Source organism: Esox lucius, chromosome 3 (genome assembly GCF_011004845.1).
Source record: "Esox lucius isolate fEsoLuc1 chromosome 3, fEsoLuc1.pri, whole genome shotgun sequence".
NCBI lineage: Eukaryota > Metazoa > Chordata > Actinopteri > Esociformes > Esocidae > Esox > Esox lucius.
The window spans coordinates 36084075-36205211 of NC_047571.1; the positions used below are offsets into that span (position 1 = coordinate 36084075).

Here is a 121137-nt window from a genome sequence, read left to right on the forward strand (position 1 = left end):
TTTTAGCTCCATCAGAACAGTACCAAATGTCTTTACTACTGAAAACACCAACATGTAATTACAGTGGGGCAAAAAAGTATTTAGTCAGCCACCAATTGTGCAAGTTCTCCCACTTAGAAAGATGAGAGAAGCCTGTCATTTTCATCATAGGTACACTTCAACTATGGGAGACAGAATGAGAAAATCCAGAAAATCACATTGTAGGATTTGAAATTAATTCATTTGGTAAATTCCTCTGTAAAATAAATATTTGGTCACCTACAAACAAGCAAGATTTCTGGCTGTCACAGATCTGTAACTTCTTCTTTAAGAGGCTCCTCTGTCCTCCACTCGTTACCTGTATTAATGGCACCTGTTTGAACTTGTTATCAGTATAAAAGACATCTGTCCACAACCTCAAACAGTCACCCTCCAAACTCCACTATGGCCAAGACCAAAGAGCTGTTAAAGGACACCAGAAACAAAACTGTAGACCTGCACCAGGCTGGGAAGACTGAATCTGCAATAGGTAAGCAGCTTGGTGTGAAGAAATCAACTGTGGGAGCAATTATAAGAAAATGGAAGACATACAAGACCACTGATAATCTCCCTCGATCAGGGGCTCCACACAAGACCTCACCCTGTGGGGTCAAAATGATCACAAAAATCCCAGAACCACACGGCGGGACCTAGTGAATGACCTGCAGAGAGCTGGGAACAAAGTAACAAAGGCTACCATCAGTAACACACTACGCCGGCATGGACTCAAATCCTGCAGTGCCAGACGTGTCCCCCTGAATGGATCGTGAGATTTTGAGTGAAAACTTCCTTCCATCAGCAAGGGCATTGAAGATGAAACGTGGCTGGGTCTTTCAGCATGACAATGATCCCAAACACACCGCCCAGGCAACGAAGGAGTGGTTTGTAAGAAGCATTTCAAGGTCCTGGAGTGGCCTAGCCAGTCACCAGATCTCAACCCCATAGAAAGTCTTTGGAGGGAGTTGAAAGTCTTTGTTGCCCAGCGACTATAAAATGAACTTGTGCTATAGTTATCCCAATCATCCTTTCAGTTGCCAGGTAGCATCTCGTTCACAAATCTCTCATTTGATAGGCCTGTAATATATAACCAGGTTAGTAGGACCATCCCCATTTGCAGACAGTCCTTGTTTGGACTCTGCTTGGATCAGCTTACATTTGTACTGAATGTACTGTTAAATCTTTTTAAGAGGCTTCGTTTCTTCATCAGGTTGGTCATTTCTTCTCAATTAGTTGGTTTTGCTGTTTGATTCATGTTGGTATGCATATGTTGTTAATTTTATTTGCCTGAGCAAAATTCTGATTGAATGATTTTAATAGCCAAATGTAGAGGCAGAAAATCAATACACACAGCTTCTCCTTATTGGCTTATTTAGATTATTTACAATAAAACTCTTAAAGTATTCATAGCAATATTCCCAGAGAGGTCTTTAAAGCACCATGGACATCTCTATGTTAACATGTTTATAGCATATGTCTGCCCTGAATGTTGGTCGCGTAGGGCCAAAACCCAGGTCTTCATTCACACATTAAAAACCCAGGTCTTCATTCTGAGTGCTAACTTCCTCTAAGAAACAAAACAAAACATATATATTATTAAAAAAAAATTAATTATTGGAATAAATCTCTATCTTTCTTTCCTTATAGTTTGTCCTGGTCATTGGTAATTCTCATCTCCATGCCTTAGTGGATAACATTGTCTCCATGCCAAATCAGGCTGATTTCACTGGTCGATCTATCATGGCTTTTGGCTTCATGTCCACTCCTGGAGCAAGAGTTTCACATCTGATGGCAGATGTTCGTGGGGAGGTGTTACCCAGAGGCCTCGTCCCAGTCAGAGTATGTCTGATCATTCCTGGTCACAACCATGAAGCCAGCCCATCCATCTCTCAGGCAATTACCAAGAACTGCTAACCCTGGAGTATGAAACCCAAGCATGGGATCTGGATGTGACTTACGGATGGGAGATGTCCAGGGCCTTCCAGGCCCTATGAGCAGTGGTCGAAAAGATTCATTAGAGCAATGATTTTGAGACGCCAATTATGGCTACCCTGATCAAGGACACTTTGTTTAAGGAAATACAGGTAATCGATACAACTAGACCCTGTTGTGCTAGGGTTCAAACTCCTATTTGCACATCTTCTCCAAGTCATTAAGGTATCGAGGCTGACATTTGGCAACTCAAACCTTCAGCTCCTTTCACAGATTTTCCATGGAATTAAGGTCTGGAGACTGGCTAGGCCACTCCAGGACCTTAATGTGCTTCTTCTTGAGCCACTCCTTTGTTGCCTTGGCCATGTGTTTTGGGTCATTGGCTTGCTGGAATACCCATCCAATACCCATTTTCAATGCCCTGGATGAGAGAAGGAGGTTCTCACCCAAGATTTGACGGTACATGGCCCCATCCATCGTCCCTTTGATGCGGTGAAGTTGTCCTGTCCCCTTAGCAGAAAAACACCCCCAAAACATAATGTTTCCACCTCCATGTTTGACGGTGGGGATGGTGTTCTTGGGGTCATAGGCAACATTCCTCCTACTCCAAACATGGCAAGTTGAGTTGATGCCAAAAAGCTTGATTTTGGTCTCATCTGACTACAACACTTTCACCTAGTTCTCCTCTGAATCATTCAGATGTTCATTGGCAAATTTCAGACGGTCTGTACATGTGCTTTCTTGAGCAGGGGGACCTTGTGGGCGCTGCAGGACTTCAGTCCTTCACGGCGTAGTATGTTACTAATTGTTTTCTTGGTGACTATTGTCCCAGCTGCCTTGAGATCATTGACAAGATCCTCTCATGTAGTTCTGGCCTGACTTCTCACCGTTCTCATGATCATTGCAAGTGAGGTGAGATCTTGCATGGAGCCCCAGACCGAGGGAGATTGACAGTTCTTTTGTGTTTCTTCCATTTGCGAATAATCACACCAACTGTTGTCACCTTCTCACCAAGCTGCTTGGTGATGGTCTTGTTGCCCATTCCAGCCTTGTGTAGGTCTACAATCTTGTCCCTGACATCCTTGGACAGCTCTTTGGTCTTGGCCATGGTGGAGAGTTTGGAATCTAATTAATTGATTGCTTCTGTGGACAGGTGTCTTTTGTACAAAATCAACAGAGGATCAATTATTTTTTCCCCTCACTGTACAATACAAGCCTTCATACGTCTCAATTAAAACATGTATCTTTCAATATAAGGACAAATACATATTTTAGTCTCAAATTAAGCTGAACTTATAAGTTGAACTTATTCTAGCATGTTATAGTTGGAAATTGGTTATGATTTGACTTTGTTGTAAAAATTATTTCGCTAATCTAAAAGGTATAAAACTGTAAATGGTCTTTTTGACTCACCTACATCTCTAAAGGTGGTACAACAGGCTAATGACCAGTTAATATATGTCGTTGACAACAACATTAGATCATTGGCTGAATTGTTAGGTAATCACCAAGTGGTGATAATCACCACCATTAACAAAAGGAATAATGGATCTAAAGGCTATTCAGCAATTTGGAATGTGGCCAATGGGATGGGCGGAGTAAAACAGTTGCAAATACACAGTGTCCCTTGATTTCTTTGCATATAATTACTCTATCCACTCTCCTGAACATTTCCTACAATACATTCACTGCGGCATATAAAATAGTTATAGCCCAATATATATTTCATATGCATTGAGTTGCATTGTGGCCAATGGGGTGGGCGGAGTAAAACCGCAGCAACAATTGCAAATACACAGTGCCCCTTGATTTCTTAGCATATAATCATTCTATAGAGTCTCCTGAACATTTCCTACAATACATTCACTGTGGCGTATAGAATAGTTTTTTTTATAGCCCAATATACATTCACTGTGTGCATTGAGTTGCATTGTGGCCAATAGGATCTAGGATGGGTGGAGTAAAATGCCAGCAACAATTGCAAATACACAGTGCCCCTTGATTTCTTTGCATATAATTCCATTTGTCCACTCTCCTGAACATTTCCTACAACACATGTTTACCATATACACTAAGCAAAGTGTCAAAATCGATACATTTAATATTATTAAAATCGCGTTTTACCGCGGACTTCTATTTTGAAGGCAAAATCCGAAAACCGGAAGTCTTATTGTTGCTACGGAATCTCTAATGTTGCCAGCATGACGCTAACCAGTTGTGGGAACAGAACATCCACCGATATGCTACTTCCGGATACACAGGAAAATGTCAGACTCGTCACATGTTTGACTTGACTACGTCATCGGGTTGTGCAGCCACCATGTTGCAGTTAAAACGTCATCGAGTTTGAGGTAATAAACAAGTGCACGTATCCCTCTTCCTACACTTCACTTGGTTTAGCTGATTTTTCAGTAGGAAAGAATGCTATACACTCACTTAAAAAAAACAACGTTCTTTATTTCTTAAAGATATAGTATTGATTCCTTATGTAAAAGCATATTGGAATGGACTAGCCAAAATTTGTTAAAAGAATTGGATGCTGCCTCACATTTTTAACAACAAATTAAGTTAAAGAAGGATCTTTTAAAATTATAAATACTATACAGCTTATCATTACTTGAAGTTGAAGAAAGATAAGTCTCTTGATTAAGAATCTCTTGATTCTTTTGCACATAAACACTCTATATAGTCTCCTAAACATTTCCTACAATACATTCACTGCGGCATATAGAATCTTTTTTTCTGTATGAGTCAATATGTATTTCATATCCATTAAGTTACATTGTGGAAAAAGAGGGTGTGGAAATATTGTGTTGCTAGATGTAGCACACCGTTCCCCATGATTAGACAGGTTTGTCTTACTCTACACATTGTCCTGGACATTTCCTACACTGCTTTCTCTGTGGAATATTCAATAGTTTATTAGCTATGAGGCAATATGTATTCCATATTCTGTCATTGGCATTGTCTGAATTTTACCCTTGGAACGTGTTTTAACACACTTTTATCGAAATATGATCATATTTGAATTGTTGTCAATGTTTTGAGAGGTTAATGTTCTCAAACAACTAATAAACTCAATTTATCTCAGTTTTAAGTAATTCGTTGGTCTCTTTTATTTTGAAAAATTCCAGATTTTCGTGACTCGGAAGTGTTTCGTTAATGTTGCTCACAAGACGTTGATCCACAACTGCGAAGTTGGAGTCACATAGCTTTTTAAACCGCTTTGTGAAATGGCGGAGAATAGTGTAACGGTGACTGTTGCTTATGGTAATGTTAACGTCTTCCTTTGAATGTTTAAGTTAATAATAGTATTTGTGCTCGTGAAACAAACACAGAGCAGACGTATAATGTGATGGTAGTGCTTTCCGGATAGTCAGGGTCTACCAGCAGGAGAGAGAGCTTGCAAATTAACTAGCCAGCTACACAGCCAAGTAATTATTTTATTTAGACACAATTATATCGTTAGCAAACCGTTTTCTGCGTCTGTTCCACATCATGCAGGTTCTACAAAACACAGCATCACGGTAACGCGGCAGGATGGAAATGAACCGGCGCTGAAAGACCTGTCAGAGGCTCTCGTTCAGGCCACCGGTGTCCCTGCACCCGCGCAGAAATTAATCTTTAAAGGTAGAGTAACAACCCTGAGTTAAGAATATACCTGTATAAACTTGTCAGTTTTTCACATTCTAGGCTTTCAGTTCAGTGAGTATTTGTTCAATACATCCATTCTACACTGCTAAAGAATGTCCACAAATGCATTACTCTACCCTGGAGTGTATTTGAACATATTTTAGTAAGATTAGATGTTGTTAAATGGTGTGTTCACTTCAAATCTTAAGTTAAAATTGAGATACAATATTTTATTAAGTATGACATACAATTCACTTGTGTACAGGAATTATGACAATCATAGCACGTCAACAAAAAGAAAATGGTAGTATTGAATTTGTACACTGTATCTGTAGAAAGTTTAGCACTCAAAATCCATATTGGCAATGAAAAGTGATATTGGTGCATCCCTGTCAATTACAGAGCATCCCCAGGGTTTGGTCAAAACTATGGGATCGGCATGGAGAAACATGACTTTGAAATCCATTGACATAGAGGCACTGGGCCAATCTTCCATGAAAAAACATGTTATGTGGCTGTACTGTTTGATTACCAAACTGAATTCTTCATTGGAACACCCATGTTCATGCCAGTCACCTTCACCCATCATGCATGTCTTTCAGGGAAGTCTCTGAAGGAGATGGAGGAAAGTCTGTCCAGCTTTGGGATCAAACAGGGATGTAAACTCATGATGATTGGAAAACGGGTAAGACCTTTGTCTTATTATTTTTGTTTTAATTATCATTTTTAAATAGATCAAGGCAGTGCCATTTATAGAGCACATAGAGTGGATATAAAAAGTCTACACACCCCTGTTAAAATGCCAGGTTCTTGTGATGTAAAATAATGAGACCAATCATGTCAGGACTTTTTCCACCTTTAATGTGACCTATAACATGAACAATTCAATTGAAAAACAAACTGAAATCTTTGAGGGGAAAAATGACTAACAATAACCTGGTTGCATAAGTGTGCACACCCTTAAACTAATAATTTTATTACAGCACTCCGTCTGTTTGGGTAGGAGTCTATTAGCATGGCACATCTTGACGTGGCAATATTTGCCCACTCTTCTTTGCAAAAGCATTCCAAATCTGTCAGATTGCGAGGACATCTCCTGTGCACAGCCCTCTTCAGATCACCCCACAGATGTTCAATTGCATTCAGGTCTGGGCTCTGGCTGGGCCATGCTTTTGTGGATTTGGATGTGTCCTTTGTGTCATTGTCGTGCAGAAAGGTGAGCTTCCTCTTCATCTTCAGCTTTCTAACGGACGCCTGAAGGTTTTGTGCCAAAATTGCCTGGTATTTGGAACTGTTGATATTTCCCTCCACCCTGACTAAGGCCCCGGTTCCAGCTGAAGAAAAACAGCCCCAAAGCATGATGCTGCCACCACCATGCTTCACTGTGTGTTCTTTGGGTGATATGCAGTGTTGTTTTTGCGCCAAACATACCATTTTGGAATTATGGCCAAAAAGTTCAACCTTGGTTTCATCAGACCATAACACATTTTCCCACGTGCTTTTGGTTGACTTGATGTTTTGCAAACTTCAGCCGGTCTTGGATGTTTTTCTTTGTAAGAAAAGGCTTCCATCGTGCTACTCTACCCCATAGCCCATTCATATGAAGTATACGGGAGATTGTTGTCACATGTAGCACACAGCCAGTACGTCCTAGAAATTCCTGCAGTTCCTTTAATGTTGGTGTAGGCTTCTTGGAACTCTCCCTGACCAGTTTATCTCCTCGTCTTTTCATCAATTTTGGAGGGCTGTCCAGTTCAGTCAATCAATCAATCAAATGCATTTATAGAGCCCTTTTTACATCAGCAGATGTCACAAAATGCTTTTACAAAACACCTGGCCTTAAACCCCAAGGAGCAAACAACAGTGTTGAATTTCAGTGGCTAGGAAAAACTCCCTAAGAATGCCAACATTTAGGAAGAAACCTAGAGAGGACCCAGGCTCAGAGGGGTGACCAGTCCTCTTCTGGCTGTACCAGGTGAACATATTAAGATTACAATTGTAATAATTAATAAATGTATGTGGGCTGAGTCTAGAGTCTATTTAAACTTAGTCTAGGTCGGAAGCATGACCTGATGGACAAGGAAAGGGACAATACAGGGGAGGGGGAGGTGTTATTACCAGTTCTTGGTAATCTCTCTGTTGTGCCATATTTTCTCCACTTGATGGTGACTGTCTTCACTGTGTTCCATGGTATATCTAATGCTTTGGAAATTCTTTTGTACCCTTCTCCTGACTGATATCTTTCAACAATGAGATCCATCTGATGCTTTGGAAGCTCTCTGTGGACCATAGCTTTTGCTCTGAGAAAGAAAATGTCAAGAAAATCCTACTAGAACAGCTGAACTTAATTTTTGATTGATCAGGGTCACTTTTAATGATGGCAGGTGTGTAATGAGTGAATGTGATTGGTTAATTCTGAACACAGCCACATCCCCAGTATTAAGAGTGTGTGCACACTTATGCAACCAGGTTATTGTAAGGTTTTTATTTTTCATTTTCCACCCCTTGAATATTTCAGTTTGTTTTTCAATTGAATTGTTCACATTATAGGTCTGTGAGATGCATTTCAAAGTACTTGAATCAGAGGTATGTGTGTCTGTATATATCTTTATACAGTATGTTTACATTAGATTAGATTCAACTTAATTGTCCTTGAACAAGTTCAAGTACAGTACAACAAACCAGAAGTGCAAATAGAGGAGGGCAGAAATCTTAAGTAAATTGTAAGTATTGTAAAGTATTAAGTATGTGTAAGTGGAATGTATAGATATGCAATTGCATTACATATGGCAATTCTAAATGTGCAATGGAAGCAAATAGAGGAGGGCAGAACATTTACAAGAATTAAGTATAATGTATGTACAAGAATTAAGTATAATGTATGTACAAGTGCGTTAATAGTTGTGTGTGTACAGATGGCAGTTCTTAATGGCATTCTGGATGTGCAATCAAGGGAAATTGAAGGAGTAAGGTGGCAAGTGCAACTGAAATGCAGTACTGAAGTACAGTGGCAGTTCTAATTGTGCAATTAAGGCAATTTTAAGGTGCAAATTCGCATTTGCAAATGCAAGAAAGGAATAGCAGCAATGGCAGGTACCTGTAGACAACTGAAAACTTCCTTATCAGACTTTGCAAGGCAGTGTCAGAGTCCAGTAATACAAAGGGAGTTGTGGTGGGCAGATGGGTGTGGTTAGTGATGGGTCACAGAATTCAGCAGGGTTACAGCAAATTAAAATAAACTCTTCCTGAGCCTACTGGTGCAGGAACGAAGAGACCTGTACCGCCTGCCTGATGGAGGACAAACAGTTTGTGGTATGTTTGTGAAGGGTCCCTGGTGATGCCTCGCGCCCTGTGCAGACACCGCTTGCGCTGGAGGTCTATGATGGCTGGGAGCTGGGTACCAGTGATGTGCGCTGGAGGTCTATGATGGCTGGGAGCTGGGTACCAGTGATGTGCGCTGGAGGTCTATGATGGCTGGGAGCTGGGTACCAGTGATGTGCTGGAGGTCTATGATGGCTGGGAGCTGGGTACCAGTGATGTGCTGGAGGTCTATGATGGCTGGGAGCTGGGTACCAATGATGTGCGCTGGAGGTCTATGATGGCTGGGAGCTGGGTACCAATGATGTGCGCTGGAGGTCTATGATGGCTGGGAGCTGGGTACCAGTGATGTGCGCTGGAGGTCTATGATGGCTGGGAGCTGGGTACCAGTGATGTGCTGGAGGTCTATGATGGCTGGGAGCTGGATACCAGTGATGTGCTGGAAGTCTATGATGGCTGGGAGCTGGGTACCAGTGATGTGCTGGAAGTCTATGATGGCTGGGAGCTGGGTACCAGTGATGTGTGCTGGAGGTCTATGATGGCTGGGAGCTGGGTACCAGTGATGTGCTGGAAGTCTATGATGGCTGGGTACCAGTAATGTGCTGGAGGTCTATGATGGCTGGGAGCTGGGTACCAGTGATGTGCTGGAGGTCTATGATGGCCGGGAGCTGGGTACCAGTGATGTGTTTGATGGTTTCCATCACCCGTTGCAGGGCCTTCCAGTCAGCTACGGAGCAACCACCAAACCATGCTGTGGCGCTGTTAGTCAGAATGCTCTCGATTGTGTAGCGGTAAAAGTTCACAAGGATCTTGGAGGACAGGCGGCCTTCTTGAGCCTCCTCAAGAAGTTCAGGCGTTGCCACACCTTTTTGACCAGGGCTGAGGTGTTAAGGGACCAAGAGAGGTCCTCGGAAATGTGGACACCCAGGATTTTGAAGCTGGACATGCGCTCCACCTCAGTGCCATCGATGAGAACTGGGGTGTGACTGCAGCCTTCAGATTTCCTGTGATCCATAATGAGCTATGTGTTTCTTTCTTTGTTTTTGTGTATTTACAGAACAGTCCTGAGGAAGAGTCAGAGCTGAAAAAGTTAAAGGACATTGAGAAGTCAGTTGAACAGACGGCCAAAAAGCTGGAGAAGGTGGATGGAGAGCTGACTGGTCTGAAGAACGTACGTCTTCACAGGTCTTTCACAGGATACCTTCCTGTAGAGGTCTTCACAGGTCCTGGTAGGACCCCATCCAGGAGGAAATTCAGTAGTTGACCGTCAGATTCTGGATGGGTGTGAAAATATGTAAAATACCTGAAATAAATAGATCAATGTATCCTTGTCAAGTCAGTGAGTGAGGCCAGATCAATTGTGTCCGTGAGTGAGGGCAGATCAATTGTGTCCTTGTCAAGTCAGTGAGTGAGGCCAGATCAATTGTGTCCGTGAGTGAGGGCAGATCAATTGTGTCCTTGTCAAGTCAGTGAGTGAGGCCAGATGTTGGCAGTGTAACACAGGTAATCTGTGAACCAAATCTCATTACAATGATGGCCTACCTGCTTTGATGGCCTACCCTTATCGTTTATCCAGATATCTAACCTACCGGTCATCCTTATTATCTACAGGTGCATCTCAAACAATTAGAATAAGTACATTTTTTTCCCGTTATTCAAATCAAAAAGTGACACCATACAGCTCTGGAAAAAATGAGACCACTCCTAATTTTTCTTAAATCAGCATCTTTACATATATGGCAGCCATTCCATTCCAGTGTCTGTTAAATTCCAACACAGGCACACCTCATTTTACTTAAAATTAAGTGTTCATAAGAACAAGGTCATAAGTCGGTACTTAAGAACAAGGTCAAGCAACAGACACAACAAAGCTACAGACTGGCAGAGAGCGAAAACGACTGTCCACTGACCGAGATGACCACCAACTCATTCGAATGTCACTCAACAACCGTAGGATGACATCAAGTGACCTACAAAAAGAATGGCAAACAGCAGCTGGGGTGAAGTGCACGGCGAGGATGGTTCGAAACAGGCTCCTAGGGACAGGGATGAAGTCGTGCAAAGCTAGAAAAAAGCCCTTCATCACTGAGAAGCAAAGAAAAGCCAGGTTTGCAAAAGACCATAAAGATTGGACCGTACAGGAATCAAGTAAGGTCATCAAATTTTCCGCTTTGCCCAACAGCTGGTCATCTAATGGTTAGACGGAGACCTGGAGAGGCCTTCAAGCCAGTGTCTCGCACCCACTGTGAAATTTGTAGGAGGTCCGGTGATGGTCTGGGGATTCTTCAGCAAGGCTGGAATCGAGCAGATTTGTCTTTGTAAAGGATGCATGAATCAAGCCAAGTACAAGGTTATCCTGGAAGAACACCTGCTTCCTTCTGCTCTGACAATGTTCCCCAACTCTGAGAATTAGATTTTCTAGCAGGACAATGCTCCATGCCACACAGCCAGGTCAATCAAGGTGTGGATGGAGGACCACCAGATCAAGACCCTGTCATGACCAGCCCAATCTCCAGACCTGAAACCCATAGAAAACCTATGGAATTTGATCAAAAGGAAGATGGATGTCACAAACCATCAAACAAAGCCGAGCTACATGAATTATTGTGCCAGGAGTTGCATAAAGTCACCCAACAGCAATGTGACAGCCTGATGGAGAGCATACCAAGACGCATGGTTATTCCACCAAATATTGATTGCTAAACTCTTCCTAAGTTAAAACATTAGTATTTTGTTGTTGAAAAATGTGTATGAATTTTTCTTTGCATTATTTGAGGTCTGAAAACAATGCATCTTTTTTTGGTTACTTTGACTAGTTTTCTACAAATAAATGACAATATTTTCTATTTGGAATTTGGGAGTAATGTTGTCAGTAATTTTTGTTATATTGCATAAAATTTAATTTTACTCAAACACAATAATTTTGAAGTGGTCTCTTTTTCCATAGCTTTATGTTCTAGATTCAATACACAAAGTGAAAAATGTCATGCCTTTTTTGTTTCAATCTTGATAATTTTGGCTTACAGCTCATGGAAATAAAAAATCCAGTATCTCTAAATATTAGAATAAAAAATGTGCAATACAGAAATGTTACCCAGAAAAGAGGTCTAATCCGCTAATTAACTCAAAACACCTGGAAAGGTTTCCTAAGTATGTTAATTTATGCACTCAATACTTGGTTGGGGCTCTGTTTTGCACCAGTTACAGCATCAATGCGGCGTGGCATGGAGGCAATCAGCCTGTGGCACTACTGAGGTGTTGGAAGCCCAGGTTGTTTTGATTGCAGCCTTCAGCTCGTCTGTGTTGGTCTGGTGTAAGCTACCAGTCATCCTTATTGATTATCTAGAGATGATCTAACCTACCAGTCATCTTTATTGATTATCTAGAGATTTATTCTACCAGCCATTCCTATTGATTATCTAGATATTTATTCTACCAGTCATTCCTATTCATTATCTAGAGATGTATTCTACCAATCATTCCTATTGATTATCTACAGATTTATTCTACCGGTCATTCCTATTGATTATCTAGAGATCTATTCTACCTGTCATTGTTAATATCTTGAGGTTATTATTTAATAACATGGGTTTTTGTGTTTTGTAGGGGTTCCTAGCTAAGGACCTACAGGCTGAGGCTCTGGGGAAACTGGACCACAGAGTGAAGGTGGCATCAGAACAATTCATGAAGATTCTTGAGCAGGTGGACTCTATGGTAAAAAAAAAAGTTAGCACTGAGCTACATTCAACAAGGAGAATATTTAAATATTTAAACTCAACAACGGCTGGCCATGATAAAGTTGACTCATGGCCAGCTGTTGTTGCTGCTAAAACTCCACAGTAATTTGCTATTTGATGTTATACTCAAATATTTTGATGAATTAATTCAAATCATTAAAAGATGCAGTCTGGGCCTTCTAAAAACCTAGGTTTTTATTTAACCTCCCATTATGACCTGGATGTGTAATATGTTTACATAATCTATAATCAAAGTAGAATCTCCTTTGTGGTTGATTCTCATGAAACCGTCATTGTACCATGGCAGTGATGAGTTTAACGATAATTTTGTAATAACATGGCATTACTATTCTTGCTAATTATTATTTTTTATTCGTTTTACAAATTTCAGCACATTGTTTGGCTATTTTCATGCATTTTCAACAACATTCTCATTAACGCAATATGCCTGAATACAAAATGTTGTTAATCTGTTATTTTTTTAAGTACTTAAATAATGCATGGGTGTTTCTAATGTCCAACACCTTATCAAAAGGAATGTATTTGAAATTAGAAAATCTAAATACGTTAAAGAAAATATATTGTGTGTTCAAATTTCTCATATCCGGAATTTTGTTCACATTTTCATTAAAAACATGTTTTTAAAAAAATAACTTCTCCCATGATGCATTAATACATCGGTAAGTTCCAACATTGCTGCAAGGTAATATAATTTCTTCACCCTTTTGTAAAAAAATATAATCAATGAGTATTTCTCTATATACACCCTGTTCCCGACACTATGGACGACTCCGCATTAATAACAATAATAGTAATAATAATAATAGTAATAATTATATGAATAACAATAATAGTAGTAATAATAATAATACTATTAATAACAAAAGTTATAATAATACTAGTAATAATATGAATAATAATATGAATAATAATAATAGTACTACTACTACTACTAATAATAATATGAATAACACCATTTATAATAATACTATAAATAACAGTAGTTATAATAATACTATTAATAATAACAGTACGGAATGCCTCTGTTGGCATTCAGTCACTTGTTAATAGCACATATTATTGTAACAACACATTGTCTTAATCACTAAGTGGGTTTGAATGAAGCATGTGTTATTTCAGTTTACTGTTAACGATGCTTTTTGGAAACCTGTCCTTACAGCTAATAATGTTGCAGTTGATTTTAATTGTATATATTATTTCGTTTTTTTATATTACTGACAAACACTAAGAGTTCAATTGAGGAGATTACTCTGAAACATTTTAGGATAAGTTATATAACAAACTATTTCGGTAAAATTTGTGTTCAATAAAGAAATTTACACTCACCTAAAGGATTATTAGGAACACCTGTTCAATTTCTCATTAATGCAATTATCTAATTAACCAATCACATGGCAGTTGCTTCAATGCATTTAGGGGTGTGGTCCTGGTCAAGACAATCTCCTGAACTCCAAACTGAATGTCAGAATGGGAAAGAAAGGTGATTTAAGCAATTTTGAGCGTGGCATGGTTGTTGGTGCCAGACGGGCCGGTCTGAGTATTTCACAATCTGCTCAGTTACTGGGATTTTCACGGCCTACCTGAGCATTGTTTCTGACCATGTCCATCCCTTTATGACCACCAAGTACCCATTTCAAATTGGTTTTTTGAACATGACAATGAGTTCACTGTACTGAAATGGCCACCACAGTCACCAGATCTCAGCCCAATAGATCTTGGGATGTGGTGGAACGGGAGATTCGTGCCCTGGATGTGCATCCCACAAATCTCCATCAACTGCAAGATGCTATCCTATCAATATGGGCCAACATTTCTAAAGAATGCTTTCAGCACCTTGTTGAATCAATGCCACGTAGAATCAAGGCAGTTCTGAAGGCGAAAGGGGGTCAAACACAGTATTAGGATGGTGTTCCTAATAATCCTTTAGGTGAGTGTATTTGTCCATTACTGTATCTTTCCACTTAAAAGAATAATAAGAAAATTTAATAGTTTTCTCCTTTCTTCCTATTTATTGTTGTTGTGGTAATTCATTTTAAATCAGTTCTTGTGAAAAATGCTATAAAAGAATAAAAAATTAATAATTTTTTTTTTATTTACATTCATAAGAAGGCTCAACCTAATGATCGTTTTCTTAAGTTGATTTCCTAAAAAAAGCAACAATCAAATGATAATTTCTAAAGAATCCCCCTCACACCTCTGTTAGCCATGATTGGTTTTCATCATACGGGTACATACATTATAGTACAGCATTTTTGGTGACCAGTTTTGGCTCAACAGGGCCACCTTTACAACCAGTGGTCAAAAATCCTCTGGTGCATCTTTAATGTTCGTTCTTTCTGGTACCACAGGTCTAACTGTTACTGACCTCACTTCTGGTCAGTATTCTGGTACCACAGGTCTAACTGGTGAATCCTTGGCAGAGGGTCCACTCTCCTTCCATCCTTTATTCTGTATGATTACAAAATCAAACAGCTGTCTTATGTTAACAGACGTTACCAGAGAACTTTAGTGACTGTCGGATGAAGAAGAAGGGCCTAGTAAAAACAGTTCAGGTGAGCCCGTGTTCCATGTGTTCATCACTAGCTGCTTATTCCGTGTGTGTTCATCACTAGCTGCTTATTCCGTTTGTGTTCATCACTAGCTGCTTATTCCATGTGTGTTCATCACTAGCTGCTTATTCCATGTGTGTTCATCACTAGCTGCTTATTCCATGTGTGTTCATCACTAGCTGCTTATTCCATGTGTTCATCACTAGCTGCTTATTCCATGTGTTCATCACTAGCTGCTTATTCCGTGTGTTCATCACTAACTGCTTATTCCATGCGTGTTCATCACTAGCTGCTTATTCCGTGCGTGTTCATCACTAGCTGCTGCTTCCGTGCGTGTTCATCACTAGCTGCTGCTTCCGTGCGTGTTCATCACTAACTGCTTATTCCATGCGTGTTCATCACTAACTGCTTATTCCGTGTGTGTTCATCACTAGCTGCTTCTTCCGTGTGTTCATCACTAGCTGCTTATTCCGTGTGTGTTCATCACTAGCTGCTTATTCCGTTTGTGTTCATCACTAACTGCTTATTCCGTGTGTGTTCATCACTAGCTGCTTATTCCGTGTGTGTTCATCACTAGCTGCTTATTCCGTGTGTGTTCATCACTAGCTGCTTATTCCGTGTGTGTTCATCACTAGCTGCTTATTCCGTGTGTGTTCATCACTAGCTGCTTGTTCCACATATGAACTATCTGTAGAACCATGGAGAATGTGATCCTGATACCTGGGCTCTCTTCCTCCAGGGGTTCCTTGCTCAGTGTGACAAGATAGAAGCAGGGATATCAGACCACCTGGCTAAGATCCAGTCCAAGAACATGGCCCTGGCTGATTCTTAAAGATCTACTGGATCACCATCTGGAATCTCTGACTATGTCCATCCCTCTGCCGTGCACCAGTGGATCTCTCGCCCTCCACCAACCACTGGTCTCTCTTTCTGCTGTGACCTCAGGTCTCTCCCTCCACCAACCACTGGTCTGTCTTTCTGCTGTGACCTCAGGTCTCTCCCTCCACTAACCACTGGTCTCTCTTTCTGCTGTGACCTCAGGTCTCTCTCTCCACCAACCACTGGTCTCTCTTTCTGCTGTGATCTCAGGTCTCTCTCTTCACCAATCTCTGGTTTCTTTCTCTCTGCTGTGACCTCAGGTTTCTCCACCAACCTCTGGTCTCTCTTTCTCTCTAGTGTGACCTCAGGTCTCTCTCTCCACCAACCTCTGGTCTCTCTTTCTCTTTGCTGTGACCTCAGGTCTCTCTCTCCACCAACCTCTAGTCTTTCTTTCTCTCTGCTGTGACTTCAGGTCTCTCCACCAACATCTGGTGTCTCTTTCTCTTTGCTGTGACCTCAGGTCTCTCCACCAGCATCTGGTCTCTCTCACTGCTGTGACCTCTGGTCTCTCTTTCTCTCTGGTGACATCTGGTCTCTCTCTGCTGTGACCTTTAGTGCCTGTTTCTCTCTGCTCTGACCTCTGGTGTCTTTTCTTCTTTAACCTCTGTTCCATCTCTTTCTGCTGTGACCTCTGGTCTCACCATGGTTTGTGACACTTCTTGCTTTCATCCTCTACTTCTAACCAGGGGTGGATTCAGGTTAGAAATAGAGTACAATTAATGACCAGGTGGAAACAAAAACCTGAAGTTTTTGGGCTGTTCAGGTGGCCTTTCCCTGCTTTACTTGTTGCTCTGATTCTGGCGTTCTCTGGTAGCTCTATGGCATTCTGAGCCACACAAGGGCCCTGAGCAGGAAATACTGTACACAGTTGAAGTAGATTTGTTGTCATGGCAACATAGCTCCCTTATTGTGACGTATGAGCTGATTGGACAGAGTGACGTCTGGTGAGGAGAGAAGGGACAAGAGGACAATGGCAGCTGCTGGAGAATGTCCCCTGCGCTTCATTCTCAGGGACATCTGACATGGTGCTCGCTGTCTGTAACATCTTTGAACAAAGTAAGAAAACAACATTAGATCCTCTGTAGTCGCGTGCGTGTGCGTGTGTGCACGTGTGAGCGTGCTTGTGTGTGCGTGTTCTCTGTCAACATGTGAGGACTTGAGAAGTTGGATGATTGTCCTTTTCTCCTGATAAGTGGATTTTTGGATCCGCTGTAGTACTGTCAGGTCATTAACGGTCCGGAAGGGCCTGTTGGTACCAGTTGGAGTCTATCATACTATCAGAGATGTCCACAGTTGTCACCAGCATGTAATATGTCATATTACTCTTTACACTGACTGTATTCAGATAGATGACCGCTCCTCCTGACCGGCTGAAAGACACGGGTACCTCTCGTTTCATGAATTCTGTTGTGTTGTATCAAATAAAACTTGAGGTATGATTGTTGTCACGTTGTGTCAAATAAAAACTGACATGGTTTTTGTTGCGCTACAAAGTTTGATTGAAATGTATTTCTGAGTTAGTTTTTTGTTTCCAGTGGGTCTATCAGTTTCCACCCTGACAGCTCATCATCATTATGTCCAGTAACACACATCTCCACCCTGACAGCTCATCACCATTATGTCCAGTAACACACATCTCCACCCTGACAGCTCATCATCATTATGTCCAGTAACACACATCTCCACCCTGACAGCTCATCACCAGTATGTCCAGTAACACACATCTCCACCCTGACAGCTCATCATCATTATGTCCAGTAACACACATCTCCACCCTGACAGCTCATCATCATTATGTCCAGTAACACACATCTCCACCCTGACAGCTCATCATCATTATGTCCAGTAACACACATCTCCACCCTGACAGCTCATCATCATTATGTCCAGTAACACACATCTCCACCCTGACAGCTCATCACCATTATGTCCAGTAACACACATCTCCACCCTGACAGCTCATCATCATTATGTCCAGTAACACACATCTCCACCCTGACAGCTCATCACCAGTATGTCCAGTAACACACATCTCCACCCTGACAGCTCATCATCATTATGTCCAGTAACACACATCTCCACCCTGACAGCTCATCATCATTATGTCCAGTAACACACATCTCCACCCTGACAGCTCATCATCATTATGTCCAGTAACACACATCTCCACCCTGACAGCTCATCACCATTATGTCCAGTAACACACATCTCCACCCTGACAGCTCATCATCATTATGTCCAGTAACACACATCTCCACCCTGACAGCTCATCACCATTATGTCCAGTAACACACATCTCCACCCTGACAGCTCATCATCATTATGTCCAGTAACACACATCTCCACCCTGACAGCTCATCATCATTATGTCCAGTAACACACATCTCCACCCTGACAGCTCATCACCAGTATGTCCAGTAACACACATCTCCACCCTGACAGCTCATCATCATTATGTCCAGTAACACACATCTCCACCCTGACAGCTCATCATCATTATGTCCAGTAACACACATCTCCACCCTGACAGCTCATCATCATTATGTCCAGTAACACACATCTCCACCCTGACAGCTCATCACCAGTATGTCCAGTAACACACATCTCCACCCTGACAGCTCATCATCATTATGTCCAGTAACACACATCTCCACCCTGACAGCTCATCATCATTATGTCCAGTAACACACATCTCCACCCTGACAGCTCATCATCATTATGTCCAGTAACACACATCTCCACCCTGACAGCTCATCATCATTATGTCCAGTAACACACATCTCCACCCTGACAGCTCATCATCATTATGTCCAGTAACACACATCTCCACCCTGACAGCTCATCATCATTATGTCCAGTAACACACATCTCCACAATTTATACAGCTCCGGAAAAAATTAAGAGACCACTGCATCTTTTTCTTTGCTTTACAAAAAAGTTGAAAAGGAAAGTTTTGAGTGAGGAACAGAATATTTCAATTTGCAGTGGTCTCTTAATTTTTACCCTTTTTTTCTCACTTCAAAACCTTCCTTTTCAACTTATTTGGAAAGGAAAGAAAAAGATGCAGTGGTCTCTTAATTTTTTGTTGAGCTGTATATTTTTTAATCTCCAAGATATTCTGTGAGAAGGACATGTTATGTATTTAAGTGTATATGTGAGTGCATAGAGATCAAACAATATATACACCACACCCTCTGGTTCAAAATGCTCTAAACTTTGCCTGATTGTAGATGGCCACGGTACCCATACTCCTCATGGTGGCGCTGTAGCACTCAGTCGAAAATGAAAAAAGTGAAGCTCAGATCTCATGAACCGAATGTCGTAGAGACACGCAACCAAGTTCCAGATATACCCCTTCTCATGCTGACCAAAAAAGTCTCTGGGGTCTTTCAAATTCGCCCTTTGGACTTTCCTTAATTTTGAATTTAGTGAAAATTGGTGTAAAGGACGACTCGACCATTGTCTTTAAAAGTTATATTCTTGTAAATGTTTCTGGTGGATTTTCAAAATATGCATCCGTGTGTGCTATTCTGGGTATTATAGATCACAACCCGATGAGACACTCCAATTTGCCAGCTGGCCCTGTGGTGTTGTGGGAACATCCTGGTCCTTCAATATTGTGACCCCAGTTCGTTTCCCTTCTCAGACATTCCAAATTCTGTATCATAAATGCTTTTCCACTTGGTGCTTTTCAGCCTTTACACAACAATACATATCTGAAATACCATAATTTTCATTTATTTGCGAGAATTTGTTCCGTGACCTGTTTTATACTGTTACTGTTTTCCAAAGAAAGGAACCAGCCATGGAGTGATTGGAGTCATTGATTTCGTTATAAGTAGGATGTATAGCTATTAGCTAGCCAGCTATAATAATCTTTGTATAACAGTACACTTTAGTTCTGTTACAAAAGTTTTGTTGCCCACTTTACCTCAGCAAAATTGTAATGGCTGGAGTAAAATATACATTTGGAGAGGATAGAGAGCTGCCAGTACCACCAGTAGCCCCTGTGGTGTAGTGGGGACATCCCTGTTCTTCAATATTCTGACCCTGGTTTGATTCCCCTTTGAGATGTTCTAAGTATTGTATTTCAGATAAGTATAGCCACTCTGTACTTTTCAGCCTTCACACAACAATATATATCCCCTCTGTAATACCATGATTCTCATATGTTTAGGAGAATTTCTAGTTTCAAGGTCTTTTTGTTTTGTTTTGATTTCCTCTCCTTCGATTGGACATCCTGATTACTAGCGGCATTGTGCATTTTTAAATAGCAAAACATTTCTCTTGTGAGAGCATGCAGTAGTATGCTTACTGTGGCCCGCTTGGCCCCCTGAAACGCTGCTTGCAGCTTTAATTGTAGAATGGTTTTCTAAAGATCAATTAGCCTTTTAAAATGATAAACTTGGATTAGCAAATACTAAGTGCAATATATATGTACATACACCGATCAGCCGTAACATTATGACCACTGACAGGTGAAGTAAATAACACTGATAATCTTGTTATCATGGCACCTGTCAGAGGGTCGGATATATTAGGCAGCAAGTGAACATTCTGTCCTCAGAGTTGTTGTGTTAGAAGCAGGAAAAATGGGCAAGTTTAAGGATCTGAGTGACTTTGACAAGGGCCGAATTGTGATGGCTAGATGACTGGGTCAGAGTATCTCCACCCTGCAGGTCTGATGAATCACATTTGCTTTTACATCACGTGGATGGCCGGGTGCGTCTGTCGCTTACCTGGAGAACACATGGCACCAGGATGCACTATGGGAAGAAGGCAAGCCGGCGGAGGCAGTGTGATGCTTTGGGCAATGTTCTGCTGGGAAACCTTGGGTCCTGCCATTCATGTGGATGAATGATATTAGTTATGTTATGGCTGATCAGTGTATATATAGCGCTGTGTTTTTGCTGTCTGAGAGCATCATGTTTTGTCTGTTTGTTTTTTTAATAATTGTACCTAAACTGTGTGTAAACATGTATAAGCAGGGCCCAGCTGTAAAACAGACAATGGTCTCAGTCTGTGTTCCTTGTTTAAATGCTCAATAATGTATATGTATACACACACACACACACACACACACACACACACACATATACCAGTACCACTTTCACTTGAATGGGTAAGTTTGTCTGAACTTTTGACTGTTTCTGTATGTAACCCTATTTATGTGTATTTACTAACATGATAATATTATCCATTTGTGTCCCAAGGAGTGATGAGATTATGGTGGTGAGTCTCCTATTTAGAAGTTATCTTGCTGTAACAGTTACTTTTATTTCATACTGCATAGGATTCAATTGGAAGTTAGAACGACTTGCCACCCTGGTTTCATGTTGACATTGTTAATCGTTCAAACGTTGATTTAATTAACTTCTAAATAGGCGACTCACCAGCATAATCTCCACTTCTTTTTGACACACATGGAGGATATTAGAGTAAGGTGGATTATTTTCATATTAGTATCATTAATTATGTATAACAAAATTAATTATGACAGAATTATAAGAAAATTAAATGACATAATCATAACTAAAGTAATTTTAACCATCATAACTAAATTATGATAGAATCATAACTAAAGTAATTATAACAATCATAACAGTAACTTTATTGACAGAATCATAACTGTGATTGCCACATGATTGACTCTTCATTTACTAACAGTATTATGTTGGTGCATTTCTATTCTTCCTTTAATCTGTGTCTAATGTCTGTATGGGGTATCGTTGGCAGGCTGTACAAAGTCTTTAATCTGTGTCTAATGTCTGTATGGGGTATCATTGGCTGGCTGTACACAGTGTTGGCCCATCACCCGGCCAGGTTTCAGATTGTCTCTGACCAGAGAAAACAATAGGGCTGATAAGGAAACAACCTGGAGTTAACAGACATGGATGGATGGTGCCCACAGCTGGTTGATAACATGACTCAGCATTTTGAATTGTCTAGAAGTATTATAGAAGTTCTGTGAGCAGAGTGGCTCTGAGTGACCCCTGGGTTAGGACTGGTAATGGAGAATGGAGATGCCTTCCTGTAACAGAGTGACCCCTGGGTTAGGACTGGTAATGGAGACGCCTTCCTGTAACTGAGTGACCCCTGGGTTAGGACTGGTAATGGAGATGCCTTCCTGTAACTGAGTGACTCCTGGATTAGGACTGGTAATGGAGATGCCTTCCTGTAACTGAGTGACCCCTGGGTTAGGACTGGTAATGGAGACGCCTTCCTGTAACTGAGTGACCCCTGGGTTAGGACTGGTAATGGAGATGCCTTCCTGTAACTGAGTGACCCCTGGGTTAGGACTGGTAATGGAGACGCCTTCCTGTAACTGAGTGACCCCTGGGTTAGGCCCCTGGGTTAACCCTAACCCTAACCCTAACCCTAGGACTGGTAATGGAGATGCCTTCCTGTAACTGAGTGACTCCTGGGTTAGGACTGGTAATGGAGATGCCTTCCTGTAACAGAGTGACCCCTGGGTTAGGACTGGTAATGGAGACGCCTTCCTGTAACTGAGTGACCCCTGGGTTAGGACTGGTAATGGAGATGCCTTCCTGTAACTGAGTGACTCCTGGGTTAGGACTGGTAATGGAGATGCCTTCCTGTAACTGAGTGACCCCTGGGTTAGGACTGGTAATGGAGACGCCTTCCTGTAACTGAGTGACCCCTGGGTTAGGACTGGTAATGGAGACGCCTTCCTGTAACTGAGTGACCCCTGGGTTAGGACTGGTAATGGAGACACCTTCCTGTAACTGAGTGACCCCTGGGTTAGGACTGGTAATGGAGATGCCTTCCTGTAACTGAGTGACTCCTGGGTTAGGACTGGTAATGGAGATGCCTTCTTGTAACTGAGTGACCCCTGGGTTAGGACTGTTAATGGAGACCCCTTCCTGTGACTGACCCCTGGGTTAGGACTGGTAATGGAGATGCCTTCCTGTAACTGAGTGACCCCTGGGTTAGGACTGGTAATGGAGACACCTTCCTGTTTCAACTTTCATACCCTAAACAACAGTGTTTCTGCTAAAAACAGATTTGGGCTGGGCAAATATCTGAACCAGTGGTGTGAACTGGCACCTTGGATCAGATGTTTTAGGGACACAGTTTGAATATTTCCACCCGCTTCTGTCTGAGAACAAGCAAGCTGCTATGAGGCAGGTAAATTACCAAGTCTTGCACAACAACTTGAAAATAGCACAGCTGTGGCTTCAACAGGTTGAAATTGCATATGAACATCCATTAGAAAATTGCACGTCCGTAACACTAGCAAAAACTGAGACCCTAGACAACCAGGTTTAGGGAAGTTCTCAACCAAGCAAAGACCATAATTAATTATTCAATACAAGGACAGACATGGCCCTGCCTGGAGTTGACCAGGGGTGAAGGTCTAATCATCCTTCTCTTTAGCCCCATGCTTTAGGATTCGTGTAAACTGGACGTAGCTGAAGTTTCCCGTCTTATCGATGGGAGCCTCTCTGAACAGCTCATCCACGTCCTCATCCGTGAAGCGATCTCCCATGGTAGTAAGCAGCTCGCGCAAGTAGTCTTCGTGAATCACACCTGCAGAGGGATTCGACATTACATATTGATATTTATCAACCATATTGCATAGTGGATATATTTAAACATATTGCATAGTAAAGATATTTATGGAATATTTTCCATATTGATTTAATAGTACCAGTCAAGGTATTGCATCATTCTTCATAGTCCCCAGGAACAGGCTGCAACCATGTTACTGACCTAACCCCTAAATCCATTAGTCTGTCTGTTGCCCTGCTCTGACATCTTGTTTACACCCACTATGACATATTTGTGTTTAGAGGCCAGCGTTATGTCTAAACCTACCATGGGACTCCTTATTTCTACAACATGCCCTTTGACTGGCTGTGTTGGCAGTTAACCTACCAGTACCCTCCTCATCAAAGCAGGCGAAGGCATTGCGGATGACATCTTCTGGGTCGGTACCGTTCAGCTTCTCTCCAAACATGGTGAGGAACATGGTGAAGTTGATGGGACCAGGAGCCTCATTCATCATGGCCTCCAAGTACTCATCGCTTGGGTTCTTTCCTGGACAGACCAGTGACACATAAGGCTGTTACAGTGAACTCCTGAGGTTTAAGGACAAATGGAATTTTTTCAGCTCTTTCTTCCAGAACTTTGGATTTTAAATTATAGTGACTATTAAAGTGAAGACTGTCAGCTTTAAATGCAGTTTATTGACCTCTATATTGTTTTAATTTCAAAGAATTGTCCTCTAAATCAGATTAATTTCAGGGTATTGCCCTCCATTTTAGATACATTTCAGGGTTATTGCCTTACATATTAGTTTAATTTCATGGTATTGCCCTCCATATTAGTTTAATTTCATGGTATTGCCCTCCATATTAGTTTAATTTCATGGTATTGCCCTCCATATTAGTTTCATTTCAGGATATTGCCCTCCATATTAGTTTAATTTCATGGTATTGCCCTCCATATTAGTTTAATTTCATGGTATTGCCCTCCATATTAGTTTCATTCATGGTATTGCCCTCCATATTAGTTTCATTTCAGGATATTGCCCTCCATATTAGTTTAATTTCATGGTATTGCCCTCCATATTAGTTTAATTTCATGGTATTGCCCTCCATATTAGTTTCATTTCAGGGTATTGCCCTCCATATTAGTTTCATTTCAGGGTATTGCCCTCCATATTAGTTTCATTCATGGTATTGCCCTCCATATTAGTTTCATTTCAGGATATTGCCCTCCATATTAGTTTAATTTCATGGTATTGCCCTCCATATTAGTTTAATTTCATGGTATTGCCCTCCATATTAGTTTCATTTCAGGGTATTGCCCTCCATATTAGTTTCATTTCAGGGTATTGCCCTCCATATTAGTTTCATTTCAGGGTATTGCCCTCTATATCAGTTTACATTTAAAACCATTTATAAATGACACCAGGACTTGTAAATCCCTCCTTCAGGGAACACAAATGGTTTAATAACTGTCTTCTTCAGGCAAAAGAAGAAAATGTCCAGACCTCCAATGAATTTCCAAATCTGAACATTAAACCGTCCCTGCACAAAAGATTTGCTAATGAGGTTTGGGCGTAGGATAATTTTAGAGTAAGGGTCACGGGATATGGGTTTAGAGATAAAGGCAGGTATTGGGGTTACGTTATGGTAGAGGTCAGGGGTTACCTAGTGACGCTAACATGTCGTGGAGGTCCTCTTTGTCGATGAAACCGTCTCGGTTCTGGTCAATCATGTTAAAGGCTTCTTTAAACTCCTGTATCTGGGATTGGTCGAACATGGCAAACACGTTGGACGTTGCCCTCTGGGGTCGTTTCTTGGTAGTCTTGCCCTTGGCCCGCTTACTGGACATAATGATGGTTGGGTGGAGCCTGACAGACAGTGGAAAACCTATATGTTAGCGGTCATCTGCATCTTAGCTAGATAGGCATGATGCGGGTCTGGATGGGGGCAAAGAAACCACCAAGTGGTCATCGACAGCGTGTTGGTTTGTGGAATATTGCCAGTATAGCTACCACGAACAAGTACAGTGGGTCTAAGTGCAGTGGGGCTATGTGCACTGGGTCTAAGTGCAGTGGGGCTATGTGCACTGGGTCTAAGTGCAGTGGGGCTATGTGCACTGGGTCTAAGTGCAGTGGGGCTATGTGCACTGGGTCTAAGTGCAGTGGGGCTATGTGCACTGGGTCTAAGTGCAGTGGGGCTATGTGCACTGGGTCTAAGTGCAGTGGGGCTATGTGCACTGGGTCTAAGTGCAGTGGGGCTATGTGCACTGGGTCTAAGTGCAGTGGGGCTATGTTCTGTGTCCCAAACTGCTCCCATATGACATAACACCATAATTGGGTTAGTAACCCAATGAGAACAGCGATATGGCATCACCTACTGTCCAGGTACTCTGTGGGTTGTCCCGAAGTACAGCACATCCTCTGCCTAAAATATAGGCTGCCTAAGCAAACTTATTTGTAGTTACAAACTGGTTGCTTTCAATACTGAATGCTGATTGGCTGATAGCCGTGGTAATGAGACCATATGGTCATGACATCAAAGCTTTTCTTACTGCTCTAATTGTGTTGGCAACCAGTTTCTAATCGCAAAATGGCAACTCAGGGGTTTGTGTTATATTGACAATATAACACGGCTAAGCTCCGTTTCCAGGGACTCCGCAAGGCTTCGTGCCTATGAACAGATCTTAGCCGTGATACACTGACCATATACCACACCCCCTCGTGTCTTATTGCCTAATTAAATAACCTAAAGGGTATGCTACACACCCATGATGTTGCATGTCACAACAATCAATGATATAATCAATTACGTTATAAGCAAAGCTATTTGCTTATAAGTGGCGGATTTTATAACGGTAGATTGTGCTTAAATAAATGATTATGATATAGCGTATTATAGCCACAGGAATCATATATGTTACTATACAGATCGGAAGTAGAAGACCAAACACTAGAATGCGACTGACAAAAACACATGAAACCTGTTAAACACCGCTGAAATGTAATGACGATAAAGCCATACCTTTTAAGAAAACGGTTTATTTCGTGGAAAAAACAGGGCGATGTAGTCCGTCCCGTGCCAGACCGTGAATTGTTTTCTTCTAAATCCCGTCCAATCACTGAACGAGCTGGACCGGACAGAAGGGCTGGAATATTCCATCAGTTCGGAGTCCGACACCTGTGTGCTATGAACAAAATTATCTTGAGCAAATTTGGAAAGAGTCGGCTTTTCGCTTTCAAAATAAAAGTCAAACTAATGCAGAACGTAACAAACGTAATTATGGCATTCATGGCCTAGGTAACACAGAAAAAGAGAATAGATTTCAAATGCAAAAACAATTTTTTACAATAAATATACAAAACTTGAACACTAGCCTTTCAGTATCTGGAGGTTCCTCCTCACTAAGGAGGAACCAACTGCCCTGTTGTCTTGGTAAGAGCAAGGGGCCAATGTTGTAGATAAACTCCCTAATAAGGTCTATGGGAATCCTTTCCTAGCCACTGAAATTCAATACTACTGTTGTTTGCTCCTCGTGGTTTAAGGCTGGGTGTTTTGTAAAAGCACTTTGTGACAACTGCTGATGTAAAAAGGGCTTTATAAATATTATTGATTGATAGTCTTGTCATCTCATCCCTATTATCATGAAGTACTTCAATAGTCTTGTCATCTCATCCCTATTATCATGAAGTACTTCAATAGTCTTGTCATCTCATCCCTATTATCATGAAGTACTTCAATAGTCTTGAAACATTTTTCATATAGTTTGGATAATATACTATATGAACACTATATGACAGTATTGTTTGTCATATAAAATTTTCATTTGTACAAAAACCTTGGAATTTTGTTTGATAACCTGCCTTTAAAAACCCACATTACTGAGTTGGTGAACAAAACTGAACAACAAAATCGATTTATTTTTTAGAAACAGCTTTGTGTAAGCCATTTTATGTCAATGCTAAAATATGGTTATATAATATATCTGCATGCTACAGCATCTGTTCTAAAACCTCTGGACTATCATGCCACATTGCATTTTGTTAGTGGTGGTATCATTGTCTTTCCCTCTAAAAGGGCCAAGCTGGTAATGTAATGGATTACAGTTACAGTTTTCTTTTTGTAATCTGTTACTCCTCTGCTGATCACCAACACCAGGGCTATTCAAATCTGGTCCTGGAGCGCCTAAACACTTCTAGTTTTTGGTTCTACCTTCTAGTTGATTTGCCTTCACCTGGCATCTCAGGTATGAATCAGTTCCATGTTGTTAGTAGAGGATAAAGACAGAAATGTTTCGGCCCCCGAGGATCGGATTTGAATAGCCCTGACCTAAACTGACTCTTTTAATAATTTACCCGTTTCAATGCGAACTTCTATTTTGAAGGCAAAACGATTCCACTAACAATGTTTACGGTAATGTTTATAGCAGCACACTGGTCAACACGAAGGTTAAGATTATCCGCATTTTGGCAACCAATTCTATAATTATAGCGTGTAATAATTTTACAAAGGGTTTTGTATGGGTTGGCCTGTTACAAAAATGTTATTATATGCACTACTTAAGACATTCGCGTTAATTACGGAGCAACGTGAACATGTGTACATGTTTGGTTTCACCACTTGGTGGCACCGACATATTCATTAAACAGTGGAAAGGATTATGGTAGGAAATATTATGTTACATCTGATTGTGATGTTTGACTATTTTTTTTAATATGAAATATTCTGTTGGTTATTATTTCATTCACACAAGTGAAATAGTAAAACATTTATATATTTTGACCAGTTATAGTGTCATGTGCAATTGCAATTACAATTTTTATTGGGACGACATGTACGACTTTACAACCCCAACTGATAATGTCTGTGTTTCTGTCATTTTAACAATTAACAGAGCAGCAGTTGTCCTATTTACCCCGATTTTACCCGAACCCTGCTGTTATAACAGGCATCTGCCTGTCCTAACTGTGCTATGAGCTCCCCTCTCTTTTTATGTCCTGTCTCAAAAGTTTCTAGTTGCACACTCCGCACGTGCTTGAGAGTGACCCTGCTGCGGCCAGATACTTCTCTCCGTCTCTCACTCAATCTCTCCGTTTCTCTCTGTCGCCCACTCTCTCATGAATGTAAATACGCACACGCACAGTCCCTTCTATATATTTTTGGACCTGAGGATTTAGCATTCTGTGTTCCGTGGGACCAGGACCAGAGTGGCATTTTACTGGTTTCTAGAATAAGCGTGCTCTGATTAAGGACATACATGTACTGCATGCCTGGGTTAGTTAACTGACTGACTCAATCACTGCCAAAATGACTATCCGATCATCAATCGCACGATCCAATGACCAACTGCCATCTGTCACTCAAACTGTATGCTACCACAGTAGAAGGAATTGAGACTCTACTTCCCTGACTCCCTCTCTCCCTATATTTACCTACCCCCGCTCCCCCGGGCTATATTTACCTCCCCATGGTGGTCCCTTAAAAGGACCTGACAGTGTCTTCAGCATTCTGCCGAGTGGCAGACATTATTTTTGACCCGTGGCTGCTGCTTGTTCTGTTCCCTCTGCTTCCTGCACTGCTCTGCCTGCTTTAGGACCTGTTTTGGATACGTTTGGAGTTTGCAACCCTTTTCTGTCACTTTTCAACAACTTAACGGTTTTGAGTTTTGGTGAGTGGCAAGTTATTTAATTATAATGTTTTTGTACAGTTTGATGGAATACAAATATTTATGTGGATACACTTTAAAAATGGATAATAGTAGCCCGATGTCAAGGCTATTAATGTCTTTATTAATCTAGGCCTGCATATCCATCATTTATATTTATCTTTAACCTAGGCACGTATAAATATACATTTACTGATTTAATCTGTACTAGTCTGTCTTTGGCTGTATATTCTTTATTTGATGAACTAACTAACCTCTTAGTGGATTCATGTTAACCTCTTTCATACTTACTAGATGTCTGGGTGAACATCTTCATACATGTAACCTACACATGACTGGCTCAACAGTTGCATGATTAACTAATGTTACAATTGAACCAGTGTTACACCAGTGTTACACAAGTGTTACACCAGTGTTACACCAGTGTTTGGTACCAGAGGAAACGAGGCAGTAGTGCCTGTTGCTTACCCTATGTCATGTCTTACACATGACTGGGTCAACTCTGCCCACAATAATATGTGACATGACACGAGAACAAATACCTCTTGCTAGGAACACAGACCTAACCCAGGATCACATACTTACTGCACAGAGCATAGACCTATCCAGGAACACAGACCTACCCAGGATCACATACTTATTGCACAGAGCATAGACCTACCCAGGAACACAGATCTACCCAGGATCACATACTTATTGCATAGAGCATAGACCTACCCGGGAACACAGACCTAGCCAGATTGTAGACCTACACAGGAACACAGACCCACATAGGAACAGACCTACTGCCCGGAGCATAGACTTACAGAGGAACATAGACCGGTTGCCCAGAGTATAGACCTTCCCAGGAAGACCTACTGCCCAGAGTATAGACCTACCCAGGAACACAGACCGACTGCCCAGAGCATAGACCTACCCAGGAACACAGACCTACTGCCAGAGTATAGACCTTGCCAAGAACAAACCTACCTACTGTCTATCCACTGCTCAAACTCTGCTCTAGAAAACTAATGTTTTAGTACCTGCCCTCAGATAGAGAACAAAGTAACACTTTAATATCGGATTTCAGATAGAGAATACAGTAACACTTTAATAACTAGTCTCAGGTTGAGAATACAGTAAAGCTTTAATATCTGATCTCAGTATTGAAGTGTTGAAGAACACTGTAACACTTAAGTAGAATACTATACTCAACACTACCTTTTCAGAGCTAGTTAGATGAAATACAGCTCTGGAAAAAATTAAGAGACCACTGAAATTATTTAGTTTAAGTAAAATGAAAATGTTTGTTATATTCCATAAACTACTGACAACATTACTCCCAAATTCCAAATAAGAATATTGTCATTTAGAGTATTTATTTGTAGAAAATAACAACTGGTCAAAATAACCAAAAAAGTTGTTTTCCTTGTTAAATTAGATTTGGTTCAGGTAATCACATAATCAGTACCTAATTAAGTAAAATGCCTCTGTTGGAATTTAACAGACACTGGAATGGAATGGCTGCCATACATGTAGAGATGCTGATTTAAGAAAAATTAAGAGTGGTCTCTTAATTTTTTAGCTGTATGTTAAAGACATGATTCTATGACCACAAGATTGATCTAACAGCTTTTCAAATCTAACACACTGAAGCACTAACTTATAATGATTAGTTTTACCCTCCTAACCTTTAGTTCTAAATATTTCAAAATAGTGGCCTGTGTCTAATTATAATCATATTTAGTATTCATACTATTTAATCCAGAGCTGACATATTTTACTAAAATGTTCAACTAAGCCGAAGTAAACTCTGACTAAAACATGATTCCATGTTAACCATAATAAGATTCATTAACGTACTTTATTTACTGTAGAGGTGGTTATAAAAGAGAATAAGGACGTAGTGTGGTGGGGCGAGGAGCCTCCAGTCTGAATCGAGAGCCCAGGAGCTTCAGCCAGTCAAGATGTCTGGATCGGTCGATGTAAAGCAGCATTACAGTAAGAAGAAGAGCAGCCAGAAGCAGCGAAGCCACTATGAGAGCATCAGCCATCACAGCTCTCGCTCCTGTGTTAGCCAGCATTCATACGCTGCACACAAAAGCAGCCACGCCATCACCACCACCGGGTAAGAACAGGTGGATGAGAGGAGTGGTTAATGGAAAGGAGGGTAGAGAGGAGAACTCAAGATGTGTCCTAATCTATGGTAGTCGAGACAAAAGAGCAACTCTACTGCTCCTATTCTCTCTTTGATAATCTATCATTTATGAATATTATTAACTACTATACTTGCTGAAGCAGTGGAGTGACTGTAACAGTAACTATGTCTTTAACAGTCTTAGTGTGGTGGAGTGACTGTAACAGTATCTTTGTAACAGTTTGTATGTGGTGGAGTAACTAACAGTCTCAGGGTTGTGGAGTGACTGTAACAGCATCTTTGTAACAGTCTTAATGTGGTGAAGTGACTGTAAAAGTATTTATGAATATACTGTAGCTGTCTATGTTGGGGAGTGACTGTAACAGTCTTTGCGTAGTGGAGTGACTGTAACAGTCTTTGCGTGGTGGAGGGACTGTAACAGTCTTTGCGTGGTGGAGGGACTGTAACAGTCTTTGCGTGGTGGAGGGACTGTAACAGTCTTTGCGTCGTGGAGGGACTGTAACAGTCTTTGCGTGGTGGAGGGACTGTAACAGTCAGTGTAATGGAGTGAGGGTAACAGTCTAAATGTTATAGAGTGACTGTAACAGTATTAGGGACAGTTTCACAGTAAACCTAGTCTAGGATTAGTGTTAGTGTTGTGAAATGACTAATAACCTTTATGATTGTGTTGTGGAGTGACTAATAACCTTTATGACAGTGTTGTGGAGTGACTAATAACCTTTATGATAGTGTTGTGAAATTATTAATAACCTTTATGATTGTGTTGTATATAAGAGTTGTTGTAGAATGAAAGCTTTATATTGGAGGGATGTTGTAAGCTGAAGGCTTCGTGTTGGAGACATTGTTTTACTGTTATTTTAGTTAAAGTATGCTGAGAATATATTTACAGTTGGCTAAAGGTTCAGGATGATAAGTAAATTTGATGTTGTGCAAACTGGAAGCCAGAGATATTAATGGAGAGAACTGGGCTGTATCTGTCATACAGGTTTCTGAGCAGTGGACAACTCTCACTATAGGGACAGTCTCCATTACTGTATTAATGCCACTGTTAATGTGACCCTGTGGGATTGACTGGACCTTTAAACAGTCTGTCAAACTGTGGGATTGGCTGGACCTTTAAACAGTTTGTCAAACTGTGGGATTGACTGGACCTTTAAACAGTCTGTCACACTGTGGGAATGGCTGGAGTTTTTAACAGTCTTATGTCACACTGTGGGATTGGCTGGCCTCCTGAATCTGAAAGGTCAGTGGGACCCTGTTCCTCCTGTATCTGAATAGTCAGTGGGACCCTGTTCCTCCTCTATCTGAATGGTCATTAGGAACCTGTAGCTCCTACAGTTACAGTAGGTCTGGAAATATTTGGACACTGACAATTTTGGCTCTGTACGCCACCACAATGGATTTGAAATGGAACAACCGAGATGAAAATGAAGTGCAGACTTTCAGCCTTAATTCAAGGAGTTGAACAAAAATATATTTTATGAAGTGTTTAGGAATTGCATCCTTGTTCATACACAGTCCCTTTATTTCAGGGGCTCAAATGTAATTGGACAAATTAACAGAATCATAAATAAAATTGTCATTTTTAATACTTTGTCAAGAATCCTTTGCAGGCAATGACTGCTTGAAGTCTGGAACACATGGACATCATTAAACGCTGGGTTTCCTGTGTTGTGATGCTTTGCCAGGTTTTTGCTTCAGCTGTCTTCAGTTGTTGTTTGTTCGTGGGTCTTTCTGCCTTAAGTTTTGTCTTCAGCAAGTGAAATGCATGCTCGATTGGGTTGAGATCAGGTGATTGCCTTGACCATTGCAGAATATTCCACTTCTTTGCCTTAAAAAAACTCCTGGGTAGCTTTTGCAGTACGTTTTTTGTCCATCTGTAAAGTGAAGCGCCATCCAATCAACTGTGCTGAATTTGGCTGAATCTGAGCAGACAATATATCCCCATACACTTCAGAATTCATCCAGCTGCTTCTGTCACATCACTAAACACTTGTGACCCAGAGCCATTGGAAGCCATGCATGGCCATGCCATCACACTCCCTCCGCCGTGTTTTACAGATGATGTGATATTTTTCGGATCATGAGCTGTTCCAAGACTTCTATACTTTTTTCTTCCCATCATTCTGGTACAGGTTGATCTTAGTTTCATTTGTTTAAAGAATGCTGTTCTAGAACTGGGCTGGCATTTTTAGATGTTTTTTGGCCAAGTCTAATCTGGCCCTTCTATTCTTGAGGCTTATGAATGGTTTGCACCTTGTGCTGAACCCTCTATTTGGTCTCGTGAAGTGTTCGCTTCATAGTAGACTTAGATAATGATATGCCTACCTTCTGGAGAGTGTTCTTCACTGGGCTGGATGTTGTGAAGGGGTTTTACTTTACCATAGAAAGGATCCTATAATCATCTACCACTGTTGTCTTCCATGGACGTCCAAGCATTTTTGTGTTCCAGAGTTCACCAGTGCGTTCTTTTTTTATCAGAATGTACCAACCTTGATCTGGCCACTCCCCATGTTCCTCTGATGGATTTTCTTTTGCAGCCTAAGGATGGCCGGTTTCCATCCCTCCCACCAGGTGAAAGGTCTCAGATCTCCAGACCTTTTACTTGCTTTATTGATGGCCCACACCTGTCCATGAAACAGCTTTTGAGTCAATTGTCCAATTACTTTTGGTCACTTGAAAAAGAAGGGGCTACATATTAAAGAGCTGTAATTCCTAAACCCTTCCTCCAAACTGGATGTGAATACCCTCAAATTAAAGATGAGACAGCACTTTAAGCCAATATTCATTATGTAACTGTAAACAGTACCAGTAACTTGATAAACAGCCAAAATAACAGAACTTGTGTCAGTGTCCAGTTGTTTCCAGACCAGACTGTATATCTGAATCCAAATCCATAGGATGCTGTATTACACTACCTAACACAAGTTGTAAAGCACTGACTCTCTTTCTCTGACTCTCTATGGCTCTGCCTCTTTATCTATCTAACTCTATCTCTGCCTACCTAAATCCCTGACTCTCTCTTTCTCTGTTCCACATGTCCTTTTCATACTCTCTCTCGCTGTCTCTTCCCCCCGGGTCAGAGTGCAGCAGAGTTTTGTCCAATTAGAGAAAGGTTCAGAGTTCATACCAAGCAAGCTGCTGCCGCCTCGAGTCAAAAAGTACCTGGCCATGGACCCTGACACCAATGAGCTCATCGGATACGTTGTTCCTGTCTTCAGGACCAGGTGGACAACTAACACTGTGACATGAGTTTGAACAATGTGTCTGTTGTTGTATTCAGCCATGAGTTTGAACAGTGTATCTGTTGTTGTTGTCATCAGCCATTAGTTTGAACAGTGTGTCTGTTGTTGTGGCTTCAGCCATGAGTTTTCCCGGGGCTTAGTGGAGGTCCAGGAGGAAGTAAAAGAAGAGGGTGTGGGCCAAGTTGCCATGAGAAACCTGTTCTCCCGGGCAACCAGCTCAATGGAGACAAGCTCAATGGAGACCAGCTCAATGGAGATGGTTACCGTGGAGAAGAAGAGCCGGAAGAAGAACATTAGGGAGTCAGCTGAACGCATGCAGCTCAGCAAGAAGGTCAGTACTATCAATCTATCTATCTAATCTATCTATCTCAATATGACCATCCCTGTTGTTAGAAATCGGCGGTTTCGTATAGTGGTCAAATAATGTAGAACCTGTATCAAATCGAGGGAGAGGTTTGCTCATGTTTATTGGAAATTGCAGCACAGATGTCCTTCGATGAACATTCTATCTTCTCACTGTAATGTTGGTTGCCAGCTAGCCTATACATAGCAAAGATCAGGTTTCCAAGACAGTAACCCCCATGCCATATGGCCATCATAAAAATTCCTATGGTCATTAGAGCACAACCTACAGAGAGATAATCTAAACAGAGATGTTTCTGTTGTTCTCATTATTTAGACACATTCACTTCCAATGAAACGTACATTCCTATTGTAATTGTTAATGCTCAGATTCCACACTGTTGATCCCTAGATTGAAGAAAGAGTAGAGCTTCGTAAGAAGCAGAACAGTGATAATCTAACTCATCCTCCGGAGTTCATCGTTCGTCCACGGGGTCAAACGGTCTGGGAGGGCAAGACTGTCAAGTTGCACTGCACTGTGGCCGGATGGCCCAAACCACGTGTTGCATGGTAAGACCAGGCCATGAGTCTCAAACACACATGGTAAGACCAGGCCATGAGTCTCAAACACACATGGTAAGACCAGGCCATGAGTCTCAAACACACATGGTAAGACCAGGCCATGAGTCTCAAACATACATGGTAAGACCAGGTCATGAGTCTCAAACACACATGGTAAGACCAGGCCATGAGTCTCAAACACACATGGTAAGACCAGGTCATGAGTCTCAAACATACATGGTAAGACCAGGTCATGAGTCTCAAACATACATGGTAAGACCAGGTCATGAGTCTCAAACACACATGGTAAGACCAGGTCATGAGTCTCAAACACACATGGTAAGACCAGGCCATGAGTCTCAAACAACACATGGTAAGACCAGGTCATGAGTCTCAAACATACATGGTAAGACCAGGTCATGAGTCTCAAACACACATGGTAAGACCAGGCCATGAGTCTCAAACAACACATGGTAAGACCAGGCCATGAGTCTAATATATTGCAAAAATGCATGTATGATGACAACTATAATATGTTCTCTCCCCCTTCCTCCCTCCCTCCCACCTGATCAACCTTGATCCCTCCATCCCTTCCTCCCCCCTCCATCCCTCCCTCCCTATCTAAGGTATAAGAACAATGTGTTGATCGATGCAAAGACCCATCCTGACAAGTACACAGTAGAGAGCAACTACAACATGCACTCCCTGGAGATCAAGAAGTAAGTTCCATGTTCTGTATGTGAATAATGTCCATGTTCTGTATGTGAATAATGTCCATCATCTTCATGTGAATAATGTCCATGTTCTGTATGTGAATAATGTCCATGTTCTGTATGTGAATAATGTCCATGTTCTGTATGTGAATAATGTCCATGTTCTGTATGTGAATAATGTCCATGTTCTGTATGTGAATAATGTCCATCATCTGTATGTGAATAATGTCCATCATCTTCATGTGAATAATGTCCATGTTCTGTATGTGAATAATGTCCATGTTCTGTATGTGAATAATGTCCATGTTCTGTATGTGAATAATGTCCATGTTCTGTATGTAAATAATGTCCATGTTCTGTATGTGAATAATGTCCATGTTCTGTATGTGAATAATGTCCATGTTCTGTATGTGAATAATGTCCATGTTCTGTATGTGAATAATGTCCATGTTCTGTATGTAAATAATGTCCATGTTCTGTATGTGAATAATGTCCATGTTCTGTATGTGAATAATGTCCATGTTCTGTATGTGAATAATGTCCATGTTTTTATCTGTTCTTCGTAGCTGTGACTTCCTCGACACGGCTCAGTATCGTGCGTCGTCTCTTAACATCAAGGGAGAGAGATCGTGCATTGCTACTGTGGTCATCAAGAGTAGGTTACCCTGACCTTTGCCCTTACCCTCACCTGACCGTGATCTTCCTCTCCCATCCTGTCCTCTCCTCGTCATCTTACTGATGATTCAGCTCCACTGATTTAAACATGTATATACAGTGGGGTAAAAAAGTATTTAGGCAGCCACCAATTGTGCAAGTTCTCCCACTTAAAAAGATGAGAGAGGCCTGTCATTTTCATCATAGGTACACTTCAACTATGAGAGACAAAATGAGAAAAATCAATCAAGAAGATCACATTGTAGGATTTTTTTTATGAATGTATTGGTAGATTCCTTGGTAAAATCTGTATTTGGTCACCTACAAACAAGCAAGTCTTCTGGCTCTCACAGACTAACTTCTTCTTTAAGAGGCTCCTCTGTCCTCCACTCGTTACCTGTATTAATGGCACCTGTATTAACTTGGTATCAGTATAAAAGACACCTGTCCACAACCTCAAACAGTCACACTCCAAACTCCACTATAGCCAAGACCAAAGAGCTGTTAAAGGACCCCAGAAACAAAATTGTAGACCTGCACCAGGCTGGGAAGACTGAATCTGCAATAGGTAAGCAGCTTGGTGTGAAGAAATCAACTGTGGGAGCAATTATAAGAAAATGGAAGACATACAAGACCACGGATAATCTCCCTCGATCAGGGGGTCCACGCAAGATCTCACCCTGTGGGGTCAAAATGATCACAAGAATGGTGAGCAAAAATCCCAGACACGGTGGGACCTAGTGAATGACCTGCAGAGAGCTGGGACCAAAGTAACAAAGGCTACCATCAGTAACACACTATGCCGCCAGGGACTCAAATTCTGCAGTGCCAGACGTGTCCCCCTGCTTAAGCCAGTACATGTCCAAGCCCGTCTGAGGTTTGCTAGAGAGCATTTGGATGGTCCAGAAGAGGATTGGTAGTATGTCATATGGTCAGATGAAACCAAAATAGAACTTTTTGGTAAAAACTCAACTCTTCGTGTTTAGAGGAGAAAGAATGCTGAGTTGCATCCAAAGAACACCATACCTACTGTGAAGCATGAGGGTGGAAACATCATGCTTTGGGGCTGTTTTTCTGCAAAGGGACCAGGACGACTTATCCGTGTAAAGGAAAGAATGTATGGGGCCATGTATCGTGAGATTTTGAGTGAAAACCTTCCATCAGCAAGGGCATTGAAGATTAAACGTGGCTAGATCTTTCAGCATGACAATGATCCCAAACACACCGCCTGGGCAACGAAGGAGTGGCTTCATAAGAAGCATTTCAAGGTCCTGGAGAGGCCTAGCCAGTCACCAGATCTCAACCCCATAGAAAATCTTTGGAGGGAGTTGAAAGTCCGTGTTGCCCAGCAACAGCCCCAAAACATCACTGCTCTAGAGGAGATCTGCATGGAGGAAAGGGGCCAAAATACTAGCAACAGTGTGTGAAAACCTTGTGAAGACTTACAGAAAATGTTTGACCTCTGTCATTGCCAACAAAGGGTATATAACAAAGTATTGAGATGCATTTTTGTTATTGACCAAATACTTATTTTCCACCATAATTTACCAATAAAATCATTAAAAATCCTACAATGTGATTTTCTGGATTTCTTTCCCTCATTTTGTTTCTCATAGTTGAAGTGTACCTATGATGAAAATTACAGGCCTCTCTCATCTTTTTAAGTGGGAGATCTTGCACAATTGTTGGCTGACTAAATACTTTTTTGCCCCACTGTATGTTAGTCATATTACTTTGCATATCATTTTATTCTTCATCAGGGTTTCAGGATGGAGAAGAGCTGGGTCTTCTGGATGCTAAACCACGTGAGAATCGGAATATATGTCTTTGTATAATCATGTCAGTCTGTCTGGATGTCGGTCCCTGCATAATCATGTCAGTCTGTCTGGATGTTGGTCCCTGCGTAATCATGTCAGTCTGTCTGGATGTCGGTCCCTGCGTAATCATGTCAGTCTATCTGGATGTCTGTCCCTGCATAATCATGTCAGTCTATCTGGATGTCTGTCCCTGCGTAATCATGTCAGTCTATCCGGATGTCTGTCCCTGCGTAATCATGTCAGTCTGTCTGGATGTCTGTCCCTGTGTAATCATGTCAGTCTATCCGGATGTCTGTCCCTGCATAATCATGTCAGTCTATCTGGATGTCTGTCCCTGCGTAATCATGTCAGTCTATCTGGATGTCTGTCCCTGCGTAATCATGTCAGTCTATCTGGATGTCTGTCCTTGCGTAATCATGTCAGTCTATCTGGATGTCTGTCCCTGCGTAATCATGTCAGTCTGTCTGGATGTCTGTCTCTGTCTAATAATGTCAGTCTATCTCTCTTTGTCTGTTTTCTCAGTTTAGAGAAGCATCCTAACTCTGTTTTCTCTCCTTCAGATGGGTTTTGTGAAGAGCATGGGGTGACCTTTCACGCGGACATCATCGAATCATTTGAAGTGGCATTTGGCAGGGAGGGAGAGACTCTTAGTCTGGGCTGCACTGTTATTGTCTACCCCACCATTAAACGCTACCAGCCTGACGTTGTCTGGTACAGAGATGGTGGGTCTAAACAGAGATTCTGTAATGTAATAAGTTTCCTGTGGTTGGCAGAGTGCGTAGAGAGTTGGAATGTTAACACAGATGTTTCCGTTGTTTTCATTATGTAGGCACATTTGACTTCAGATGAAACATACATTCATATAATCAAAATAAAATTTGAATACTGTGTTATTAGACAGATTCCACACTACACTCCATCCTACATTACCCAGACACTTTAGACTCCATCCTACATCACCCAGACACTTTATACTCCATCCTACATCACCCAGACACTTTAGACTCTATCCTACATTACTGAGACACTTTACACTCCAAAATAAATCACCCAGACAATTCGCATTCCTATGCCCCCCCGATTTTGTACTAAGCTGCATTAATCCTGTGATTGCTGATGCTGTTGTCCAGTGCCAACATGTCCAGTGTGATAGCTTTGTTTCTGTGTGATGTAATAATGTTGTTTCTGTGTGACATGATGCTGTTGTGTGGTGTGATACTGATGATGTGGGGTGTGTCTGTAGGCGTGGCCATGATACTGATGATGTAGGGTGTGTCTGTAGGCGTGACCCGGATACTGATGTTTCTGTGGGGTGTGTCTGTAGGCGTGGCCATGATACTAATGTTTCTGTGGGGTGTGTCTGTAGGCATGGCCATGATACTGATGTTTCTGTAGGGTGTGTCTGTAGGCGTGGCCATGATACTGATGTTTCTGTGGGGTGTGTCTGTAGGCGTGGCCATGATACTGATGTATCTGTGGGGTGTGTCTGTAGGCGTGGCCATGATACTAATGTTTCTGTGGGGTGTGTCTGTAGGCATGGCCATGATACTGATGTTTCTGTAGGGTGTGTCTGTAGGCGTGGCCATGATACTGATGTTTCTGTGGGGTGTGTCTGTAGGTGTGGCCATAATACTGATGTTTCTGTGGGGTGTGTCTGTAGGCGTGGCCATGATACTGATGTTTCTGTGGGGTGTGTCTGTAGGCGTGGCCATGATACTGATGTTTCTGTGGGGTGTGTCTGTAGGCGTGGCCATGATACTGATGTTTCTGTGGGGTGTGTCTGTAGGCGTGGCCATGATACTGATGTTTCTGTGGGTGTGTCTGTAGGCGTGGCCATGATACTGATGTTTCTGTGGGGTGTGTCTGTAGGCGTGGCCCTGTCGGAGTCTAAGTGGGTACACAGCCACTGGAGTGGTGACAAGGCCACTCTGACCCTGGTCCATCTAAATAAGGAGGATGAAGGCCTCTACACCCTGCGAGTCAACACCAAGTCTGGCTTCCAGACCCACTCCGCTTATGTCTTTGTCAGAGGTAATGAGATATCATACAGTACAGCAATACAGTATAATACCATAAGATCTGATGATAGAGTACAATAATACAGTATGATATGAAATGACCGGAAGATAATTTATCATGTGTATGTGTGTGTCTCAGATGAGGAGGTGGAGTTAGAGGGTGTTCCTGTGGCGCCATTGGACGTGCTTTGCCATGATGCTAATAAAGACTATGTTGTGGTGACATGGAAACAGCCAGCAGTGGAAGGAGAAAGCCCCATCCTGGGATACCTCATAGACCGGTCAGTCTGGTTGCTGTCAGTGCCAACATTTGAGGAAATTGTGGAAACAAACTACAACCCTGTTTCCAGAAACGTTGAGACGTGTTAAATGTGAATAAAAACAGAATGCAATGATGCACAAATCATTTAAACCCTATATTCAATAGAAAATAAGACTACATACTAAATGTTGAAACTGATACATTTTTATTGTTTCTTGAAAATAATTTGATGCAAGCAACACGTTTAAAAATAATTAGGACAGAGACAACAAAATACTGGAAAAGTTGTGTAATACAAAAAAACTAGATCTGGTGGAATATCACACAACTAATTATGTCAATTGGCAACAGATCAGTAACATGATTGGGTATTAAAATATCATTCCAGAGAAGATGTGTCTGTCAGAAGTGAGGATGGGGACGGGTTCACCACACCACAGTTTGGGGCTCTCGTCATATACAGTACATAATATAATTGAAAGATTCTGAGAATCCAGAGAAATCTCTGTATCCAAGGAACAAAGCCGAAAACCAATATTGGATGGCCATGATCTTCGGGCCTTCAAGCGGCACTGCATTAAAAAAAGTCAGGACTACGCGGACCCGACCTAGAAGAGCGAATGTCTTTTACTGACTGAGTGACTGAGTGACTGACTGACGGAGGGAGTGAGTGACTGACTGAGGGAGAGAATGAGTGACTGACTGAGTGACTGAATACCCCTTGTTAAATAGCGTAGTGGGTTAGAGATTTGGGCTCCGGAAAAACAGGACTCCCGTAACAGTCAAAGCATTATGCCTGAGGTTCAGGACAGACAAACACTTTACATAATAAAACAGTACTTCACATAATAAAACAATCTTAACCAGGGTTTGGAACTGTTTCAACATAAATACATCACAAATGTCTGCGCACTGGTGCCCCACCACATGCAGCTGGTGCCCCACCACATGCAGCTGGTGCCCCACCACATGCAGCTGGTGCCCTACCACATGCAGCTGGTGCCCTACCACATGCAGCTGGTGCCCTACCACATGCAGCTGGTGCCCCATCACATGCAGCTGGTGCCCCATCACATGCAGCTGGTGCCCCACCACATGCAGCTGGTGCCCCATCACATGCAGCTGGTGCCCCACCACATGCAGCTGGTGCCCCACCACATGCAGCTGGTGCCCCATCACATGCAGCTGGTGCCCCATCACATGCAGCTGGTGCCCCATCACATGCAGCTGGTGCCCTACCACATGCAGCTGGTGCCCTACCACATGCAGCTGGTGCCCCATCACATGCAGCTGGTGCCCCACCACATGCAGCTGGTGCCCTACCACATGCAGCTGGTGCCCCACCACATGCAGCTGGTGCCCCATCACATGCAGCTGGTGCCCCATCACATGCAGCTGGTGCCCCATCACATGCAGCTGGTGCCCCATCACATGCAGCTGGTGCCCCATCACATGCAGCTGGTGGGGCACCATGCTATCTGCTTTACTCTCAGTAACACTTCTGGTTAATTTAAACCTGGAAATACTTAATTTATTGTTAGGTCCAGTTGAATTATAATGTTGGATACTGAAAGAACTGGATTTTGACCCGTTTGTGATTAATTAATTGACTATTTAGATTTAATGTAACAAAGGAATTTAATATACAGCTCCGGAAAAAATTAAGAGACCACTGCACCTTTTTCTTTCCTTTCCAAAATAGTTGAAAAATAATGTTTTGAGTGAGGAACAGAAGTGTTCAATTTGCAGTGGTCTCTTAATTTTAACCCTTCTGTTCCTCACTCAAAACCTTCCTTTTCTACTTTTTGGAAAGGAAACAAAAAGGTGCAGTGGTCTCTTTATTTTTTCCGGAGCTGTATAAAGAGGGTATTACAATTACAGTACAAGTATCGAAGCTTAAAGTACTCTGGAGATTTGAGGTCTTTGCAAGAGCAGAGAAGCATGCAGAAATGCAAGAGACCTTTCCCAAATTTCTCTCTGTTTTATATCCTAAAACTCAAGTAGTGGGGTTTGGTTTTCTGAGCTTATGGGAAAACAGAATTATTCCTGTAGAATAGACCCCTTACCCATTAGGGACACTTTTGGGTCTGTTCTGGGGCCATCTCATATGACAGAGTTGTGTTATCTAAAGGGTAAGCTAGGCAGTTAAAGGACCCTCTTGTCCCTTCATTCAACCCCTACAGAAACATCTGTTAACCTTCAATATCCCCATAATAGACTACTAGAACACACATTAAGTACATAGGTATAAATGTCAAAAACTAAATAGGAAAGATTCATTAAATTGGTAACCACATTATGGACATTTTTCGGTTATTTCAGTACTATGGCTAGAGAATCTCAACAGATGTAGTTTAATGGCATGTATTCCCTTTATAGAGTTCCAGACCCCTGGTGCACTTAAGCTCTTCTGGAAGCTTACTAACACACTTAAGTCTCCTGTCAATTAATATTGGTTCTATAATGTTTTTATAATAATCTTTCAATGTAAACTGGAACCATTGTTCTTTTGAGACCTTGTCAGTCCCACAACAGAAGTTCAAGTGTTTTGGTGTGTGTTAGTGACAGTGTGTGTTCTGGTGTGTGTGTGGGTTCTGGTGTGTGGGTTCTGGTGTGTGTGTGTGTGTACGCGAATGTAGGTGCGAGGTAGGTCAACACCACTGGGCTCAGTGTAATGAAACTCCAGTGAAGTATGCTCGCTTCCCGGTGACAGGACTGATTGAAGGGAAGACTTACACCTTCCGGGTCAGAGCCATCAACCGGGCTGGTGTCAGCCGACCATCTAGAGCCTCAGACCCGGTGACCGCCATAGACCCCCACGACCGCGCCAGACACAGAGGTAAGTACCTGACTGGGTGGAACTAGAGTAGCCACACCTTCAGTGGGAGGAGGTACTGGTTGTGCAGGATTTTGTTCTAGCTCAGCTACGGTCTTAGATATAAAAAACCCACACAGCAACTTTGCACCAGAGTCTGATAAACCTGGTTTAGGAAGGTTTTATTACTCTGGTTTAGAAGAAAATGATAACCCTTGTTTAGAAGGGTTTGATTACCCTGTTGAGAAGGGTTTAATTACCCTCTTTAGAAAGGTTTGATAACCCTAGTTCATAAAGGTTTAATTTCCCTAATTTAGAAAGGTTTTATAACCCTGGTTAAGAAAGTTTTGTTAACCCTGGTTTAGAAATGTATCTTTGAATAGGGCACCAGAAAAACTGGGTTATATTAATATGTCGAAATGGTAGGAAAGGAGGAGTGGCTGACCTATTCATAGATACATTCCAGTACTAAGAAAATACACTTGGTAATTTTATTTATTTTGAATCCCTCTGTTTTACGCTCCCAACATTTTGTTTTTAACCATTTACAGCCCTCCGTGATATTCAGAAAATGTTATTGATAAAATTGCTGAACTACTCTCCGTTATATCCATTGATAATAACTTGTTTATTATAACAGGGGATTTTAACGTCCACATAGATAATACAGACAATGATGCCAAAGAACCTTTTGTACAACTTGACACTTTTGATATCAATCAACATGTGAAAGAGTATGCACACCTGAGGCCACATTCTAGATCTGGTGATCTCTAAAGATCTCAATATTTTCTCTGTCATGATTAAAGAATTGGCCCTGTCTGATCATTTCTGTGTCTTTTTTGAATAACTGATCTCCCTGGATGTTCAATTAATCTCTGTTTCTGTTAAGAAAAGGTACATTAATGAGAGTACCAATGCTCAGTTTATGGAAGCCATAGCTATCTCTCCAACAATAAGTGCAGAGTCAGTTGATGTACTCCTGGATAATTTTAATACCAAAATATTGAATGTCATGGATCGTGTTGCACCAGTAAAGGTAAAGAACACTCCATGGAGAACCACCATGATGGTAAGCACCCTGAAAAGAGAATGTAGGAAAGGAACATAAGTGTAGAAAAACTGAACTTCCAATCCACTATAACATCTATAAACAAAGCCTTTGTAGTTTCAACAATGAGTTACACAGGGCCAGACAGCAACATTTATCGGGAATGATCAACAAAAATATCAACACTCCGCACTCCATTTCCCATTGTTGACAAGCAGAACTCATGTCCACTGTGAAATGTAATGAATTTGCGTGTTTCTTTAATGAAAAAAGTATTAGACGGACCATCAGAACTACACAGTCTAACAAGGACTCTGTACCGTCACCACGACCACCAAAACATAACTTGCCTAGATAGAAAATTCAATCAAAAAATATATGCACATATATGTAGAGGATGACTCAATATATATACAGGTGCTGGTCATAAAATTTGAATATCATCAAAAAGATGATTTATTTCAGTAATTCAATTCAAAAAGTGAAACTTGTATAATGTATACATTCATTCCACACAGACTGACATATTTCAAGTGTTTATTTCTTTTAATTTTGATGATTATAACTGACAACTAATGAAAACCCCAAATTCAGTATCTCAGAAAATTTGAATATTGTGAAAAGGTTCAATATTGAAGACACCTGGTGCCACACTCTAATCAGCTAATTAACCCAAAACCCCTGCAAAGACCTTTAAATGGTGTCTCAGTCTAGGTCTGTAGGCTACACAATCATGGGGAAGACTGCTGACTTGACAGCTGTCCAAAAGACGACCATTGACACCTTGCACAAGGAGGGCAAGACACAAAAGGTCATAGCTAAAGAGGCTGGCTGTTCACAGAGCTCTGTGTCCAAGCACATTAATAGAGCAATAGTTAATGGCTCTCCACAGTCAGCCATTTTCCCAAAGAAAACAGCTGCCATTAAGCCTCTATTAAAAAAGAGAACACTGGATGCATCTATATTGAACAACAACTATAACCTGTATCAAATCTTATATATCAAATGTATTCTTATGTATCAAATTTTATAGCCAAGATCATTGAGAAGGTTGTCTTCAATCAACTCAAAGGTTGCCTTCAATATTTTGAACTCAAGCAGTCTCTTAGACAAATGTCAGGCTTCCAACCTCACCGGAGCACAGTAACGGCTCTGATAAAGTTTGAAATAATATACAGCAAAATACTGATTGGCATAAAAAAACACTTATTGTTCTATTATATCTCAGTGCAGCATTTGACACTGTAGAAAATAGAACACTTCTAGACAGGCTTAAAATAACAGTCCTGGTTCGATTCAGATCTTATTTAGATGGCCGGAGTTACTTTGTCACCATTGGTAATCATGAATCTGATAGGGTGGCTATGACATGTGGAGTTCCACAGGGATCAGTTCTCAGACCGCTTCTGTTCAATCTCTATATGCTGCCTCTGGGCCAAATTCTACAGAACAAAATTAACTACCATAGCTATGCCGATGATACTCAAATATACACTCACCTAAAGGATTATTAGGAACACCTGTTCAATTTCTCATTAATGCAATTATCTAATCAACCAATCACATGGCAGTTGCTTCAATGCATTTAGGGGTGTGGTCCTGGTCAAGACAATCTCCTGAACTCCAAACTGAATGTCAGAATGGGAAAGAAAGGTGATTTAAGCAATTTTGAGTGTGGCATGGTTGTTGGTGCCAGACGGGCCGTTCAGAGTATTTCACAATCTGCTCAGTTACTGGGATTTTCACGCACAACCATTTGTAGGGTTTACAAAGAATGGTTTGAAAAGGGAAAAACATCCAGTATGCGGCAGTCCTGTGGGCGAAAATGCCTTGTTGATGCTAGAGGTCAGAGGAGAATGGGCCGACTGATTCAAGCTGATAGAAGAGCAACTTTGACTGAAATAACCACTCGTTACAATCGAGGTATGCAGCAAAGCATTTGTGAAGCCACAACACGAGCAGAAGAACCCACCGGGTACCAGTCATCTCCACTACAAATAGGAAAAAGAGTCTACAATTTGCACGAGCTCACCAAAATTGGACAGTTGAAGACTGGAAGAATGTTGATGAGTCTTGATTTCTGTTGAGACATTCAGATGGTAGAGTGTAAACAGAATGAGAACATGGATCCATCATGACTTGTTACCACTGTGCAGGCTGGTGTTGGTGGTGTAATGGTGTGGGGGATGTTTTCTTGGCACACTTTAGGCCCCTTGGTGCCAATTGGGCACTGTTTAAATACCACGGCCTACCTGAGCATTGTTTCTGACCATGTCCATCCCTTTATGACCACCATGTAGCCATCCTCTGATGGCTACTTCCAGCAGGATAATGCATGTCACAAAGCTTGAATCATTTCAAATTGGTTTCTTGAACATGACAATGTTCACCAGATCTCAACCCAATAGAGCATCTTTGGGATGTGGTGGAATGGGAGCTTCGTGCCCTGAATGTCCATCCCACAAATCTCCATCAACTGCAAGATGCTATCCTATCAATATGGGCCAACATTTCTAAAGAATGCTTTCAGCACCTTGTTGAATCAATGCCACGTAGAATTAAGGCAGTTCTGAAGGCGAAAGGGGGTCAAACACAGTATTAGTATGGTGTTCCTAATAATCATTTAGGTGAGTGTATATGGCTCTCGAACCATATGACAACAGCTCAATAGACTCTCTGTGTCACGGTATAGAGCACATAATTACCTGGATGAACCAAAATTGTCCACAATTAAACCAAAATAAAACAATTAAACCAAAAATAAGAGAACTAGTTTTAATAAAGAGCTTGATTCTCAGGCCCTAAAAACCAGGTACCAAGTGCGTAATCTTGGTGTTCTGATAAGTGTTGTTGGACTTGAGACCACTTTTTGAATGTCTCTGTCTCGTCTCAGAATCGACCACAGAACTCTGCCCTGTCTCAGTCTTGGACAAAGTGTACTCAAGTTTACAACTGTGGGAATATCACTAAACATGCCTGTGCATTATTTAATTTATTTATTTTAATATCATTAATGTGATTGGATGTAAAACGTCACGCTTCAAATGCAACCAATAACTTCACTCATTTCTAATTTGAAATGACCCATCACCAGGCTAGTTTCAGTTGCTTGCCAGCCTTTGTGTGTGATAAACAATGACGATCCAAGCCACATAAACGTATGTAGCTAATGATGAATATAAAGTTAAATGCCGTGGTACCACATCCCTTCACTTGGGTAAAAGAGCTAGAGATTTGAAATCAGAGACAGAGAGTTGAGTACTCCACTTCTATAAAAAAAAAAAAGACATTAAATAGGCTGCTTTGCCTGGCCATAACCACATGACACTACTTTAAGAGTGCTAATATTGAGTTACAGTTACAGATGAAATCTAACTTTCTACCATGGCAAACCTTCTGCTTGTGTGTTTTTAGTGTCATGAGCTCTTCTCCTCTGGCTTGCTCAGTCATTCAATCTTTCCCACACTGAGTGTTACTTAAAAGAAAAATATGCCCTTTCCATGGTTTAATCACCTTAAAGATAATTATTTCAGTATTATGTAAGAACATTTATGGTCTGGTCTTGACCCAGGCACACCCTGCCTTCACCAGAAAAAGTCATGTCAGCATTATTCATATTCAGACATGTTACACCAGGTCATTTTAAATGTATTCATTATATAATATTACTAGCCATTTTTGGCAACAACAAACATGTCCAACAATATTCACATAAATGCTAATTTCTCTGGTTTTATGATTATGCGAATGTGTTTTTATTTATGTTCTGAGATGGTTAGTAGTTACCTGGACTGTTAACCTTCTTGTGCCTCAGCAGGTCCATCTGCTCCGTTCACTGGGATGATCAAGTTCACTGAGGAAGATGCTACAGGTCAGACTGACATACTGAGGCATCTCAAAACATTAGAGTATCGTGAAAAAGTCTTTACACAAAGTGAAATATTCAGGCTTTTTTGTTTTAGTCTTGATGATTACGGCTTACAGCGAAAATAAATCAAAAATCCAGTATCTTAAAATATTAGAATAAAAATGTACAATACAGACATTTTGACCTACGAAGACCTGAGATGCACTTGTATATATCAGACATTAATGTGAGGAATTTTTCCAGTGTGTTTATTGCAATAGCACTGACTTTTGACCCTTGACTTTTATTGACCCCCTTAGTGGGAGTGGTCCCAGGTGAGCCCACTGATCTCGTGGTTACAGAGGCAACAAAAAGCTATGTGGTTCTGGCTTGGACTCCTCCCACTCAGAGAGGTCATGAGGGGGTCATGTACATCGTAGAGAAGGTATGTGGAGTACTACAAACAGTTCACTAGGTTTGTGAATTGTATTACTTGTTGGTTGACTGATTTGTTAATATTCCGCATTTATTGCACCTAATTGCTTTATTGGTGTATTTGTTGATGGATGGATACCTGTGAATTGACCAGTCTTGTGTCTGTTATTCTAGTATTGACCAGTCCTGTGTCTGTTATTCCAGTATTGACCAGTGCTGTGTCTGTTATTCCAGTGTTGACCAGTCTTGTGTCTGTTATCCCAGTATTGACCAGTCCTGTGTTTGTTATTCCAGTTTTGATCAGTCTTGTGTCTGTTATACCAGTGTGTTGACCAGTCCTGTGTCTGTTGTACCAGTGTGTTGACCAGTCCTGTGTCTGTTATTCCAGTGTGTTGACCAGTCTTGTCTGATATTCCAGTATTGACCAGTCCTGTGTCTGATATTCCAGTGTGTTGACCAGTCCTGTGTCTTTTATTCCAGTATTGACCAGTCCTGTGTCTGATATTCCAGTGTGTTGACCAGTCTTGTCTGATATTCCAGTATTGACCAGTCCTGTGTCTGATATTCCAGTATTGACCAGTCCTGTGTCTGATATTCCAGTATTGACCAGTCCTGTGTCTGATATTCCAGTGTTGACCAGTCATGTGTCTGTTATACCAGTGTGTTGACCAGTCCTGTGTCTGTTATACCAATGTGTTGACCAGTCCTGTGTCTGTTGTACCAGTGTGTTGACCAGTCCTGTGTCTGTTATTCCAGTGTGTTGACCAGTCTTGTCTGATATTCCAGTATTGACCAGTCCTGTGTCTGATATTCCAGTGTGTTGACCAGTCCTGTGTCTTTTATTCCAGTATTGACCAGTCCTGTGTCTGATATTCCAGTATTGACCAGTCCTGTGTCTGATATTCCAGTGTTGACCAGTCCTGTGTCTGTTATACCAGTGTGTTGACCAGTCCTGTGTCTGTTATACCAGTGTGTTGACCAGTCCTGTGTCTGTTATTCCAGTGTGTTGACCAGTCCTGTGTCTGTTATTCCAGTGTGTTGACCAGTCCTGTGTCTGATATTCCAGTATTGACCAGTCCTGTGTCTGATATTCCAGTGTGTTGACCAGTCCTGTGTCTTTTATTCCAGTATTGACCAGTCCTGTGTCTGATATTCCAGTATTGACCAGTCCTGTGTCTGATATTCCAGTGTTGACCAGTCCTGTGTCTGTTATTCCAGTGTGTTGACCAGTCCTGTGTCTGTTATTCCAGTGTGTTGACCAGTCCTGTGTCTGTTATTCCAGTGTGTTGACCAGTCCTGTGTCTGATATTCCAGTGTGTTGACCAGTCCTGTGTCTTTTATTCCAGTATTGACCAGTCCTGTGTCTGATATTCCAGTATTGACCAGTCTTGTCAATTATACCAGTATTGAACAGTGTCTGTGTCTGTTATCAAACAATCAAATATATTTTATGAAGCCCTTTTTACATCAGCAATTTTTATAGATACCCAGCCTGAATACCAGGCTCAACCAGTCCTTTGTCTGTTAGTCAAGTATTTACTAGTCCTGTGCCTGTGATACCAGTATTGACCAGTCTTTTGTCTGTTACCAGTGTATTGCAGGAACTGACTGCTGGCAGAGGGCCAACACAGGGATCCCTGTCAAGTCTCCCCGCTTTGCTCTATTTGACCTGGCTGAGGGAAACACCTACAGCTTCAGAGTCCGCTGCTTCAACTCTGCTGGGGTGTCAGAGTCCTCTGCTCCTACTGCACCAATCACTGTGGGAGACATGTTGGGTGAGTACAGAGACACTGGGCTAATACTGGGTGTCTGTTGCTGTGGGAGACATGTTGGGTGAGAACAGAGACACTGGGCTAATACTAGGTATCTGTCACTGTGGGAGACATGTTGGGTGAGTACAGAGACACTGGGCTAATACTGGGTGTCTGTCACTGTGGGAGACATGTTGGGTGAGTACAGAGACACTGGGCTAATACTGGGTGTCTGTCACTGTGGGAGACATGTTGGGTGAGTACAGAGACACTGGGCTAATACTGGGTGTCTGTCACTGTGGGAGACATGTTGGGTGAGAACAGAGACACTGGGCTAATACTGGGTGTCTGTCACTGTGGGAGACATGTTGGGTGAGTACAGAGACACTGGGCTAATACTGGGTGTCTGTCGCTGTGGGAGACATGTTGGGTGAGTACAGAGACACTGGGCTAATACTGGGTGTCTGTCACTGTGGGAGACATGTTGGGTGAGAACAGAGACACTGGGCTAATACTGGGTGTCTGTCACTGTGGGAGACATGTTGGGTGAGAACAGAGACACTGGACAAGTACTGGACTAGTACTGGGTCAGTACAGAGAAACTGGACTAGTACTGGGTCAGTACAGAGACACTGGATTAGTACTGTACTAGTACTGGGTCAGTACAGAGATACTGGACTAGTATTGGGTCAGTACAGAGATCCTGGACTAGTACTGGGTCAGTACAGAGATACTGGACTAGTACTGGACTAGTACTGGGTCAGTACAGAGATACTGGACTAGTACTGGGTCAGTACAGAGATACTGGACTAGTATTGGGTCAGTACAGAGATACTGGACTAGTACTGGACTAGTATTGGGTCAGTACAGAGATACTGGACTAGTACGGGGTCAGTACAGAGACACTGGACTAGTACTGAACTAGTATTGGGTCAGTACAGAGATACTGGACTAGTACTGGACTATTACTGGGTCAGTACAGAGACACTGGACTAGTATTGGGTCAGTACAGAGATACTGGACTAGTACTGGACTAGTACTGGGTCAGTACAGAGATACTGGACTAGTATTGGGTCAGTTCAGAGATACTGGACTAGTACTGGACTATTACTGGGTCAGTACAGAGACACTGGACTAGTACTGAACTAGTATTGGGTCAGTACAGAGATACTGGACTAGTACTGGACTATTACTGGGTCAGTACAGAGATACTGAACTAGTATTGGGTCAGTACAGAGATATTGGACTAGTACTGGGTCATTACAGAGACACTGGACTAGTATTGCGTCAGTACAGAGACACTGGACTAGTACTGGACTATTACTGGGTCAGTACAGAGATACTGGACTATTACTGGGTCAGTACAAAGACACTGGACTAGTACTGGACTAGTATTGGGTCAGTACAGAGATACTGCACTAGTACTGGACTATTACTGGGTCAGTACAGAGACACTGGACTAGTACTGGACTATTACTGGGTCAGTACAGAGATACTGGACTAGTATTGGGTCAGTACAGAGATACTGGACTAGTACTGGACTAGTACTGGGTCAGTACAGAGACACTGGATTAATACTGGACTAGTACTGGGTCAGTACAGAGATACTGGATTAATACTGGACTAGTACTGGGTCAGTACAGAGATACTGGACTAGTACTGGATGAGTGTACAGCTACTGCACTAGTACTGGCCTAGTACTAGGTGAGTACATAGATACTGGACCTGTATTGGATGAGTGCAGAGATACTGGACCTGTATTGGATGAGTGCAGAGATACTGGAACAATATTGGATGAGTACAGAGATACTGGAACAATATCTCTGTTAACATGGGGAGGTTGAAGGTCATATGGGTGCAAACAGATATGATTCACTGAGATCTACATATCTCCCATTGATGAATTGGAACTAACCACCCATACCTGAATGTTTTTGTGTGTTCTAAGTAGGGATGTCAGGAGAACCAATACTTTGGTACCAAGTCGATGCCAACATTCTGAAAACGACTGTTTTTTGTACAGTACCGTGGGTTACCGTGGGTTACCGTAGGTTCCGGGGATCCAACACGTGACAGATGGAGGGAAGAGCAGCTCCAACTCGAATGTCGCTAGGAAGCCAAGGTGGCCAGACGCGATCGGACTAGCAATGGCTAAAGGCTACTGTAATGTAAACATAGCTCGTAGTAGGTTACTGTCCTTATCGTTCAGTGTGTAGCCTCTGCTGTTTCCTTAAGTATATAGGATTTATTGTTTGGTTTTAGTTTTGTACTGTGGTTTGGAATTGGGTATCGAGAATCATGGAATTTTGCTGGTATTGCTATCGACTACTACATTTCTGGTATCGTGACATCCCTAGTGCTAAGGCTGATGAACAGAAAAAAAACATGTCCGCATTATTCAAATCCTGAACTGCATTATCATATTTACTCTTGAACATTCTTAGAGTATTGCTACCATATCTCAACAAACAACAAACCATAACTCACATTTGCAGTTAATCCGTGATCTCTGCTTCTATGATTTTTGTAAATGTGTATTATTTTATTTCTGATTGATGTCTGATCACCTCCCTTGTCTGTCCATCTGTCTACACCTTCTAATCTCATACCTCTCTCGTAGATCTGCCTGCGGCCCCTGGTCCAGCCGTAGCAACTAGGAACACAGATACATCAGTTGTTGTTTCCTGGGGGGCATCTAAGGATGTGAAACACTTGGTGGGATATTACATTGACCATAGTGTGGTGGGGAGCAATGTCTGGACCCCCTGCAACAACAAACCGGTCAAGGAAACCAGGTACTTTACAGGACGTACAGTAAATACCAGTCATTACATCAGTCAATCAATAATTGAGTTGTCATTTATTAATTCTTTCAGCAACATCAGTAAATCAGTTATTGAAGTAATCTGTCAGTCTGTTGGTCAGTCCATCATTAACCCTGTCCCCCCAGGTTTGTGTGCCACGGTTTAACCACTGGAGACTTGTGTGTGTTCCGCGTGAAGGCAGTGAATGCTGCCGGTTACAGTGCAACCTCGGTGGAGTCTGAGGCCGTGGTTGTCAAGGCTGCTATCGGTGAGTCCAGATCTGTCTGCTTTACCTCCCTGTCTCACCTCTCACTGTTCAACAGAGTCTTTACCTCCCTGTCTCACCTCTCACTGTTCAACATAGTCTTTACCTCCCTGTCTCACCTCTCACTGTTCAACAGAGTCTTTATCTCCCTGTCTCACCTCTCACTGTTCAACAGAGTCTTTATCTCCCTGTCTCACCTCTCACTGTTCAACAGAGTCTTTATCTCCCTGTCTCACCTCTCACTGTTCAACATAGTCTTTATCTCCCTGTCTCACCTCTCACTGTTCAACAGAGTATTTAACTCCCTGTCTCACCTCTCACTGTTCAACAGAGTCTTTACCTCCCTGTCTCACCTCTCACTGTTCAACAGAGTCTTTACCTCCCTGTCTCACCTCTCACTGTTCAACAGAGTCTTTACCTCCCTGTCTTACCTCTCACTGTTTAACAGGGAGAGTTTTTAGTGTGGAGGTGTTTAGTAGAGGATCATTAAGGTGTAGGTATTGAATTGGGGATGATTTGGGCACAAAGTAGAAGCAGGTAACAAGCTACAGGACAGTTAACTGACATGTTGTCCCCATCCAGCTGTCTCTGATGTCCCCATTGGAGTCCACCTGGTGGAGGCAGCCCGTGATTACATGGTGGTGGGTTGGAAGGAGCCCATAGTGACTGGGGGAGCTGACATCAGAGGATACTTTGTGGACTACAGGACAGTGAAGGCAGGGTTCATAGGACAGTGGCGTGAACTCAACCACAAAGCACTCACCACTACTTCTTATAAGGTAAGACATTTTAGCTTTAAGTCTCATATACTTACTATAATATTTTTTCCAACAGGACTCTAAACTTCTTTCCTGTGTGTTGATACATTAATAGAGTCCATATAAAGGTTAAGTTGCTGTTAAACCAGTGGGTGTTTTAGTTAAGCTGTATGTGGTGTTAAACTAGTGACAGTGTTTTAGTAAAGCTGTATGTGGTGTTAAACTAGTGACAGTGTTTTAGTAAAGCTGTATGTGGTGTTGAACCAGTGACCGTGTTTTAGTAAAGCTTTGTGTGGTGTGAATTCAGTATGATGAGCCCTTAACGCCACCCTCTGTGTTTTGTGTTTGTCCAGGCAGAGAACCTGAAGGAGAACTACTTTTACCAGTTCCAGGTCCGGGCTGTGAACATGGTTGGGATCAGCGAGGCCTCCTTGCCCAGCATGGCTCTGGAGTGTAAAGAATACACCCTCGCCAAGCCAGGTCTGTTACCTACACAGAACAAGACCTCTCCTTCCTGGAACATTTCCCTGACCCCATAATCCCACCCCCAGGTGTTCCCCGTTGTCTCCACGTGTTGGAGGTACGTAACACTTCCGTTGTGTTGCTATGGGAACCTCCCACCTTCGACGGACGCTCTCCTGTCAATGGCTACTATGTGGACCTCAAAGAGGCTGCTCCTGGGGAGGACTGGAAGGGTGCGAACAACAAGGCCACCAAGTTGAAGTACATGAAGGTGAGGAGTTTTCTGTCCTGTTCAACCTCCTCTGTAACCATTCCATCTATCAAAGCACAGTGGTCCTTTTGAAAGCCACCAGGCTGCACAATGTCAGCATGCAGTTTCCCCCATTGTGTGAAGGCTTACTCATGTCAGATAGGATTGTTGTATTGTGGTAACTGTTTGGTTTTGTTCCTCTCCTTCCCTCTGTACGTGTGTGTGGGTCTGTATGTGCGTCTGTGTCTGTATGTGCCTGTGTATGTGTATCTGTATGTGTGGGTCTGTATGTGTGGGTCTGTATGTGTGGGTCTGTATGTGTGTGTCTGTGTGTGTGTCTATATGTGTCTGTATATGTCTGTATGTGGGTCTGTGTGTGTGTGTGTGTGTGTGTGTTGTACAGGTGAATGGGCTGATAGCAGGTCGGTCTTATGTGTTCAGGGTGCGAGCACAGAACCTGGCAGGTGTCGGAGAGCCTTCCACAGTGTTAGGACCTGTCTTGGCTCTGACCATGCCTGGTGAGGACATCCAATATCACACAGACCACAGTTTCAAGAGGATGAAGACTAACAAAATGTTATACTACTTTCTACTATTAGGGTTATAACAGTGAGCAAACCCTGGAGATTTGAAGAAGGGAAAATAATGAGATGAATATTGTTTATGTTTATAAACAATGGCAACAAGTCACAATTTTGTCTGCTATAAATTACACATTGAGGTATTTCACCTAATAAATACAGGAGTTTATCAGTGTTTGATGGCACATTATTTCTGGGTTTGTGCTCTGGGGGAAATGTCTCTTATGGAGTCATAAAGTACATTTTAGCCATTTAGCAGAGCAGCTCTATTTTCACATTTAGTGGGCAGTTGGTATTTTGTTAAATAGTTCCCTTCTCCAGCTGTCTGGGAGTTCATATCTCTCTTTCCTCCCAGGAACCCATGAGATTGTGTTGGATGTGGATGATGATGGCGTGATCTCCATGATCTTTGAGTGTTCTAAAATGGCAGAAGGGTCAAAGTTTGTTTGGTCTAAGAACTACAAGGCAATGACTGACACCTCCAGGCTTACTATCGTCACTGAGGGCAGCAGGTATGTACTGTCTCTCTGTGTCTTTTTGGGGTTTCATGCTGTGTGTTTTGTAAAAGCACTTTATGCAGTTTAAACAGGCTTTATAAATGAATTTGATTGATTAAATTTGATTGATCTGTACACCACCACAATGGATTTGAAATGAAACAACCGAGATACAACTGAAGTGCCGACTTTCATCTTAATTCAAGGGGTTGAACCAAAATATCATATGAAATGTTTAAGAATTGCAACCATTTTCATACACAGGCCTCTTATTTCAGGGGCTCAAATGTAATTGGACAAATTAACACAATCATAAATAAAATGTTCCTTTTTAATACTTATGATTGCGTGAACTCTGGAATGCATGGACATCACCAAATGCTGGGTGTCCTCCTTTGTGAGGCTTTTCCAGGCCTTTATTGCAGCTGTCTTCAGAGTCTTTCTGCCTTACATTTTGTTCTCAGCAAGTGAAATCCATGCTCGATCGGGTTGGGATTATGTGATTAACTCGGCCATTGCAGAATATTCCAGTGTAATTGGAAGCCATGCATGCCCATCCCATCACACTGCCTCCACCGTGTTTTACAGATGATGTGGTATGTATCGGATAATGAGCCATTCCAAGCCTTCTCCATACTTTTTTTCCCAATCATTCTGGTACAGGTTTATCTTAGTTTCATCCAAAGAATGCTGTTCCAGTGCTGGTCTGGCTTTTTTAGAATATTTTGGCAAAGTCTAATCTGGCCTTTCTATTCTTGAGGCTTATGAATGGTTTGCAGCTTGTGGTGAACCCTCTGTATTTTGCTCTTGTGATGTATTCTCTTTATGGTAGACATGGATAATGATATGCCTACTTCCTGGAGAGTGTTCTTCAATTGGCTAGATGTTGTAAAGGGATTTTCCATTACCATGGAAAGGATCATACGATCATCCCCCGCTGTTGTTTTCAGTGGACGTCCAGGCGTTTTGTGTTGCAGAGCATCCACCAGTTCTTTTTTTCTCAGAATGTACCAAACTGTTGATTTGGCCAATCCTAATGTTCCTGCCATCTCTCTGATGGATTATTTTGGATGGCCTGTTTCACTTGCATTGAGAGCTCCTTTGACCACATGTTGTGGGTTCACAGCAACAGCTTCCAAATGCGAATGCCACACCTGGAATCAACTCCAGACCTTTTACCTGCTTTATTGATGAAGAAATAATGAAGGAATAGCCCACACCTGTCCATGAAACTGCTTTTAAGTCAATTGTCCAATTACCTTTGGTCCCTTGAAAAAGAGAGGGCTACATATTAAAGAGCTGTAATTCCTAAACCCTTCTTCCAATTTGGATGTGAATACCCTCAAAGTAAAGCTGAGAGACTGCACTTGAATCCCATATTCATGTAACGGGAATTTATTGTGGTAAACAGACAAAATAACAAAACTTGTGTCAGTGTCCATTTATTTCCGGACCAGACTGTATACATACTTATGAATAATTTAATAAGGAAAAATTGCACTAAAGAATATGACTTCAATGGCAGTAATTTAGTCTTATTAGTAAATAATGAATATTTGGGTTACCTCTAACTTCCATCATGTGAACATTAGCATAACCATGTTCCACTAAAGTCGGAGTTTTATAGATTGATAATAACTGGATCTCAAACTTAAAACAAACGCTGGTGTACACCCTCTCACTCTCAGATCCAGAGCCATCTTCAATGAACCCTCTCTGGAGGATCTGGGGATCTTCTCCTGTGAGGTCACCAACACTGACGGAGTTTCGGCCAGCTACAACCTCACTGAGGCTGGTAGGTCACCTAAACCCAAACTTTATTTATACTGAGATCGCTGACTTCCTGTCAGCTATACTCTGTGAACAATGAGTGGGAGGATCCCTGTAAGCACAATGCGCTGAAAACAAATATTTATGGTTGAAAAGATATTGAAAATAATTTAAAAATACATTATTTTAAATGATCTGTGGCAGGGGCTGTGATTTTGTGAGCCCACTAGTCAGCCCACTCTATCCCAGGCATGTGAGTCAGTCCCCTTGGTTGTCTGGCAGTATCAGATGATATTCCATCCACATTTCAAGTGTCTTCGTGACTTCAGAGTGAGGTGGTGATGGGCAACGTTTTGTAGGCGGAGGGTGGGGTTGCTAAGTGATGTATTCCCTCCATGCTCCAATTACAAACCAACAGCTGCATTACTTTAACCATCAGTTTCACATACATAAGGAGGTGTGAAAGAGGGACTGGAGGTCATGGTAAATGGCTCTTTTTGTTGATGACCATGTTTTTTGTTGTTGTTTGATAGGTCTCAAGCATCTCCTGGACATCAGCCATGATCACAAGTTTCCCAGTGAGTATCTTACAACTAAACACTGTAACTTACAGAAATTGTGAAGCAGACACAGATGGGCCTAAAGCCAAGCCTGGGGAACACCAGTTGCTGGTGCCCATAGAACAGACACAGATTACAGGAGTTGGTCCAAGACAACATGTTCAAGGGTTTTGAATAGGAAAGATAGAAGGGCTTTCTTCTAGTAGTTTTTGACGTCTTGAGGAGGGGATTGACTCAGGTCATCAGGTGTGTGGGTGGAGGGGTGGGTGGGATGGAGGGGCATCTGCCCAAACTGTAGGAGAGGAGCCAACAGGGATAGATACATACTGTAGAGTACTGACAAAATAAAAAATGCACTAAATGACAAAAATAAAAAATAAGCCAAAACAAGATAGTGGCAGGCCTACCTTCTTATCCTTCCTCAAATAACCCTGAAGAACAACTCATCTGAACTGTCTTTGTTTTGGTGAAACAAAAGAAATATATCACCACTTGACAAGAATGCCCAAATATGTGTTGAAATATCTGGGAGCCTTAGTGAAGTAGTAATTAGATCTGAAGGTCTCAGTAAAGTACTAATTAGATCTGAAGGTCTTAGCAAAGTTGTAAGGACATCTGAAGGTCTTAGTAAAGCAGTAATGAGATCTGAAGGTTTTGAGTGTAGGAAGCAGAGATGAAATGGAAAAAAGATAAGCTGCAAGTCTCCTATGAAATTCTGACAGATTGCTTAGCATCCTACCAACTTGTCAAAGCATCTAAAGCAAATAATTTTTCTGATATTATAGCTAAAACTGCCCACAGCCCCAAAACCTTGTTTAGTGCGATAAACACTGCACTAAACCATGTTACTGTACTCCCTGATGTTACTTTTGAAATTGACATTCGTGCTTAACTGTCTTCTTTGTTTCTTCTTTAAAAAAATTGTCTGATTCGATAGATTGCATAACTTTGTACAGCACTTTGTTCAGCATTGCTGTTTTTAAATGTGCTTTATAAATAAATTGACTTGACTTAGTAAAATTACTTCCTAGCAGTGGTCAAACCATTCCTCCAATACAGACAGTGATTACAAAAACAATGACAAGTTACCCTTAAGGATGCAGTCTGGGACTTTTGCGAATTACAAACAATTTCTTAAACCTCCCCTTTTGGGACTATTGGAATGACTGAAGGGGACTATTGGAATGACTGAAGGGGACTATTGGAATGACTGAAGGGGACTATTGGAATGACTGAAGGAGACTATTGGAATGACTGAAGGAGACTGTTAGATTCTGTCCAAGTTTGATCCATGAACAAAATAAATGCAACCAGAAGTCAGGGGAGAGCCATCTTTATTCAGCATGAGTCTATGATGTTTTCCTTCCATTTCTCATTTCTCTCTCTCCAAAATTACAGAGGCAACACTGTTTTTATGCCAGAATACATAGGAGGTGACCAGTGGTCATTACCAACCATTACACATTCCAATACCCTCCAATAAGAAAGGTTTATCCTACAACAGACCCTTGTATGGTATGTTCCAACCTATGGTCAATGGACCTATCCATATAGCCTATGTCAGTCACATGGGCAACTCCTAGCAGGAGGAATGGACAGAATGTATGGACAGGATGTATGGGGCCCATCAGTAACAGGCAACACGTCCTGTCTATGGTCCTTCTTTCAGAGTTAGTCAGCACATCAGTGTTGTGTTAAGTTTCTCATGCCAATTTCCCATCAGTCCCCCCTTCAAACATGTGATAACTAATCATTACATGTTGATTAAATTAACAAAATAAAGGTACAATCCAATTCCTAATGAACTGAAAAGGTCCAAACACTTCTGTTAAAAAAACAATAAAGAAAAATAATAAAAAGGATTATCTGGCCTATGAGGCTTTATTATTCCTTAAATGAAATGAAAATAAGATGCAATGGACACAGCTTGCCCTGACACATAGCACTGTATGGTACTGCAATCATACTGACCATCATGATCAATCTTTACCAAACACATCAAGTCCCAGGCTACTATCAGTCTAACCAGTGTCCAACAGAAACAGACCTAACATGACATATTAATGAAATGCATAATTCATTCCCAATAAACCCTTTAAACAATCAAAGTCCCCCCTTGTCCATATCATGATTCATGCATCAACATCATAGCAACAACCCAACATATCCTGAACATAACACAACACTCAACTCCAATGAATGTACTAGTGATAGTTTCTACCTTTGAAACGGAATATGGCACTATTAAACATATCAGGATAGTTGTTGTAATTATGACTATTAAGCAACTTCACAAAAAAACAAGTATCAATGACAAATGTTTGGGTATTGATCATATGTAGTCCTCTACCTGCCTTGTGAGGAATGAACATACATAAAAGATCAAAATACCAGTTACTTTAGGAAAACTATTGATTGTTAGGAATGACCCTAGATTCTCATCAAATGTCCTTTAGTTCTTGTCTTCAGTCTTCTCTGTCTTGCATCAGTGATATAAAGTTCCAATATCAATTATTGCAGTCAGTGTGATGTGGACCCAGCAAATTGCCTGGTTGTCCTAACAAGTCAGTGTAGGTGTATAATGGAACAGTGAGTCTCCAAAACTTCACTAATTCAAGATAAACACCACAACAGTGTCTTCCACTGTGTTGGGACCATGTGACCTTTCCAGTCAACTGGCCCGTGGTACTCTGACCTGTAGTATGTGGAGTCCCTCAGGACTCTCCTCTCATCTTGCTGTCGAAGATTCATCTGGAAATGGAGTGTGAAGCCAAGTGATCTGACCCTGGCATCGTTCTGCCATGTGAGTGGTCAGGAGGATTTGGAACAGATGCGACCCATGTGGTTGTAGAAATCCTTCTTGAACATCCTTCTTGCTGGTACTCACACACTCAGTTGTCTGTGTCCAGTCAGTGACATGATGTATCATCAGAAAAGGGTTTGTGATGTCCTGATCTGTTGAAAGTATAACTACAAAACAACGATTAGTGTGGTTCAACAGTCCATCGGACTTTCATCCACTGGGTATGGTTCTGTCAACTCCCAACAATGAAGACAATAGATCAGTCCTGAAAACTTGTGGATCTCAGAAGTTCCATCATCAGAGTGAAGCATACACCCTATTCAGACAAGTTTCCATAAAAGTCTATGTCAAATTTCCTTTTCCATCCAGAACTGGCTTGGTTGATGTTTCATTCAATGTGCTATATTTATGCTCGAATAGCACCTGGCAGTGGAATGAGATTCCGTTGTCTGATCAGACTTGACTTTGCTTAGCCAAATCAAAAATGGTTACATCTATGCCATTCCACCATTAAAATGTTAGACCTTACGTCAAACAAACAGTTTCCAAATAAACAATTAAAACAAATGCTAAGAATAGAATATGTTAAACATAGCAGATTCCAATGCACCATTATAACTATGCAAACAGAAAAAAAAACAAATGTTCATGTAACTCCTTTTAAGTACCAATTTGATTTGCTTTGAGCCCTAAGCTCAACTCTTTCCAATCATAATCAATTATCAGATCATACATCCCCCCTGCTTTCACTTCATTAAGCCAACGGAAAGCGACACCATGAGTGAAAGCAGAATCATGGCGAATATGGCCACAGGAGGCGCCATCCTGAGCCCACACTGGCCATCATTTTGGGATGGACATGTAAAAATAAAGAACTGGTAACAGGGATGGATCTAGAATCCATTCAATATGGAGTTGCATACTGTATATTCATCATAAACAAAGTGAAAATTTTAAAAACACAAACATTCACTAACATAATCAAAGACATCAATGTGCATCAGTCTTGTGCGAAGGAATTATAAACCATATAACCCAGTGACACATTTGTCTTACAGAGCTAAACAGCTCTCATGTTCTTTAAATGGCTATCATGAATTTAGAATACCCTGAAGTTTCTTGGCACATGCCTAACTAAATTGGTTTGCCCACTAGGGGATAAGCTGCGCACCTAAATTGTAGGAGAAAAAACTCCAGCACATGTTCCAGTGGTATACCTACTGCAACCACCAGGGCAATTGTATTATCATATCTACAGCACCCAAATTTAGCATTTTCAAAGGCAACGACCAAACTACCTTGTGACAAACAATGTCTTGATTAACCTTCTACATTTAAGTAAAATTCTCCAACTTTGATTCATTTTTATTCCAAATAGTTGCATTCAGCCAAACACTAAATCACAACTTATATTTTGACCACTTCTATGGTTCTATTGACATCAAAATTATTCATCAACAATGGAGGATGACTTTTGGTCAAAAGTCATACATTTCAATGTTAAAGCTATTGAGTAGAAAATGTCTCTAACCTCTACTCAATGTTTAATCATCCCAAAACTGAATTTTTATTACGTTGAGGAAATTACCACAGTTGAGACCAGTCTGAACATTCAACTTTAACCCCCAGAAATAGGCTACCTTGATTTAATGGGAGAGGTTGTTTGGGGTCATCCTAGGGGTCTGCCCCCCTTCCTGGAGCCCTTGGTTTCACCCATTAATGGCTAGCCATAAATAAAGGCCAAATGGATTATTTAAAATGTATATAAAATTTAGGTTTCCACATATTAAAAATCCGTACATGGTCCTCAGACTGTCTGTAGCAACATATGTTATTCTTTCAACTTAGCCGATATCCTTTGTTAAGTGAAGGTTCAAATTTACTGTCCTACCCATCTCTAGTTTTGTGTGCAGTTTGTAAAAATATGCTTGTCATATCTATACAATAACTTAACATTCTGGTGGACATTCCAAACATTGGTGAAAATTATGACTAAACCAAAAACAGACATGACCACCCAAGTAAGCCTATGTTACTCTCGCTATCCCAGGGTGTGGGAGTTTGTGGGGGTGTTGGCTCAAGCACTCCTCCCCCCTGTGCTGCTCTCTGAACCAAGGGACCATTTTAGTCAGTCAACTCTTTAGTATCTAACTTGTTCTATAAAACACAAATGTCATCTTAGTTGTAAGAGAAACACAAAAACTGACAAACTAAAATGTTCCTAATTAACCAAAGCCAATTCAACATTCAAAATAAAATATAACATTTTATTGTAGGGGATAAACTCCCTTTTGGCAGTTTTCACCCTTTTTGTCATAATTTGAGACTTTAATCTCAATCTTTTGTCTAAAACCAATGTATAACATATATTAGAATCAAATTCAGTGCACATGGAAAGCCATGTGTCTACTTAAAAAATGATTACCCTTTGTGTATTGTTTCCCTCTCACCAGTTGTCCTGTGACAAGGCAGAGAGAGAGAGAGAACACACACACATTCCAACTTGGGGGAAACCCTCTGTAAAGGCTTATGGCTGTTTTGGATTCATATTCAGTCCTCATGGGACACAGCGTGTCTTCTTAACGTTAAAGATTATCACCATGTGGATTCTTCATTCTATCACTGATATAATATATAAGGAAAGAGAACACACAATATTTTAACCTTTTTTAAGAAAACCATGAGACTATTTTACCAGATTACAAAATCATCATTGTACCAATTTCTAATTTATCACTAGGGTTAGATGTACCCACGTGTTAAAGCCTGTAGTGAGACCCTCCTTGAGGCCTTACGGTTTTAAACATTATCATCAATGCAATAAATACGTTTGATTTAAATTTACATAGTGAACATGACAAAGCACAACAAAACAGGCTATTTCAAATGCTTTTTAAAACATGCTATATAACATCAAAGTGCTTTCGAATTAATATTCACTTGAATAAGCATGGTCATTATCAAGGGAAGTGATCAGGTTTCCTTGATAAGTTCCAGCTCCACTCAATATTTAGGTTTGATACATTTTTGTAAACATATTTAAAACTCTTAATCAATGATTATAAGCTCACGTCAGTTCCCGGTATCACCAGGAAATACTCTGTCTTTGATTCCTGAATTCCATACATGGGAGATCTTTCCTTGCTGCTTATCAGAATGTGGGTAGAATGTCCCATGTTCCAACTGTCTGTGCATCCTGTCCTTTTCCTTTGGTTCTTCTTCTTCTTCTTGCGACACTCATCCTGCCAATGTCCAATGATTCCACAATAGTGAAATGATCCTGGTTTCTTTTTCAATGGGCTTTGAGTGTCTTTAGATGTTGTTCCTGCTTTCAACATTTCCAGTTCCTTTTTCCATCTTATCCAGTTCAGCCATTTGTTCAGCCGACGCCCAAACACATTCTTTCTCATTCTATCTTTGAGAAATTTATCATTTCATTTTTCAATTTCTGATAACACAATCAACGACCAATGTGTTTTTTGTAATTCATCAGGCATTCTTTGAATTTCTTCCCATATTTTCTGTATATTAAAAAAAACTTCTGGAACAATGGCATATTTTTGAATTATCTCTTGGTGACAGTCATCTATTTTCAAACTCTTTTTAATCTCATAGGCCAAGGATTTCGCCATTTTCTAAATTACAACGGGAGGGCTGCAGTCCCTGTATTTACCACGTTGTTTAAAGATGTCTTTTTCTTCCCCTTACTTGTACAAGATTTAAATTATTACTACATACGCGTCAACCTGCTATCCAAATAACAAGGACTTCTAGATGAATACCGAAGCTTTGCACTAAACAGTGGCCTATATTAGGACTTTACACATGTCACTTACTACTCAGTCTAGTAAGAACTTCCCATCACAACAAGGAAGATTTAGCAAGAACTTCTAGATGACTTAACAAAGATTTATCTTCTTCTGTGGAATCTCTGGACTAAGACTAAGAACACATCTTTCAGTGTCAACGTAAGTCTTGCATGTCCTCACCACAGGTTTCCATTGCCTAAAAAATGACATTTCTAGGTCTTCTTATTGTTCCAGATGTGTTCATCTGGATACTCATGCTGATTGAACTGACTTGTTCTTTTAGAGTGGTTTGACTCACCATTCAGAGTGCAAATCCATCTATCCGGCTCACGGCACCATGCTGTTAGATTCTGTCCAAGTTTGATCCATGAACAAAATAAATGCAACCAGAAGTCAGGGGAGAGCCATCTTTATTCAGCATGAGTCTATGATGTTTTCCTTCCATTTCTCATTTCTCTCTCTCCAAAATTACAGAGGCAACACTGTTTTTATGCCAGAATACATAGGAGGTGACCAGTGGTCATTACCAACCATTACACATTCCAATACCCTCCAATAAGAAAGGTTTATCCTACAACAGACCCTTGTATGGTATGTTCCAACCTATGGTCAATGGACCTATCCATATAGCCTATGTCAGTCACATGGGCAACTCCTAGCAGGAGGAATGGACAGAATGTATGGACAGGATGTATGGGGCCCATCAGTAACAGGCAACACGTCCTGTCTATGGTCCTTCTTTCAGAGTTAGTCAGCACATCAGTGTTGTGTTAAGTTTCTCATGCCAATTTCCCATCAAGACTATTGGAATGACTGAAGGAGACTATTGAAATTATTGAGAGACTATTGGAATGACTGATTGGGACTATTGGAATGATTGAAGGATACTTGTAATTATAGTTCTTAAAGTAGAAAGCTCTAAATAGACAGCACTAAATAACACTACATTAAGATAAAAAAAAAATAATGTAGTCCCATTTTGCTACTTGGTAAAGCAGAAGTATTTTGGCAACAAACAAAATTTGACTCTCCTCTCTCATCTTCCCAGTTATTCCCTTTAAAACGGAGATGGCTATGGATCTCCTGGAGAAGGGTCGCGTGAGGTTCTGGACCCAGGTTGAGAAGTTCACGTCTGACTGTAAAGTCGAGTACGTCTTCAATGACGTCATTGTGGAGAACGGAAAGGTGAGTACCCAACCATACATAAAGGTGAGTACCCAACCATACATAATGGTGAGTACCCAACCACACATAATGGTGAGTGCACAACCACACATAATGGTCAGAACACAACCACACATAATGGTGAGTACCCAACCACACATAATGGTGAGTACCCAACCACACATAATGCTGAGTACCCAACCACACATAATGGTGAGTGCACAACCACACATAATGGTGAGTACCCAACCACACATAATGGTGAGTGCACAACCACACATAATGGTCAGAACACAACCACACATAATGGTCAGAACACATAAACTGTGATGGTAATTCCATCAATCGACACTCTTAAAGGAGTAAGAAACAGAGACAAAATTCTCTTGGCACAATTAACAGTTTATTAATTATTTGCAAATAAGAGAGACGCGTCAAACGCTTACAAACATAATCGTCCGAGGAGTCTCTGACTCAAAACATGTCATTCAACAGTATATATTACATAGAAAAGGGGTGTGGTAAGTTGTTGCCCATCTGTCTTGTGTCAGACAGGCTTTACCCAAAAGGTGGGCTGTCCCCGCACCTTATCCTTCTCAACTCCTGAGGAGACACAATGTCTGGACAAAGAACAGAGACACTAAATTGTTATACAGATTTACTGATTTACGAGTACCCCTCTAATCCGCTGGTGCCGGTCAAGGATGTCCCCTAGGCAAACACCAGATCCCTCTCGGCATCTTTAACTAGTAACCCATTTATTCATGTATATGACGACCAAGTGCACATCAGTGCAAGAATTTCCACAACAACACTCCAAAGAAAACACATACGCACATACACAAAAACACATAAACAGAAACACACACAAACACAGAACATTTGAACACATGCAGACATTGATAACATATGTACATGTATAATTTGTTACTTTCTCCTTCCAGAAATACACAATGAACTTTGACAAGAACACAGGCATCATCGAGATGTTCATGGACTCTTTGATGGTCACTGATGAGGGAACATTCACCTTTAACCTCATTGACGGGAAGGCCAAGGGGTCAACCAGTCTGGTGCTAATTGGAGAAGGTAAAGAGATCATACCTGACCCCAACCCTAATTCTAACACCAGATACCAGAAGTTATGTTCTGTTAGACCATGGTGTTGGTAGAGTTTTGGTAGAACATGGTGTTAGTAGAGTGTCGGCGTATCTTATGTTACATGTTTTGACCTTTTGCAGAATTCAGAGAGCTCCAGAAGAAGTCACAGTTTGAACATGCTGAATGGATCCGGAGACAAGGTCTGTACCAACTCTTCTCGGAGGATGTCCATGTTACTGCAGACTGATGTCCATTCATGTTACTGCAGACTGATGTCCATTCATGTTACTGCAGACTGATGTCCATTCATGTTACTGCAGACTGATGTCCATTCATGTTACTGCAGACTGATGTCCATTCATGTTACTGCAGACTGATGTCCATTCATGTTACTGCAGACTGATGTCCATTCATGTTACTGCAGACTGATGTCCATTCATGTTACTGCAGACTGATGTCCATTCATGTTACTGCAGACTGATGACCATTACCATCAGTAACACAATCTGTTTTTCTCCCAGGTCCTCACTTCGTGGACTATCTTGATTTCGAGGTCACCCCAGAGTGCAACGTACTGCTAAAAGCCACAGTAAGATTTTATAACAGAACTGTTCAATGACTTTAGAGTTAGATCAGTCATGATAGGTTTCTATCAATGACGGTAGAGTTCGATCAGTTATGATAGGCTTCTATCAATGACTGTAACGTTCTAGCTATGAAAATGTGGTTCTGTCAATAATGGTATGGTTGTATCAATATTGGCAGAGTTCTGTCAATGAAATTACAGTTTCATCAATATCAGTAGGATTTTATTGATTACTGTTGGGTTATATTGATAATGGTAGTGTTCTGTTGATAACAGTAGGGTTCAGTTTATCTCAGGTATGACAGTAGTGTTCTAGCTGTTGTAACGGCTGTCCCACGTGGGGCTGTGCTCTCTCCCTCTTCGGCGCTCCTCCTCACCGGCATACTAACCGCTGGCTGGAGACTGATGGCAGCAGGGCATCACCCCAATGACACACCTGCTTCCCATCACTAATCACGTTGTCTGTGTGTTTGTTGTCAATATCACTGACAGTGAGGTGCTGCTAACTTTTTCTACATATATAAAAGAACAAACTGTAATTGTGACTGTTGTATGTCATTGTTTTGTTTTCCTTTTCTTTTTGCCTCACCTTTTTACGAACTCACTACCCTCGGACTTCACAGCTATGATGTAAATGTTCTGTCAATAACAGTAGGCTTCTGATAGTAGGGCCTTATTGATGACATTAGGTTTATACTGTATTAATAATAACAGGGTTCTGTTGATGATGTGGGAGTTCTATTGATGACATTAGGTTTATACTGTATTAATAATAACAGGGTTCTGTTGATGATGTGGGAGTTCTATTGATGACATTAGGTTTATACTGTATTAATAATAACAGGGTTCTGTTGATGACATTAGGTTTATACTGTATTAATAATAACAGGGTTCTATTGATGATGTGGGAGTTCTACTGATGACATTAGGTTTATACTGTATTAATAATAACAGGGTTCTGTTGATGATGTGGGAGTTCTATTGATGACATTAGGTTTATACTGTATTAATAATAACAGGGTTCTGTTGATGACATTAGGTTTATACTGTATTAATAATAACAGGGTTCTGTTGATGATGTGGGAGTTCTATTGATAACATATGGTTCTATTAATGTCAGTAGAGTTTCATCAATGATGGTATGTTTGTAGCTGTGATGGTATTATTCTACTGATGACTGGGTTTTAGTGGTTAGGTTCTTTAAATACCGGTTTTGTTGTATCAGTACTATTGATTATGTTAAGGTTCTATCAATGACAGTAGAGTTCTATCTATGACATTAGGGTTCTAGCTTTGACCGTCGTGATGATCATTAGGCTTCTGTCTACGATTGTTCTTATGATTGTAGAGTTCAATTGGACCTTTAAGTCCTCAGTGAGGTTGCTGACTGTGTCCCTGTCTTTCTCTCTTCAGATTGGAAACATCAAGCCTGAGACAGAGATCAGATGGTACAAGGATGGAATAGAGATTGAAGAGGATGATGCTGATTACAAAAAGATTGAAATGAAGGACAGACAGTTGACCTTTAACATTGGAAAGGTCAGGGGTTGTGAAGAGGGTTGGGGGGGCAGATGGATGTGTGAAGAAGACTTGAATATTATACATAATGTCCAATACTTCCAAATACATCAGGTGCTTTTGAATGTAGCGTGTCTGTTACAGCAATGCAGCAAACTAGATCCATCCACTGGCCAGATAAATCATCCACTCTGCCCACTGGCCAGATAAATCATCCACTCTGCACACTGGCCAGATAAATCATCCACTCTGCTCACTGGCCAGATGAATCATCCACTTTGCACACTGGCCAGATAAATCATCCACTCTGCCCACTGGCCAGATAAATCATCCACTCTGCCCACTGGCCAGATAAATCATCCACTCTGCACACTGGCCATATAAATCATCCACTCTGCCCACTGGCCAGATAAATCATCCACTCTGCCCACTGGCCAGATAAATCATCCACTCTGCCCACTGGCCAGATAAATCATCCACTCTGCACACTGGCCAGATAAATCATCCACTCTGCACACTGGCCAGATAAATCATCCACTCTGCACACTGGCCAGATAAACCATCCGCTCTGCAGACTAGATAAACCATCCGCTCTGCAGACTAGATAAACCATCCCGCCCTCCAGACTAGATAAAACCATGCGCCCTGCAGACTAGATAAACCATCCGCCCTGCAGACTAGATAAACCATCCGCCCTGCAGACTAGATAAACCATCCGCTCTGCAGACTAGATAAACCATCCGCTCTGCAGACTGGCCAGATAAATAATCCACTCGGCACACTGGACAGATAAATCATTCACTCGGCACACTGTACCAGATAAATAAGATAAATAAAACACTTGTTAAGTATTTGCCGGTATTAGACATCCATTAGACTATGCATTAAAACCAAATCTTGTGTGGGGAAGGTTTTCAGCTATTTTGTAGCGAGCAAAGCTTCAATTATGCTTCGCTAAGCTATGCAGTAGGCTAACAGGCTATGCTACGCAATACAATAGGCTAACAAGGCTACTGTACAGTAATGGCCTACCAGACAATGCCTAGTGTACAATCCCTCTCTGACAGACTCTTACATAAAGAAACATGGATGCTAACATGTCATTTAGCATACTTGTACACAGAACCAGAACAATAATAACTTTATCTGTGGTATCAATCCATCTAGTAGGGTACAGCACTTCTATAGGACACCATCTGCCCATCCTATTGGGTTAAATCTGTAGGGTACAGCACTTCTAAAGGACACCATCTGCCCATGCTATTGGGTTAAATCTGTAGGGTACAGCACTTCTATAGGACAACATCTGCCCATCCTATTGGGTAAATCTGTTAATGAAGTTGTGTATGTATCCAACTCTCAACTATGTATTGACATTTTAGTTATTTAGCAGAGGCTCACATTCAGAGTGACTTAAAGTAGCAATTAAGTTTAAGTGGCTTGCTTAAAGGCACAAAAACAGATCTGTTTTACCTTATTGTCTCTAGGACTAGAACAAGTGACGTTATTGTAACTTGTCCAATGATCTAGGCTATCTGACACCTTTTATTTACAGGAAAATCGAAAGGTGGTGTTCTGAATTTAAATAGTAAACATTCAGTCCTACCCTATGGGCATTAAATACCTACATTCATGTAAACCTCTATGTTAAACCTTTTAGAAAGGAAATGCTGTACTGTTAGTCTTTATACCTACTGGTCATTGTTGTACTTTGACTCACATGTTAGTAAAGTGCCACAATGTCCAATCAGAAGTGAGTGTGTGAGAGAGGGGTGGAGCCAGTGGCCATGCATGCAACCGAGGAGAGATTCACCTCCACCATCGCTCCAGGAGAGGGCGCTAATGCTGCAGCTACTACATTAACCTGCTTATCTTGTTATCCACAGTGGGTTGTGGGTAAAACAGACACTGAATCTGTGGACTGTGGCGAGAGAATGACACCAGCAGCCGTCGTGGAGCCCTCACCAAGACCTAAAGTCTGGACACATACTTTGACACATGCATGAGTCTCCTTATCACCACTGTGTCCCCTGTCCAATCATATCGCTGTGTCAGTCTGTAGCTGTCCGCCTGCAGCATCCTGGCAGGAGAAAAGCATTGCCTTTTCGGTTGTAGAAGTCTCTGTGTGATCTGTCTGTTAACTGTCAGCGTCTATCAGGCCATGTCTTAGACGGCACTCTATTCCCTGTGTAGATAAGGACTTTGGGCTGTGACACTGTAGGGAAGGACTTTGGGCTGTGACACTGTAGGAAGGACTTTGGGCTGTGACACTGTGTAGAGAAGACTTTGGGCTGTGACACTGTGTAGGGAAGGACTTTGGGCTGTTTACACTGTGTAGAGAAGGACTTTGGGCTATGACTGTGTAGGGAAGGACTTTGGGCTGTGACACTGTGTAGAGAAGGACTTTGGGCTGTGACACTGTGTAGAGAAGGACTTTGGGCTGTGACTGTGTAGGGAAGGACTTTGGGCTGTTACACTGTGTAGAGAAGGACTTTGGGCTGTGACACTGTGTAGGGAAGGACTTTGGGCTGGGGCCATGACACTGTGTTGGGAATAGAATGCTGGTCACCTCTGAGCCAGTTGTTCCCCTCTGTTGCTGATGAAGGATGGTTGATTGTCTCTTCAGCTGTCTGACAGTCCTCCTGTCTGTTTTTTGGTCTCCAGCTGTGCAGGAAGGATGCAGGCATGTACGAGGTCAAGCTGAAGGATGATAGAGGAAAAGACATTAGTCTATTTAACCTTACTGATGCAGGTACTGAAACACTTCTGTCCTGGTTCTACTGTATTCAACTAATCTATTATGGTTCTACAGCACCACTGTTGTGGTTCCACTGTGTTCTAGAACTACTCTCTTCTAGTAATGACTCATCAGATAGGGTTTCTATTATTTCTATTATTATTAAGTATTTGATACACTGCCGATTTTGCAGGATTTCCCACTTACAAAGCATGTAGAAGTCTGTAATTTTTATCATAGGTACTCTTCAAATGTGAGTAACGGAATCTAAAACAAAAATCCAGAAAATCACAATTTATGATTTTTAAGTCATTAATTAGCATTTTATTGCATGACATAAGTATTTGATACATCAGAAAAGCAGAACTTAATATTTGGTACAGAAACCTTTGTTCGCAATTACAGAGATCAAACATTTCATGTAGTTCTTGAACAGATTTGTACACACTGCAGCAGGGATTTTGGCCCACTCCTCCATACAGACCTTCTCCAGATCCTTCAGGTTTCGGGGCTCTCAATGGGCAATATAGACTTTCAGCTCCCTCCAAAGATTTTCTATTGGGTTCAGGTCAGGAGACTGGCTAGGCCACTCCAGGACCTTGAGATGCTTCTTACGGAGCCAATCCTTAGTTGCCCTGGCTGTGTGTTTCGGGTCGTTGTCATGCTAGAAGACCCAGCCATGACCCATCTTCAGTGCTCTTACTGAGGAAAGGAGGTTTTTGGCAAAGATCTTGCGATACATGGCCCCATCCATCCTCCCCTCAATACGGTGCAGTCGTCCTGTCCCCTTTGCAGAAAAGCTTCCCCAAAGAATGATGTTTCCAACCCAACAAATCGGCAGTGTAATCAAATACTTGTTCTCCCCACTGTAACTCAATCTGATAGGGTTTCATTGACCACTATTTATAACTCATCTGATAGGGTTTCTATTATTGATCACTATTTATAACTCATCTGATAGGGTGTTCTATTATTGATCACTATTTATAACTCATCTGATAGGGTTTCATTGATCACTATTTATACTCATCTGATAAGGGTTTCCATTGATCACTATTATGTGTGTGTGTCTCCCAGGTTACCAGGCTGTGCTGAAACGAGCTGTTTAGGGTTATTGGTGAGTGTTATGCTAAAACTGATGATTAAATACTAGACAATCCATTTTGTTCTTTCATAAGTCATAGTCACTTATCTGATCATATCCTCTTCAGCCAATCTTCTACGGAGATCCGGTGTGTTGAGTACTGAACATGGCATTGTTCTCTACTCCCTTGTGACCCACCACAATGAGGAGCTCCAAGTGACATGGCTACAAAAGTACATCCACATTACTGCTAGTGACACCTACGTCCCTTCTCTAGTGACCACTAGTGACCCCTAACTCCCTTCTCTAGTGACCACTAGTGACCCCTAACTCCCTTCTCTAGTGACCACTAGTGACCCCTAACTCCCTTCTCCAGTGATCACTAATGACCCCTAATTCCCTTCTCTAGTGACCACTAACTCCCTTCTCTAGTGACCACTAACTCCCTTCTCTAGTGACCACTAGTAAACCCTAACTCCCTTCTCTAGTGACCCCTATTTAACCCTAACTCCCCTCTCTAGTTACCACTAGTAAACCCTAACTCCCTTCTCTAGTGACCCCTAGTAAACCCTAACTCCCTTCTCTAGTTACCCCTAGTAAACCCTAACTCCCCTCTCTAGTTACCACTAGTAAACCCTAACTCCCCTCTCTAGTGACCCCTAGTAAACCCTAACTCCCTTCTCTAGTTACCCCTAGTAAACCCTAACTCCCCTCTCTAGTTACCACTAGTAAACCCTAACTCCCCTCTCTAGTGACCCCTAGTAAACCCTAACTCCCTTCTCTAGTTACCCCTAGTAAACCCTAACTCCCCTCTCTAGTTACCACTATTAAACCCTAACTCCCTTCTCTAGTGACCCCTAGTAAACCCAAACTCCCTTCTCTAGTGACCCCTAGTAAAAACCTAACTCCCTCTCTAGTGACCCCTAGTAAATCCTAACTCCTTCTCTTGTGTCCCCTAACTCCCTATTCTACTGACCCATAGTAACCCCTAACTCCCTTCTCTAGTGACCCCTAACTCCCTATTCTAGTGACCCCTAACTCCCTATTCTAGTGACCCCTAACTCCCTTCTCTAGTGACCCCTAACTCCCTATTCTAGTGACCCCTAACTCCCTATTCTAGTGACCCCTAACTCCCTATTCTAGTGACACCTAACTCCCTTCTTTAGTGACCCCTAACTCCCTATTCTAGTGACCCCTAACTCCCTATTCTAGTGACCCCTAACTCCCTATTCTAGTGACCCCTAACTCCTTATTCTAGTGACCCCTAACTCCCTTCTCTAGTGACCCTTAACTCCTTATTCTAGTGACCCCTACCTCCCTATTCTAGTAACCCCTAACTCCTTATTCTAGTAACCCCTAACTCCTTCTTTAGTGACCCCAAACTCCCTATTCTAGTGACCCCTAACTCCCTTTTTTAGAGACCCCTAACTCCCTATTCTAGTGACACCTAACTCCCTTCTTTAGTGACACCTAACTCCCTATTCTAGTGACCCCTAACTCCCTATTCTAGTGACCCCTAACTCCCTATTCTAGTGACCCCTAACTCCCTATTCTAGTGACCCCTAACTCCCTTCTTTAGTGACACCTAACTCCCTATTCTAGTGACCCCTAACTCCCTGTTCTAGTGACCCCTAACTCCCTATTCTAGTGACACCTAACTCCCTATTCTAGTGACACCTAACTCCCTTCTTTAGTGACACCTAACTCCCTTCTTTAGTGACCCCTAACTCCCTATTCTAGTGACCCCTAACTCCCTATTCTAGTGACCCCTAACTCCCTTCTTTAGTGACCCCTAAGTCCCTATTCTAGTGACACCTAACTCCCTTTTTTAGAGACCCCTAACTCCCTATTCTAGTGACCCCTAACTCCCTTCTTTAGTGACACCTAACTCCCTATTCTAGTGACCCCTAACTCCCTATTCTAGTGACTCCTAACTCCCTTCTTTAGTGACACCTAACTCCCTATTCTAGTGACCCCTAACTCCCTATTCTAGTGACCCCTAACTCCCTATTCTAGTGATCCCTAACTCCCTTCTTTAGTGACCCCTAAGTCCCTATTCTAGTGACACCTAACTCCCTTTTTTAGAGACCCCTAACTCCCTATTCTAGTGACCCCTAACTCCCTTCTTTAGTGACACCTAACTCCCTATTCTAGTGACCCCTAACTCCCTATTCTAGTGACCCCTAACTCCCTTCTTTAGTGACCCCTAAGTCCCTATTCTAGTGACCCCTAAGTCCCTATTCTAGTGACCCCTAACTCCCTATTCTAGTGACCCCTAACTCCCTTCTTTAGTGACCCCTAACTCCCTATTCTAGTGACCTTTAGCGTCAGTATGGTGTAATCTCTGGCCTATCTCTGGTACTATATAGGGAATAGGCTGTCATCTCTTGGTTCAATTGATCTCTCTATTTATAACCATCTGTGCACAGCTAGTATTAAATCTGCATGCGTGTGTGTGTGTGTTTGTGTGCAGGGATGCCAAGATCTCCTACTCTGACAGAGTCCAGTGTGGGGTCACAGGAGAGCAGCTATGGCTGAAAGGTCAACGAGCCCACAGAGAAGGACAAGGGAAAATACACCATTAACATTAGTGATGGCAAGGACGGGGTTAAGAGAGTGTGCGATCTGTCTGGTCAAGGTAGGATATGCGCGCACACACACACACACACACATATTAAAGTATTTCTCTTAGCCTCCTGCTCTCAACAAACTCCTGTAAACAGACATACATGATTCCAGATAACATAAAGCAAATAGTTTATTGTGTAGTGCTCATAAACATGCTTTAGATGTGTTTGCGGCTGTCTGTTTAGTCACTCATGGTTATTGTTCTGTGTGTTTCTGTCTTCACAGTCTGGGAGGAAGCTTTTGCTGAGTTCCAGAGGCTGAAGTAAGTTGTTGTTCTTGCTAATAGATGATTACAGTCACGTTTTTCTAACCTATAGATACAGTCGCATGTTTTTCCAGCCTAGAGATAAATACAGTTGTATGTTTTTTCATGTCTACAGAGATGTATGTTTTTCTAGCCTATACATACAGTGTTTCTAACAGTTTACCTGTGATGTGACCTGTTCCTGATCCTCTGTCTGTCTTCCTCAGGGCTGCTGCCATTGCAGAGAGAAGTAAGTATTTATATATTCCAGCCAGTCAGGAGAAACACCACACTGTGAACACATCTCCACTTCTCAACATTATAACACATCTCATCTTCTCAACATTATAACACATCACCTCTTCTCAACATTATACAGCATATCATCTTCTCAACATTATACAACATATCATCTTCTCAACATTATACAACATATCATCTTCTCAACATTATAACAAATCTCATCTTCTCAACATTATAACAAATCTCATCTTCTCAACTTTATACAACATATCATCTTCTCAACATTATACAAGATATCATCTTCTCAACAGTATAACACATCACCTCTTCTCAACATTATAACACATCTCATCTTCTCAACATTATAACACATCACCTCTTCTCAACATTATAACACATCTCATCTTCTCAACATTATAACACATCACCTCTTCTCAACATTATAACACATCTCATCTTCTCAACATTATAACACATCTCATCTTCTCAACATTATACAACATATCCTCTTCTCAACATTATAAAACATCTCCTCTTCTCAACTTTATAACACATCTCCACATCCTTCCTGTACCCATTTTGAAAAAGGCAATGTCTTACTAAAGTGTTAGGTTCAGGTTTATGTGTTAATTCTCTGCATCCTGTGTTCTAGACCGAGCTCGTGTGGTTGGAGGTTTGCCAGATGTGGTGACAATTCAGGAGGGCAAGGTAACTAGAATATACCTAGAATATACCATAACCCAGGAGTGCAAGGTAACTAGAATATACCTAGAATATACCATAACCCAGGAGTGCAAGGTAACTAGAATATACCTAGAATATACCATAACCCAGGAGTGCAAGGTAACTAGAATATACCTAGAATATACCATAACCCAGGAGTGCAAGGTAACTAGATAATAACCTAGAATATACCATAACCCAGGAGTGCAAGGTAACTAGAATATACCTAGAATATACCATAACCCAGGAGTGCAAGGTAACTAGAATAAACCTAGAATAAATCATAACCCAGGAGTGCAAGGTAACTAGAATAAACCTAGAATAAACCATAACCCAGGAGTGCAAGGTAAATACCTGAATCTATCTGAACTCTAGGATATACCATAGTCAATCTGTCCTCTTGGATCTCTTGGATATATTTGAGACAGGCCTGCTTGATAGAGTTGAATCTGTCCTTCATGATAAACCGTACCAGAGTTTGTGTCCTCAGAGTCAATGTTCTGTACTATTTCTTTGAATACCATGCTTAAATCCTCTTCTCCTCTCTTCAAGTCTCTTAACCTAACAGGCAATGTTTGGGGTGATCCCACGCCTGAGGTCAGCTGGCTGAAAAACGACAAAGAGCTAGTGTCTGACGAACGCTACGCCCTCAAGTTTGAAAATGGCAAGTTTGCCAGCATCACCATTGCCTCTGTGACCCCAACTGACTCAGGGAAGTACGCTTTGCTGGTGAAGAACAAGTATGGAACGGAGGCTGGAGAGTTTACTGTCTCGGTCTAACTTCCCAGAAGACGAGAAGAAGAACTGAGTAGAAAAAGATGGAGGGATGAGGGATGGTGGAATGGAGGGAGTAAGGAAGGAGTGATATAAAGGGTTGAAGAATGAGGGGGTGATCTCCAAAGCTATTTACTCCAGTGCATGATGACAAACAGAGTATAGGCTGGATGCATTAAGAAGAACATTTCTTAAAGCCTTGGTAGAGTTCATCTCCTGTGATGTCTAAGTCAAATGCCTCAAGCCCAGTACAGTATTCTAAAATGTACTATATCAATAAAAATGTACCTGAGAAGAATCAAGGACTGGTCTTTATCTCTCCCCATTAGGTAGTGGAATAAAATGCTGGAAATTGATTCCCCTTCAGGGTAGAGAAGTTTATACTATGTTATTATTATTAATAATTATTATTATATGGTTTGTTTTCTCTGTTTTTGAAAATGTGAGGATTTCTTTCAGACTGGAGATGTTTTAACTGCCGGTTACTGTCTTACCATGGTAGTAGAATACAGTGGCGTTTTTATATGTAAAAAATTGGTGGGGCACAAACCATTTCAAAATATAGGATACATACCAGTAAGGCTACAAAACTCCCTCTTGCTACTGATGTGTTTATTTAACACATCAACAAACAGCTTGGCTCCACAAAACACTTTTACCGACAGAGCGGCTTGCTTCTACCAGGTGTTGTAGTAAACATACTGGAGAGAGAGAGACCTTCTTGTGTAATTGGTCTCCTTCTCTCTCTCACACGTAAAATTACCACTGTCACATTTATAAACCTAAATTAGGAATGCAACCAAGCTCAGAAACAATGTGCCTACAGGGCCGTACAGCAACAGCAATGAGCTCAAAATCACTGAAAGCCACAACGAAGCGGAAAGACAACTTTAGGGATACAGATCCATTCTATGACAACAATCTTAATAGATAAGCATGGACACACTGACACTTGTCACCATCTATAACAAAAATATGACCAATGCAGGGACCAGCACCACAAAGGCAGGATGATAAAATATGCTTTCACTCACCAAGGCTGAGGGCTCACTTGAAGAGAAAGGTGGCACGGTGGTTCTTCCTCTGGACAAACTTTTCGATAACTTTGGAAATGAAGTCATGTAGCTGCTGAATCAGCTGGCTATGCGTTGAGTAGCAGCTGTCCCATGGTATTGCGAGTGAAGGTTTTTACCCTCTTCAAGGTGGAAAAGTTCCTCTCTGACTCAGATGTCATCACAAGTGTTGTTATGATAATTTTCAGCAGAGGTGACGATCTCAGCAAAAGCCTCCCCTAGGTTGTTCTCATGGGTGGATCTTAACAGAGACAGGCCCGTCTTACCAGTGTGATGCTCAGTGTGGCGGTACAGACGTCAGCTCAGACTTCAACTTTTCCTCGTTTCCTAGAGGCCATAGTTTCACCGCACAGTCAAGCTCAGATGTAAGGAATGACAGGACTTATTGTGGGAAGAGCGAGCTGTCAACTAGTTTGGCAACAATCAGGTCGTCACTTTGTGAAAACCTCTGCTCCATCTAGCTGCAGAAAGGCTCTGTCCCAGAGTTTTTTTGACAGGCCATATGCCTCACTTATGGGTGGACTCATCTTCTTCTCTTAAATTAATGGCTGATCGCATCCATTGAAGGTGGCATATACCGCCACTTCCTTACCGAAGTGTGAGGCCCCTCACGGCCTGCCTTTCCTACATCCTCCTGCTCAGACCTGTAGCCCTGATAAATCGACATACAGCCTTAGCCACCATCCCGCTCCCCTTCCAGCCCCCCAGCAACCCCTCGACATCCCACTTCCTCCCCTCTAACCTTCTCATACAACCTTTCCCTCTCAACATCATACTGTTCACAATGCATCAACACATGTTCAACTGTTTCCTCCACTCGACACCCATCACACAGCCCTGTTTCATGCTTACTTATGACCTTCAATGACGCGTTCAGTCCTGTATGTCCTAAACCGTAGTCGACACCACATCACCTCTTCTCTCTACTCACCCCATATTACTCACCTCGACCCTCACTGTCCGCTGCACCCCATAATACCCTCTCCCCTTCCTGCTACCATCCCACTTCCTCTGCCAACAGTTAACACCTATCCCCTTTAGCAACGTTTTAATTTCCCCCTGTCCTAACGGTACCTGTACACCCACCCCCTCCTTACTACACACACTCCCAGCCAACCTATCAGCCCCTTCATTACCCTCCACACCAACATGAGCCGTCACCCAGCAGAACTGAACCACCACCCCCATCCTCTCCAATCCCAACAACACCATCATATCCACCAACAAGTCACCTCTGTCTGACCTTCCAGTCTGTAAGCTGCCTAACAACGCCGTTGAGTCAGAACACACCACCACTCTCAAGGTTCTCACCTCCTCCAACCATCTCAACCCAAGAATCATCGCCACCATTTCTGTCGTATATACAGACACCTGGTCTGTCAGTCTCTGAGCCGTCTCTTCACTAAATTCTGGCACATACACCCCCACACCAATCCTTCCACTCTCCAGATCCTTTGACCCATCTGTATATATCTGGAGAAACGTGTAGTACCCCTCACCAACATACTTTTCCACACATCAACCCATGCACCCCTCATCCCACTCCTTCCTTCCCTGTAACAAACTGACATCCACCTCTGGCTTTGGAAACAACAGTGCGACTGTAGGCCCAACTTCCCAATCACCCACCCAAACACCTTTACCTTGCCCACTTCCCTCTCCCAACAGTCAGCCACAGCCTTGGCTGTTGGATGCCCCTTCACACTCCCCTTTAATCTGACCCAGTACACCGGTGCCAGTTTATCCCGCCTCAGGTCCAGCAGCATCTCCCCAACTTCCACTTGCAAGGCCTCAACTGATGTTGTCTTAAACGCACCTACAGACAGCCGTAACGCAGTCACCTGGACAACATCTAAACATTTCAACACACAGTCATAACGCAGTCGCCTGGACAACATCTAAACATTTCAACACAGTCATAACGCAGTCGCCTGGACCACATCTAGAAATTTCAACACAGTCATAACGCAGTCGCCTGGACCACATCTAGACATTTCAACACAGTCATAACGCAGTCGCCTGGACCACATCTAGAGATTTCAACACAGTCATAACGCAGTCGCCTGGACCACATCTAGACATTTCAACACAGTCATAACGCAGTCGCCTGGACCACATCTAGACATTTCAACACAGTCATAACGCAGTCACCTGGACAACATCTAAACATTTTCAACTAAGAACGTACCTGTTTTCCTCCACCTGTTTGTTATGCTGCTCAATGGAGCGCCTGTATGCACTGTCAACTTGGGCTGGGACATTTACCCTTCCAAGTAAGCCCAATTTCACAGCATTGTCCAGATGACTCCCGCTGCTCTCATGTTTTGCAATCCTCTCAGAAAGATGTTTCAAATCTTTGTAACCCGTCCTCAACCAAGTACCATCTCCACCAAATAGCAGACATGGAAAACAGAAGAGTGCCTTCGTTTGTATGCTAACCGTTAGCCACTTTTTCTTCAAAAACCATTCCATGTTAAACCCATGGTTACTTTTACCTGAAGTTTGAATGATGACATTATCCCGTGGCTGATTGGCACCAAATCGATTTACTTCAAGTTTCTCCTCCAAATAAAGGATTTCAAACTGGTGCTCGAGTATGAAATCCACTTTATTCATTTTCTCAAGTTATCTAGCATTTGTGAAGCTAAAAAGCTAGCTAAGACAATCTACCCTCCTCACTCTTCTTGCCGACTAATGTTGGTGCCAGAAAGACAATCAGGTCTGAAATACGAAATGACGCTGTAGTGGGGCTACCGGCTGTCAGCCCCACATGGCATCAAATTCATGTGATATACATTGATCACACTAAAATTTGAGCATGCGTATTCATATGTTCACACGTACAATGTACATTGCATTGTGAGAGAGGGGCTAGCTCCACATTCACACTTAGCCTATGGCCTACTACTGCGAACTTGAATCGGCAGAACGCAGTCTGAAGCAGCAAGGCAGGGACCAATGAACATGAAATAAAATCCTAATAGAAATTATGCTATATGCTATATTCATAGATAATAAATTATTAATTAAGTAATCTTTGAGAAATAAAAATAACATAATTCTGTTGCAGTTCTTTCTACTGACAGAAAGAACCCCTAATGACCAGTCGCCCCTGGTAGAATAGAAACATATTTTACATATTTGTCACGATTTCAATGAGAAATATGTAGAAATATGAATAAAGGCTTTTCATTCTTTCAATCTGTTTGTGATGAGACTGAAAGGTGTGCCAGTGGACAATTAGTAAGTTCATCCACCTTACAGAGCTGTTTTAATAATCCAGATGGTATGTCAGTCCATAAAATCTACCCTACAGAGCTGTTTTAATAATCCAGATGGTATATCAGTCCATAAACTCCACCCTACAGAGCTGTTTTAATGTTCCAGATGGTATATCAGTCTAAAAACTCCACCCTACAGAGATGTTTTAATACTCAAATCTACATCATTCTATAAACTCCACCAAGATGTTGTAAGGTCTTTTGTTGGCAGATAGCAGGGCCAGCTCCTTGCTTACCGGCTGTTTTAATTCTCCAGTCTATAAACACTAAATGACAGAGCTATTTTAATTCTCCAGTCTATAAACTCTAAATTACAGAGCTGTTTTTAAGCTGTAGTCTATAAACTCTAAATTACAGAGCTGTTTTTAAGCTGTAGTCTATAAACTCTAAATTACAGAGCTGTTTTTAAGCTGTAGTCTATAAACTCTAAATTACAGAGCTCCAGCATGCTGACACCTTTAACACTTCCTTGGCACTGTGTGCACCAATGGTATAGCATCCTAATTATATTGTCTACTACTGGTACATATTCTACTGGTATATAAATATATTAGTACAGTATATAACACTAGATGTACAGTATATTGGAATATTATTCTAATGTTTCAATTGGTAATGCAACTGAAATCTGGGGCGGAATTTGTAGGGGTGGTTTTGAAGTTCAATGAAGGTAGGTCTACTATCTCAGACTTTGAAAGCCCCTGCTATAATTTACTTATTATAATTTACTAAACTTCTGATATAATAGATAACTGGTTTAGCATACTATTCTATTTGTCTTCCATTTGTATAATCTACTACTAGTATAGTATTCAATTCTATTAGCCTTCTATTGGTATTGTCTAATAATGGTAGAGTACACTTTTCAGCCTTCTATTGGTATAGTCTACTACTGGTATGGTATACCATTTTATACTGTTATGGTACTCTATTCTATTAGCCTTCTACTATTGTAGTCTACTGGTATAGTACAGTATTTTATTAACCTTTTATTGGTATAGTCTACTGCTGGTATAGTACAGTTTTCTATTAGCCTTCTATTGATATTGTCTACTGCTGGTATAGTAAACTATTCTATAAGCCTCCTACCACTGGTATAGTACACAATTCTATTAGTCTTCTGTTGGTGTAGTCTACTGGGTATACTCTATTATATTATACTTCTATTGGTGTAGTCTATTATTGGTATAGCACACTATTCTATTAACCTTCTTGGTGTAGTCTACTACTGTATCAGCCTACTTATGGTATGTCCAGAGTAGAGGGTGTCACATCACTGACAACATTGAAAGGAAAGTGGAGTAGAGGTCAAAGAAGGTGGCAGACCGCAAAACATCACGAGAGCTGCAGTTATATACAGTGTATAAAACGTTTCCTGTTCATTGGACAACAGAAATGTCCGACCCCTCTCCATTTGCTAGTACAGCACACTCGCTGATTGTGTGCTACTAGTTTTCACATTGTCCGTTTTTTCTAGTTAGCAAAGTAATCAGGTTTTTTAATGTTTTGAATGTGAGGTTTTGGAGTGTAACGAAATATAAATCCTTTCTATTTATCAGAATGAAAAATAAGTCACATGACCCTGTCTTCGCAATGTCACTATAGTTGCAGCTGGCTGCCCCGCCGTAAACTGACACACGTCACGCAGCAAATGCACAGCCTGGGCCAACTACCACCACTGGCCAAAAAAAAGCTCGGCTTCTGATTACAATTCCTCAGTTTGTGAATGAACGAACCCCATCATTTGAAATTCCTCTATATTCCGACATAAAGTATACTGATTGAGGACCGGATACATTCTGACAACCACAGTTGATTCTCTGTCTGTGTCCTGCAGCTGCTACAACCGAAGGTAACCTGAACCATTATACATTACAGCTTTGATATATGCGGCAGATGTAGCGAGCTTTTTGACTGCGAACGTTGATATCTAGCTATTTTATATCGACGTTACGTCGTAGGTTCGTTTGAATTAAATCAAGTTGTTTTATGTTGGGGTCAGTTGGCTGTTTGCAGTAGCTGTTTTGAAATGTTGTCATGGTTGACAATTGACATGTTGGCTAACAATGTTAGCTAGCAACATAGTTGTCATTTAATTTATCACTTCGGGAATTTATGTGGAATTTGATGTTTACTATTTCAGTAACTAACGAGTTATTTATACAGCTAACGTTAACTATGGAATCGATTATTGCGTAACTAGCTAGATACTTTGACACTACGTCAGCAATTAAATAACTGTTTATAGCGAGCTCACTAAAACGTACGCTGTATCTATCTTTGTATTTATTCGATACATAGATATGATCTAATAGTTAAAGTAATACGTCATAATTTAGCCGGATGTGCTAAGTTTCGGTGGTTAACTAGCTAGCTAGGCAGCACTCTAGTTAGCATAATGCTAAGTAAACGTTATTCTCGTTGGTTCTCTGCCAGGTGCTGCCAACTCAGCACTCGGCAAATTGAACTACTGTATTTCTTGTATAAAATGTCTATTCAAATTCTAGGTGGTATTTTTCTCTTGTTCGTTTGATGGGACGTGATTACTAATAGTAAATTAGTTTTTTCTGTTGTATTTTTCTACCCAAAAAGATCCAGTACTGTAATTTAAGAAAAGTTGTTCTTCTGGCCCCAGACAGGTTTCAGTGACCTAGTTTCTGATTTCTAAGAACTGTTCTTGGGCCTAGCTAGGGAGAGTTCTTGGAATGATACAAGTAACTCAGAATATTACCTCATACATGTTGCACGGACATCTGTCTTAGAGGGAGATTTGTATGTTCTAACTCTAACAAAGAATGGGAAAATGAAGTTACCAAACCACTGTTTTATAGTGCTGTAGGTGGCAAGGTGGACTGGCCTATCTGTTGTTTTTCCCTAAGTAAGCAAGCAAGTTTGTTTATATAGCACAATTCATACATCAAAGCAATTCAATGTGCTTTACAAAGAAAAAATATAAAAAATATATTTGGGTTAACTGTCTGAGCAAGACATCACGAGAGCTGCAGTTATATACAGTGTATAAAACGTTTCCTGTTCATTGGACAACAGAAATGTCCGACCCCTCTCCATGTGCTAGTACAGCACACTCGCTGATTGTGTGCTACTAGTTTTCACATTGTCTGTTTTTTCAACCTGATATTAGACCTGGTTTATGTTATTGTGGAGGGGGTGGTGAAATTAGACCTGGTTTATGTTATTGTGGAGGCAGGATGATATTAGACTTGGTTTATGTTATTGTGGAGGCAGGATGATATTAGACCTGGTTTATGTTATTGTGGAGGCAGGATGATATTAGACCTGGTTTATGTTATTGTGGAGGCAGGATGATATCAGACCTGGTTTATGTTATTGTGGAGGCAGGATGATATTAGACCTGGTTTATGTTATTGTGGTGCAGGATGATATTAGACCTGGTTTATGTTATTGTGGAGGCAGGATGATATTAGACCTGGTTTATGTTATCATGGAGGGGAGGTGCTATTAGATTAAAGTACACTTCAACGAAATGCTTGCGCTTGAGGTCTACGATAGCTGGGAGCTGGGCATCAGTGATGTGCTGGTTTTCACCACCCATTGCAGGGCCTTTTGGTCAACTATGGAGCAACTAAACTACACTGTGGTACAGTAAGTCAGAATGCTCTTGATTGTGCAGCGGTAACATTTCACAAGGAACTTGGAGGAGAGGCAGGCCTTCTTCAGCCTCCTCAAAATGTTCAGGCGCTGCTGTGCCTTTTTGACATGGGCTGAGGTGTTGAGGGTCCAGGAGAGTTCCTCTGAGATGTGGACACCCAGGAATTTGAAGCTGGACACACGCTCCACCTCAGTGCCATTGAACTCTGGCGTGACTGCAGCCTTTAGACATCCTGTAATCCACAATGAGCTCCTTGGTTTTCTTTGAATTGAGGGCCAGGTTGTTGTCAGCGCACCATGCCACCAGTTGCTTGACCTCCTCCCTGTAGGCTGACTCATCATTGTCACTGATCACACCTACCACTGTGGTGTTGTCTGCAAACTTGATGATAGTGTTGGAACTTTGTACAGGAGGGGGCTCAGCTCGCAGCCTTGTGAAACACTGGTGGTCAGGAGACTGGCAGCTGAAATCGTCAGGTATCATCTTGATGTGTAACACAGTCAGGAGGACTTTGGACAGTGGCAACAACAAGTCTTTAGAACCTGTTACTCGGGAGGTGTGGGCCAAGACCTCATGTCCTCCTAAGTTTTGTTTAAGGATTTACAATGGTGAAGGAGAACTGACCCTACTTCCCCAGCTCAATAATATAGCAGTGTAAAACCTTGGGGCTGAGACAGGGGTGTCCAGTGACAATGTGGCCTTATCAGGGGGAGGCCCAAAGGGACACCCACCAACCGCAACCACCCTGAAATGAAGTCCGTGTCAGCAGAGTTCACTCCAATTGCACAATGGGCGCAACGTACAGACAACATCAAGCCAGTGACTCCGCCCCCAAATGGCACTGGAGAGAGGGCATCCCAGTGGCAATGAGAGCCCCTCAATCAAGCCTTTCTGTTCACCTTCACACCCCTGGGCCAGACTACACTTAATCATAGACCATGCTGAAGAGACTTGCACTGAGTCTGCATTTCTAACCTTAATTAGCAGATCATTCCACAGTAGCGGAGCTCTGTGTGAGAAGGCCCTGCCTCCAGCGGTTTGTTTAGAAATTCTAGGTAAAATTAGAAGACCTGCATCTTGCAATCTTAGGTTATGTGTAGGTATGTATGGCTGGATCATTTCAACAAGGTTAGTAGCTCTTGAGATATATATTTTATATGCTCATCAAAGGAGAGGTCAGGGTCAAGGGTAACGCCAAGGTTTCTCACAGTTTTTTGGGAAACGACCATGCAGCCGTCGAGGTTCACAGTGAGATCTGCTAACAACGCTCTTTGTTTTTTGGGGTCCTAAAACGAGCATTTCTGTTTCAGTTCTCCGTAATCCACTTCCTAATATCTGAAACGCATCATCATCAATCATCTATATATACAGCTGTGTGTGATCAGCATAACAGTGAAAATTGACATTTTGATTCCGGAATGACCCAGAGGCAGCATATACACTCACCTAGAGGATTATTAGGAACACCATACTAATACTGTGTTTGACCCCCTTTCGCCTTCAGAACTGCCTTAATTCTACGTGGCATTGATTCAACAAGGAGCTGAAAGCATTCTTTAGAAATGTTGGCCCATATTGATAGGATAGTATCATGCAGTTGATGGAGATTTGTGGGATGGACATCCAGGGCACGAAGCTCCCGTTCCACCACATCCCAAAGATGCTCTATTGGGTTGAGTTCTGGTGACTGTGGGGGCCATTTCAGTACAGTGAACTCATTGTCATGTTCAAGAAACCAATTTGAAATGATTCAAGCTTTGTGACAAGAGGATCAGAGGATGGGTACTTGGTGGTCATAAAGGGATGGACATGGTCAGAAACAATGCTCAGGTAGGCCGTGGCATTTAAACAATGCCCAATTGGCACTAAGGGGCCTAAAGTGCGCCAAGAAAACATCCCCCACACCATTACACCTCCACCACCAGCCTGCACAGTGGTAACAAGGCATGATGGATCCATGTTCTCATTCTGTTTACGTCACCTTCTGACTCTACCATCTGAATGTCTCAACAGAAATCGATACTCATCAGACCAGGCAACATTCTTCCAGTCTTCAACTGTCCAATTTTGGTGAGCTTGTGCAAATTGTAGCCTCTTTTTCCTATTTGTAGTGGAGATGAGTGGTACCCGGTGGGGTCTTCTGCTGTTGTAGTCCATCCGCCTCAAGGTTGTGCGTGTTGTGGCTTCACAAATGCTTTGCTGCATACCTCGGTTGTAACAAGTGGTTATTTCAGTCAAAGTTGCTCTTCTATCAGCTTGAATCAGTCGGCCCATTCTCTAGCATCAACAAGGCATTTTCGCCCACAGGACTGCCGCATACTGGATGTTTTTCCCTTTTCACACCATTCTTTGTAAACCCTAGAAATGGTTGTGCATGAAAATCCCAGTAACTGAGCAGATTGTGAAATACTCAGACCGGCCCGTCTGGCACCAACAACCATGCCTCAAAATTGCTTAAATCACCTTTCTTTCCCCTTCTGACATTCAGTTTGGAGTTCAGGAGATTGTCTTGACCAGGACCACACCCCTAAATGCATTGAAGCAACTGCCATGTGATTGGTTGATTAGATAATTGCATTAATGAGAAATTGAACAGGTGTTCCTAATAATCCTTTAGGTGAGTGTATAGTGAAAACAATATTGGGCCCAAGACTGAGCCTTGAGGTTCACCAAAACATACCTTTGATTTGTCAGTGGACATGCCATCCACACATACGAACTGATATCTTTTCAAATAAATAAGATTGAAACCAGGCTAGAACATGTCTACGTAGCCCAATATGGGTTTCCAGTCTCCCGTAATAGAAGGGAGTGATTAATAGTGTCAACAGAATGGATGCAGAACCTTTGTCCAAGGCCATTAGAAGGTCACTTCTTACCTTCACGAGTGCAGTTTCAGTACTGTGATGAGGTCTGAAACCGGACTGGAGCATTTCCTAAACTGTATTTGTCTTCAGGAAGCCATTCAGTTGTAGGGAAACATATTATTTTTTCAAGATTTTGGGGAGGAATGGGAGGTTCGATATTGGCTTATTATTGTTTAATATATCTGGATCCAGATTAGATGTTTCTAGAGGAGGCTTTATATCTGCTATTTTTTGTGAGTTTGGTACACATCCAGAGGAAAGGGAGTAATAAATTATGTTCAGCATTGGCTGACCTAGCACAGGAAGTAGCTCCTTAAGTAGTTTTGTTAGAATCGGGTTTAGTTGACAATTTGCGGATTTAGAACTCATTAATAATTAAGTGAACATGTTGAGCAATGCAGGATAAAAAATTCAAGTGTCCCCATTGCCTCCAGGACAGAGAAGTTCTGGGTATTCTTAGGACAACTGAGATTTTGAGGACTATAACTATTTAAGGAGGAGGGAGTTATTTCTTTTCATGTATTCATTACTGCTGAAGTGAAAACCCACTTCACTTGTTGAGCGTTGCTTTTTTGTTAACTTTGCAACTGTATGAAATAGAAATTTTTGATTTTTTTTGTTCACCTCAATCAGGTTGGAGAAATAAGCTGATCGAGCAGATGTGAGTGCTTTTTGGTATTGTATTGTATTGTCTATCCAGGCAGTATCTTGTGTCTATCTTAAGATCAAGTATGGTTTTTATGCGATCGCAAGTAATTAGCAATCGCATTCTGTTTTTAATATGCATAGGCTGGTCTATAGGGATCCCGAGGGTGGTTGGTACGATTGACCGTACGCATATCCCCATTAGAGCACCCCTGGGGGAACATGAGGGGGGTTAAGCCTATGTAAATAGGAAGTCATTTCACAGCATTGATGTTTAGGTATTTGATCATTAAATTCATACGTGTAGCCCTACTATCTAAGTGTTTTATGGAGTAGATCTTAAATAATTTACTGAGTAATGACAATCAATTCTGAACCTCTAGGTGGATTTAAACAATAGGCCTGTATTGACTGACCGCATATAACTTACTCACTCTCTATTTGAAAATAATCTTTGAAATATAATCACTGAAAACAATGTTGGAACTTTAAAACGTACATATGTGTTGTTGACACAGTGATTTAATATGTTACGTTCTGAAAATGTTGATCAGTCATTTTTGTCCTAGAAAGTCCTCAACCTCCCTTTTCTGGTGACTGACATAACTGATCATGCTGGGGTCAGTTACCACAGCAACCACTGCTCTTTGGATATTTCTAGGAACTCAGATTTTTATCAGATGTTTTCTATGTCTGGATTGGCTAAGAGTTTGGGGGCATAGTGAGTCATAACCCCATCATGTAGACTTTTGGTTCTGTATGCTACTGTACATGGTTTTATCTGTCTGTAGCATTGCACTGTATAGGGTGTCATCTGTCTGTAGCATTGTACTGTGTAGGGTGTCATCTGTCTGTAGCATTGCACTGTGTAGGGTGTCATCTGTCTGTAGCATTGTACTGTATAGGGTGTCATCTGTCTGTAGCATTGTACTGTGTAGGGTGTCATCTGTCTGTAGCATTGCACTTTGTAGGGTGTCATCTGTCTGTAGCATTGTACTGTGTAGGGTGTCATCTGTCTGTAGCATTGCACTGTGTAGGGTGTCATCTGTCTGTAGCATTGTACTGTATAGGGTGTCATCTGTCTGTAGCATTGTACTGTGTAGGGTGTCATCTGTCTGTAGCATTGCACTTTGTAGGGTGTCATCTGTCTGTAGCATTGCACTGTGTAGGGTGTCATCTGTCTGTAGCATTGTACTGTGTAGGGTGTCATCTGTCTGTAGCATTGTACTGTATAGGGTGTCATCTGTCTGTAGCATTGTACTGTATAGGGTGTCATCTGTCTGTAGCATTGCACTGTGTAAGGTGTCATCTGTCTGTAGCATTGCACTGTGTAGGGTGTCATCTGTCTGTAGCATTGCACTGTGTAGGGTGTCATCTGTCTGTAGCATTGCACTGTGTAGGGTGTCATCTGTCTGTAGCATTGTACTGTGTAGGGTGTCATCTGTCTGTAGCATTGCACTGTATAGGGTGTCATCTGTCTGTAGCATTGTACTGTGGAGGGTGTCATCTGTCTGTAGCATTGTACTGTGGAGGGTGTCATCTGTCTGTAGCATTGCACTGTGGAGGGTGTCATCTGTCTGTAGCATTGTACTGTGTAGGCTGTCATCTGTCTGTAGCATTGTACTGTATAGGGTGTCATCTGTCTGTAGCATTGTACTGTATAGGGTGTCATCTGTCTGTAGCATTGTACTGTATAGGGTGTCATCTGTCTGTAGCATTGTACTGTGTAGGGTGTCATCTGTCTGTAGCATTGCACTGTGTAGGGTGTCATCTGTCTATAGCATTGCACTGTGTAGGGTGTCATCTGTCTGTAGCATTGTACTGTGTAGGGTGTCATCTGTCTGTAGCATTGCACTGTGTAGGGTGTCATCTGTCTGTAGCATTGCACTGTGTAGGGTGTCATCTGTCTGTAGCATTGCACTGTGTAGGGTGTCATCTGTCTGTAGCATTGTACTGTGTAGGGTGTCATCTGTCTGTAGCATTGTACTGTGTAGGGTGTCATCTGTCTGTAGCATTGTACTGTGTAGGGTGTCATCTGTCTGTAGCATTGCACTGTGTAGGGTGTCATCTGTCTGTAGCATTGTACTGTGTAGGGTGTCATCTGTCTGTAGCATTGCACTGTGTAGGGTGTCATCTGTCTGTAGCATTGCACTGTGTAGGGTGTCATCTGTCTGTAGCATTGTACTGTGTAGGGTGTCATCTGTCTGTAGCATTGTACTGTATAGGGTGTCATCTGTCTGTAGCATTGCACTGTGTAGGGTGTCATCTGTCTGTAGCATTGCACTGTGTAGGGTGTCATGCCAGACATGGTCAATGTGACATTCTGTAATGGGCTCTGTGCCAGGGGCCTTCCCTTTTTCTTCTTATCAGAGCAACAACCCTTCATAGGAACTCACCCTCTAATCAGACACTAACACAACCAGTCCTCATTTGCTACCTCACAGCTTTAGCTCGCCTGATTGGCTGAATGGTTAGCAGTGGTCCAGTAGGAGTAGAGCCTCTCTGACTGGCATGTTGTTGTTCTTTCAGTATTTCAGGGCAGGTAGTACAGTGTTTATGGTTGACATGGCTGGGAGGGACAGACTTTCTGTACAGATTAAAGGTTGAGGACAGGATGAAGATTTCTAATGTAGCAGATTGTTGATAACACAGGATAGTAACACCTGAACACACCTGCATGCTGCCTGAGGCACTGGGACAATCTGGAAATGGTCAGAGATTAATCCAGATTATATTGTAATAAAGACTGACTGTGATGGACGTGAAAGTCAGTTATGAAGAGACTTGATTATTAAAGTACATTCAAACAATATGATCAGACTCTTAACATCATGAAGCGTCAGCTGTCGTGTCCGAACCTGGAGCCGCTGGGGATTTACACTGAGTCATCCTCTAGAAGGTCCTCTTCTTTCCTGGTGAGTCTGAAGTCAGGATTGCAGGGAGTATGCGTTTGATTAGGTTTATGTTGGGTTAAGATTAGTTTGGGTTAGGTAAGCGTTATGTTGGGTTAGAGTTTCAAATTTTGATTGGGGCTATATTGGTCAGGGTTAGGGCTGTATCTTGTGCTGTCAGTGGTCTACACTGGTGCACTAAATGGGAAAAATTCCTTCTGAAATTAGAGCATTCATCCTGGCGGCTCTGACCTGACTGGAACTGGTGTTGTGAGGACCCTTCAGTGTTCTATGACTCCTCCTCTATGTTCCTCATTCTGCCGTAAATGTCTGTGTTGGAGCTGTGTTCCATCTCTTACATGTTGTTCAGCAAGCAGCATATTTTACTGACATCTCAAAGTCTTCAATCAACCAGGTTCTGAACTCTTCAACGTTTGTTTCAGGCTGAAGATTTATTTCATTTGAAATGTTTTTGTAGATCCTTCAGTCAAATTCATAATATTTTTAAGTCTTTAGGATTAAATTGTACAATGAAAATGTACAATGATCTAAAAATGTCACATGGTATTTTTATCTTAACCATGGTTTCCTCTTATGTGCTTGTTTGTAGAATCAGGATGTGGTATGATATTTTGTAGCTGTACAGTTTATGACTGGAGATAAGAATGTTCCTGAGATATTGATGTAGAAGGTCATTCTAAAGGTTGCTTCTGCACTTTCTTTTCTCCTGTGACCAACCTTTCCTGAATGGAAGTGGCTGAAATTTCTTCAATCAGTCAATAGTTTCTTGTTGTTGACATCTCTTCCCCACCTCAACACTCCCCATCTGTCATTTTAAACTGTCTCTGCATTCTTGGAGAATCCTTTCTGTCCTATATTGCCGATAACGGAACATTTGCTGACTCTTAATGGAACTCCACCCCTGTTAAACATGTACATTACTTTAAACCATTGAATGTAGCCTTCACCAGTTATACTGTCCAACACTGTTTCTATTAAACTAACCATGAACCAGGGGTTAGATGTATGCGTTTTTGGTATAAAGATCATTTCCAGCTAGTGTAGACTATATAACAACACTCAATATGTATAAGTATAAGTCCAGTATAAGTCGTTGTAGGCAATAAGTCAGATTTTCCCATATCAAGAACGCACTGATGTTTTGTCAGGGTGCTGTGATTGTGTGGTGACAGACTCTGGCAGTGAGTTCAAATATAATAAAACATTGTTTATGACATTGATATCTTTCTCATCATTCCCTATAGTTACAGACAAAGAACTCTTGAGGAAATAAGTTGAATCAAAGAAAGATTTGGGCTCACATGTCTTCAGCATTTATTTCCCCATTCGGGCCCTAGAGAGAGAGAGCATTAGCTGAGGGCTTATAGACTACTGTAATAGAGTAACCCTTCTTAAGTGCGTCCCTGTCCTGTATGTTCTTCTGTTGCTTAGTGTTTTGTTATGATTCTTGACATTATATGAAATCTACATTTTAATTATAAATATTTAGGCTGCAGCAATTAGGGCTGCAATAATCAATTTAGCCAATATAGACTGACATCAGATCTTTCCCCTATAGACTGACATCCGACCCGTCCGCTGTAAACTGATATTAGACCCGTCCTCTGTCCCCTATAGACTGATATTAGACCTGTCCCCTGTAGACTGTCACCAGACCCGTCCTCTGTCCTCTATAGCCTGTCACCAGACCGTCCTCTGTCCTCTATAGCCTGTCACCAGACCCGTCCTCTGTCCTCTATAGCCTGTCACCAGACCCGTCCTCTGTCCTCTATTGACTGACACCAGACCCATTCTCTGTCCCCTATAGACTGACACGACCCGTTCTCTGTCCCCTGTAGACTGTCACCAGACCCGTCCTCTGTCCCTTATAGCCTGTCACCAGACCCGTCCTCTATTGACTGACACCAGACCCGTCCTCTGTCCCCTATAGACTGACACGACCCACCCTCTGTCCCCTGTAGACTGATATTAGACCCATCCTCTGTCCCTTATAGCCTGTCACCAGACCCGTCCTCTGTCCCTTATAGCCTGTCACCAGACCCGTCCTCTGTCCCCTGTAGACTGTCACCAGACCCGTCCCCTGTAGACTGTCACCAGACCCGTCCTCTGTCCCTTATAGCCTGTCACCAGACCCGTCCTCTGTCCCCTGTAGACTGTCACCAGACCCGTCCCCTGTAGACTGTCACCAGACCCGTCCTCTGTCCTCTATTGACTGACACCAGACCCGTTCTCTGTCCCCTATAGACTGACACCAGACCCGTTCTCTGTCCCCTATAGACTGACACGACCCGTTCTCTGTCCCCTATAGACTGACACGACCCGTCTTCTATCCCCTATAGACTGTCACCAGACCCGTCCTCTGTCCCCTGTAGACTGTCACCAGACCCGTCCTCTATTGACTGACACCAGACCCGTCCTCTGTCCCCTATAGACTGACACCACCCACCCTCTGTCCCCTGTAGACTGATATTAGACCCGTCCTCTGTCCCCTGTAGACTGATATTAGACCCGTCCTCTGTCCCTTATAGCCTGTCACCAGACCCGTCCTCTGTCCCTTATAGCCTGTCACCAGACCCGTCCTCTGTCCCTTATAGCCTGTCACCAGACCCGTCCTCTGTCCCTTATAGCCTTTCACCAGACCCGTCCTCTGTCCCTTATAGCCTGTCACTAGACCCGTCCTCTGTCCCCTGTAGACTGTCACCAGACCCGTCCTCTGTCCCCTGTAGACTGTCACCAGACCCGTCCCCTGTAGACTGTCACCAGACCCGTCCCCTGTAGACTGTCACCAGACCCGTCCCCTGTAGACTGTCACCAGACCCGTCCCCTGTAGACTGACACCAGACCCGTCCTCTGTCCCCTATTGACTGACACCAGACCCGTCCTCTGTCCCCTATAGACTGACACCAGACCCATCCTCTGTCCCCTATAGACTGACACCAGACCCATCCTCTGTCCCCTGTAGACTGACACCAGACCCGTCCTCTGTCCCCTGTAGACTGACACCAGACCCGTCCTCTGTCCCCTGTAGACCGACACGACCCCTCCTCTGTCCCCTGTAGACCGACACGACCCCTCCTCTGTCCCCTGTAGACCGACACGACCCCTCCTCTGTCCCCTGTAGACCGACACGACCCGTCCTCTGTCTCCTGTAGACCGTCACCAGACCTGTCCTCTGTCCCCTGTAGACCGTCACCAGACCCGTCCTCTGTCCCCTGTAGACCGTCACCAGATCCGTCCTCTATTCACTGACACCAGACCCGTCCTCTGTCCCCTATAGACTGACACGACCTGTCCTCTGTCCCCTGTAGACTGATATTAGACCCGTCCTCTGTCCCCTGTAGACTGATATTAAACCCGTCCTCTGTCCTCTATTGACTGACACCAGACCCGTCCTCTGTCCTCTATTGACTGACACCAGACCCATTCTCTGTCCCCTATAGACTGACATGACCCATCGTCTGTCCCCTATAGACTGACACGACCCGTCCTCTGTCCCATATAGACTGACACTATGAACTACGTGGGTCAGCTAGCAGGCCAGGTGCTGGTGACGGTCAAGGAGTTGTACAAAGGGATCAACCAGGCCACACTGTCGGGCTGCATTGATGTGGTTGTGGTCAAACAGAGAGATGGGACCTACCAGTGCTCTCCGTTCCATGTCCGCTTTGGCAAGCTGGGAGTCCTGCGCTCTAAGGAGAAAGTGGTAAGTGCAGTTTTTAAGTAACAGCTTCAGTTAACTGTGAAAAGCATTAGAATAATGAACCTTTTGTTTCAGGATGTCATCTATGCTAAGTCAAAATTATTAGGTGATACATGAAATTTAGGTTAACAGGGGGATGAAGTAGAGCTATTCAATTTGCATAAAATATTGAATTGTGATTTTTATTGCCTTTATAATGCATTTATGATTTTTATTTGCCATTTAAACAGTGTAGACACTTCTAAGAGGTCATAGCAATCATAGCTTATATACTATTCTATTAAATTGAATGAAAAATAGTTCAAATTAAAGGTGCAACGTCTATCTGACATTTTGTAGTATGTACTCATTACAACCTGAACCTGTCTGACGTGTTGTAGCATGTACTCATTACAACCTCTGTCTGACGTGTTGTAGCATGTACTCATTACAACCTCTGTCTGACGTGTTGTAGCATGTACTCATTACAACCTCTGTCTGACGTGTTGTAGCATGTACTCATTACAACCTCTGTCTGACGTGTTGTAGCATGTACTCATTACAACCTCTGTCTGACGTGTTGTAGCATGTACTCATTACAACCTCTGTCTGACGTGTTGTAGTATGTACTCATTACAACCTCTGTCTGACGTGTTGTAGTATGTACTCATTACAACCTCTGTCTGACGTGTTGTAGTATGTACTCATTACAACCTCTGTCTGACGTGTTGTAGTATGTACTCATTAAAACCTGAGCCTGACTGACGTGTTGTAGTATGTACTCATTCCAACCTCTGTCTGACGTGTTGTAGTATGTACTCATTACAACCTCTGTCTGACATTTTGTAGTATGTACTCATTACAACCTCTGTCTGACGTGTTGTAGTATGTACTCATTAAAACCTGAGCCTGACTGACGTGTTGTAGTATGTACTCATTCCAACCTCTGTCTGACGTGTAGTAGCATGTACTCATTACAACCTCTGTCTGACGTGTTGTAGTATGTACTCATTACAACCTCTGTCTGACGTGTTGTAGCATGTACTCATTACAACCTCTGTCTGACGTGTTGTACCATGTACTCATTACAACCTCTGTCTGACGTGTTGTAGCATGTACTCATTACAACCTCTGTCTGACGTGTTGTAGCATGTACTCATTACAACCTCTGTCTGACGTGTTGTAGCATGTACTCATTACAACCTCTGTCTGACGTGTTGTAGCATGTACTCATTACAACCTCTGTCTGACGTGTTGTAGCATGTACTCATTACAACCTCTGTCTGACGTGTTGTAGCATGTACTCATTACAACCTCTGTCTGACGTGTTGTAGCATGTACTCATTACAACCTCTGTCTGACGTGTTGTAGCATGTACTCATTACAACCTCTGTCTGACGTGTTGTAGCATGTACTCATTACAACCTCTGTCTGACGTGTTGTAGCATGTACTCATTACAACCTCTGTCTGACGTGTTGTAGCATGTACTCATTACAACCTCTGTCTGACGTGTTGTAGCATGTACTCATTACAACCTCTGTCTGACGTGTTGTAGCATGTACTCATTACAACCTCTGTCTGACGTGTTGTAGCATGTACTCATTACAACCTCTGTCTGACGTGTTGTAGCATGTACTCATTACAACCTCTGTCTGACGTGTTGTAGTATGTACTCATTACAACCTCTGTCTGACATTTTGTAGTATGTACTCATTACAACCTCTGTCTGACGTGTTGTAGTATGTACTCATTAAAACCTGAGCCTGACTGACGTGTTGTAGTATGTACTCATTACAACCTCTTTTCAATTTGTAGTGCAGTGGATATAAAGTCTACACACCCCTGTTACAATGCCTCGTTTTTGTGATGTAAAAGAATGAGACAAAGATAAATCATGTCAGAATGTTTTCCAATTTTAATGTGACCTACAATGTGAACAATTCAATTGGAAAACAAACTGACATCTTCAAGGGGGAAAAATAGAAACCTTACAATAACCTGGTTGCATAACTGTGCACACCCTCTTATAACTGGGGTTGTGGCTGTGTTCAGAATTATCTAATCAAATTCAAATATTAGATATACCATGGAACACAGTGAAGACAGTGATCATCAAGTGGAGAAAATATGGCACAACAGAGACATTACCAACAACTGGAATTCCCTCCAAAATTGATGAAAAGACGAGAAGAAAACTGGTCAGGGAGGTTTCCAAGAGGCCTACAGCAACATTAAAGGAACTGCAGGAATTTCTGGCAAGTACTGGCTGTGCTACATGTGACAACAATCTCCCATATTCTTCATATGAATGGGCTATGGGGTAGGGTGGCAAGACGGAAGCCTTTTCTTACAAAGACAAATATCCAAGCCTGGCTTCAGCTGGAACCGGGGCCTTAGTCAGGGTGGAGGAAATTACGAACAGTTCCAAATACCAGGCAATTTTGGCACAAAACCTTCAGGCGTCCGTTAGAAAGCTGAAGATGAAGAGGAAGTTCACCTTTCTGCACGACAATGACACAAAGCACACTTCCAAATCCACAAAAGCATGGCTTCACCAGAAAAAGATTTTGGAGGTTTTGGAATGGCCCATTCCCAAACCTGAATCCAATTGAACATCTGTGGGGTGATCTGAAGAGGGCTGTGCACAGGAGATGTCCTCGCAATCTGACAGATTTGGAAACGCTTTTGCAAAGAAGACTGGGCAAATATAGCCACGTCAAGATGTGCCATGCTAATAGACTCCTACCCAAACAGACGGAGTGCTGTAATTAAATCAAAAGGTGCTTTGACAAAGTATTAGTTTAAGTGTGTGCACACTTATGCAACCAGGTTATTGTGAGTTTTTTATTTTTTGTTTGTTTTTCAATTTAATTGTTCACGCTATAGGTCACATTAAAGGTGGAAAAAATTATTTATCTTTTTATCTCATTCTTGTACATCACAAGAACCTGGCATTTTAACAAGGGTGTGTATAATTTGTATATCCACTGTATGTACTACAGTACTGCAATGCATTGGCTCCGTTGACAGGACCTTCCCAGCTGAGATTTTCTCTCGTATTAAGTATGTTTGCTGGCGCTGACATTGAAGCCAAAATTCTTGATTACCATACTTATGTGTATGTGGAACAATGTCTATCGCTAGTTAAACGCTGACTAACACTGAAAAACCTTCAAGTATTTCAACAAAACAATGTAAATACCCAAGCCATGTATAAACTGTCACAATTATGGAGATGCGAAATGAATCCTACTTCGGTCCACTTCCCAAGTGGCCAAGCCTGTGTTGCGTGGTGTGTGGGAGCCATGTGTGTGTTGTTGCAAACTATTATGGGATTAGTCCAGGAATGAAAACTGAATACTTAAAAAAAACAACCTGCGACAGAGTTTTTGTGTTCCACTACTGGCATACTAATGCTGACCAGAACAGACTGGCCCTGCGTGCAGGCCGACTAGTGTGTCTTATTGGCCGTGCCAAAAATTGCAGATTTTAATTATAATTTTGATTAATTGTACCCTAGGTTAAAGATCAACATGGGTTAGTAATGGGCATAATGGAAATAGTATTACATTTAGGGAAGATATGGCCCTGGCATTGATCACTAGTAGAAGAAGTGTTTGACTAGGAATGGATGGTTAAACCCTAATTGTTCCTGATCTCTATTAACTTTATGTCCCTGTATTACATCTGATCAGTGTCTCTCTACCAGGATGAAGCAGGCAGGGTTTTTCCAAGCTGAAAATTAGTCAAAGGTGGTACCACAACTACCACTACCCCGCGCTCTACCGGACGCCACCTCTGTGATTTACTTTATATAATATCTGGCCACTATATTATAGTGTAAAATCTGCCCTGTTGTCCACTTGAGCAGCCTCAATGTTCTCCCTAATAGCAACCTAAAGACAATGTAGGTTTTTACCCTCATGTGTTTGTTTTTTTCTCCTCTGTCTGTCCAGGACCAGTAGACATTTAATTGGGTTTAAGTGCATTCACTGTCAAAACCATGTTTTGATCCAGGAATCATATGAAATCACTCATCAAGCTTTATAAATAATCAGTCATTATTATTGTTGTTATACTATGTTCTTGTTCATTTGACTTGCATTAAATCCCCTTCAGAGCTGTAGGCCTATTTATTACAGCCTTGTTTTTTCCATTCCATTAACCAGGATGAAGCAGGTGTCGATGGTGCAGTGTGACTACACCCATTCTATTAACCATGTCCTCCCTTCATCAGATTGACATCGAGGTGAATGGAGAGTCAGTGGAGCTGCATATGAAGTTGGGAGACAATGGGGAGGCGTTCTTTGTCCAGGAGACAGAACAACAGAATGTGAGTTAGTCCTAACTATGCCTTAAAGCCTCTTACTGTCAGGTCCATATCCATACTATTCAAGGCTTGTTCTTATCAACAATGTAAGCTTGTGGTACCGGGACAAGAGCTGTAGAACCGGTTGTAACATGATCCCTGAAGCAGTGGTTCTGAAACTAATATTTTTCTGTTAGGAGATGCCGATCCAGCCCTGCTAAGGTCCTCTTCATGTAGATAATATGATTGTCTCTGTCATGGCAGTAAATTACAGCCCACTCAGCCACCTTCCCCATCCCCATTTGTTATAATGATAGATTAGTTGAGGTTGTTCAGGGTTTTCACACTTTGTTCTGTTAAGAAGCTTTTCTCATGACCCTTGGTATTTGACATTTGTCAGGTATTGAGCCCAGAGTTTTTTTTTATCCCCAATGCCCGGCCCATGTTTGAAGGATACGAAACTCTATATAATATTTCCTAGGCCTGTAAAATATTACATAGCTTTATATATTATAATGGAGATCTGAATGATATTACGGATACCTGTCAGTTAGTTGATAATGATATAACGTGGACCTGTTGGTTAATTGATAATGATTTTGCGGAGACCTGTCGGTTAGTTGATAATGATATTACGGAGACCTGTTGGTTAATTGATAATGATTTTGCGGAGACCTGTCGGTTAGTTGATAATGATATTACGGAGACCTGTTGGTTAATTGATAATGATTTTGCGGAGACCTGTCGGTTAGTTGATAATGATATTACGGAGACCTGTCGGTTAGTTGATAATGATATTACGGAGACCTGACGGTTAGTTGATAATGATATTAAGGAGACCTGTCGGTTAGTTGATAATGATATTAAGGAGACCTGTCGGTTAGTTGATAATGATATTACGGAGACCTGTCGGTTAGTTGATAATGATATAACGTGGACCTGTTGGTTAATTGATAATGATTTTGCGGAGACCTGTCGGTTAGTTGATAATGATATTACGGAGACCTGTTGGTTAATTGATAATGATTTTGCGGAGACCTGTCGGTTAGTTGATAATGATATTACGGAGACCTGTTGGTTAATTGATAATGATTTTGCGGAGACCTGTCGGTTAGTTGATAATGATATTACGGAGACCTGTCGGTTAGTTGATAATGATATTACGGAGACCTGACGGTTAGTTGATAATGATATTAAGGAGACCTGTCGGTTAGTTGATAATGATATTAAGGAGACCTGTCGGTTAGTTGATAATGATATTACGGAGACCTGTCGGTTAGTTGATAATGATGTAACGTGGACCTGTTGGTTAATTGATAATGATTTTGCGGAGACCTGTCGGTTAGTTGATAATGATATTACGGAGACCTGTCGGTTAATTGATAATGATTTTGCGGAGACCTGTCGGTTAGTTGATAATGATATTGCGGAGACCTGTCGGTTAGTTGATAATGATATTACGGAGACCTGTCGGTTAGTTGATAATGATATTACGGAGACCTGTCGGTTAGTTGATAATGATATTACGGAGACCTGTCGGTTAGTTGATAATGATATTACGGAGACCTGTCGGTTAGTTGATAATGATATTACGGAGACCTGTCGGTTAGTTGATAATGATATTACGGAGACCTGTCGGTTAGTTGATAATGATATTACGGAGACCTGTCGGTTAGTTGATAATGATATTACGGAGACCTGTCGGTTAGTTGATAATGATATTACGGAGACCTGTCGGTTAGTTGATAATGATATTACGGAGACCTGTCGGTTAGTTGATAATGATATTACGGAGACCTGACGGTTAGTTGATAATGATATTACGGAGACCTGTAGGTTAGTTGATAATGATATTACGGAGACCTGTGGGTTAGTTGATAATGATATTACGGAGACCTGTAGGTTAGTTGATAATGATATTACGGAGACCTGTCGGTTAGTTGATAATGATATTACGGAGACCTGTCGGTTAGTTGATAATGATATTACGGAGACCTGACGGTTAGTTGATAATGATATTACGGAGACCTGACGGTTAGTTCATTCTGTCTTGTTGTCTAGGAGATCGTCCCGGCACACCTTTCTACCTCCCCTCTCCCCACTGAGGTTCACATGTTTTGGATCTCAGAGGTCTCTGAACGAGGAGGAGGTTCAGTGGGGGGACCTCCAGACAGACGTGATGACACAGCTGAGGACCACAAAGAGACGTCAGGGGACCCCAACGCTCATACTGTCACGCACACACACAGCCCTGGTGTGGTAGCTGTGAAGAAAAAGAAGAGGAGGAGGAGAAAGCATAAAGGAGACCCGCGAAGGGAGGAGCTGACTCCTCCGACAGGCTCCAGTACTGCAGCTGTCCAGACTCCATCCGCCCCGCCCTCAGCTCCAGCTGCAGCCGAGGACATATTTGAGTTGGAGCTGAGCTCTGACGAGGACACCACCTCATCACGGTTAGCACAGATGCCATAGTCAGTGTCTGTCTGTAGTCAGTGTCTGTCTGTAGTCAGTGTCTCTCGGCTGATGGTGCCTGATAGCAGCTGTGTGTGTGAATCTATTTCCACAGGTAGTTTTGTTAAAAATATGTTAGTATGTGGTTCATTTAGGAAAAACATTTCCGTGATCTTACTAGTTGTTGTTATTGTTGTTGTTTTTTTGGTATTTTTTGCATTGACTGTACAGTATATTATATAAGATGCTAGTTTTTGAAGATATGCTGTTTGTCTAACTGCTCCAGTTGTTTTTGAAGATATGCTAGATGTCTAACTTCTTCAGTTGTTTTTAAAGATGTGCGAGTTGTCTGACAGATTTGTGTTACTGTCACTCCAGATCTCCTTCTATGAATGTGATCCGGGACATAGATCCTAAATTGCCTGCTGCCAGACATAACCTGGAGAGATACCCCTACTCTGATGGAGACTGGTCCCCATCTGACAGGTACAAACACACACACCTGGTCCTCTTCTGAGAAGTACACTAATACGTTTCAGACACTGCACACACACACACACCTGGTTCCCATCAGAGAGGTACACTAACACCTTTCAGACACTCTACTTACACACACTGTTTTTCTGTCTTTTTCTCCAGTCATGGCCACAGTCTGTCTGTGGCCTTTTCTCCTAAGAGTGACAGTGAACTGATGGCTCATCCTTCAGAGAGCATGCTCCGAGCAGAGAGCCACATGCAGTGGACTTGGGGGGAGTTCCCAGAACCCACCAGGGTAAGACCCTACTCTCACACTGTCTCACTCTCACACTGTCTCACTTTCACACTCTCTCACTCTCTCACTCTCACACTCTCACACTCTCACTCTCTCACTGTCTCACTCTCTCACTGTCTCACTCTCTCACTGTCTCACTCTCTCACTGTCTCACTCTCACACTGTCTCAAGAGTTATGGACCAACTAACTGACTTGATGAATCTATGTAGACAGCTTGTCATGAATCAGATTGTTTGATACTGAAATCCATAGAAAACTGATATAAAGCCCTGGAATTCAGGTGAAGACACGTCATGGGTTTCTAACCTACAGCATTCAGGCTGTGCTGCTCCAGGACTTGACTGGTTGGGTTTACCCTAAACCTGTTAAGTCAGGTTGCAGGTGGACTGGGATACATCATATTGTCACTGGCAACTGAAAGAATCGTTAGAACTTCTTCTGTGATGTAATCAAATATCAGGGGTGAACAAAGTGATGTAATCACAACATGATGTAATCCAAGCTGTCAGTGGTTGACCTTTTCTCATGACCCTTGGTATTTGACATTTGTCATCCACTCCTACAGGTGATGAAGAGGGACAGAGCAGACACACACTACATCACTCCCACAGAGAACACTCACTTCAGGGTCATCCTCAGCTCCCAGGCCATGGGTGACAACAGCGAGACTGGGGAGGAGACAGAGGGAGGGAATGAGGGAGAAATGAGGAGGAGGGTGTCAGAGGAGGAGGATTGTGGACATGTGTGTCCCATCGTCAAACCTGAACCACGAAGCCCTCTGTCGTCCGCTCCTGCTCGTCCACCTGTCAACTCTGTTTCCTTAATTTCTCCGGTCATTCCTGTGACTTGTGACAGTTGTTTTTCTGTCACCCCGGTCAGTTCTGTAATATCATCTATGACATCAGAAAGTCCTGTGACAACGGTCAGCTTCTCTGACAATGTAACTCTCACCTCGCCCTTGACCACCTCCTCGCCCTTGACCACCTCCTCCCCTCTCACTACTTCTGAGACCCTGGAGGTACAGGGCCTGTCCCCTCCTCTCCTCACCTCCTCTGCTGCTGCTAGTCAAATGGCTGGAGACATAGGCCTCACCCCCTCCCAGACCAGCCTCCCTGACTCCCCCACTAAGAAGAAAGGTGTTCCCAAGAGGAACAAGCACCAGGGCCCTGAAGACATCTACCTGGATGATCTCAACGTGCTGGAACCTGACGTGGCTGCTAGATATTTCCCCAAGAGGTCTGTAAGTCCGTAGGCACATGCATACATCCAAACTTCTGTGGTCTAATCCAGGTTTTTCTCCAGTGAAGCAGAGGCCAGCAAATCTAAGTTGTGGCTGGACTCAGAGCTGCGGTCGGGTTCCTTGTCCGGCTCCCAGTCTCCCCAATCAGTCGGCAGCGCTGCAGCGGACAGTGGGACAGAGTGTCTCTCTGACTCGACCTCTGACCTGCCTGATGTCACCCTTTCACTTTGTGGAGGCCTCAGTGACAACGCTGACATTTCCAAAGGTAGAATACAACAAGTTACTGAAAAACCTAACTGTACTTTCTCCTAATACTACTGTAAATGAATAACCTAACAGTACTTTCTCCTAATACTACTGTAAATAAATAACCCAACAGGACTTTCTCCTAATTATACTGTAAATTAGTAACCTAACAGGACTTAATCCTAATATTACTGTAAACTAATAACCTAACAAGACTTTATCATAACGCTGATGTAAATTAACGTAACAGGGCTTTATCCTAACACTACTGTAAATTAACGTAACAGGGCTTTATCCTAACACTACTGTAAATTAACATAACAGCGCTTTATCCTAACACTACTGTAAATTAACGTAACAGGGCTTTATCCTAACACTACTGTAAATTAACATAACAGCGCTTTATCCTAACACTACTGTAAATTAACGTAACAGCGCTTTATCCTAACACTACTGTAAATTAACGTAACAGCGCTTTATCCTAACACTACTGTCCATCTGTCCAACAGCTATTTAGTTCCGTAGTGATGTTTGGAATGTATCAACTGAAATGTGGAGTTCTCTGTCCCTGGTTGATTGTTCATGGTAATACTGCAATGTTTTTTGTTTTTCTATGTTTCTCTCCAGAGAAGTTCATGGAACATATGATAACGTATAATGAGTTTGCTGAGAACCCTGCAATTATAGATAACCCGAACTTGGTTGTTCAAATCAATAACAGGTGAGAATTCATCCTTCTATCAAATGTATTTTATAAAGCCTTTTTTACATCAGGAGTTGTAACCCCAAAGAGCAACCAAAAACAAGAAATGTATGTATAGTGGCTACGGAAAACTCCCTAGTCGTGTCGGAACCTAAAAAGAAACCTATAGAGTTGCTGGACTCTTCTGGCTGAGAACCCAGCTATTATTTATAACCAAATAATCTGATTAATAACAGATGAGAAACTGATCAATTATTGATAAGAACCCAGCCCTTAAAGATAAGATCTCTGGATTATTTACGGTTATTTCCTTTAGAAGATGCCCTTATCTGGCATGACTTACAGCAGCTAGTGCATACATTGTCATTTCATATGTGGTTTGGTATCTCTGTTTTCTGGATTAGTACTCATTTCTGAATGACACAGAACCCAGAAATTCTGACCAGGGAACAGAGATAGGACCCATATCTGTGATGCCGGTTGGTACCTCTGTCGTCGGTTGCTCGCTCGGTACCTCTGCCCGGTCGGAGAAACTGAGTTTTCTCTCTCTTCCAGATACTATAACTGGACTTTAGCCGCTCCGCTGATCCTCAGTCTACAAGCTTTCCAGAAGAACTTACCAAAGGTTAACTCACTTTCATTTACATGTTATTCATTTAGCAAGTGCTTTTATTCAGAGTGGTGATGTTATTTTAGATACTCTTTGAAAAGGTAGGGTTATAGATGATGGGCAGGGTTTTGGATCTCCTTACTTCAACAGGAAGCTTATTCCACCACTCAGGCGCAGGTAAGAAGAATTTTACTCGAGTAGAAGCTTGGGGTAGGATATGTTTTTTTTGCATAGCTGGAAGGCATGGAGAAGCAGTTCTCCTGGTTGCAAGCAGAGAGGAGCATCATCGCTGTTTAGGATGGTTCAAGCTTGACAGAGTGGAGGAACTTGTGAAGAGTGAACACCAGGCAGGGTTTTTTAAACAGGTGTTACCTCAACATTTCTGAAATCTCTGCCTATCTGTCTGTGTCTGTAACTGCCTGTCTGTCTGTACCTGCCCGCCTGTCTGTCTGTACATGCTCGTCTGTGTGTCTGTCTGTCTGGATCTGTCTGGTTGCAGGCTACAGAAGAGGCTTGGGTAAAAGAGAAGATGCCAAAGAAGTCTGGTCGCTGGTGGTTCTGGAGGAAGAGAGCTGACAGCTCAGTGAAACAGGTACATATATAATTGCGTCATTGTTATTATTGATATAAATTAAGAGACCACCGCAAATTAAACGCTTCTCTTCCTCACTCAAAACCTTCCTTTTCAACTTTTTTGGAAAGGAAAGAAAAAGGTTGCAGTGGTCTCTTAATTTTTTCCAGTGTTGTATGTATAGTTGAGTCTGACCCTCAACACTGACAATCACCACAAATTTCTCTGTCTGAGACCAAGATGGAAACCAAAGATCAACTGGATGAAGGGAGAGACTCTCTGTCTCAGGACAGCATGGTCTTACCGTGAGTTATTGCCCCAGCACTACTACATCACTACTATATTCATCACTACTCAATACTCAATCACTACTTCATCGCAGCAATATTTCACAACATCACTACTCTATCACATCACCACTGCACGCCATCACCACTGCACGCCATCACCACTGCACGCCATCACCACTGCACGCCATCACCACTGCACGCCATCACCACTGCATGCCATAACTGCTGCCTTATATCACCACTACTGCAATACATCCCTACTACTACTAAACCACATTATCACTACTACTACACTACGTCACTACTACTACACTATGTCACTGCTGCACTATTTGACTGCTGCGCTCCATTACCACATTCTAGATCTACTACTACTGCAGCTACTGCAGCTACATCGCTACTGCAGCTACATCACTACTGCAGCTACATCACTACTGCAGCTACTGCACTACATCACTACTACAGCTACAGCACTACATCACTACTACAGCTACAGCACTACATCACAACTGCACTACATCACTACTGCAGCTACTGCACTACATCACTACTACAGCTACTGCACTACATCACTACTACAGCTACAGCACTACTGCACTACATCACTACTGCACTACATCACTACTGCAGCTACTGCACTACATCACTACTGCACTACAGCACTACTGCAGCTACAGCACTACTGCAGCTACAGCACTACTGCAGCTACAGCACTACTGCAGCTACAGCACTACATCACTACTGCAGCTACTGCACTACATCACTACTGCAGCTACTGCGCTACATAATACAGTAGTACTAAACTCCATCTGTCCCACTACCAATATAACTATGGCCAGCTCTGAAGCCTAAATGCAGTCTAGACAGATGTGAATCTATCTATAGCCGCATTTCCACTGCAGGAACCAGGGTCTAGAACCAGGAACCAGGGACTATATTTTACCCCCAAAACAGGGGGTATCTGCTGGAGGGGTAGGACTTTCCCAGAGTACCCGAACTTTGGGGTGGGGGTTGCAGTGATGAACATCTGATTGGTCGATGTTAGTAGTGTAGAGGCTACTCGTAGAAGTTTTCAACAGCCATTTTTAAATGTCCTCAGCAGAGTAAAGTTAAAGGAGATTATTTTGCTTATAAAAACAGAAGAACATATTATGGAGAAGAAATTGAACTACAGATGGAATTGCAGTAAAGGGAAATGGCAGGAGACGCGGCTGACAGTTAATTGCATTGAGCAATCATACATTTTGATACACAATTTTATAATAAATATTGGCAGACATTTAATATATACTTTATTTTGTGTTAACCATAAAAGTTACTATCTTGGTCGAGAAATTAATGTCCTATTTATTTATTTACGTGTATAATCTGGGGCGTATATTCTGTTGCATGTCAATCATCTAACTAATGTTGTTAATAGTAAATCCTTAGGCTTTTTCCTGAGGCTGCACATGCATAAATGTAACTATTCCAGCAGCCAATATCAATCACACACACGATATACAGTATGTGCCTCCTGTCTCCAATGATACATTATTTAAAATAATTTAATTTTATACTAATGAAATTAAAAAAGCTGCCAACTGTGATTATCCAGATACTGCCTTCTGAAGCATTTCTAAATTTGGTTCAAGTAGTTTAATGCTCCTTCAAAATTTCCTTGGAGCTCCTTATTTAATTTAAACTCCATGCTAATTTCAGGACAAGATTAGTTTCCAAACCGTATTTTTTGCCTTGTATTTAGAGTTGTGATACAAAAGCTGGGTGGATAATTTAGGTGACCAGGGAGCTTATTGTGCCCTCGTTTCTCGTGGGTAGCAGACAGACACCGTCTTTTATTCAGACAGAAACCTAACATGCATTTGAGATGATAAACTCCAAAGTGATGAGAACCCGTATGCATTATCCATTCACACTAACACCACCGAAGACCAAGTCCACGCCTTAAAGATGTGTACACAAACATATCCTGCAAGTTAAGTGAGTTGATCATTATTCACATGGGGAAACTGCCGGGAGAAGCTTCAAATAACTAAACAAGTTGTTAGTTATTTATACCTTGCACATTTGTATTTTGCACCTAAATATTTGGAGATAAATAGTTGTGGAACAAAATGTGTATATAGTAGCTGTTTGTGTAAATCTGAAAACAGAAGAACTCCCAAAATCTCACTTAATGCTGAAATGTTAATTATCACTACAGATAAAGAACAAAAAGGTTTTATGCGTGATAGTGTGAATCTGTGTCAGTCATCTCATCTCACAGTCAATCTCCACAATAGCTCATAAAGCCCAATAAATAAGGATCAACGGCAGCGCCACTTGAATCTCCTCTCCTCTTACTGGGCTGTTGCCATGTCACTTTGCATGGCGTGCGTGCTTGTGTCAGAGTAAGAACTTACGCCAGCGGACTAATTGGATTAATCATGGGTCTTTAGACTGCGGTAGAAACGCCCACACAACAATGGGCTGAAGGAACCCTTTAGTTTCTTGAAAAATATGTTCCTGGGACTAAACGTTCCTAGTATTTTTGGTGGAATTGTGGATTATGTAACTGTTTCCTTGTCCAGTAAGGAGGCAGGTGAATCTATCCATATAACTGTGTCCTTGTCCAGTAAGGAGGCAGGTGAATCTATCCATATAACTGTGTCCTTGTCCAGTAAGGAGGCAGGTGAATCTATCCATATAACTGTGTCCTTGTCCAGTAAGGAGGCAGGTGAATCTATCCATATAACTGTGTCCTTGTCCAGTAAGGAGGCAGGTGAATCTATCCATATAACTGTGTCCTTGTCCAGTAAGGAGGCAGGTGAATCTATCCATATAACTGTGTCCTTGTCCAGTAAGGAGGCAGGTGAATCTATCCATATAACTGTGTCCTTGTCCAGTAAGGAGGCAGGTGAATCTATCCATATAACTGTGTCCTTGTCCAGTAAGGAGGCAGGTGAATCTATCCATATAACTGTGTCCTTGTCCAGTAAGGAGGCAGGTGAATCTATCCATATAACTGTGTCCTTGTCCAGTAAGGAGACAGGGGAGTCATCCAGTGATGAAACAGGGGAGGTGAGGACTGCTGCCTTTCAGGAGAGACTCCAGGGATCAGAGGACCTGTCTCATCAACCACACCTTCACCCTCACAGCCCCTATGCCTACAGGAAGTCTCTACGCCTCTCCTCAGAACAGATAGTAAGCACACATATGCAAATGGACAGTTAGTTTTTGTCTGTTTAGAGAGGTACATTGTCCTGAAGGTAATCCATATGTTATGATTGTTTAAATCCCATGTGACATTGTTATATTAAATGCCTCTGGCTTTGAGTGGTTACTAATTATAAATGTAGCACTGCCTTGTAGAAACGCTCCCTCTGGTGGAGATGCTGGGTGGGTTAGAGCTCCCTCTGGTGGAGATGCTGGGTGGGTTAAAGCCAGTTAAAGCTCTCTGATGAAAAGTCAAGACTGATATATCTTCCTTACCATTTAAAAAACCGAAGTACACCCCCTGGAAAGTTTTAACACATTGATATTTGGACATATGAATATTTAAGCCAAATTGCAACCACATTCCACGACATTGATGAAGGTTACACAATTTAACAAAACATTCAAAATATATTTTAAACCAAGCAATTAAAATAAACAATTTCCTTATGCAGAAAAAGTTATACAACCTACCTTAGCCAGCCTATAAACTGGCTAAAATTAGAATCAGGTGCACCAAAACAGGTTACATTGCGGAGTAAACTTGGTCTGGGTTGCTCCTCACCTTACATGGCTGTGGTAACATCATGTCAAAATGTATAGATCTATCTGAGGCCCTCAGAACAAAAACTGTTCAACTGATTATCTACAAAGTCCAGACCACTGGCATAGGTCAGGTTGTTCACTAAATTTAGCTCAAGAGCTGACCAAATTGAAGTCTCTAAAAACTCAAGGTTAACATCAAGGGGATCAATCAATCAGTGTAGTGCAGGAGTCAAATGATGCATGATGAATGAATGATTTCAAAGTGTAATCTTGTGTTTTCATTTGTTAAATGGGGTTAGGTGAAGATTTACGTGGTGTATTTACTTTTTTATGGCTGAATGACAGGCCAGTATCGGTTGTTCAGGGTTAGTGACCAGGAACCCTAAACAAAAATTAGGCTAAGAATAACGTCGAACTCTGAGTTAGCCCTGTTTTTTTGGAACAGGATAAATTATATTGTTCATTATTCATTCTCTATCGGGCATTTGTGCGGAACCACTTTCTGACCTGTGAGTAATTGCCCAATTTTTGTTCAACCCCTTGAATTAATCTTGGTTGTTTCATTTCAAATCCATTGTGGTGGCGTACAGAGCCAAAATTATGAAAATGTTGTAAGAGTCCAAATATTTCCAGACCTATTGTATATATGTACCGAATGAATGTATTGCTTGTATTTTAGGTTGCTATTTAGGAGGACATTGTAGTGTCAATTAGCTGCTCAAGTGAACAACAGGGCAGATTTAACACTATATATAATACTTGTCTTGTCTAAATGTGTATCCAGATCTTATATAAAGTTTATCAGAGGGGGGTTTGGGGGCATAACTCCTGGTGTTAGTGATGAATTATAGGTAATGTAGTCCTTCTCTTCCCTTTAGGCCAGTCTGAAGCTAAAGGAGGGGCCTAATGATGTAACCTTCAGCATTACTACCCAGTACCAGGGTACCTGTCGATGTGAAGGAACCATCTACCTCTGGAACTGGGACGACAAGGTCATTATCTCAGACATCGATGGAACCATCACCAAGTAAGTCCAACTATACAGCTTCAACATACATTTCTAAGTAGGACAACTTTCATTATGACAAAGGCCCTACCTAGGACAGAGATGGGGACAAGTCACACATGGTCAAGTCCAAGCAAGTCTCAAGTCTAAACCATCAAGTCTCGAGTCAAGTCTCAAGTCACAGTTCAGATAAATCAAGCAAGTCAAGTCAAGTCAAGGGTTCACCCTAAGCAAGTCAAGTCGAGTCCTTATAAGTTTCAAGTCAAGTCAAGTCACAGTACTAAAGAGATGAACACACACACACACACTGTCCTCTGTTTCTGACGTGCGCTTGGTGCGAAGCTCGATATCGATATCTTCCGCTGTAAAATTTTTTGGGGGGACGAAGCGGAGGGATCTTGAATCAGCCTGAAGGGGTTGTATTCGCTATAACAACCGCCTCGCTATACCTTATCCGGCTTATTACATGGCTACCTACCAAATAAATCTATAATTTCACACAAAATATTGATTTCAAAAGGAATTTATTGATTTAAAAACGATTGTATTGCTTCCTCTAAAGAAAATAGTCCGTTCCGTCTCTGGTTAGAATCCTGCTGCGTCCATAGAAACGCACTGTTTTTCATGGCAACGGTCTGTTATCAAGAAATAACACGCATTCTGCACTGGAATTCAGCCAAAACATGTAATAAGGGCTAATAATAACAACCTTATAAACTAATTATTGTGACTGAAAAACTGCCTAATATGTAATTACGCTGTAATTATTCTTGTCTGTATGAGTAAAAAAAATAAACTCTTCGAAATGTTTAGGTGCTAATCACATCGGCGCCTCCATGTTAGCCTTTCATGCAGTAAAGTTAACTGTTATGGTGTAAGCACAATGCTTTTTAGTTTCCACACGCAGTCCACAAACACTTGAAAATGCCCACATTTAATACAGACATTATAGCCTACGTGTAATAATATACATGCCCGCTCATTTTAAGATGCCCATCAACATTAAAATTCAGGCTATGCCACTGTTATAGTCAAATTCCCTTACATCTATTTACCAGATGTATTCAGTAATGATAATGGTCACATTTCTAACAAGAAAAAAAACAAACATAATATGCAACATAAGGCCAAATTATGACAAACAAAAGATTAATTCATTACATTAGTAACTTAATCGTTATAGATCTTAGTGAAACTGAATATAAAGAGATTACTTTCTTACCTTTCCTTGGGGTTCTTAAAATAACGAATGAAATTGACGTTGTTGCATATTTTGCATCTGGCAAATCTTTTTTTATTCACACGGTCCAGTTCAAAGTCCTTGTATCCAAACGATACAATTTGTGGAGCTCACCTAACGTTACTGTCTGCCATGTTTGGCGCGGTTTGAATTGTGCTGCGTTAAAGGCACATACGCTGATTAGTGCTGCTGATGTCACAACATATAAAATAATTTTATTGCTGTTTGTTTATTATAAGTTCAAGTCATTGTCGAGTCTTCCACTTCAAGTCAAGTCAAGTCTCAAGTAAATTGTTCTCAAGTCAAAGTCAAGTCAAGTCATTTACATACTTTAATCAAGCAAGTCACAAGTCCTGAAAATTGTGACTCGAGTCAGACTCGATATATAAAGGCTCTAGGCCGTAGCGGATATATAAAGGCTCTAGGCCGTAGCGGATATAAAGGCTCTAGGCCGTAGCGGATATAAAGGCTCTAGGCCGTAGCGGATATAAAGGCTCTAGGCCGTAGCGGATATAAAGGCTCTAGGCCGTAGCGGATATAAAGGCTCTAGGCCGTAGCGGATATAAAGGCTCTAGGCCGTAGCGGATATAAAGGCTCTAGGCCGTAGCGGATATAAAGGCTCTAGCGGTGGATGTAAACGCTCTAGGCAGGTGTCTGTGTCTTTGTGTCAGAGGTTATGGTATGAGTCAACCAGTGACCGTGGATGTAACCATGGAGACTGGAGGTTATGGTATGAGTCAACCAGTGACCGTGGATGTAACCATGGAGACTGGAGGTTATGGTATGAGTCAACCAGTGACCGTGGATGTAACCATGGAGACTGGAGGTTATGCTATGAGTCAAATAGTGACAATAGAAGGGTACTTCAAAATTTTTAACAACAGTAATGTTATGAGTGACAAACTTCCACTGATCAGTTTGGAACAACACATACAGTATATGTGAAGCTCAATGTTCTTCCAGATTCACTGCACTTTTAGAGAAGACAATGCTGTTGTTGTTATTATAATTAAGAGACAAAAGTACAAAACATGACACCATTTAATTTTTCATTTTGTTGAATTCTGTGTTTTTCTCTGGACTCCGTGATTCTGCGTTATTCACTTCACCTGTCAGTGGTCATAATGTTATGGCTGATGGGTGTATCAGTGTTATTCACTTCACCTGTCAGTGGTCATAATGTTATGGCTGATCGATGTAAATTACTCTTACGATTCGGCATTACTGGTTTAGGTTAAAGTTTAGGCATAAAGGATAGGTTAGTCAGGCTAAGGTTAGATTTAGGGTTAGGGAATAGGGAACATGGAATTCTTTGTTAGATTTCATGTCCAGATAGAAAAAAAATATGTGGGTTGCGTGTGTGTCTGTGTGCATGTTCATCAAAAAGTCTCCTTCCAGTTAGGTTAGGTTTGGGGTTAGAATAAGGCCGGGGTTACATTTTGGATTAAGGTTAGATTTTTGTGGTAAAGGTTAAGTGAGTCAGAGAAATTACATTTCTCAACAGTTTAAATCTCTAAAGCACAGTTTAAATAAAATATTCTGTTAATGACACCTCCCTCTGTCTTATTATACCAACTGTCTCTTTTACAGGTCTGATGTATTCGGTCAGATCTTGCCCCAGCTTGGTAAAGACTGGACCCATCAGGGCATAGCTAAGCTGTACCACTCTGTGGCAGAGAATGGTTATAAGTTCCTGTACTGCTCAGCAAGAGCTATCGGCATGGCTGACATGACCAGAGGTTACCTGCAGTGGGTCAATGATGACGGAACAATTCTACCTAGAGGTCCCCTGATGCTGTCGCCCAGCAGTCTCTTCTCTGCCTTCCACAGGTAGGATACCATACCATGCACACACATCTAACACAACTCAAACCATATGCACACATCTAACACAACACACACCATGCACACATATCTAACACAATTCACATACCTAACATAATGCAGGTATGGAGCCCCCACCATGTAATTCTGATAGAATTCTCTTGTCTAATGCGTGTATCTGCTTTAGGGAGGTGATCGAGAAGAAGCCTGAGATCTTTAAGATTGAGTGTCTGACAGACATCAGGAACCTCTTCCAGCACAACAAGAGACCCTTCCACGCCGCCTTTGGAAACAGAACCAACGTTAGTGGAGATACATTGTACATAAACAGAACCAATGTTAATGGAGATGCATTGTACATAAACAGAACCAACATTAGTGGAGATGCATTGTACATAAACAGAACCAATGTTAATGGAGATGCATTGTACATAAACAGAACCAATGTTAATGGAGATGCATTGTACATAAACAGAACCAATGTTAATGGAGATGCATTGTACATAAACAGAACCAATGTTAATGGAGATGCATTGTACATAAACAGAACCAATGTTAGTGGAGATGCATTGTACATAAACAGAACCAATGTTAGTGGAGATGCATTGTACATAAACAGAACCAATGTTAATGGAGATGCATTGTACATAAACAGAACCAATGTTAATGGAGATGCATTGTACATAAACAGAACCAATGTTAATGGAGATGCATTGTACATAAACAGAACCAACGTTAATGGAGATACATTGTACATAAACAGAACCAACATTAGTGGAGATGCATTGTACATAAACAGAACCAACGTGAGTGGAGATGCATTGTACATAAACAGAACCAACGTTAATGGAGATACATTGTACATAAACAGAACCAATGTGAGTGGAGATGCATTGTACATAAACAGAACCAATGTGAGTGGAGAGACATTGTACATTTTAGTCTTTTAGTGTATTGGTTCCCAACCAGGGGAGCTAGGACCACTGGGGTAAGGTGCATACTCAGTCCAGGCTAAAATGTAGTAGGTGGTACTTTCATCTCTTATTCAGCGTCCTGTAGTGAGTGCGTACATTTCCTCACTGGTGCTCTGGCTGTACCACAGTTGGAAGGCCGCTATGACCTGGGTTTTACCCTAACCTATAAATATTAACCTCTCCTGACCTGATCTCTAGTCATCTCTAGTACCACCGTAAACAGCTGTTGTAATAGTATACTTACAATTAAATCTCGGTACAGTTTCCAGCCCTGGGTCCTCTTTCCTTTGTATAACTGTTTTGTGAGGGTGTGTTAACTCTTTTTTCTGTGGAATCTACCTAGGATGCGTTTGCCTATAAGGAGGTTGGCGTGCCTTTGTGCAGGATATTTACTGTGAACCCTAAGGGAGAGCTGATCCAGGAACAGACAAAAGGAAACAAGTCTTCGTAAGTCTTCCAAAGTTTACCATGTTACTAAAGTCCCCATAAAACTAATTGTTCCAGGTTTGGAGACAAAGATTAAGCCTAGGCCCAGAATAAAAAACTAAGCTCAATGGAAATTTCCATTGATCTTGATTATTTTTTGGCCAGGACTAGGCCTAATCGGTGTCTGCTAAACAAGGTATTATATACCTTGTTACTGAAGTCTTCATAAATATACCAGGGTTTACAATGTTAGGTTGTAACCTTGTAAGGTTACTAGTGTTAATCATTTTACTAAAGTCCTTGTAAGGTTACTAGTGTTAATCATTTTACTAAAGTCCTTGTAAGGTTACTAGTGTTAATCATTTTATTAAAGTCCTTGTAAGGTTACTAGTGTTAATCATTTTAATAAAGTCCTTGTAAGTCTACTTGGTTTTACCATGTCACTGAAGACCTCATAAAACTACTTGTGTGTACTGTCTATTAGCATCCCAGTTAGGTTGGAAACTTGCTCAGCTCAGCTGGCAAGCAAATATAATCTTTGCTAATTTTCTAAAATATGATGTTAGCTTCATACATAATTAGGTTGATTAAAGTCTGTTTTCTGTAGCGGTTTTAGTTTTTGTCAGATTACATAACGTCTTTGAGAGCAAAGGGTGTGGTCATTCGGTGTTGTCACTGGCAAAAACTGTTATTCCATTCTGTCTCTGTGTTCAGGTACAGTCGTCTTAGTGAGCTGGTGGAACATGTGTTCCCTCTGCTCAGTAAGGAACAGACTGAAGCCTTTGTTTGGCCGGAGTACAGCTCTTTCTGCTACTGGAGAACGCCTCTACCTGACATCAGCCCTGAAGACCTCAACTTGACCTAACCTTTCAGTCCCAACCATAACCAAACCACGCCCTGACGGACAGACCCAAGACGCGCCCCGATGGACAGACCCAAGCCGCGCCCTGACGGACAGACCCAAGCCGCGCCCCGATGGACAGACATACCTGTTGGTGTGCTACTGGAAATAAGAGCTTGATGACAGACTTGGCCAACTAAACTGTCTGTGCATCACAGTGCACAGGAATAACTTTTTTGGAGCACAGGATCGAATATATTCCAGCCACTGAGTGTTTTAAATGGCTCTGGGTGATATTTTATGAATGCTGTAGGTCTGTCTGTGGTCTGTGTGTTAATGTCTAACGTGGGTTGAAATGGTTACTAGGTATTTAATGTTTGTTTTCCATGCCGTTGTTATTTCTCCTAATTAATATTCTGTTTCATTTTTTTATTTGTTGCACTGCCTTTATTACCTGGCAACAGCCATTTGTAGTGATGTATTGGATGGTATCTATTACCTGGCAACAGCCAGTTGTAGTGATGTACTGGATAGTATCTATTGAAGGCAACAGCCAGTTGTAGTGATGTACTGGATGGAATCTATTGAAAGGCTACAGCCAGTTGTGGTGATGTACTGGATGGTATCTATTGAAAGGCTACAGCCAGTTGTAGTGATGTACTGGATGGTATCTATTGAAAGGCTACAGCCAGTTGTGGTGATGTACTGGATGGTATCTATTGAAAGGCTACAGCCAGTTGTAGTGATGTACTGGATGGTATCTATTGAAAGGCTACAGCCAGTTGTGGTGATGTACTGGATGGTATCTATTGAAAGACAACAGCCAGTTGTAGTGATGTACTGGATGGTATCTATTGAAAGGCTACAGCCAGTTGTGGTGATGTACTGGATGGTATCTATTGAAAGACAACAGCCAGTTGTAGTGATGTACTGGATGGAATCTATTAAAAGGCTACAGCCAGTTGTGGTGATGTACTGGATGGAATCTATTGAAAGGCTACAGCCAGTTGTGGTGATGTACTGGATGGTATCTATTGAAAGGCAACAGCCAGTTGTGGTGATGCACTGGATGGTATCTATTGACTGGCTACTGACAGTGATGCACTGAGCAGCTCCAGTTCTCATGAAAACACTGTTGGTGATGGTGTGCTTGATGTCATCTGAGTGGGCCTAACTCTGACCTCACTATCCAAAAATATTACAGTACACAGTGTTCTCTACTGTCAAAAGTAGAAAAGCAGCCTATTTTCTGCCTTCCATGGGTATAACACACATAGTATCTAACACACCAACATGCTGCTGTACAATGCCTTACCCAACACCAACATCTAACACACCTTGACATCACAACTTAACACTACACATCCTGTCCCACATAACTATTATAGAAAGCTCACATAGCTGACTCATTGAACACAGGAGGAAAATGCAAGAACAAACAGGAAATGCTTTGGCCTGGACAAGAAGTAATTTGGCAGATAGCTGCTCTAATGACTGTTAAATCTCTAAACGTCATCAGAATAACTGGGTCTCCAGAGCCTAAGACTTCTCCTACACTCTTTCAGGAGTTGAGTTCATCTGGCAACTAAAAGCTGGACTGGACTGTACTGATCCTGGCTACAGTTCATCCGGGCTGGTTGGATTTTAGTGCTTTTAGTCTGTACCAGTTGGGCTGCCACATGGGCACTATTCTAGCACTGATCTCCACAAGAAAATGTTTGTGACTATGAAGAGACACTTAACAACTTTGTAACTTTATATAGAGGTACTGAATGGATATTAAGCACAACTTAATTATTTAGCCTTCATCTATATATATTGACATTTATTCATTAGGATATTTATGATCAATATCATTTTTGTTGACAACCTAAGAACAATGCGATGTAGTTGTTTTTTTTATGGTAGGCTTTGTCTGGTTTCAGTTGTAGACGTGTTTTCTCATGGTCTGTTCAGTTAGCCAGTTTTGTAATGTCTGGAACACTGGGTGGGAGGTGTCTGTTTGCCAAGTTGATTCATGATTAACATCCATTCTTTCTGTGAAAGATGTTAAGTGTATTCGTGGCAGCCCATCTTAAACCAACCATGAGAATAGCCTCAACTGTAGGATGTCCGCCATCTCTTCTCCAGACCTAGAGTATGGCTTGTCTCTTTCCTTCATTGTTGATGCCTTTTTTGTTTTTATGTTTTAATTCCTTATCAGATGTGAGATCTTGGTTTGTTTGTTTGATGTTTAACTGTATAAATACATTTTATTATTGAATGTTACTATTGTTATTCTCTGTATTAGTTTCTATGAAAATGTTGTTTAAAATAATAATGTTGACTGTAAAGTATAATGAAGCTAACCAGGCATGACTCAGTCATGTTTCTATTTAATAATAAAGTTTATAATTGAATGCATTTTCTTTGTTGACAAGTCAGTTATTGTTGTTTCTGAAGGGACATTTATTGTGTTGTTTCCAATAGGTCAGTTATTGTGTTGTTTCCGATGGGTCAGTTATTATTGTTTCTGAAGGGACATTTATTGTGTTGTTTCTGAAGGGACATTTATTGTGTTGTTCCCGATGGGTCAGTTATTATTGTTTCTGAAGGGACATTTATTATTGTTTCTGAAGGGACATTTATTGTGTTGTTTCTGAAGGGACATTTATTGTGTTGTTTCTGAAGGGACATTTATTGTGTTGTTCCCGATGGGTCAGTTATTGTGTTGTTTCCGATTGGACATTACTAGAATGGCTGTTTTTCTTTCCTCTACTAAATAAGAATTCTATGCTTTGGAAAATTTGAGAAAAGTTAAATTTTCTCCACCTCAATATGTGCATGAGCCAATTTAAACTCTCAATGTATCCACACAGAAGGGTTAGCCCATTAAAGCATTTTCCAATTAGAATAAATACGTTTTTATACACTTGTGCATGTTGTAACATGAGTTTTAAATACTAGTGTGGTTAAGTGTATGTTAGTGTATTGATAACGTAAAGGCTGACGGCCATTTGAAGATATAGAATTGAATAAGAATGTACTTATCCAGCCTTCCAGATAAACTGATGTCTAACAGACATTCTCATCTACTTTTCAAACTGCAATGAATTTCACTTAAAAAGCAGTTGTGAACGTTTTGAATGGATGATCTAATCTTATGGTTTCGCTATGATAATAATTTACTTTACCACATGCACATTATTATACTGAATGGGATTAGAACATTTGGTCAATGCATTATCTAGCGGTTAGAACTTCAAATCATGGTCAATTAGTGACAACATCAAACTAAATTAGAGGTATTTGTCTAGACTGTAAGTATATTCAACTATTATTTTATACATGCAGAATTTTATTTACAGCCTCATGTTGCTTCCTCTGATCTATGTGAAATGGAGGAGCCAAATGTAAAAATCTGTAAATCTAGGAAAATATGTAAATCTTGTCTACCTATATAGATATCCATTACTCTTCTTGGAGTATGATGACATGCCTCTATTGAATCAGAATCACTGGAGACTATAATATGACATGACTCTCCAGTGAATCAGA

The 121137-nt window shown here is 41.7% G+C and overlaps 5 protein-coding genes across 9 annotated transcripts; 4 read left to right on the forward strand and 1 right to left on the reverse strand.

Moving 5' to 3' along the window:
- The first annotated feature begins 5107 nt into the window (after window positions 1-5107).
- On the forward strand, window positions 5108-17577 carry bag1 (BCL2 associated athanogene 1). Its single transcript, XM_010866729.4, has 7 exons — window positions 5108-5217; window positions 5452-5577; window positions 6183-6265; window positions 9956-10069; window positions 12505-12612; window positions 15146-15208; window positions 15945-17577. Exons 1-7 carry the CDS (start codon window positions 5181-5183, stop codon window positions 16035-16037), a joined length of 624 nt encoding a protein of 207 aa, XP_010865031.1. The 5' UTR covers window positions 5108-5180; the 3' UTR covers window positions 16038-17577.
- Window positions 17578-21675: 4098 nt separating this feature from the next.
- myl12.2 (myosin, light chain 12, genome duplicate 2) lies at window positions 21676-26774 on the reverse strand. Of its 2 annotated transcripts, XR_004575638.1 has the most exons (5): window positions 26620-26774; window positions 25264-25466; window positions 23984-24145; window positions 22821-23635; window positions 21676-22399 (listed from the first exon to the last, which is right to left on the reverse strand). XR_004575638.1 is itself a non-coding variant. In XM_029115952.2 (4 exons), exons 2-4 carry the CDS (start codon window positions 25445-25447, stop codon window positions 23463-23465), a joined length of 519 nt encoding a protein of 172 aa, XP_028971785.1. In that variant the 5' UTR covers window positions 25448-25466; window positions 26620-26774; the 3' UTR covers window positions 21693-23462. The 2 variants fall into 2 exon arrangements, 1 of the variants encoding a protein (XP_028971785.1); XM_029115952.2 differs by having other exon boundaries at window positions 21693-23635.
- A 2323-nt stretch (window positions 26775-29097) lies between these two features.
- myom1a (myomesin 1a (skelemin)) lies at window positions 29098-76289 on the forward strand. The gene is made up of 34 exons (XM_034291598.1): window positions 29098-29263; window positions 31117-31367; window positions 34481-34624; window positions 34760-34973; window positions 35397-35554; window positions 36172-36264; window positions 36825-36913; window positions 38673-38717; window positions 39290-39451; window positions 40599-40760; window positions 40887-41028; window positions 43649-43848; window positions 48690-48746; window positions 49043-49167; window positions 50749-50932; window positions 53529-53703; window positions 53859-53980; window positions 54560-54756; window positions 55089-55215; window positions 55287-55468; window positions 55851-55965; window positions 56384-56540; window positions 58214-58320; window positions 58829-58873; window positions 66516-66652; window positions 67576-67720; window positions 67873-67932; window positions 68254-68321; window positions 69732-69857; window positions 71723-71812; window positions 72501-72588; window positions 73651-73690; window positions 73785-73890; window positions 76131-76289. Exons 2-32 carry the CDS (start codon window positions 31207-31209, stop codon window positions 73680-73682), a joined length of 3909 nt encoding a protein of 1302 aa, XP_034147489.1. The 5' UTR covers window positions 29098-29263; window positions 31117-31206; the 3' UTR covers window positions 73683-73690; window positions 73785-73890; window positions 76131-76289.
- LOC117594273 (myomesin-1-like) lies at window positions 75990-78571 on the forward strand. The gene is made up of 6 exons (XM_034291566.1): window positions 75990-75994; window positions 76131-76198; window positions 76511-76547; window positions 76757-76779; window positions 77425-77660; window positions 78048-78571. The coding sequence occupies exons 1-6, from the start codon at window positions 75990-75992 to the stop codon at window positions 78273-78275; spliced, it is 597 nt and encodes a 198-aa protein (XP_034147457.1). The 3' UTR covers window positions 78276-78571.
- Window positions 78572-84240: 5669 nt separating this feature from the next.
- On the forward strand, window positions 84241-118868 carry lpin2 (lipin 2). Of its 4 annotated transcripts, XM_013131722.4 has the most exons (18): window positions 91965-92681; window positions 96181-96381; window positions 100596-100691; window positions 102729-103117; window positions 103494-103601; window positions 103755-103887; window positions 104454-105124; window positions 105191-105393; window positions 106002-106095; window positions 106633-106702; window positions 107187-107279; window positions 107493-107563; window positions 110569-110731; window positions 112168-112316; window positions 115126-115365; window positions 115547-115661; window positions 116677-116780; window positions 117474-118868. In XM_013131722.4, the coding sequence occupies exons 1-18, from the start codon at window positions 92598-92600 to the stop codon at window positions 117622-117624; spliced, it is 3135 nt and encodes a 1044-aa protein (XP_012987176.2). In that variant the 5' UTR covers window positions 91965-92597; the 3' UTR covers window positions 117625-118868. The 4 variants fall into 4 exon arrangements, with proteins under 4 accessions (XP_028974848.2, XP_012987176.2, XP_028974846.2 ...); XM_029119015.2 differs by lacking the exons at window positions 91965-92681; window positions 116677-116780; window positions 117474-118868 and adding exons at window positions 84241-84475; window positions 115755-116660 and having other exon boundaries at window positions 115547-115682; XM_029119013.2 differs by lacking the exons at window positions 116677-116780; window positions 117474-118868 and adding an exon at window positions 115755-116660 and having other exon boundaries at window positions 115547-115682.
- The last annotated feature ends 2269 nt before the right edge of the window (window positions 118869-121137 follow it).

What these genes read in the sequence shown, in the direction of transcription:
- LOC117594273 (XM_034291566.1), top strand. An exon ending in GCTGAGTTCCAGAGGCTGAA is followed by an intron (nt 76,548 to 76,756) that starts GTAAGTTGTTGT and finishes TGTCTTCCTCAG; the next exon opens with GGCTGCTGCCATTGCAGAGA. An exon ending in CCATAACCCAGGAGTGCAAG is followed by an intron (nt 77,661 to 78,047) that starts GTAACTAGATAA and finishes CCTCTCTTCAAG; the next exon opens with TCTCTTAACCTAACAGGCAA.
- bag1 (XM_010866729.4), top strand. Translation starts at nt 5,181, where the DNA reads ATGGCGGAGAATAGTGTAACGGTGACTGTTGCTTATG. An exon ending in GCAGAAATTAATCTTTAAAG is followed by an intron (nt 5,578 to 6,182) that starts GTAGAGTAACAA and finishes CATGTCTTTCAG; the next exon opens with GGAAGTCTCTGAAGGAGATG. An exon ending in AGCTGACTGGTCTGAAGAAC is followed by an intron (nt 10,070 to 12,504) that starts GTACGTCTTCAC and finishes TGTGTTTTGTAG; the next exon opens with GGGTTCCTAGCTAAGGACCT.
- myom1a (XM_034291598.1), top strand. Translation starts at nt 31,207, where the DNA reads ATGTCTGGATCGGTCGATGTAAAGCAGCATTACAGTAAGAAGAAGAGC. An exon ending in ATCGTCACTGAGGGCAGCAG is followed by an intron (nt 56,541 to 58,213) that starts GTATGTACTGTC and finishes TCTCACTCTCAG; the next exon opens with ATCCAGAGCCATCTTCAATG. An exon ending in TGAATGGATCCGGAGACAAG is followed by an intron (nt 67,933 to 68,253) that starts GTCTGTACCAAC and finishes TTTTTCTCCCAG; the next exon opens with GTCCTCACTTCGTGGACTAT.
- lpin2 (XM_029119013.2), top strand. Translation starts at nt 92,598, where the DNA reads ATGAAGCGTCAGCTGTCGTGTCCGAACCTGGAGCCGCTGGGGATTTAC. An exon ending in GAAGGTCCTCTTCTTTCCTG is followed by an intron (nt 92,682 to 96,180) that starts GTGAGTCTGAAG and finishes TGTCCCATATAG; the next exon opens with ACTGACACTATGAACTACGT. An exon ending in GACTGGTCCCCATCTGACAG is followed by an intron (nt 103,602 to 103,754) that starts GTACAAACACAC and finishes CTTTTTCTCCAG; the next exon opens with TCATGGCCACAGTCTGTCTG.
- myl12.2 (XM_029115952.2), bottom strand. Translation starts at nt 25,447, where the DNA reads ATGTCCAGTAAGCGGGCCAAGGGCAAGACTACCAAGAAACGACCCCAG. An exon ending in CGACATGTTAGCGTCACTAG is followed by an intron (nt 24,146 to 25,263) that starts GTAACCCCTGAC and finishes TGGTCTGTCCAG; the next exon opens with GAAAGAACCCAAGCGATGAG. An exon ending in CTTTGATGAGGAGGGTACTG is followed by an intron (nt 23,636 to 23,983) that starts GTAGGTTAACTG and finishes ATCCCTCTGCAG; the next exon opens with GTGTGATTCACGAAGACTAC.